General features: G+C 48.8%; 36 protein-coding genes and 1 non-coding gene across 37 annotated transcripts; 20 read left to right on the top strand and 17 right to left on the bottom strand.

Moving 5' to 3' along the window:
* Nucleotides 1-8627: 8627 nt before the first annotated feature.
* On the bottom strand, nt 8628-9035 carry F5B22DRAFT_650453 (uncharacterized protein; the record flags this gene model as incomplete). Its single annotated transcript, XM_047979320.1, has 2 exons — nt 8628-8729; nt 8787-9035. The coding sequence occupies 2 exons, from the start codon at nt 9033-9035 to the stop codon at nt 8628-8630; spliced, it is 351 nt and encodes a 116-aa protein (XP_047827043.1).
* Nucleotides 9036-10711: 1676 nt separating this feature from the next.
* F5B22DRAFT_437933 (uncharacterized protein) lies at nt 10712-11582 on the top strand. The gene has a single exon (XM_047971820.1). It carries the CDS (start codon nt 10858-10860, stop codon nt 11473-11475), a length of 618 nt encoding a protein of 205 aa, XP_047827042.1. The 5' UTR covers nt 10712-10857; the 3' UTR covers nt 11476-11582.
* A 1452-nt stretch (nt 11583-13034) lies between these two features.
* F5B22DRAFT_437936 (uncharacterized protein) lies at nt 13035-14606 on the top strand. The gene is made up of 2 exons (XM_047971821.1): nt 13035-13036; nt 13104-14606. The coding sequence occupies exon 2, from the start codon at nt 13324-13326 to the stop codon at nt 14374-14376; it is 1053 nt and encodes a 350-aa protein (XP_047827041.1). The 5' UTR covers nt 13035-13036; nt 13104-13323; the 3' UTR covers nt 14377-14606.
* Nucleotides 14607-19588: 4982 nt separating this feature from the next.
* On the top strand, nt 19589-19987 carry F5B22DRAFT_650450 (uncharacterized protein; the record flags this gene model as incomplete). Its single annotated transcript, XM_047979319.1, has 1 exon — nt 19589-19987. One exon carries the CDS (start codon nt 19589-19591, stop codon nt 19985-19987), a length of 399 nt encoding a protein of 132 aa, XP_047827040.1.
* A 110-nt stretch (nt 19988-20097) lies between these two features.
* Nucleotides 20098-22381, top strand: F5B22DRAFT_437813 (WD40-repeat-containing domain protein). The gene is made up of 5 exons (XM_047971819.1): nt 20098-20325; nt 20436-20517; nt 20576-21470; nt 21530-21997; nt 22046-22381. Exons 1-5 carry the CDS (start codon nt 20208-20210, stop codon nt 22274-22276), a joined length of 1794 nt encoding a protein of 597 aa, XP_047827039.1. The 5' UTR covers nt 20098-20207; the 3' UTR covers nt 22277-22381.
* A 525-nt stretch (nt 22382-22906) lies between these two features.
* Nucleotides 22907-24206, bottom strand: F5B22DRAFT_650448 (uncharacterized protein; the record flags this gene model as incomplete). Its single annotated transcript, XM_047979318.1, has 2 exons — nt 22907-23531; nt 23707-24206. The coding sequence occupies 2 exons, from the start codon at nt 24204-24206 to the stop codon at nt 22907-22909; spliced, it is 1125 nt and encodes a 374-aa protein (XP_047827038.1).
* A 1640-nt stretch (nt 24207-25846) lies between these two features.
* F5B22DRAFT_660014 (uncharacterized protein) lies at nt 25847-27151 on the bottom strand (the record flags this gene model as incomplete). The annotated part of the gene is made up of 2 exons (XM_047980247.1): nt 25847-26326; nt 26489-27151. 2 exons carry the CDS (start codon nt 27149-27151, stop codon nt 25847-25849), a joined length of 1143 nt encoding a protein of 380 aa, XP_047827037.1.
* Nucleotides 27152-28807: 1656 nt separating this feature from the next.
* On the bottom strand, nt 28808-30176 carry F5B22DRAFT_660012 (ankyrin repeat-containing domain protein; the record flags this gene model as incomplete). Its single annotated transcript, XM_047980246.1, has 2 exons — nt 29612-30176; nt 28808-29156 (listed from the first exon to the last, which is right to left on the bottom strand). The coding sequence occupies exons 1-2, from the start codon at nt 29878-29880 to the stop codon at nt 28808-28810; spliced, it is 618 nt and encodes a 205-aa protein (XP_047827036.1). The 5' UTR covers nt 29881-30176.
* A 902-nt stretch (nt 30177-31078) lies between these two features.
* On the bottom strand, nt 31079-32390 carry F5B22DRAFT_622694 (uncharacterized protein). The gene is made up of 4 exons (XM_047975985.1): nt 31969-32390; nt 31832-31888; nt 31513-31737; nt 31079-31440 (listed from the first exon to the last, which is right to left on the bottom strand). The coding sequence occupies exons 1-4, from the start codon at nt 32185-32187 to the stop codon at nt 31411-31413; spliced, it is 531 nt and encodes a 176-aa protein (XP_047827035.1). The 5' UTR covers nt 32188-32390; the 3' UTR covers nt 31079-31410.
* Nucleotides 32391-34251: 1861 nt separating this feature from the next.
* On the top strand, nt 34252-35451 carry F5B22DRAFT_437716 (uncharacterized protein). Its single transcript, XM_047971817.1, has one exon. It carries the CDS (start codon nt 34343-34345, stop codon nt 35438-35440), a length of 1098 nt encoding a protein of 365 aa, XP_047827034.1. The 5' UTR covers nt 34252-34342; the 3' UTR covers nt 35441-35451.
* Nucleotides 35452-35922: 471 nt separating this feature from the next.
* Nucleotides 35923-36955, bottom strand: F5B22DRAFT_437718 (uncharacterized protein). The gene has a single exon (XM_047971818.1). It carries the CDS (start codon nt 36732-36734, stop codon nt 36186-36188), a length of 549 nt encoding a protein of 182 aa, XP_047827033.1. The 5' UTR covers nt 36735-36955; the 3' UTR covers nt 35923-36185.
* Nucleotides 36956-37287: 332 nt separating this feature from the next.
* F5B22DRAFT_t165 lies at nt 37288-37386 on the bottom strand. Its single transcript has one exon. It is a non-coding gene; the product is annotated as a tRNA-Leu (tRNA).
* A 1069-nt stretch (nt 37387-38455) lies between these two features.
* Nucleotides 38456-39382, bottom strand: F5B22DRAFT_622690 (Tim17-domain-containing protein). Its single transcript, XM_047975984.1, has one exon. It carries the CDS (start codon nt 39179-39181, stop codon nt 38510-38512), a length of 672 nt encoding a protein of 223 aa, XP_047827032.1. The 5' UTR covers nt 39182-39382; the 3' UTR covers nt 38456-38509.
* Nucleotides 39383-39668: 286 nt separating this feature from the next.
* F5B22DRAFT_622688 (putative death-receptor fusion protein-domain-containing protein) lies at nt 39669-45424 on the top strand. The gene is made up of 9 exons (XM_047975983.1): nt 39669-40045; nt 40109-40944; nt 40997-41996; nt 42052-42282; nt 42337-42574; nt 42627-42931; nt 42981-43483; nt 43540-44267; nt 44327-45424. The coding sequence occupies exons 1-9, from the start codon at nt 39948-39950 to the stop codon at nt 45224-45226; spliced, it is 4839 nt and encodes a 1612-aa protein (XP_047827031.1). The 5' UTR covers nt 39669-39947; the 3' UTR covers nt 45227-45424.
* Nucleotides 45425-45724: 300 nt separating this feature from the next.
* Nucleotides 45725-48970, top strand: F5B22DRAFT_622683 (alkaline-phosphatase-like protein). Its single transcript, XM_047975982.1, has 7 exons — nt 45725-46109; nt 46201-46245; nt 46311-47101; nt 47153-47382; nt 47450-47724; nt 47779-48239; nt 48293-48970. The coding sequence occupies exons 1-7, from the start codon at nt 45898-45900 to the stop codon at nt 48895-48897; spliced, it is 2619 nt and encodes an 872-aa protein (XP_047827030.1). The 5' UTR covers nt 45725-45897; the 3' UTR covers nt 48898-48970.
* A 336-nt stretch (nt 48971-49306) lies between these two features.
* Nucleotides 49307-52463, bottom strand: F5B22DRAFT_622681 (uncharacterized protein). The gene is made up of 4 exons (XM_047975981.1): nt 52090-52463; nt 51702-52019; nt 51473-51647; nt 49307-51420 (listed from the first exon to the last, which is right to left on the bottom strand). The coding sequence occupies exons 1-4, from the start codon at nt 52285-52287 to the stop codon at nt 49514-49516; spliced, it is 2598 nt and encodes an 865-aa protein (XP_047827029.1). The 5' UTR covers nt 52288-52463; the 3' UTR covers nt 49307-49513.
* A 1539-nt stretch (nt 52464-54002) lies between these two features.
* Nucleotides 54003-56454, top strand: F5B22DRAFT_622678 (GPI mannosyltransferase 4). Its single transcript, XM_047975980.1, has 4 exons — nt 54003-54712; nt 54846-55231; nt 55288-55415; nt 55474-56454. The coding sequence occupies exons 1-4, from the start codon at nt 54604-54606 to the stop codon at nt 56402-56404; spliced, it is 1554 nt and encodes a 517-aa protein (XP_047827028.1). The 5' UTR covers nt 54003-54603; the 3' UTR covers nt 56405-56454.
* A 5-nt stretch (nt 56455-56459) lies between these two features.
* Nucleotides 56460-57570, top strand: F5B22DRAFT_437456 (uncharacterized protein). Its single transcript, XM_047971816.1, has 2 exons — nt 56460-56843; nt 56988-57570. Exons 1-2 carry the CDS (start codon nt 56814-56816, stop codon nt 57237-57239), a joined length of 282 nt encoding a protein of 93 aa, XP_047827027.1. The 5' UTR covers nt 56460-56813; the 3' UTR covers nt 57240-57570.
* Nucleotides 57570-59025, bottom strand: F5B22DRAFT_437425 (transcriptional regulator TACO1-like protein). The gene is made up of 3 exons (XM_047971815.1): nt 58658-59025; nt 58504-58566; nt 57570-58326 (listed from the first exon to the last, which is right to left on the bottom strand). The coding sequence occupies exons 1-3, from the start codon at nt 58896-58898 to the stop codon at nt 57680-57682; spliced, it is 951 nt and encodes a 316-aa protein (XP_047827026.1). The 5' UTR covers nt 58899-59025; the 3' UTR covers nt 57570-57679.
* A 398-nt stretch (nt 59026-59423) lies between these two features.
* F5B22DRAFT_639021 (uncharacterized protein) lies at nt 59424-65426 on the bottom strand (the record flags this gene model as incomplete). The annotated part of the gene is made up of 5 exons (XM_047977674.1): nt 59424-59669; nt 59740-59800; nt 59851-64409; nt 64440-65193; nt 65416-65426. The coding sequence occupies 5 exons, from the start codon at nt 65424-65426 to the stop codon at nt 59424-59426; spliced, it is 5631 nt and encodes a 1876-aa protein (XP_047827025.1).
* Nucleotides 65427-69674: 4248 nt separating this feature from the next.
* On the top strand, nt 69675-72403 carry F5B22DRAFT_437399 (RecF/RecN/SMC N terminal domain-containing protein). Its single transcript, XM_047971814.1, has 3 exons — nt 69675-69799; nt 69889-71403; nt 71561-72403. The coding sequence occupies exons 1-3, from the start codon at nt 69762-69764 to the stop codon at nt 71775-71777; spliced, it is 1770 nt and encodes a 589-aa protein (XP_047827024.1). The 5' UTR covers nt 69675-69761; the 3' UTR covers nt 71778-72403.
* A 1709-nt stretch (nt 72404-74112) lies between these two features.
* On the top strand, nt 74113-74902 carry F5B22DRAFT_650432 (uncharacterized protein; the record flags this gene model as incomplete). Its single annotated transcript, XM_047979317.1, has 2 exons — nt 74113-74138; nt 74221-74902. The coding sequence occupies 2 exons, from the start codon at nt 74113-74115 to the stop codon at nt 74900-74902; spliced, it is 708 nt and encodes a 235-aa protein (XP_047827023.1).
* A 433-nt stretch (nt 74903-75335) lies between these two features.
* Nucleotides 75336-75838, bottom strand: F5B22DRAFT_622658 (uncharacterized protein). The gene is made up of 2 exons (XM_047975979.1): nt 75595-75838; nt 75336-75535 (listed from the first exon to the last, which is right to left on the bottom strand). Exons 1-2 carry the CDS (start codon nt 75744-75746, stop codon nt 75532-75534), a joined length of 156 nt encoding a protein of 51 aa, XP_047827022.1. The 5' UTR covers nt 75747-75838; the 3' UTR covers nt 75336-75531.
* A 3366-nt stretch (nt 75839-79204) lies between these two features.
* Nucleotides 79205-80823, top strand: F5B22DRAFT_639019 (Cdc37 N terminal kinase binding-domain-containing protein; the record flags this gene model as incomplete). The annotated part of the gene is made up of 3 exons (XM_047977673.1): nt 79205-79228; nt 79339-80640; nt 80701-80823. 3 exons carry the CDS (start codon nt 79205-79207, stop codon nt 80821-80823), a joined length of 1449 nt encoding a protein of 482 aa, XP_047827021.1.
* Nucleotides 80824-82117: 1294 nt separating this feature from the next.
* Nucleotides 82118-83746, top strand: F5B22DRAFT_437347 (PLC-like phosphodiesterase). Its single transcript, XM_047971813.1, has one exon. It carries the CDS (start codon nt 82489-82491, stop codon nt 83629-83631), a length of 1143 nt encoding a protein of 380 aa, XP_047827020.1. The 5' UTR covers nt 82118-82488; the 3' UTR covers nt 83632-83746.
* Nucleotides 83747-84120: 374 nt separating this feature from the next.
* Nucleotides 84121-84790, top strand: F5B22DRAFT_622645 (uncharacterized protein). Its single transcript, XM_047975978.1, has one exon. It carries the CDS (start codon nt 84332-84334, stop codon nt 84506-84508), a length of 177 nt encoding a protein of 58 aa, XP_047827019.1. The 5' UTR covers nt 84121-84331; the 3' UTR covers nt 84509-84790.
* A 489-nt stretch (nt 84791-85279) lies between these two features.
* Nucleotides 85280-87542, bottom strand: F5B22DRAFT_622638 (uncharacterized protein). Its single transcript, XM_047975977.1, has 3 exons — nt 87264-87542; nt 86272-87118; nt 85280-86209 (listed from the first exon to the last, which is right to left on the bottom strand). Exons 1-3 carry the CDS (start codon nt 87337-87339, stop codon nt 85837-85839), a joined length of 1296 nt encoding a protein of 431 aa, XP_047827018.1. The 5' UTR covers nt 87340-87542; the 3' UTR covers nt 85280-85836.
* A 143-nt stretch (nt 87543-87685) lies between these two features.
* On the top strand, nt 87686-89731 carry F5B22DRAFT_622637 (uncharacterized protein). Its single transcript, XM_047975976.1, has 2 exons — nt 87686-88720; nt 88785-89731. Exons 1-2 carry the CDS (start codon nt 87791-87793, stop codon nt 89469-89471), a joined length of 1617 nt encoding a protein of 538 aa, XP_047827017.1. The 5' UTR covers nt 87686-87790; the 3' UTR covers nt 89472-89731.
* A 2378-nt stretch (nt 89732-92109) lies between these two features.
* Nucleotides 92110-95277, top strand: F5B22DRAFT_650426 (catalase; the record flags this gene model as incomplete). Its single annotated transcript, XM_047979316.1, has 8 exons — nt 92110-92391; nt 92500-92702; nt 92759-92781; nt 92844-92869; nt 93452-93589; nt 93647-94009; nt 94131-94338; nt 94409-95277. The coding sequence occupies 8 exons, from the start codon at nt 92110-92112 to the stop codon at nt 95275-95277; spliced, it is 2112 nt and encodes a 703-aa protein (XP_047827016.1).
* A 1283-nt stretch (nt 95278-96560) lies between these two features.
* F5B22DRAFT_650425 (RNA polymerase II-associated) lies at nt 96561-98081 on the bottom strand (the record flags this gene model as incomplete). Its single annotated transcript, XM_047979315.1, has 2 exons — nt 96561-97735; nt 97808-98081. 2 exons carry the CDS (start codon nt 98079-98081, stop codon nt 96561-96563), a joined length of 1449 nt encoding a protein of 482 aa, XP_047827015.1.
* A 391-nt stretch (nt 98082-98472) lies between these two features.
* F5B22DRAFT_622602 (retrieval of early ER protein Rer1) lies at nt 98473-100149 on the bottom strand. Its single transcript, XM_047975975.1, has 4 exons — nt 99686-100149; nt 99506-99623; nt 99141-99440; nt 98473-99080 (listed from the first exon to the last, which is right to left on the bottom strand). Exons 1-4 carry the CDS (start codon nt 99752-99754, stop codon nt 98992-98994), a joined length of 576 nt encoding a protein of 191 aa, XP_047827014.1. The 5' UTR covers nt 99755-100149; the 3' UTR covers nt 98473-98991.
* Nucleotides 100150-100541: 392 nt separating this feature from the next.
* Nucleotides 100542-101962, top strand: F5B22DRAFT_436855 (ClpP/crotonase-like domain-containing protein). The gene is made up of 2 exons (XM_047971812.1): nt 100542-100815; nt 100902-101962. The coding sequence occupies exons 1-2, from the start codon at nt 100671-100673 to the stop codon at nt 101630-101632; spliced, it is 876 nt and encodes a 291-aa protein (XP_047827013.1). The 5' UTR covers nt 100542-100670; the 3' UTR covers nt 101633-101962.
* Nucleotides 101963-102417: 455 nt separating this feature from the next.
* Nucleotides 102418-106219, top strand: F5B22DRAFT_622598 (uncharacterized protein). The gene is made up of 2 exons (XM_047975974.1): nt 102418-102785; nt 102954-106219. Exons 1-2 carry the CDS (start codon nt 102735-102737, stop codon nt 105777-105779), a joined length of 2877 nt encoding a protein of 958 aa, XP_047827012.1. The 5' UTR covers nt 102418-102734; the 3' UTR covers nt 105780-106219.
* A 252-nt stretch (nt 106220-106471) lies between these two features.
* Nucleotides 106472-108122, top strand: F5B22DRAFT_436833 (cysteine synthase (O-acetylserine (thiol)-lyase-like protein)). Its single transcript, XM_047971811.1, has 2 exons — nt 106472-106686; nt 106952-108122. Exons 1-2 carry the CDS (start codon nt 106560-106562, stop codon nt 107959-107961), a joined length of 1137 nt encoding a protein of 378 aa, XP_047827011.1. The 5' UTR covers nt 106472-106559; the 3' UTR covers nt 107962-108122.
* Nucleotides 108123-108283: 161 nt separating this feature from the next.
* On the bottom strand, nt 108284-109512 carry F5B22DRAFT_650420 (uncharacterized protein; the record flags this gene model as incomplete). Its single annotated transcript, XM_047979314.1, has 2 exons — nt 108284-109308; nt 109395-109512. The coding sequence occupies 2 exons, from the start codon at nt 109510-109512 to the stop codon at nt 108284-108286; spliced, it is 1143 nt and encodes a 380-aa protein (XP_047827010.1).
* Nucleotides 109513-109774: 262 nt separating this feature from the next.
* Nucleotides 109775-111167, top strand: F5B22DRAFT_622594 (translation protein SH3-like domain-containing protein). Its single transcript, XM_047975973.1, has 2 exons — nt 109775-110096; nt 110178-111167. The coding sequence occupies exons 1-2, from the start codon at nt 109886-109888 to the stop codon at nt 110711-110713; spliced, it is 747 nt and encodes a 248-aa protein (XP_047827009.1). The 5' UTR covers nt 109775-109885; the 3' UTR covers nt 110714-111167.
* F5B22DRAFT_622593 (cation transport protein-domain-containing protein) lies at nt 111162-115041 on the bottom strand. The gene is made up of 3 exons (XM_047975972.1): nt 114365-115041; nt 112646-114306; nt 111162-112583 (listed from the first exon to the last, which is right to left on the bottom strand). Exons 1-3 carry the CDS (start codon nt 114459-114461, stop codon nt 111666-111668), a joined length of 2676 nt encoding a protein of 891 aa, XP_047827008.1. The 5' UTR covers nt 114462-115041; the 3' UTR covers nt 111162-111665.
* Nucleotides 115042-116011: the final 970 nt, after the last annotated feature.

Genomic DNA, 116011 nt, shown 5'->3' with positions numbered 1-116011 from the left:
ATATATTAATTTAAAATTAATAATATTAAAAATAAATTATTATTAAAAAAGTTAATTTTAAATATATTTTAATTATTAATTAAATAATAAATAGGTTAATAAAAGTATTATTAAAGCTAACCTTTAAAAAGTTTAAAAAATTATTAAGCTTAAAATAAATAATAAAGTTAAAATAGTTTATATATAAAGTTAAATAAAAAAATCCTATATTAAAATTAATTTAAGTTAAAATATTCTTATTATTATATCTTTTAATAATAATAAATAATGTAAAAATTATCTTTATAGTTTAAAAATATAAAATTTAAATTATTAAAAGTTAAGCTATAAAATAAATATAAATTTAAAAAAATTATTAAAAATAATTTAAAAAAAGTTTAAAATAAAACTATAAAGTATTTTAAAATAATATTTTAAAAAGTAAAATAATAAATATTATTAATTAATTTAAATTAAATCTTTTAAATATTTATATATTTAAATATAATAGGATTAACTTTTAAAAAATACCTTTAATAATATAATAATAATAAGCTATTAACCTTTTAAGGTTATTTTAAATTAACTTTACTTATAAATAATAAAGTATATATTTATTTATACTTTATATCCTTTATTAAAGTTTTTTAATATTAATAATATTTAAAACATTATAAAAGTAATTAGTATAATAATATAATAATAAAAATTACTTTAAAAAAGTTTTAACTAATTATAAAATTAAATAATTTAATTATAATAGCTTTATTTATTATATTTATAATAAATTTATTAATTAAATAAAAGGTAAAAAATAAGGTTTAATATACTTTTAATATTATTATAATAAAAAAAAAAGTTAAAAGGAAAAATATATAATAATTTAAAATTATAACCTTTATAATTAATTAAAAAAAGGTATAAAAGTTAAAAAAGCTTTATAAAGTTTTTAAAAGTTAATTTATAATTATTTTAAAATAAAATTATTAAGCTTAATAATTTAATATAATATAAATTAATAATAAAATAAATAAAAGAAATATATATATTACTTTATAAAAAGAATTAAAATATAATATAAAATAGGTAATATACTCTTTTTAAAAACTTAAAATTTATAAATTATAAGTTATTTATAATTTATATCTTAATAGAAGTATTAATTATTAAAAAAAGTAATTATAAAAATATATATAAATAATATAAAAATAAAAAAAGGAAAAAGGATATTTATATTTATATAAAAATAATAAATATATAATATATTATAGTTATTATATATTATAACGCTTTAATTTTAAAAGCTTTATATTATAAATAGTAGTTTAAAAGTAATATTAATAGGATTTTTACCCTTTATAATATTTTATTTTAAGGAATTTAATATTGCTTTTATTTATTATTTAATAATTATAGATAATTTAACTTTTAAAAAATCTTACCTTATTTATTTTATTTTAATAAGTATCTTTTAAAACATTACCCTTATATTATTTAATATAATTATATAATTTACCTTAAAGGGAGCTACCTTTAAGAAGGAGTTAATTAAGATTTATAGCATTAATTAATATAAGGATTAAAAGGGAGTATTAAAAAGGGAAGGCGGTAATACTTGCATTCCATATATTAGAATGTTAGGAATCTATATATAAGACCTTTATCCAGCCAGATAACTGTATTGTAACTTAGACTTCTAGATAATCTAATGGGATCATATGTACTACTTTTGACAGATAGGTCGAATACGTTGCGGCTGGACTTTGTGGTCCGTGGGGCGCTTTTGAAGCACGGTACTATTGTGGATCTAGTCAGGGCATGGCTTACCCGACGTTCAATCCCGTAACGTACCACCGGCGTTCGTGGAAATACCAGCTCCGCTGATTATCACGATCTTCCGCTTCGTAGCCAGCTTCCGGGCCATCTGTTGTAGCATCAAGAGTTCTTCCGAGCATTATACAGCCGTTCGAGCGTCATCTTCCACACTCGGCTTCCGGTATGGGTGGAAGTCTGGGCCTGTACCTATGGGAACACGCTGTTTGGGCATTTCGAAGACTTGGAGCAGAATCGTCACGTACCTGTAGTCGGATGGAAATGAAGCAAGAGAAAGAGTTGGGTGTTCAGGACGGGTGAGGATGCGAAGAACTTTATAGAGTCCAAAGGACCTGGATCGCCCCTTCTTCTAATGGCCAATGGTTTCAGTGGGGCGTAGTCTCGTTCATGCGGTCGCAGCAGAACGCTACTGCCACAGTCTACCATCCCTGAAGCGTCGTAAAGGACGGCAGTCCTCACTCTGACTGGCTATCTTGACCTCCCTTCGTTTCATCCGTCTATGAGAGACTACCGCCGATTAGGGCGCAGCTGTAGCGGTGGACCATGCAGATCCCAGGGCGACATCCAGTGCATAGTTCGCATGAATGCGGCTTGATGATCTGTGGCTGGCCTTATACCTCGAAGGCAGGAGGCAACGGATTGGCATTGACGCCGAGCGTGACTCGACCGTGGAAGGCGATACGTGGTGTCTTCGGTTGCTTCTCTTTCCTGCAAGTATAGCGTCGTACTCCACCCGAATATGCCGAAATGACTGTCACCAGATGGACTAATCAAAATTCAATATGCCTTGGGTCAAAGCGATGAGCAGGTGCGATTCCATGTTGATGATGACTTCAGCACGGACATGCTGCCGCCAGAATGTCTAATGCTGCGTGGTAATCCGGACTGACATTGGGCTGAGAAACCGGGAGTAAAATTATACTGGAGAAGGGGCGTACTTACAGCGTTCTTGCTTTGTATGATTTTGCCAAGTGTACTAAGTTATCTCGAGTCTCCTTCAAAAAAATACGAAAACTGCCAACTTCCGAAACTTGGAATGCGTGAAACATGCTTTCCGAATATCTTAAAGCGTTCAGGTGTATTTTAGTTGCAGTCGATGGTAAAAGATCAACACAGAGCGCATTTGTAATGGGGCCTTTGGGGAGGCCATATTCCCCGAAGGCTCCAGATTATGGTGGGTTCGAGCGGCTGTGAAACCGTTCTTGATGTCGTCTCAAATGGGTTCGCCTTGCAAATGTCCCCTTACGTTCGGAACAGGTTGTGTTCATTTTTGTGGTGCTGATATTCGTCATCCGCACGAGTTCTAGGGGCATATATAGCAGTTCTTGGGGCGGGGCTGGGGCAGTGTCAGGGCAAGGGCGGGGCACGGCTGGGGCATCGTTGGGGCACTATCGCATCTCGTTTCTCCTCGCGCATATCTACATGTACCTTGGCGAAAGGAAATGATCCAAGGGCAAGTGTCTTTCGTTTCTGAAGGCACATGCATAGGCACAGGGTATCCACCTAGATAGCAACATTCCGTTTCAATGTCTCAATATCAAGAATCAGCCTTTTGCGTGCTGTGAGTTAATTTGTATTGCTTGATGCTTAGCGATATCGACAGGTTCGGGGGTGTCAAAACTGGTCTCTTAATTTCCACAGCGCTCACGGTCCCAAATCTGGGAGCCCTGTGGTCTTCCAAGGTCAAAAGCTTATCCTGCGCATCTCAACCTCCTGGAATTTGGTTTCTGGTCCCACGCTCACAACCTACCATTGCCCTATCATGAAGTCATTCAGGCATATGCTGTAGCCGCTGGCTGTGGCCTTCTCTGTCTGCTGCTCTTCAGGACCCGTAACCTGATGAAGTCGTTCTTGAAAATTGTAAACCTCAATATTTCTCAATTTCTCATCTACTCGCAGCTAACTCGTCGGCACCGGTACTTCGGCCCTGGAGCCGAGCTGGTGTTTTAGCATAGCTCTGCTATATCGCTGTAAACATCTTTCGCGTTACCTTCAATGCTCGTCGCTTCGCGTGGCTAGTTTACGGGCCGCTTCGCTTTACTCAACTTAATAATTACCAGCCTTTGCTAGTCTTTATCTAAGCTTTCCAGCGGATGTACTAGGGCTTACACTAACTACCTATCGCAAATTCCATCGTATGCTTCGAGCCATGTCGTGTTGTCTGCTCAGCCTCCACGTTTCCACCATGTTGGCAAGCAGAATACCCTACCCTCTGAACCAGAAAGAGAATCTTTGGGGACTCATTGTAAGTAGTCGACCTCTCTGCGCCTTACATAACGCGCCCGTTGCTTACAGCCTATTGTTGGCAGGGGGCCTCATCTACCGGCCTTCTCCTTCTTCTATGTCCTTCCTTCGCCTATTTCTTCGACCCCAAATTGCGAAGCTGCTTTGGCATATAGCCGCAGACAAGTAAGAGGTAATCTGCAAGCTTGCCGGGACTGCAGAAAAGGAAGAGGACCATTTAAGAAATGCGTGATCCTGGACGGAGATTTCAAGAAATCCTGCTCCAACTGCTATTATCCCCCTCCGTCCTGGGGCATTAACTTTTGCTTACTAAGCGAATGTTTGGGGGTTCGGCCCATCTCAATATCCTCGTAAACAAACCACTATTTATATTAATCCTCAACAACAACGAATCATGCGAGGTTCTGATGATCCAGATTATGTTCCTCCACCTCCCTCGCAACCTTCCTGTCGTTCTCAGCCTCCTGCGCCATGGCCTACACCTGATTTCACACCCCTGCACGCCACCTCCGCAATCCCCGACACTGGCACCTCAACCATCGAAACCAACGCCTTCGCTGAGCAGCCTGTTGCTATCTTTGGTCAGTTCTTTACGGTTTCGGTCCTGGAGAAGCTATGTGATGCAACAAACGGCCGTGCGGAAGCAGATCTCACAAGAATAAGAGCCTAGAGAACAGTCGTTGTTGTGGATATTGAGCACTACCTCGGAGTGCTCATATGGTGGGGCCTGCACGACAAACAGCCTTTAAAAGAGTTCTGGAATACAGGCCGTGATGAAGCCATTCACATCCCTGTTCTAGCAGCCATAGGGCGTGATCGCTGGTATGAGATTGATCGCTATTTCCAGCTCCCAGGACCGGATGAGATGGATGTTGAGCCACCACTCCAGGAGCCGCCATATGAGTTTCAGAAGGTGTGGGCCCTCTCAGTACACCTTCAAGAGAAAAGCCGTCAGTTCTGGAGCCCAGGAAAGCACCTTGCTGTCGACGAAACGTTTGAGCGCTTCGACGGCCGCTCACTACATAAGGTCATCATCCTATCTAAACCAACTCCAACCGGTTATAAGATATGGGTACTAGCTGATGCAGGCTATGTGCTTGACTGGATGTTCTACTCGAAGCTGAGGGGCTCAATTGACCTTGACGACTACTGGTTTGGGCGTAAATGGCTCAACTTCAGCTTAACACAGGCTGTTGTTCTGGATTTGGTGGTGCATATGGGACTTCCGCGAGGCCAACACGTGATCTGGCTGGATAATCTGTTCACATCGAAGAGGTTATTGATTCAATTGGCTGCAGAAGGCGTTGCCGCAGCCGGAACTGTTCGAACTAGTGCACAGAAAACACGCCGCGAGCAGCAGGAAGAACAGATGGAACAGCCACCTCATAAACGGCTGAAACGCATATCATCTCATGTCTGCACAGCCGCCTGTTCTCACCGTATCACCACCGTCCACATCGATGTAGCGAGGCTGCGAGCGTTCTTGCACCCAAAACGTGAAGAGAACAGAGGCCTGACATCGCGGATATCTTCTCTCAAGACCTCTCGACCGCCTACATGGGGCTCAACCTATGTGGATGAATCAGACGGTGTTCTACAACTCGGCGTACAGGATTCAGCAATGGTACTGTTTATGAGCACCTACCACACATGCAGCAGCCTCAATGGGATTGAGACAATCGAACGGAACCGGAAGAGGCCTGCAGCCACCTCCAGCAACGCCGCCGTCGTCCGAAAGCCGTTTGGAGACCAGCCGCGGAAGGTACTACTGTTTGCCGTCCCATTAGACGACTACAACCACCATATGAACGGCGTGGATATCGCAGATCAACTCCGCTCAGCCTATGAAACCACCAATCGAGTCAACAAGGCTTGGAAGGCGCTGTTCCGATGGCTACTATGGACGACACTCAGCAACTGCTGGCTCATCAACCAGTACTCTATTTATAGAGTAGACGATCACCGAGGCTTCATACGCTTAATCGCCCTATCCCTGCTTCAACCAGGCCCAGAACAGAGAGTAGAGGTCTCGCTACCAGTGAGGCTGGGGCTTCAAGGGATGGTGACGCGCGCTGGGGCCCAAGAACACCACTAGGTGAGGCTCCAGAAGCAAGGCTACTGCATTGTATGCAGTAGGATGGGACGGAAGGCCGAGGAACGGACGCAGAGGAAGCCATTCACAGAGTTATCAGGCAACTCAATCAGGAACAAGCCGTCTCGACGTAGAAAGAGGGCTCCATGTACTTTTTTTGGCTGCGGATTATGTCAAAAATCCATATGTATGCACGGTGACTGTTGGCAACAACATCTAGAATTGATTTGATGTAAATAAAACAAATAAACGTTGCTTCATTTGCATAATAACGCTCTATTTCTAATGCCAAGACTTAATGCCCAGCTTAGGACGGAGGGGGATAGTTCCGAAGGGACGCGCTGTAGCTTTCGAATTCACCAGCAAGACAAAACAACTAAAAGCAAGACGGAAAATGCAGAAAAGAGCAATACGTATGCAGAAGCTCGCTAGACTGCACAGGCATATGAGTGAACTTTTGGAGGAGGAAGTAGACGAACATGATAGTTATATAGAGATGTGAACGAACGAGTCGAACACGGCTCCAATAGCAAGTCTGTCATGGATAGTTACCAGGTGCCAAAAGCGTGCGCTTCTTGAGGGGAGACACCACGAATAGAGCAATCGCATCCTCCGCGGCGCACTTCTCTCTCCGGAGATGGTCTCCACGGTGCGGTTCTCTCCACGACGACATTCTCTCCACGACGATATTCTCTCCACGGCGCTCTTATTTATTTATTATTTATTCAATCATTCATAGACTGCCCCAGCCGCCCTTCCGGCAGCTATGCATGCAGCGGTTTCTATCACGTTGATAAAAAGGGGTGTCTCTCATCTCGCTCCTAAGATAGATCGACGCTGATGCGTTATTGGGCGAACGAGATCACACGTAGTATTGTCCATATATAGTTTATCCAAAAGATACAGTCGAGTTTCTCTCCTTAACCATGACCGAGCTGGTAGAGACGTTTGTCGAAGGTTTTTAACGTTTCGAAGATGGTGTGAAGACGACACCTGTTTCTTCAGCGCTAGAAATTCAGATACCTCCTTCAGCAAATTCTACTCTGCATGGTTAGAGATATAATCTGCCTTTTCGGTCCTGAGCAGCACAAGTTCATCGCCTCGCACTGCAAAGGTCCATCATCAGTGCAGGTGCTGACATATGTGAGCCCGGCCCAGGCCGTCGGACGCCTAGCGCTTTAGCGGCACCGATTTTGGGCCCTTGCCAATCTTAGGGGTCTGAAATCAGGCCCTTCAGGCGACCTTATGCATTCTGGCTTGGCAACCTTGATTATTTACTGAAAATCTGGTAGTCGAGATTTGCTGATACTGTAAAGATTCACCTCATGCCGCAAAGGACTTATAGAAAGAAGTCCAGGCTGAAGCAGGAACCCGTTGACAATGCAGGCGTGGGTAGCAAATAGTAAGACATATTCTCCTCGAATGCGGGGACTGGACGGAGGAACGGGAATATACTCTATGTGGGCAGGAAAAACTCCATGCGAGACGTGAAGAAGATATTCTGCAAACCGTCAATGGCAGTACAGGCAGCCAAGAGTTGAAATGTGGTAGCAGGCTTGGTATTGCGTATCTAGGTGACTGTGTATCCTTATATAGTTGACAGTACCCATAGCTGCCTATGACTGCCTAATAGGCAGCCACACATGACTGGAATTCAACTCCAAGATGACGATCAGGACGGGCCTACTCAGCTGCCATTCGTAGCGTAGACGAGTGTATTTTATCAAACAGAAGTTCAAGAGGGCCAGGAAAGGCCTGACAGGTACACAGAGATTGAACACTCATATCGAGCTGCTGCAATTCGTATAGGCTATACCTCATCGGATATGAGAGAAAGGAAGCAACTCGTGCAGGACCGGCTTAGTTTCTTGAAGTAATGACGGAGGATGCCTGGATCTATAGTACCGCTGCAATAAAGATTAGGATAGCCACAACATTAGAACACCCGCAAGATCAGAGCTGCCGTTGGGTGCAATCAAGACTAGTGTAGTTGACCCAAAATCGGGCCCGCCTTAGGTCCTGAAAATGAGCCTCTTGTGCGTTGAGAGTTGGTCTGCGACAGGGGTCTGCAGCGAGGCTCGCGCGTTTAGGGTTTACGTGCTGTTGGCTTCAATATATGAGGTAACTGATCGATCATAAATGAAGCAGAATTGACTGAATTGACGTCGCTGTCCTCCAGATACATGAATGGTTGTAGTGCCTTATATAATGTGATAGACGAAGAGTCATTAGTAGGCAGCAGCAGGCAGCAGCAGGCAGCAGCAGGCAGTAGCAGGCTGTAGCAGGCAGCGACTGTAGCTGACAGGATGAGAGAGGTTATATGTAGGAGCTGCGTAAGGTCGCTCGTCTTTGGTACCGCGCAGGTCGACAGCTCATCCAGCCTATTGACTAGAATCTTGGAGCGGGAGTGCGCGGTCCTGCCGCTATCGAGGAGCGTGGCCGCAATGCCGGTAGAGGCGACCGCGAGAGCAATAAGGCCCTACGCGCGGCAGTGCGCGAGGATGGCGTTCTGCACAAACGTCTTCCCTGTGCCGCCAGGTCCATCCAGGAAGAAGAGGCCGCCGGTAGCGTCAGTTACAGCCTGGGTGATTGTAGTAAAGGCGAAGAGCTGCTGCTAATTTATTGCCGCCCTATCAACCTGTGCGTGCTCTGCTAGAGCATCGACATGTACCGCGCGCTGCTCGCGCACCAGGCGGTTTACAGTCCCAGTCTGGAGATGGGCCCAGTCACGCTGTGGCAGAGGCAGAGGCCAGGTCCGAGTGCCGCCTGTACAGCGTACGAAAGCCTCGTGTAGAAAGAAGAACGCCAGGTCCTCCACCAACTGCGCGGTCGGATTTACGATGCTATACTGCTCGCGCAGGGTGTACGCGCAGTTATCTGACAGCATCTCCTAGAATTTGGTCTATAGGCGTAGAGGCTCTGCCGGATCGCACTAGGTAATAATAGTGATAAAGAGAGCGCGGAACCTTCTTCCAGTCTGGAAATGGCCAGCTTCCTCAAGCGCCTGCTCCCACTCTCTATCGTCCTGTAGCAGGCCACGCGCAAAGCATGCGGCCTTAAAGGTCGGATAGACAACGCCTTGATAAGTGCGTACGTCGTAGAAAGAGAGCTGGCCAGGGACGTTTACTAGCAGTATGCGCAGGTAGTATACATCACTAACAGTTACTGGAACCTAGGTGATGCGGCCAACTGTAAAGCTACGCTTGCGGCAGACCCAGGAGCGAGTTTTCCGATCCCATCTAAATGTGCCAGGGAAGTCTTGATAGAGGATGCCTGTCTGCTCCTTGTTGTTCTGCTTGAAGAAGGCAGTAAGTATTGTATCCGTTCTTCTAACGCCTCGCAGGCGCCCTAAAGGCACATCCTCTTAGACTATGACAATCTGCTAGTTCTCTAGATAGACTACAAGCTGCTGTACTGGTACTGAGCGGCCGTGCGTCTTAAACTCTAGGACGCGCCAGTATGCTTAGTGGTATGAGATGTAGAGCGCGTCGATAAACTCCTTAATCTCGTCCTTTGGCCCAGTAACTTCGCCTACTACGCGCGGCCCTCCTCCTGTCTGCTGTACGCCAGCGCCTGCCTGTGCCTGACCTGGCGCAGAGATGGAAACAGTTACACGGTCGGCGCCCTTGTACAGATAGCCGTAGACGTACTTCACGCTCGAGTAGCCCTGGTAGGACTCAACGTTGATGTAAGCGTTGAAGCGCGCAGACAGGTAAGGATTGTAAGTAGCAACCAGGCGGTTGTCGTACTAGAACTGCGCCTGGCCCTTTACGTGTGTGCGTCTATTGTCCTGCCTTTTGTATACCGGGCGCCCTCCCATCATGACGGTCTCCTCCTAGAAAGCCTTTGGGAACTGCCAGCGGCAGCGGTTGTTGCGCATACAGGGCGCGCGCGGGTTGGCGGGGCCGCAGGGGTTGTGCAGCATGAAGCGCGTAACGACATCGTATAGAAGGGGCTCTACGCTCTTATTCGGCAGGTCTGCGCGGATGGCTACGTTGACGTCCTCTGGCACGCGTGGGCGCGCGTCCGGCTCTATAATCAGCAGTATGTGGGCGTGCGGCAGGCCGCGCTTCTGGAACTCAATGGTCCACACCATAGCGGCTGCCGGGCCAAGCACCTACTGCTTCATCAGCTCGCTCTGGAGCTCCTTCAACTTGAGATTGAAGACGCCGTTGACCAGGTCCGGCCTGTCGCGCGCGCCCTGCCCTGGCTTGAGCTCTCTTGTGATCTCAATCCAGCTGGTATTGCAGGTGAAGGTGATGAAGTAGTCGGGCCTGCCAAAGTGCCGGGCGAGCGCCATCGCGTCTAGATACGCGTTGTGCATCTGGCGCAGGCTGCCAGTATGCGTAGCCGGGAGGATAACGCGCTGCCCTATGTCTGAGGTTGTCATGTCCTCATTCTGCCCAAGCGTATCCATCAAGCCTGCTGCGCGCGTCAGCCGGTAGGCCTCCTAGTTGTTCCGGTGCCACTGCAGGCGCTGCATGAGGATCGATGTAAAGGCGTCTACGCAAAGCTCGTGGAACAGCCGGCCGGCGTAGAGGAAGGGCGCGAGGGGAACGCGCATCTGCAGGCTGTACCGCCACCACTGCTGCTTGGAGACTAGTAGAGCCATTCTGTCCGAGCTGGACCTCTCCATCCTCCTGCGCTTCTTCTCCATCTTCCTGGGCATCCTCTCCTTCCTCCACGCCATCTTCTTCCTCGCCCCTGCCATGTGCGCGGCCTTGCCTGCTATACGCGCGGCCTTGCCAGCCGGGCGCCCAGTTTACTCCATTGCGCGGGAAGGCGGGCTGCCAACCAGACTCTCCAAAGAGGAACAGAAACACATACCGCAGGCAGTTGTACTTAGCCGTGTTTTCGCTAATGTACTAGAGGCGCCCAGTTGCTGCGTTCTGCAAGACGAGATGGCGATTTGCAACTGCATCCTCGCGCGTAGAGATTGGAATCAGCGCGGCAACTTCCTCGACCTGCGGCCGGTTGTAGGTGCGTGGATCTGCAGTAACGGCCTCTTCAATCCCGAGTCGAAGCGTCACGCTCTTGTCGTTCCTTATACGCTCTGCATTCTGGCGGAACGCGCGCACATAAGGATGGTGCTGCCACAGGAGCTCTTGGATAGTGCGCATAATGTCTCTGTCGATATTGTGGAACGCCTCCATCCTACGCTCGAGTTGCTCCTCGAATCCGTCGTAGATGTAGAGCTGCGCAAAGGAGGGAAGATTGCCTTCAGCAGGAAAGAGGGCGCCAATAGAATGATGGAGCGCACCATGCAGCCGAAATGTGTAGGCGCCGCGCAGCTGCCGCGCAAGAGTGTTGTCAAATTGGGTCCCTAAAGAGGCGAGCGCAAAGGCGTTGTTAATGTGCCGGATGAAGCGGTAGAACTCCTCAGAGCGCTTTGTCCGGCGCACGCGCCCATTGACAGTGACAGTGCCAGCCAGCAGCTCTATCAGGGCCTCTGGATACTCTACCTGCTCTGGCAGGCGCACGCTACCTCTCCCGCAGCAGTTCAAGCCCGGCTTGGACTGAGGAGTATCGTGGGCCCTCTCCTACACCCAATGCAGCGCGCCACACAAATCACATGCGCGGTTACATCTCGACAGCTTAGAGCGATAGTCGACGCCAGGCTGGAGCGGCAGCTTTGCGCAGTCTCTGGCCGGCTTGTGCACGCGGCCGTTGTGCCGATTGCTGTAGTAGAATGTTGTCTCTACTCCAGCGTCCTCTTCCTCTTCTCTATACTGCTCTTCCTCTTGTGTCGCGCCTAACGGCGCCTCCTCTTCTTCCTCCTCACTTCCAAAGCGTGGCGGCGTATTCTGCTCGTCCTGGTCCGGTGAAATCCTCTGCCGGCCTGTACGCCTGCGCGTGGGAGACTCCTGCGCATGCAGCTGTTCTCTTTGGCCTCGAGACTGAGCGCGCTGCGTAGAGCGCGGGGTGACGCTTAGGGACAGCCAGCTTGAGCCCAGCTGTGACTCTTCCAGAGCTTCCGTGCTGGCAAAGGACATAGGAGGGCTTTCCTCCTGCGCGCTCCAGTCTGGCGTGCTTTGCGCTGGCGTACGCGCGCCTGCGGCCTCCTCCTGCTGTCTCGGCTCTTCCTGGCGCTCAATCTGCCATGCTCTTAACTGCTGTGATCCGGTGCGCACGTCGAATCGCCGGAGAAGCGCTGCCGCGTCCTGGGAAGAGGGAAGGCTCTGGCTCTGCGTGCGGCGGTGTATAGGCTGCGCAGGCGTATCTTGGAAGACCTGGAGCTTGCGTGGTTTAGAAGGACCGGCGAAAGGATTTGAGGCAGTAGGCACAGTAGGTGCGCGAGACTGGAAGCGTTGGTTCTTATATATAAACAGTCAGGAGGTGTTTTTCTATTCCCAGCTTCTGGCTTGGATCGAGCGGTTGTAGAGGCTTGCGCGCGCCCTCTTTCTGGCCTGGGGCAAGCTGCGGCTGCCTAGCAGCGCGCATCTTATCCTTTCTCTTTGAATTGTAAGGCATTATAAGTTGTATAGAGTAGAGAGAGAGTGCGAAAGTGTACCTGCACTCACCGACGCACTGCTCCCAGAGTGGTTTGTGGCTTGGCACCAGCTCCGCTTCGAGCTTAGGCGCCCTCCCGTTTGGGCGTGGTGTTGCCACACAATCTGGCGCCACTTTTGTCGAATGCCCGCCCCAACGCGTACGCCGCAGCATCAATAGAAACCCTCCTGAGTCCTGATCACCACGAACTCTTCTTGAATTCTTGACTTCACATACTCGTTCCTACCTCCCCACCCCCCGCTTTCGTCGGCGATCACTACCGATCTGGCCCTTTCATTTCACGCTGCCACCACCCTCCCCGCTCCCTGGGGTCACCAGGCCCCAAAGATTCGCCTTGTGTCGGCACGAATCCGCTCCAGTCGAAAGACCCTCCTCCTGGTGAGTTTATCTGAAGTCGGCCTTTATTTTGCTCCGAATTGGAATCTAAGGGGCGAATGGACTGTAGAAACGAGCCAAACGCAGCGCCGCCCAGAGAGCGGATGGCACTCGACGTCCGCGTTTCTAGCAACCACTGTATTACGTGCCGAATTCGACGAGACGTACAGGCCATAATATAACGGGTGGTATACAAACCTGACCGAACGCCTTATTGAGATCGTCACCCACCAACGACGTCTACTAAGGCCCGCGCCTCTTTTATTCAAGCGTACCGACAAACCTCGAGAATGGCTACCCTTATACCTCGCGGATATCGCTCCGCCACCGAATACCGTTTCGACGAAGAACAGACCGATGCTATTGTTCGAACCGCCGCCTACCATCGTAAAGACTACTGTCTCTCCGTGATCTGGTTCTCGCCTCGTGAACACGTCGATATTCGTCCGTCACTAGCAACACCCTTTCGGCGGACTTCGAACGTGGGACTCGGCTCTCTCGATCGGCTACCCCTCGAGCTCTTGTACGACACGTTGTTCCGTCTGGATATGCATTCTTTATTCAAGTTTCGACAAACAAATCTCAGATCGAGACAGACGGTAGACTCCCTCAAGCAATATCAGTTAGTAGTCTCGTATGGACTGAACCTTCTCTGCGCCTTGTTACGAACACGACTTGCCATCGGTATTTCTCTACTCGACTTTTACAACGTACTATGTACTAAGGCTTGTACTCTTTGCGGCGAATTCGGCGGATTTATATCCCTTCTAACGTGGAAGCGATGCTGTTTCAAATGCCTCAAGGAGGCTCCGGAAACCCAAGTGTATACTCTTACCGCTGTCCGAAAGCAATTCCACTTGACTAGGGTCGAATTAGACCAACTGAGGTCATTCAGGACCTTGCCTGGAATATATTCGATGAAGGAATCTGTGTACAAATCCCGTATTGCGATCGTTTCTGTTCATCAGGCTATTTTGATTTGCAGACGGCAACCACATACACGGGCGCAAGCCCAGCCAGCGAGCTCAGAACGAAATAAAAAATTCAACTTTATGGGGTCGTGCGCACTTCCTTATTACGATAAACTAACCGGCAAAGTCGAACACGGAATGTCGTGTGCTGGGTGTCAACTTGCTCTCGAAAAAGACATTATCGGCACTAGGGGCGAGAAATGGGCATTCGAGGCTCGAGACAAAGTATATGCGCGAGATGGCTTTTTGGAACATTTTCGATGGTGTGAACAGGCACAGCTCCTGTGGAGATCGAGTGGCGAAGGTAACAACCGGCCAACCGAGGTACCAGAGGCTGCTCGGAGAGGAGGCTACTTCAACAAGAGAGAATGACAAGGATGTGAAATATGTTCGCCAATGTGATCACCCATAATGCGTAGCTCCGCCTCGTCTGGGCGTGCTCTGTCAAGCAATTCGTCACATCTTTGATTCAAGTAGCAGTCCCGGAATCAGCCCCCTTGCCCGATTTCAGGCAAAATTGAAGCGCGTTGGCTCAGCCACGGCTCGGGTGCCTGATTAAAGAATGCACTAACGTGGATTGGTTGGGCCATAAAATAACTAAGTAAGCAGTGAAAGATACCACTAACTATATTCAGTAAGTAGAGCTAGGTGACAACTTCCGTCGTTTTCGGCGGCAGCTGCCGGCCTTTTCGTAGGGCATTGTCATCGGTGGTGGTACTGTATAGTGCAGCATGTATCTACCCAGAAATGCTGAAGGCTATCAGATGCAGCTTGCTTGTGGCAAAATTCAAGTTTTCGATAGCCATTTTTATGCGGGCCTGTCCCATCTAGGATGTCTCTAAAAGTGACTTCATCTCCGTCTCCTCCCCATGTATGCGATAATATAGCATACTGTGGGATGTTCTCACTGAGATATTCGGTGAATTCAAGGCTTCCATCACGTCGAATCGTTAGGAGGCGCATGATTTACCTATTCCGCAGCGCGAGGACTGTAATCTTGCGGTCGGAAAAGACTTGAGTTGTAGGGCGAAGAAATATGAGTTGCAGATACTATTCCTGTATAGCTCGTCATACGTAGTGATGAAGGGTCAGACTGGAAAGTGGTGTCAGCTATAGAATGTGCGCCTCCAGGTTGCCTTGATCAGCCTAATCGACAGCCTGACCAGCAGGCGCACCAATCGTTAATGCAGCATTAGGGTTGCATTCTCCGGCATCGCTACTTTGGCGTTACCAGATCAAATGACGGCAGGAAATATGCGAATTGAGCATCATATTTCGCAAAGGAAATTGAACTGCTGTAGAGCACTGTAAGTTCTTTCCAAGCCAGTGCACGTCCTTGTCGTGGTAGAATGTGATGAGGACATTGAACGAAGTTGCGACATATCTCACCACACTGTGTAATCAGCACAATGTCGTGCGACGCCACTAGTAGCTCCATTACCTTGCATAATATAGAGATGCTGTATAGGTATGGTATAAGCAAGGAGTTTGGCGTTAAGCTGTTCAAGTAGGTATCTATCTACCTACTGTATACTGACTGCGGTTTTATTACAAAGCTGTACGTTAGTGTAGTGTGACTAGACAGGTAGGGTTATGGGGAGTCCCGAGTGAGTAAGCCGCATGTCAAAACGTTCGGAGAGCAAGTTGAAGAACAAGTTAAGGCGACATTACGCTTAGGGATGACATGAATATCCCTGTCTTGGGTCAGCGATGTGCTTGTGATCCATCAAGTTGAGTTTAGCAATGCTCATCGATCAAAAGACAAACTCGAACGCTGCACATCGCTGCCGGAAAGGCAAAACCCTAAACAAGCACTATGTAAGTCGAGTAGACTCGTCAAAGGAGGAATGAGAGGACCACCGTCGGCGCTCACGCAAGATAGGTTTGATGGATACAATGCCTAAGTACAGGTCAGTCGGGTTGTCACAATGCATTTCGTGGGCCGAGACGACCGGGAAGCTGATTGGGCGGGAATGGAAAGGATTCTACCCGATGGTAACATCCCGCAGGATTGCAGGCAAAGAATGGTTTGGTCGTTTCAATAATAAATTGAAATAAATCCTCGGGCAACCGTGTCAGCCTGGTCGAAAGGGGAAACGCTTAATCTCCGGTGTGTGGGGCTGGAGCGATTGCCCTCGGGAACCTGTGCCAGCAAATCTCTATTTCGACGGCCCGGTGTCTCCAAGGACTTTAGCTTAGCACCGACCGGAGTCTGCAATATCGTGGATAGGATAGCCCGTGTCCGTGTCCGATGGTTCTAGACTACCGACAGTTGAAAATAGGCACAGCCACCATCGCCATAACACGTCCAACTATAGAGAGCATAGGTAGGCATACCGGTATAGCACACATGCATGTCTGCTCCAGCAGTGCTCTGTAGGTACACTACGTCGTAGGTAGGCTCCTGCATCGCTTTCAGACCGCTTCTTAGGGCTTCTATGATGCTCCTCCTCCTGGCCCCCAGTCCTCAAAGTGCAAAGTGCAAAGTGCAAATGTAGGTATGTAGGGATGGATGCCTTCGTGTCATCCCCGCTCCTTTGCCGTGCGACATATCGCAAACCACCAACTTACGCCGTCGTGTATGGTGGCCGCCACATATTACCAGGATTACGTTACCACAGTCCACAATCGAGTCCACATGTGCATCGTGTGCTGCTTCGCTTGTGGCACGGCTTCTTGTACAGCAAAGACACTAGAAAGGGTGACTCCTCTGATAGCGGCGATGGCCGATGACGATTTCTGTCTTAGGTATGTGACTGCGATAAAACTGTTTGCAAGGTTTTGTACGCATTTGGTTGAGGTGACTTTGGTGATATGGTTACAACGACAAACGATCACCTCACACAGTTCCCTTTGACGTCGTAGTAGAATGTCCCGTCTAGCACTCTAGAATATCACGAACACTCGGGTATTACGGCCGACGTAGTCGAGCTAGATCGAGGGAGAGAGGAAAGGACCGAAAGGTGTCATCTTGTTAAGCGACTACAACGCAAACGAGTTCCAATAAGAGCCTTGCTTCTAGTGCAAACAGTTTTGAAATCGGTGCCAGCTTTCCTTCCTAGGTGATGAGTGCAGTCACATTTATCACATGAGTGCAGAGGATGAGGAGGAGGACCAAGCGCTTGCGGACAGCAAACTGTCTTCAATAAAGTAGGTATGACGGTAGGTAGCCAGGACATAACAAGGACGCGAAACGCCAGGTCGCAAAAGTGCCTACAACTAGAGTTCTCATACATTCCCTGCCGCGTTGTTGGAAACCCGAATACATGTACTTCCTCACCTACTGTAGGCTCGAATCCTGGATGGGGCGTGGGGGTGTTTCTGTGAAGTGAGGCAGTTGCCAACCAGTAACTTATCAGGATGTACATGATGTAAGAAGTGCGTTTTGCCTACATACATACCTAGTACATACATAGTACTTACATACCTAGTACAGGTAGCAGACAGGTAGGATACAAGTGAGTTAGACCTGTATCCGCCCGGGAAGGTTCTGCCCTGCTACCCTACCTAACCCACTACTTCGTACTAGCGTCGCTCGGTGGAGCAACAAATAGGATGCTCTCTCGACTCTGCTGTGGCACCTAGCGCAAGTTAGGCTGTGATGACATCGCATGAGATGCTGTTCTTTGGAGCGTGAATTAGGTACTTACGAAGTAATTGCACGTAAATTGGCACCGTGGGCAAAGCAGAAGACCATCTCGACAAAGACTGCACATTAGCGTGTGAACAAGACTTGGCAAGCAGCAACTTGCCCCATCGAGTAATGAAATAGTGGTTTAGTTAATGGTTCAGTTAGTGGTTCAGTTAGTGGTTCAGTTAGTGGTTCAGTTAGTGGTTCAGTTAGTGGTTCAATTGTCTGCATGCCTACCCCTACACGATCGTTGGACGTATCTACACATAATTCAAAGTAACCAGATGCCCAAGTACAAAAGGCGCCCACTTATCACGGCATTCTATATTTTGTCAACTTAAGTAGGTAGTCAGTCCTATGCAGTGTGGTCTACGACTCACCTTCGACACCTACACTTAGCGCGATAGGCTGGCTATCTACCTAGGTAAGGACTTGCCACGCGTACTACAGTATGTTCCTTTTTGAAAAAGGAATATCAACATTTAGTGAGTGAACAATACCAGGAGATGCGCTACCAGCATACCTGTCGGAATGATACTACCACGATAAGCGATCGCATATCAAAGGGGAGATTCATGCATAAATAACTGAAGCAGACTGTGAGTAAAAACAGATGCACCGGGTACTCGAATACCTAGTAATACTGCCATATATGCCAACACAGACAAATAAATACCGATAGCTTATATATCTCGTCCTGAACATCAGAAAAAGCAAGGATAAGAGGAAGAGATCATGCTTTGAGTGAGCTGACCTTGGGGAAGCGTGAATTTCTCTTCAAGGGGGTCTAAACAAGCCACTTCCCGAGATGGGCAAGGTGGGCCTATTTGCCCACTTACACATGACTACCTACCATAGAAATCTTCTACTATGTATAGAGGTTATTCTAAGGTTTAGATCTTCCATGATATATAACGCACTGAGAAGTACCGCTGAAAGTACATCTTACTAGTATATGTAATATCTAATGAAATATACCTAGGTAATGTAGTATGCAGGTGTTAGCTACCTAGATGAGTCAGGGTTTTAGACAAGAAGCAGCTGTAAGTAAGCATTTAAGTAACGTCGCAATAGTTTGCGTGTCTCATAGGTAGATATAGTATATCATTTACAGTTTAGCACACTGCAAGCCGCTCGACAGATAAGTAGGGCCCCCAAGGGCTCTCCCCTGTAACCCGCCCTGCAGCAGCATTCGCCCGAACCAGCCATAATGCGGTACAGGCTGGAGAGGCTGGATGGATCCTTGACCCGCAGGAGCTCGAAGTAACAGCAACCTGTGCCTTAGGTATGTACCTAGGCTGATGCAATTAAGTATGTACCTAAGTAGGTAGATGTAGGTAGGTAGATACATACCTAAGTTTGTACATGTGTACACTACACCACCTAGGTAACTAGGGGCAGGCGCCTGCAAAAGCGGGTCTCTCGGCTCCCTGAGCCAGCTTGTGTGCATGTCCAGCAGCCAGTACATACCTACGACGCCCGTCTCGCCCAGGCTGCCCAGGGTAGCAAAAGCCCCGCCAGAGTCCCCCCGGCAGCCTGCAGGAGTGGTGCCGATACATGGGGTGGTACGCTGACAATGTGGTCAAACTACATTGCACAGCAGTGTACCCACCGCGATGGCCAGGTCTACGGATGCATGGACAGATGTAGATGCAATGTACCCGAAGTGGGTACTGCAAGGTAGATACTTGGGTACAGGCTTACCCCCCTACCCCCATCCATAGCGCACAGTAGTATAGGTACCTAGGTACACACACGCGCAGATGCACTGCAAAACCCACCCACATACTTAGTGCTTGGTACCTGGTAGCCGTACCCAGTGTACACCGGCATAGGCTGATGTACATAGCACTGCACCTATCACCCGCGGCGCAGGAGGTACAATGTCTGCAGAGACACACAGGACGGCGTACCTACTCAAGGCACAGATGTCCTACCTAACCTAGTTCCACCATGCGGCATGGGCAGCTGCAGTCCAACAAAATCTGGGTACAAGCCGCGCTGGTTCTCTGGCTCCTCTTCTCTTCCATCCACCCTGCTGCCGTTTCTTCTTCCTCCTCCGGCGCCAGCACGAAAAGGTATCTTCCTCCCCTTTCCATCATACCCTCTGCATCCGCCATCCGCTCAACCTGCGCGCCGCGCACAACAGCATCATCCCAACGCATCGTTATATCGCAGCGCACCGAGCCAAGCGTTACGACTCAGCTCGACCCACCGAGATACCGACAACAGCTATGCTTATATGGTGACGAGGCTTGCAGGCGTTACTCATCTGAAGTCTTGCCAGTCTCGTTACTCACGGCCATTGGGTTCGCCGGGACCGGTTGTTTCGTCGGCCGCGATAAAACCTGACCGACATCTTCTATATCGATTCATCAGCTCCGCTCGAATCACTGGTGAGGCAAGCTCACAGATTGTGTCGCGACACGTTCGCACGCGGAATAACACGCGCCTCTGCCAAGAAGTTGAAAGGCCAATTGCTACCACACATCAGTATCTGACGCCTCGACTTTTTACGATATAACGGCCCGGTTATCCCCAACGATTGATTTATCGCAAAGTTTCGCCCATCATGTCCATGTATCCGCATCGCGGCCTCCCGTCGGCGGGCCGTCTCAATGAACTGCTGGAACAGATTCGTTCCGAGTTCGAAGCCCAGGCTCGTATCAATGAAGGCTATGAACAGCAGAGTATGTTCTTCGCTCGGTTCCGCCATCTTTGCAACCCTCTTTCAAAATATTCCCTTCCTATTACTCTACGTGAAAATGTTGGGACAAGCTACTAAATCAATGTTTACTAGTCCAGCAACAAGTTCAAGAGGCCTCGCTTATCAGAGACAAGGTCTATCAATTGGAGCAGGCTCATATGAATATCAAGAACAAGTAAGCATATAATCCCCCAGTAGTTGTTCTTAGGACCTGCCCCCCTGACTTTGTTTAGATACGATGAGGAGATTGTGCTACTCCGCCGCCAGCTCGATATCGCTCGAGGGAATGCGCCTCCACAGCCTGGCGTGCCTGGACCTCAGCACGGTGGCCCTTCCGCTCCGCCACCGTCTATTGGCGTCGGGAATAACCTCTTCGGAGGTATAATGACTGGCCAAGGAGGCCAAGGTGCTGGTTTGCCCCCTCAACCTCCTCCACCGGAGCACCAACCACCCGGAGCTCAGCATCCGATGCCACAGCCGCCTCCGGGTCTTCAAGGCCCTCCGCCCCCGCCTCCACCGCCGTCTCAGGCACCTCCATTCCAGCCTGCGTATGGACAAGGGCCTGGACCAAATGGCTTCCCTGGTCAAGCCCCTCAAACAACAGCCTCTCCTGGGCCTGCTAAGCGTGGTATCGGAAGACCTCCCGCTGGTGGCCCGGCTACCCCTCAGATTAACACACCCCTGCCGTACGCTGGCCCCGGCGCTTCGCCTCAAGTTCCAAATCATCCTACACCTGACCACAGAGTTGTTCATCCACCTCCGGGCGCCATGGTCAACAATGCACTTGGTGAGCTAGATCCCGACCGTGTTCCTGCGCATGTTAAGAAGACTCGTGATGATTGGTTCGTCATTTTCAATCAACATGTTCCCCGTGTGTTAGATGTCGACCTTGTCCACACTTTGATTCACGAGAGCGTTGTCTGCTGTGTTCGATTCAGCCACGACGGAAAGTACGTTGCTACTGGCTGCAATCGTTCTGCGCAGATTTACGATGTCAACACTGGCGACAAGGTCTGCGTCCTGCAAGACGAAGGCGCCGATGTCAGTGGCGATTTGTATATCAGAAGCGTTTGTTTCAGCCCTGACGGCAAATATCTGGCTACTGGGGCAGAAGACAAGCTTATCCGGGTAGGATCTTTCATGGGTGCTCTTAACTTATTACCATACCGACTAACCCATGTTCTTAGGTTTGGGATATCGCTAGTCGAACCATTCGCAATACTTTCGCCGGCCATGAACAAGACATCTACTCACTAGACTTTGCTAGGGATGGCCGAACTATCGCCTCCGGTAGTGGAGACAGGACAGTACGTCTTTGGGATATAGAGAACAGCACGAACATATTAACTCTCACTATTGAGGACGGTGTTACTACCGTTGCTATCTCACCCGATACCAAGTACGTGGCAGCAGGCTCTTTAGATAAGAGTGTTCGCGTCTGGGATATCCATCAAGGATATCTCATAGAGCGTCTAGAAGGACCCGAGGGTCATAAAGACAGTGTCTATTCAGTTGCCTTTTCTCCTAGTGGTAAAGAGTTGGTCAGTGGTAGTCTCGATAAGACAATCAAAATGTGGGAACTTTCGACCTCTCGTCTTCCAGGCAGTTCAGGACCTAAGGGAGGCAGATGCATCAAGACTTTTGAAGGACACAGGGTAAGTCTTAGGAAAGCTCATTCATGATGTTGTACTAACCAGTCGTAGGATTTCGTCCTTAGCGTGGCCCTCACACCGGACGCCAGCTGGGTGATGTCTGGGTCCAAAGACCGCGGTGTCCAGTTCTGGGACCCACGGACCGGTTACACTCAACTCATGCTACAGGGGCACAAGAATAGCGTCATCTCCGTGGCCCCTAGCCCAACTGGCGGTTTCTTTGCCACTGGTTCCGGTGATATGAGAGCTCGCATTTGGTCATATCGCCCGCTTACACAGTAAGGTACTCGCGTAAGGAGAAAGATGTCTGAGAGTATTCTAAGAGCAGCACAATGTCAATTCCAAGACTGACTAACTAGCTGCTGAAGATATCAGTAAATAAGCACGCATTACTGCTGTCAGTTCCTCCCCCGCTTTATATCCTGGGTCTACCCCCAAAGCATGGTTGGAAGATTGCGGAATCATGAGGAGCACCGTGTGATGGAGCGAGGGTATTAGGCAAGAGGGTGTAAAAAAAAAGGATAACTAGGACTGTTGTTTAATGATTCTTTCTCTCAACGCAGATAGCGGAGTTAAACCCCAATATTAGTGTGTTTTTGTTTTGCTGTTTTCTGATCGAAAAACACCCCTCTCTTGACCATAGTTCGACCGGAGTTCAATGGAAGCTGGTTCGGACAATTTGAACTTCCCGTCATACTCGTATTATGCGACGCAGCTGGCAAAAAATAGAGTACTGGAATTCGCGGTGGTTGTGCCAAAGTCTATATCGAGAGAACATACTAGATGGGGTTGGAAATTTAAGAATATTGAGATTCAGGAGGTATTATTGAGATAGAATAGGTCGTTGGTAGCACTCGGATCTTAAGCCGAGCTGAGCTAGTAAAATAAATACATTCCTTTTAAGCCGTGAGGCTACATCAGACCCTTGAAGAGATCGTCGAACGCATCGCCCTTTTTGGCTTTCTTCTTGGACGTCTTCTTGTCCTTTGGGCCCTTTTCCTCGACAGCTTTTGTCGCTGCCGTAGCCGTTTTCAGTTTCTTCGCTGGTCTACTGGGGATATCTTCGTCGGGTTGGGCTTGTTTTTCCTGGGATGGGAGAGTTGCGCTCTCCGCTAATGGCATTTTGCTCCTTGCCCTGGGAATGTCTTTTATTTTCCCGGTGGCGAGCTTCTCCTCGGTTTTGCGAGATAGAGAATCCTTGTCTCTCTTTTGTTGCGCGGCTGCGCGCTCTACGGCCTCGCGGGATATGGTTTTACCTTTGCCCTTTTCGTCGCCGTCTCCCTGGTTCTCTCCCGGCGCTGCGCTGCTCTCACTTTGGTTTGAGCTGCGTTCGGCGGCAGAGGAAGCGATATTATTGGCTGTTAGTGTGTTATCGATAATTGAGGGTTGAAACTCTGTTACTGCTGAAGTGGCAAGTGCAGACGGAGATGGCGGCGGCACTGCGATGTCGCATGCTGCTTGGAGCTGAGCTAGGATTCCGAGGAGCACGACACCAATAGGGGAGAATTGCGTGTCTGCTATGAGCTGGGAAAAAGCTCTGTGCCTCGGGGGAGATCTGGTTAGTGGTTGTTTGAAACGGCATATGTGTTTGCATGAGAATAGCTATTTGGCGACGCATGAAAAGAAGAGTATGGAGTAATTATAGATATAAAGACGTAGATAACCGCAAGATGAGGAAATAGATAGTAAAATGAAGGAGAACTCCAACTCACAAGTAGCATTTTGGACTCAGCACGTCGCGTATCCACGTAACGTGTCTGACAACATTCTCATCCGTCACCACGCCCGTTGCAGCATCTACATCCGCATTTCCATCTGTCCTATTACCAGACGCCAACTCCTCGCGCCTGCGCTTCTTACTCTTCGCCTTGCCAGCCTTGGCCGCCTTGGCCGCCTTCGCGGCATTCTTTTGCGCGACGGCGACGGCCTCGACGAGGACCTCGACGAGCCTCGCGCAGTTCCGTCGCAACAAGCCAAAGTGGCGCCACCACGCGGCGCGGCGGTGCTGGTTCTTATTGCGATGCGCGATGCCTAGTAAAATTGGCTGGAGAGGCTCTAGTCGGGATAGAGCCTGTGAGTATGGCGTTGACTCATTTTCTTCCGCCTTTGCTTCTGTGATAGAGCTGGTATCTTTGGTGGTGGATGAGGAAGACTTGGTGGTGTTGACGGTTGGCGGGAGAATGCCGCGAACGGCGCTCTTTTTTGTGGCCATTACATTGTAAGTTTGTGAGATCGGTGTTGACTTGTACTAGTTCTGGTAAGGGTGCTAAGTTTCCGCGGTTGAGTCGTGTGAGTGAGTGAATGACTGAGAGAAGCTGAGTTGAGTTGGATGGGAGATTCTGATAGGATGAAAATGATTGGTTCAGACTTTTTGAGATGCTGATTTATGATTGGTTGGGTGGTAGCACCTATTCAATGGATTTGTATATGTACGTACAGCGATACTTTGGATACGCGTCATGTGTAGGTACCTCAACTCAGGCTCTACGAAGTAGCTTGATGTAAGTAACAAGGTTCTCGGACGCTCGGCAGAAGTTAACAGAGTAACCGACATTCAAGACGATAAGGAACTTGCTCAACAAGCCTTGAGCTTTATATTCCATTTTCTACGAATGCCTATATATGCCTTAGATTTACAGTGCCTACCGTGGTGCTATAGACGTACCTGCGTGGTAGCAACCTACATACACAGTACATTCATAGTAAGTACGTGAATGCACCTAGTTAATACTGAGCGTGACAGTGTGGAATACTCCCTAAAGCAACTACCGCAAGGTACCTACAATTTAGGTATATCCCCGCCCCCACGCATCGGGTACAGCCTTAACCTAGCAACCTCAGGTAGGTAGGTACCTGCCCTGCAGAGTACGGTAGGTATGGACAGTAGGTTACTTCTGTAGTGGCAGATCCACTTTGAACCTCACCTCCTTCCTGCCTTGTAAAACTCGATATTCAAGCATCGAAAATCATCTGCGCCCGCAGTGTTGCGTCCGTGTAAGATGCTGATACAACTTAGAACTCATGAATCTCTCTAGTCACCCCGATGCTAGCAGATACTTACCCAGCTGCAGGAATATCAGTCGAGAAACAAAGTATATGCCCAACACATTATTGTAGGTATTCAGCCCTTATTACAGTGTGGCTGCTGAAAATTTCTATGTCCTATTGCAAGCGTATTGTCACCAACACGTAAGAGCACGTAAGATAAGATGAATTTCACAATACTTGATATTCCGAAAGCAAACTCAATAGACAAGGGACGAAGTAGGTGACTTTAAGTGTCATGCAATAGATGAGTTTCGGATAGCCGGACATCCACAGTAGGATGTCATGTTCTCTCAACAAGGCTTATCCACAAGTTCATCCCGTGATCCATACCCCTAAACCCTTGAGATGAAAATCGTCGTCTCCCATTCATTCATTCAGGGGCCATTCATAGTGTAATGTTCAGTATCAGTCGAAGAAAACCCCAATCATCTTATTCATCTCCGCCTACTGTCCATCAATTTACTCGAATCCCTCCGAGTATCTCTCAAACCTCAAGGCGATCAGGCGAATACAACGCTAGTACTCTTATGGCGAGAGAGACCACGAGAATAAGAAATGTTCGTGATGGCTGCAATTGGCAACATAGGAAACTAACGTGAATGGAAACTGAGACTCGGTACCTCCGGGACCGTGGATATAACAGAGACCACTAGCTAAAACACATAACTGAAAACTTCATAACCCGGTTGGGTAGATGTGCTGTGGATCGTGGCTGTTTTTTCGGGCCCATCTGGATAAGTCTTTAGTTCTCGGTAATCGTGTTATGCAATATCGCCAATGAGTTGACTTACCTACAAATGCTTCTTACTCTACGAGCATTTTGGCGTAGAAGATGCCATTCTCGGTGACGTACCAGCGGAAGTTACCCATACGGTCTAGGGAATATCGGCTGCGAGAAGTCCACTGGCCATCAAGCTCGCGACACCAGTACATCCGGCTCTTGTCGTCATCAGCAGGCTTCATGCTCTGAGGCTCATTCATCTGGTTGTTGAAGGCGTTGTATTGATTCTGCATGTCGACTTCGCTCTTGGTTTTTCCCAGCTCAATACCACCCATAGGGGCGGCAGGAAAAGGCATACCAGTCGGTGTGATGGGAGGCGTGGGCTGCCCGATGCCGGTTGCCACATAAGTCGGGCCAACGGGTAGTGGACCGCCAGCCATGGGAGGCATGAACCCGGGCTGGTAGGTGGTCGCACAACCGGGCATCTGAGGAGGTTGCATAGGTGGCATTTGGCAGCCGGGAGCCATCATAGGGATCGGCGCAGTAGCCATACCAGGATGCACCTACAGTAAAGAGAAGTCAGCATTTTTCTCTGCATTCGTTGAGGCTAGTGGTTAAGCGTAAATGGAAGATAATATTAAATAATAGGATGGGCGACGAAATAACACATGTTAGTAAGCAGGTTAGAAGATGAAGCATTTTATACCGCCATGCGGCATACGGACTGGACTTGCATTCATGAAGGCGACACCAGGCCCTGTCGGCATGCAGGGTGGCATAAAGGCCTGAGGCTGTACCGGTTGATATGGAACAGCACCAGGTGCATAGAAAGCCGGTTGACTGCAAGGAGGACCACCATTCACCATGGTGGACGGCGGATCAGATCGCGGCACATAGATATGCTCGTAGGGACCATTGGTGGTATCAGGGACCGGGGGTTGGAAGTGGACCGCATTTGGGTCAGGTGTAATGCCAGCAGCAACAGTACTCATTTTGACCTGATGCGGTTGCGCAGGGTTGTAGGAGGCAGGGAGGTTGGTGAAAGGCAGGGGCTGAGTTTGCGGGAAACCAGGCTTGAAGTGACCAATAGGGCCGCGTGATTCCAGAACACCGTCGATGACAAGACCCTGGGGTGTATTGGCGACAGTATGAATGGGAAGACCGGCAAACGGATCAGGTCGCGAGACCCGAGGGGTAGGAACAGTGGTGCGTGGTGATGAGGGAGCTGAGGGCGGAGGACGAGTGTTGTTGCCGTTGTTGATGATTGCTGGCTTGAGAGGGGTCGATCTGGGTCGATAGTCGGGACGGGCGTTGTTGGGAATTGGGGAGTCGGGAGCTGCAAAGGAAACACGTCTCTGTTTCTTTATGTTGTCGTCTTGAAATGACATGACGGGTGAAATGAAAATGGAAGGAAGGGAGGCATATACTCAAGTATAAGGTAGACGGCTGGTGGACTTGAGATATATATCTAGGTAAGTGAATGTGGTTGCATTGGGAGATGCCCTTTTTACCGTTGCAATCAAGGTGCAATGGCAAGAATGAGAGAAGGGCATCTACGTGGAAAGAGTGCCATTGCCGTGCATAGGTGGGAAAGAGAACCCTATTGCGGTATTCTCGGCGATCGTCAATGGATGTGTGGGAATTGACAATAGAGAGACCACGAGGAATAGTGTGCATGTGATTGTGGCCCTGGCTTCTTCTCTATTGTTACAAGGGGGCATCAATGAGACCTCCTAAGTGCTAGAGCAGGACGGAGATGCCGCCTGTCCGGTCTCTCTTCATAGGCATCTACCTAGGTAGACAGACTGCTCATTCTATGGCTCACCGACATTCAGGTGTATTGAAGAAGGCAAACAAACTGCTATCGGGTGCGGGGCCAAGAGGGATTTATGAGTACAAATATGAATAGCATTAAAAGCCTCAATAGCTCCGATGACACAGACCATTGAAGAGAAAATGTTCAAAATCAGAGGGTGTGGTGGGGGGACCTACTCTATCACCGATGGTAGGAACCCAATTCGTTCCGTTCCATACATATTGAAACATGGAGGTTTCAGGGACGTCTTCAAGCTCAATGTCTCGTACCGGCCAGAATGGTAAGCAGCACATCCTTACGATGAGCTTTTTCGGGTTCTTGTTCCAAATCTTTCTGATGGTGGCGTTAAGATTGGAAGCAGAACAATGACAGCCGGTCTGAGGACTTGGGGTGGCAGAGGTTGGAACGGATATCAACAAGGTATTGAAATCGAATAAGAGTGACACTTTCAGGTATCTTTTAGAAGAGTTACGGGTATCATGAAGTGAAATATTTTGAAGGAGGCCAAATGAAGTCCGAAAGCTTTATGATCCCTGCGAATCAATGCGGTCCAGAAGTAGATGTTGCCGAAGCGCCCAATGTTACTTCCTATCTATGCACCTGACTGTAACACAGAGACCCATCCCCATTCGAAATAAGAACGTACATAGCAAATTCAGAGCATTGAGACTATTGAGGGCTATTGAGTGTTACTTACTCACTACTTGGGTAGTGTACGAAAGCGATGGTGCACCTCGCTTCTCTCACGCAGACTTTAATTTTACGTCGTTATAGAACCCCGAAGCGTTCTAATTCTTCAATAGTCAGCGTTCCCTGTCAAATCAAATCGGATATCAATAAGGACTAATACTGTTGTGTAGTCCTGTCTACACTAGTTAGCTCGTCATCTCCCAAACTCGCCTGCATGCCATCATGTTCATTTATATGCAATCCATCACCATCACTTTCAGATCACCACTATTTATGATTTCAATCTCTCTGAGCATTATGGCTGCCGCAGCTATCACTGTGTATAAATTACGTCATCCCAGGGCCGCATTGGGATGGAGCATGAAAAGACTACATGTGTGGCATATACGCCAGTGAAATATCAACAGTGTGAGAGAGGGAGGAAGAGAAGCTGAATATAAAATAAAAGATGACGAATTAGCGACCTGTTAATTTTAACAGATAGCCCTTATCGCATTCAGCTAGAGGCTGTAGTGTCAGTTTTCTATTACACATACACCTAGCCTGATTGCTGTCTCCCATCTATCATTATATCATCAAAGATCGTCTTCCATTCAACCTCATGTTTCTCATCTATCCAGACCTGTACCGCTGTCTTCCTTTCATCGTCTTCAATCGTCGAATAGGGAGGAGGGACCGCAATGGCATACATCATCTCAATCGCCTCCGTCGATCCCACGAAAGCGGCTACGTGAAGTGCTGTCCGTCCGTCATGATCTGATCTCCTGTTGACGTCAATGCCGGCACGCAGCAGGGTTTCGAGCACCAATCTCCCATCCTCTTTATTGTCGGACATTCGCAGGATTGCCTTCTCTACGGCTGCGCATTTTTCGTCTTCTTCACTCGAACTTATGATTGTGGCATCTGTCAGGGAACATTATAGCACTAGGGTAGAAGTTACCCCGAAGGGTGGGGACAGCGTAGAAGTTGACTATATAAAGGTGTCCAGGCTCCCTCTTCATGTTTAGAGAGCGAGGAATCAATAGTATTGAGCCCTTACCCATACCTTCAACCTATCTACTTCCTACGTACTACCTACTGGTGATCTAGCCTCACTCTGGGGACATACCGCCATGACAGCATCATATTCAAGCAAGATTTTTGCTATTGGCACTCGTTGTTTAATAGCAGCTAAGTCTTACCCTGATGGTCTATGGGGTTGGGATCTGCTCCCGCGGCGAGCAATGCACTGGCAGCGAGCTCGTTATTGGAATTCACGGCGGAGTGTAAGGGTGTCCGACCCTATGAATCCTTGCAGTCTAGATCGAGGCTTAGCCCCCTTCTATAGAGGCCTATCAAGAACGTCATGAACTCCTCTGCATTCTTATTCTGCTCGGTGACGATATGAAGCGCTGTGTGGCCCCAGCCGTCTGAGGAGGCGGCATTGACATCTGCTCCAGCCCCAATAAGATCGTACGCTGTCGATCTAGCACCCTCTCTTGCAGCAACATGCAGTGGCGTCAAGCAGTATTTGTCAAGTGCTTCCGTAGCAGGCTGTCCGTCATGGGGATATTGTAGTATGATACTCAACATAGAAGCGCCGTTTTGAGCAGTAGCGATATGTATAGGCATGTTGCTGCCGTTGTTGCGGAGTGCAGGATTTGATCCCTTATGAAGCAGTAGCTAGGCTGCTGAAACGTTGCTATTTAGCACTGCGCGATGAAGAGGCGTGTCCCCCTCGTTGTTTTGAATGCTTGGATCGGCGCCATTTTCCAGCAAGAGCCATATGATCGATCCCGCGCTCTTGTCTATAGCAATATGCAGTGCGGTATTTCCGTTAAGGTCAGAGACGTCAGGGTTAGCGCCTTAACTTAGAAGATGCTAAACTAGCATCCTGTGGCCGTGTCGAACGGCGCATGCCATTGCTGACCCTCCGCTCGTTATAAGATCCATATTCTCGTCTCTCTCAAGAAGCTGCGCGATGAATTCTTGGTAGCCATGGTCAGCAGCCCAGTGCATTAATGAGATCGTTCTCGCGTTTCTTCCCGTAAGCACACCGACAAGTTCGCGGTCGTCATTTTGAGCTGCTATCTCTAGGGCAGAGCAGCCGTCATTACCCCTCGCATTAATGTTGGCACCGGCGCTTGTCAGAGCCCTGAAGATGTCCAGCATGCCTTGTTTTGCGGCATATATTAAAGGAGTATGACCTTCTTTATCAGGCAAATCCACCACAAGCGGATGTAACAATGCGTTGTGCCCCCTCGGAGATATTAGCTCCATAATTGCTCCATTCTGCTTCAACGCGATGGCCTGGTGTAATGCTGTTTGTCCGTCTTTATTCTTGATATTTGGGTTGATTCCATGACCTAGGAGCTTCTCTATCATGTCCGGGTTGCCATCGTCTTGGGCGCCTCTGACAGCATAATCTGACAGCCTGGAGACGAGAAATATCGAAAAGCCATCGTATGATCTCCGCATCTGTTGGGCGATCAGGAGCTATAATGTGATGTCAGCCGCGAAATCAGTAATTATATTTTTGGTTGTTTACATTGTAAGTTCAACGTGGCATCACCATGAATATTACCGCCAGCGGCGACACTATGCGTGATGTCTTGACCGATATTGATGCCACGGGCCATGAAGATTATGATGAGCTAATAGCCGCGGTAATTATAGTCGTTGTGAATATGAACCGGCTATACCGAGATATTCTAGAGCTTACCAGCCTTGCTATGGGACCAAAAAGGCTTACGAAGAGACAATTTTTGAAATACAGATCGGAAACTACTGGCAAAGTAGAACAATCACATTTGTTTATCACTTTCAGAAACTCGAAATTACTAATATCTATGATGTAGTCGTTACTATCTCGACGTCCTTCATGTAGCGTATCACTCCCAGATACAGGTCTCTCATGGTCAGCACTACAATTTGGGAAATGTGCTGGTATCTATCCCTTGTAGGATGATCGTCCCCCTACAAATAACCCCATAAATTGCAGATGTAAACGAGTAAGCCGGTTTGATTTGAACCCGCACATAACACTTGATGCCGTGATATTACCTCCAACTGAGACACCATATCTGCAGGCATCGGGTCTAGCCTGCTTTAGAGGTTCTATGGCTACGCAGGTATGCTCATTATCTTCGTGTCGCTGAGCGCTCATCTGTCGCAGGGGTTCGTTCGGTGAGCCTAGAATGTCAATCCACCGCTTCAAGGTACCAACGAGTAGGATGAAATATCGGCGTCAGAGCCAAAGCGTACCATCTCCATGTGGTTTTTGTGGATACTGATAGATTCCCAAGGGTAGTGTGTAGCTGCTTGCTTGATGACAACATGCTCTCCAATACCTAAGCAGCGTGCTAATCGCTCAGCAGCCTCAGCAAAGCCTGACCCCGTCAGCGGGGTTCCCATGAAAGCGATGCCCCGAGTGCATTCGATTATTCTTCGCCGGTGTCCGGAATTGCTCATTGATGATGCATTGAGAGCCTAGAAAGTAATAATATACAGTAAGCACGGTGTACTATTGTCATGGGCGGCGCCGTGCATGCATTGTTTAGGAGTGGATGTGGAGATGACATACATCTTGACAAACGAGACCACTGAGGCTGTGAGCCACAAAAATGATAGGTCGACTCTTCTTCAGAGCGATAACCAATTAGCAAGAGTTTAGCAGTTTAGCAGGGGGTATGGTGGTAATATTGCACATATGCAACTCACAGCCTGCTCATCGGCATCCCGCGCAGTCGCGAGGGCTGCTAGAAAGGTTCCAGCATGCTCGCCGATACGGTTGCTCGACACTACGCCAGCCAGCTTTGCTGGATTGGCGTCGTAATTATATGTGAGAATCCTTGCGTTTTTTATTTTGGATGGCAGTAGGCTCTGAGGCCACGGCGTATCACATCCATGGACGGTCCATGTTCGTTCGCGGTCACCCATTAGCCCATGTATGAAGACGATGCTGAGAAAATGATCAACCTACTCTACTATCGCATTTTCTACTTCCCAGAGCATTTTCAAGCCATAATTATCGTCCTTGGCTCTAGCATGTTTAAGTAGTTTTAATAGAATCAACTTCATCTCTGCAAGACTATCCAAATTGCGATATCTGCTGTTTAGGGACGAAACAAAGAGAATTTAGGCTGAATTCAGGCAAGGTGCAGCAGTACGTCTTAATTTTCTTTTAGATTTTTTTGCACAAGTTTTATATATGCATTGGTTATCGCCACGTATTTCTTGGCATGTCATGAGACGTGGTGCCCTCAGTCAGCAATAAGCGAGCCAAACGCCTTCATCTATGTTGGAGAGTTTCATGAGTAAAATTCCGAAGGCTTATGTCTCTGATGTGAGGCTCTAGCGCACCTAGATTGGCCACAGCAAACCACTAGAAGGGCTAGGCTGAATCGATATACTTGATATGACCTCGGCCAACTCGGGCTGTGTGTCAGGGGCGCGCTGAGTACTCGTACGTACGAGTCGGCAACTCCGAGAGTCCCTCAAGAATCGGCCATAGTCAATTAAAGTGATATATGAACCCTCCACTCTGCTCTCGCATTTTAAGTTGTGAAATGGGCAACTTCATCGACAGCAGTATCATTAGTATCGTAGTTCGTACTAGAAAGGAGGTACAATGGATCGTCGACCTAACCTATCCCCAGCGATCTTCACGATCTCGAAGACAAGTAGAACCAAAGTCTTCCAAGACTTTTTAGATCGAGCTATGAGCCCCATAACAGCGATCACAGCGGTAACGGATATCTCACCTTCCAAAGAGACCGCTTCGATCTCAAATAATCTTGTAGTCGCGAACATAGCCTCTAAATCTAAGGACAAGGCGGATAAACCTAACGGCGTCTGGGTAGGAGGCGATGCAACTAAAGTTGTGGCTACGGCCGGAAGCGTTACCACTAAATCAATAGCTGTTAGTAGGTAGTGGCTGTCATATGCGCTTCATGCCTATCGGGACTGTAGTTAACGTGCTGAAGATCCCGAAGCTGCGCGTAGGCAAGCTGAGGTATAGTCTCTCGTATGTCCTTATTACTGAGACCGAGGAGCTGAAGTTTCATTAACCAGAGAAATGAGGAGGGAGAGCCGCAGCGCACTCCATAGCCTCCTTCCAGCACCACTGCTGTCTCCGTGGGCCGTCACGCAACTCAATGCATCCTTGTGGGCGAAGACCTTAAGACTAATGAGGGTATTAGTATCTAAGAGCATGCATATATGAGTTTTTATTTTCAAATTACCTCAGCAATCAGATTGGCTTATCTACATATTTCTCTCAACACCTAAATTTGTTTACGCTAGCAGATATGAGATTGATACATTTTGTTGTGTATTTGTTATGCCGTATACTGATTGAAGAATGGACTACCTCGGGGTCGGGCCTTAACAATCCCTTCTAAGTAGACAATGAAACTATCGTTAATACACAAGCATCTTCTAATACATCGGCCAACGGCCTATGTAACTATATACAGAAATACCCTTTGTTCTAGCGGTGTGATATTCTATTGCGTCTATATAATGTCAGTTCCGAACCAGAACTTATGGCATTACTTTCTACGGCAACCTCAGATTATTCCAATCAGATATCAAGCATATTTAGTATTGATCTGAGGGATGATTAGAAACGTATTGTTGTTACAAATATTGCATGCAATACTACCCACTTTGACGCATTCATCGTGAGGGGACAATGCCAGCAATGCCCCATTTGTGATCTTAAGATACGGCTCACCTCCTTATGCCTGAGATATGATCGTTTGATCATTAAAATGCGTATTGTTAACTAGAGACCTAGCCAATATTCCAGCAAATTAAACCCCTCTAACTTCAACGAGTAGCCAGAGAAACTTTACACGTTGAAGCAATGTGAAACCCTGTGTAGGCTTGATTCCAATGACCTAGATGGGGAACGCGATCTTGGACGTAAGCACATTATTGCCACCAATCACACCATCATCATCCTTTTCAAGTTAATTCATTGCCTTATAGGCATGCCCTATCTTTTTATCTGCTTCACATTCTCTACCTTTTTGCAATCTTGAGCTATCATGGCAGATGAATTGTGCGAAAGGATTGGTTTCGCTTGAGAATGTACATTCCACCTTATGGGCCACAACCCTTTCAGGGTCCAGTTCCTCCCAGTCATGGCGCCCCTCAAATGCAACGTCCACCGTCGTTTGCTGGCGCCCGAAGGATGCCAGTTGGACCGCCTCCACATCAAAGACTATGGTCATCAGTGCCGATGAGAGGTCAGCCACCCGGCCAGCTACCTCCAAGCATGCCACCGCAGGTCCCGCCGCCATTCGTAAATCGGTCAACGACGTTTGCAGGGCCATTACCTTCGCCACGGGACCACCCACGACGATATTCTATACATGGTCCTACGACATATTGCCCTGGTCTTAGCCGCAGATCTACATGTTTTGACACAAGACATAACAAGATAAACGAAGAAGAGCAAACGCGGAAAGCCCGAGGAGGTCACAGTTCATCAAGCGGTAAGGAAAAGAGGGGAAAGGAACAAGCCGAAAAGTTTAAAGAAAAGCGACGCCGCGGCAGAAACATAAACACACAAAATTCGCCGCAAACGAAGCTGGAGGAGCGACCGAAAGATGGGCCAACAATGGTCAATATCACAATCCTCCCAGAAGGTAAAACCGGACACCTAGATGAGCTTGGTAAAGGCCGTGCTTCGTTTCGAAAAGATTCTCGGAAACCGAGGCCAAGAAGTAGAGGCCGTTCCTTGCCAGATGAAAAGCGGCCGCGCCGGGCTATTACAATGACTAGATCATCATCACCGCTGCGCAATCCTTTTTTTCCCGTGGCACTGCAGATGCCGACCCCCCAGGCGCCTCCGACGCACCCACAGAGTCCTCGCTATGAGAATATACGCCCGCGAAGCCTAAATGTTGAGCACGATGTACCTGTGAGCAGTCCACACTCGCCAATAAACCCCGAATCAAGCGAATCAATCCAGAAAGTCATAAATCTATTGAGGGAAATTAATCGGAAACTTCCGCGGGAGGACACAACCCCTGCTTTCCATGGCGGAAGCGTTATTCGGAGACGGAATCTTTCCCGTGAGATTAGGACTACTGATGACTGGGACGGAGAGAGTATTCTGGATAATGTCCGCACCGGAAAGTACGTCCTTGCTTTTATACCCGCGAAGTTTTTTTCGTCATAAGACATGTTGAAACCCTAAATTCTATTCCCAAATCCTTAAGGTAGGTGGCATTGAGGGCCCTCCATAGACCTCGTCTTTAATAAGTTGTTTCTTAAATTGCTGCAGTACAATTATGAAGGCTTTCGCATTGGGGTCGGTGAGGCACAGCTGAGTCCTGTCACGGTACCATATAGTTGAGTGTAGGCGCATAGGGTCTCGTCCTGAAAACGTCGTTTCCATCTTTTGGTTAGCGTAGCGGTTTAGTATTGCACCCCTATTCTGTTCCGTGACAAGTCCCGGCTAGTTTCTGGTACTGAATATCATATAATACTAAGCCCCCGTTGGCCTGACTATTTCCATCATGTTATTAATATTACCTCTGGTTATCCAATGCGACCTCGTCCGTCTTCTTGTGGAAATACGCGTACGGACTTTAGGCGGCTTTCATAATCTCTGCACACTTCCCTTAGCAGTACTAACCCGTTCATCAAATTATGGCACCTATGGGGAGTCTTCGTGTACTACATCACTCGCTATAGGAACATAACCGTGCTTCGAACCAATAGTAATAGTCCATAGATGGTCCGTTGAACCTCATAATATTTATGCGTGTTATCGCATGTCTCATGAAGACTCTTCTTCAAGGCACGCGCCCGTACCTGTAGGCGGTCGGCATGTTCGGCCGTACGTGCGTGTAACAATGGCAGAGGAGTGTTTTCAAAGCAAATGAAGCCAATACCACAATACTGGGCCAACGCTCACGATTTCATGAATCTTCACCACCCATTTCCTGGCTTTTAGTCACATCAGTCTGCCCAACAGGAATACTGCGATGCACCCATAGTGCACGGAGCCGCCAAAAAGTCACAAACAGACCCCAAACCCAAAAGCCGAAGCCTGCTGACAAGAATATAACATGTAAGGCCAACACAATGACTGTGAAGAAGAACCATAATACACCATCCGTGATTCCTTTAGAGAGCGCTGTCATACCCCAAGCATAGATTGCAGCGAGCCAGCAACCATCCAAGAGCAATATGCCACAAACGATGGCATACAATGAAGACATGATTATTCGTTTAGAGAGAGCTTCGTTGTTGGGAATCTGAGGAGACGCTGGCGATGACATGGTTGATAAACATAGCTGACAAAATAACCAAATTATAGATAGTATGGTGAACGCCATGAAGGTTATGAGTCCAGGCTCGGGACAGACCGAGGGAAAGATGAAGCTAAAATCACGATGCGGGGAGCGTCTCATTGTTGACTTGTGCATATGACTTTGTGTCTGTACGAACAGAGAGGTCGTGCTCATTTGTATGGTGGGGGATAATTATTGCTTCTCTGGACTGCTCAGCACAGTAGTTTATGTGCCGCCGGGTATGATTAGGGTATTAATCTAAATGTAGAATATAGTGAGATGAAGTTGACTGCACATCAACATCAAGATGAGAGGTGGCATCGCAGGCGGTATGGTACCTCATAGATGCATCTGCTTCGAACTAACAATAACAATTCATCGCAACCCCTGTACGCATATAACGTAAGCATTGGGCGCTACATCACTCCGTTTTCGAAAATCAAGGAGTGCTTCAATCATGGGGCTGCCTCATCCTAATGTTTGTATACTAGCAATGCTAATTGAATTCCGCTCATAGTTAACCACAAAAAACAAACCTAAATGAAAATGTCGAGATGCTTGCTCCGGCCCCGCCAGGTCAATGCCAATATTCACATCAACAGTAGTACCATCATTCTACTCACATAAATACTGAGGAATAAGCTGAGCTAATATGACAGACAGTAACAGATAGTAAAAACAAAAATATAGTACATAGTTTTTTTTGGGAATTTGCAAAAGATTAACTTGACAAGAGTGGGACTTGAACCCACGCGGATTGCTCCATGAGGAAATCGTGCTAAGGTGCTCCTTAACCTCACGCCATAACCAACTCGGCCATCTTGCCATTGCGCACCTCAAAGTAAAGTGCTGGTTGGAGCAACAACTGCAAATTACAGTTGATAAAGCACCTTTGTATCAACGAACACCTGCGTCAAACTTTAACTTAATCATGCCTTCCGTGTACATGTGTTTCTATATACCTAATTATAGATCAGCTTTCATAAGAGTAGTACTGGCATGAGCGTCATGGGTTTCATATAATGAAGCATTCTATGTCATATTCAAGCGTGATGGTATCCCTCAGCTCGTTTAGAACGGGTACAATACCATCGCAAAGTGTTCTTGAAAAGGTGCACTTCCTGCTTCTTGCATCTATATATCCTCTTCTACATGATTGACAATCCTCCAGGCAGTTTTATTGGTATACAAGTGTTTGTGACCTCAAAACAAATGTGATTTGAAAGAGCCTCGCCTGACAGGCGAAGTCTGAGGAGGATGGTCTGTTCTATCTTCGTATGCTTGGCTGTAGTGATTATCTGAACAATGAATGATATGAGACCTGGTATATTTGGATGAATATACTGCTGTCTTCACAGGATGCTCATTACCGACTTGTTGCCTCCATCCCGTAGCACAAATCTGGATGCGAGTCACACAGAGTCGAATAATGAAGGCACATGGTCTCGCCCTAGTCGGAGAAGACCCAGATAATGCCACATCATGTTCAAATTAAAACAAAGTGGCTGCAAGAATTCGAACAAGACTTATGTAGAGTAAAATGGAATCTCAATTGCCGCCCAAGCGCGGGTTTCAACGCCTACCGAACCGCAACCGTTGCGGCTTTCTATGCGAAATGACCCACCCCTAATTGATACACGTGCCCAGCTTGAGGAGAGATCATCTGTTACCTGGGTATCATATCATGCATACTCGCCCAGTCGAGTAAACCATTCATCACCAGGTTTAAAGCCATCGATCGTTCCAATGTCATATCGATGTCGAGCTAATATCCTACACTATTATTCATTATATGTACAGTGGCTCGGGATTCGGCGCCTTCGTTCGACACGAAACATTATTTGATTTTTTTTATAGACTTTGATGATGTTCGTGAGCTTCTGGCGTCGGGCCCGCAAGGATTACCCTTTTCGTTACCTGCTAGAAGTTAGCTTTCAGATATAGTCATGCTAGGAGAATGGTAATCTTACCGCCCAGGCGGCAGCAATTGTGGCAACGACACCACCCGATATCAGCATCTGCCGGCCTCCCCGTGTACTCCTGAAGATCATGCCACTCAGCCCTCCTGCAACGATAGTATTGGCGGCATCATGTTTGCCCCTGGCGTAGCCTATCAGGGAGTTGAGACAGTTATATGTTATAGCAACAACACCGGCTGAATTGCCCAGGAAAGGACCTCTCCTTGTAATAGAGTTAAGGACTGAGTTTAGACGCAGCTTGGGCGGTTGACCGGCAGACTTTCGGAGCCCCTCCTGGAGACCCCAGGCGCCACCTATCGTTAGGGCAGTGAGATATGTGATACCGGTTCCATAACATAGATCGTCACTAAAGCCACGTGACGGTATAGCAGTATGTGCTCCAGGCAAGTCGGTGAGGGCTGAGTCTTCTAGACTTAAGTACTCAAGGTTCTCTTTATTAAGGCCGGCTAGAGGGTGGAGCTGAGAAGGATCGGCGAAAGCAGAGTTGTTCAGGAAGGCATCGACTCCTTGAGCCTCGGATGGGTCGAATGGGCTGGGATTGAATGTGTCGGTGCGCTGTGTTGTTGGTTGCGCGGGAGCGGCAGGTTGGTGTTGTGACGATGACGAAGACTTGCGTCCTGTGAGGGCGTCCCAAATCGACATTTTGAGAGAATAACAGGTGCAATGGTAAAATAGTATAAGCACAAGAAGAATTGAAAAACGAAGAGGCGCAATGCGCGGTTGGATAGGCGGGCCAGGCAGGAAAATTAGCGCAGGATATGGGCGGTTTGGACGGTTTGGACTGGCCGCGGGTGCGGGTGCGGATTTGAGGATGGTGTCGCAGTGGTTGATTTTGACGATGATGGAATCTTGCGGGCGGGTATAAAAAATGTTTCCTACTGTATCTTTCATATGCCATTAGCCCCATGTTCGCCTGTGTGGTCCGTGCCCGCGCCTCTTGACTAGTTCTATATACCTCGATATACTTGCTTGCACAGCGGAGATCTAGGTGCCTCCATGGTACTTAGCTGGTCCCCAGTACCTGTCTCTGTATGCTCGTGACATGGGTCAGTAAATGTGCCCCACACTTCCACTGACCCTTGAAAATCCCAGATGCCACCAAAAGAGCTTCTTGGCACTAGCACACTAAATCTTCGGTAATACTGGACATGAGGAGGGTATCTGATTCCCAAATACCGTACATGATGATTTGAATCCATCCGTGACATTATTGTCCTTCTTATTTCGTGCATTCTTAATGATTTGGAGATGTAGCCTGAGGCTTTCATTTTTATTTATACCTCTCTCAGCCGAGAGAAACTACCTACTTAACCGCCAAGATATACCTGTTGAGGCTATCAGTACCTGGGTGCTAAAACGCCAACAGCGATAGGACTCTCTTGAATGTTTTCACAAACTATACGTCACAATGGGATTAGATGAGCTCCCCGATGTTGGGGGGACATCCTTCAACCAGAAGGCAGCCGTTGTTTGGCTAGAACTACAGTCTGAAGACAATCAACCATCGTAAGTTTATAATAGGGTCGTAAGAGCTGTGAACCCTGTCGCCATGCTCACAGGTATAAACAGACTTGTTGAGGTTATCTTCGAGGGGCTGCTTTCAAATGCGTCGCAGCCCAAGCAATCCTCAGTTAGTGCTTGCAGCAAATTATGCGGCTTCGTGGACCACTGCTCCAAGTCCACCTCGTCCGCGCTTAGAAGCTTTGCGTTCACTGAAGCGACCAGCATGAAGCTGTTCAACTACTTCATTGACTGGAACGAGCAAGATTCTCATAGGTCTATGCGCCTTGTCCTTGATTATCTTGTTACTTCAATCATGTATAATCCTGATGTGGAAATAAGCAAGTCGATTAAGAGTGCCATTCTACGCGATACAATTTCAGTCATCACTCTACAAGCCTCTAGGCCCTCGACGAAATCTTCCATGATTGCCCTTGATCATCTCTTGCAGAAAAAGGTCGTGTACCTGGGCGAGGTTTTGCATACTTATCAACATCTTTGCGGAGACACACACGAGGCAACGTGGGATTCCTTCATCTCTCGTGTGTTCGCCTGGATGGAGTTCCAAAACGTGTGGACTGTAGCTGGTAAGCTTTTAGTCACCATCTTAACACAGCCATGGTATCGAGATGATAAATCTTCTAGACACCATCCCAATACCTGGCATAAGTTTATCTTGAATGGTGTGAAGGTCAATCCAGAGATCCTCGAGCCAGTCAAGGTGTATCTCTTCATGCCTCTGTTTAAGGCCGATGCGAGATCAACTTTAATGTATGTTAGGGAGTTGACATCAATGCAGAAGATTACAACCAATGACAGCCAAGGATGGGATGTAAATGCCATGATATGGGTTGCTCTGCTCGAGGCAGGGAAAAAGACTGGCGTCGTGGGTGAACCAGATCATGGTCAGTGAATAATTCCCTGGCGTCTGAAAATCACATGTTAAGAATAGGGCAGGTTCAAAAAAGGTTGTCGGCGTAGCTAGTCAACTGCCAACACACATCTTGGAGGGTTTGCTCTGCCATAGAGCTCATGAAGCACGCGCATCTGGGTTATCTATCCTAGTTGCATCGCCAACCACCACGAAGCCGTACGCTTTAGAGACTCTTCGGCTCTTGCAAAAATATCTTCCTTCATTCCATGAAGATGTTGATCCGAGAGTCAGATACGAAGTTTTAGGCCATTCAAGAAACATGATTCGACGCCTCCACAACTCCCTTGATACTTTGCGCAAAGAATCCAGTCGCGCGCCAAAGAAATCGAAAGACAGACAACCAGCTTCCAATGTCCCAACTCCAGTGTTAAAAACTGAACAAGTAAACCATGGTGGCAGCCAAGTGACCAACGAACAAGCTGGGACTACATCCACGGCCGAGATTCTCCGTGGTCATGAAGAATTTATCGAGTGGTATGCGAGGTTCCTCAAGGGGGAGCTAGTCCCTACTGCCCCATATCAGCGCCATATAACATCCCTGAGGGCCATGAATTATTTCCTAAAGTCAAGTCTAGCCCAAAGAGACGAAAACTCTGTCATATGTCGGCCTGCCGGCTTTCTGATTGATAGTACCTGGTTTCGATCTGTCCTTGACCTTATCATGGACCCATACGATGATGTGAGAGAGACTGCCGCATCGCTAATAGTGCATCTTCAGTCTGGAGGATCAATATCTGGACCACCTATGCGTATTAATGGTCTACATGTTACTCCAATTGAAGAACTGCAGACATTTGCTAAGAAGGCAAATGAGCTTGCGCTGAAGACTGCGCGTGCTGACCATTGCGACGGCGCGGCAAGAACTCAAGAGTTGTTGTGTCGCTGGAGTTCTGACTTTGGGGAAGCACTGAAGGTGCTGGAAACTATTTTCTCAAATCTTGAGACAAAGCTTTGTGCAGCAGAAAGCGATCTAGCAGCAGCAGTACTCCAAGCTCCTGTACATGGTGATTTCGCGTCTATTAGGTGAGCCAAGCCGACATCTTCAAACTACGGGCATGATAGTAACTAAAGGCTATAGGTACATCTGGAATTCACTTTCTGGTATTGAGATCGACCTGAACTCTCTCAAAGCCCTCGAAAAACTCCAAGATCAAGTGATTTCTTTCTGCCAACGCATTTGGCAGGCAGTTCAATACATCCTGTGTGATGATTCACCTGAGGGCCACTTACCGGAGGAGTTACAACAAGTAGAGGGATTGGACACGAAGGATCTTTTAAGCTATAGCTTCAGAGCTGTACACGAGTCAAGGTAAGAATTGTGCAAACGGTAAATCTTAACTCTGTTATAGCTGACTTTTTATAGTAATTTGATGCGTACTATAGCACAAAACGCGCGCTATGAGAAGAAGCCCGGCTATCTTGCTCCTTCTCAACGCAATTTCGAAGATATCGGCAACCTAACGTTCGAAGAGTTATCAAATTTACGGCACAGAGGAGCGTTTTCGACTGTTTCTCAAACGTTTACAGCTTGTTGTCAACTAGTTCAGACCATGTCTGACCACCAGAGCATTGGCAGCGATTTGTTAGAAAAGTGGTACGAGGTAAGTTAATTTCATTTTGAAGATAATGCTACGTGGCACTGACATTCACTAGGGGGCACTGAATTGTATATATACTCAAGGCTCAACGACTCGAAGATCGGCAGGTATACCTGCTATCATCGTGGGCATACTAGCGGCGAAGACGGATGGCCCTTCTTTCAGGATTATCATCGAGAAGCTACAGGAAATAGGAAGGCAACCTGCTTTTGTTTCGGAGACAGACGGGTCTAACCTTTCACAAGTACATGCCCTTAATTGTTTGAAAGATATCTTTAAAACATCTTTCTTAAGCCAGCGAGCCGAACCATACTTGACAGATTGCTTGCAGTTAGCCGCGTTGAGTCTCCAATCGGAAGTGTAAGTCATTCGCAATTACTGTTAGAGCGAACAGTGCTAACGAGAATAGATGGGCAATCCGAAACTGCGGTCTTCTGCTTCTACGAAGCTTAATAGACAGCCTCTTCGGTACAAACGAGACCAAGCTAGCGATGGAAGCTGGATGGGATGGTCGAACTGTTAGGATCTCGTACCATAAGTATGAAGCGCTCCCTTCGCTTCTCGTCAACCTTTTGGAGCTAGGAAAGAAGTCAACCGGAGCTACAATCGGAACACAGACAGCTGAAGCGGTATTCCCAGCACTTGATATCATTCGAAGAGCTGGGCCACCGGAAGGATACATTCAAAAGCTCTATGATGTCATCTCTTGGTATCTCGGAAGCCATATATGGCACGTGAGGGAGATCGCCGCGAGGACCATATGCTCTTTACTTCTCACACCTAGTTGGTTGCAATCGGTGGCAGCGTTAATTGATAGTTCCGGCCAAAACTCCAATAAGCTACACGGAGCGCTCTTGACTCTCAGATTTCTTCTCGAACGGCTTGTTCAAGTCATGCCAGACCAACTTTCTGGTAAGTTCTAATGGTGCGCGTATCATTGGTCATGAGTTTCCTACTAATTTCACTAGACCCGAACGTGAACGCCGTCTATGGTATTTTGACCGATTTATCGACTTCAAGCAATTGTCTAGATATATGCACAGAAGCTCAGGCTGTGTACATTGATATTCTAAACTTCATGGCAACTACCGTCAAGAAACAACTCAATAAGCAGCTCGAATCGCCAACAATAGCCAATTCCCAGCAGGGCGCCAGCAACAAACCACTAGCACTGCTAAATATAAGAAGGGGTGAAGCGATTGTACACGGAGTCATCGAAAATTCAAACGAGAAAGCAAGCGATATGCTAGACCAGGAACTGGAGATCGCGCTAGCCACTGACATCAATGTCGCATGTGCAATGCTTGAGGCTATATCACGTAATGACTTAACAGAGACGGAAGCGGCTTATACACGTCTCGTCACTACATATTTCAACGTATGTTTCGCTACGAAAGCACCCGAGCCACGAACAGTAGCATTAGAAGCTCTTTCGACACTCATAGACAGAATTTTGAGCTCGTCTTCGGCTGATAAAATACTGACTATTGTCCCGCCCGAGGAGATAATGCTGGCTCTATGGGCGGATCTTCACCATGACTATATTAACCCAGCCCTTGCAGACGCTATCATACGTATCAGCGGGCCACTCCTCGCTATCTCTCTTATTAGGGCTGATCAACACATTGATGAAAGCTTTGCGCAACGGCTAGCCAGCTGGGCAGCTCTGGTGAGCGACGCTGGGATGGCATACAGAGTGAGTCCAAACAGACATTCTCAAGATACGTAGAAAGGTTGAAATTAACATCGCTATAGACTTTCGATACTCGTATAGCTGCCGTTGCAGCTATCAACTCCTTATCTTATATCGTGAGATTTTCTAAAGAAGACCCTGAGACGAATGTCTCCGGAATGTCTCCTGCTCACTTACCTTGGATTCTGGCACTTTACGACGCGCTCACAGATGATGATGTAGAGGTCCGGGAAGCTGCCGCCGAAGCCGCCAGCCCACTTCTGGGTTCGCCGCTCGTGCCAGCTGAGGCCGGCGCCCGACTCTTGCGCTGGCTTGCCGAGCACTTTGGACATGAGCCTGACTTCTTGATGCACGTCGCAGGGCGTATGGTGGGACATAACTTCGGCTGTACATCTTTCGTCACTCCGCGCGCTCCAACAGGGAGCTCAACTGAGGTTAATGGCGTCAGCTGGGTATCGGCAAAAGAGCAGCTCACAGAGGCGATGCGGTTCGACGACGCGTTGTTTGTCATCGAGGAGCATAACCAATATATCGACGAGGTGCGAGAGGCAACAAGGTGGACTGATGTGTTCTTAACGTCGAGTTCATACGGAGCCAAGGAAGCCTTTAGTGATGCAAGCAAAGCTCTCGGAGAATGGACGCTCGAGAGTCTGCGCACACTGATCGAAATTGCTCAATCTGAATCCGCCGCAGGTGGCGATGGGCCCTTAGGATGGACATCGAAACCCCAGGTGTTTGCGATCTGCGCGCGGATCTTGCTCTGTGCTTCTGCGCTTGCGAAAGTAAAAAACACACAAACTAAAGTCGATGGCCAAGAGCCAAACGAGGGTCAGGGAGATGAAGGGAAGCTATACGAGAATGTAGCAGAAGAACTCGACAGGTTCTGCCAGCTGGGCCGCAGTGATCAGACAAGACTCCATGGGTTACTGTTAAGTATGTGCGAAATAGGAGAATACCGGTAGAATAGAATAAAATTGTCATCTGTTACTGTGAAATTCAACTCTTGTGCTAATCTGTGCCCTCGTGCGCGCCGTGAATTATCAAACTGCAGTTGGTTGGTTCGAACCATTTTCTATATTTAATCATTTGCGGATTTCAAGCAATATGTCTCGTGTTGTATGTAGATTTCAAGGGGGAACATGCTAATTGTTCCATTTTTTATTCTTAAAGAACGCAAGTGATGATATCCGGCGGCTTGAAGTTAAATACGTCCGATGATGCGATGCGGGGCGCGTTCTTTAGCGGCAGCCTCCCCCGGACCGGAATTCGGATCGCTAAGTACGTGTACCTAGCTACCTATGTACTACCTATAGAACCTTAGGTACCTTGGTGCACTATGAAGTACATGTGGTAGGGTGCCAGCGCAGGCGTACATGTATGTACTAAGGATGTAAGGTACACGTGTACCAAGCTACGGGGACCTACAGGGACCTACAAGGGGGTAGGGGTCCCTGAAATTCGTCTGCCACTCCCCCAAGCTACGATAGCTGCGACAAAGCTCGCGCAACCTTGTCGTCTCATCATCCCGGCGTCACTCTTGTAGCAGTCCTCTAGAGATGAGGAACTGTATTCTCAATTTCGACTCGACGGCCACCCATGATAGGATTACCAATACACGAATTGGCCATTGGACATGTACCGCCAACATGTCTTCTCTCTCCCGACGATCCTCCTTGTCGCATCTAACTTACTATTGCCTGTCGCCATCTTGATCTTCGCCACGGGCTTCTTCCCATATAAACCCTTTTTGCCTGGCCTTGCGCAATATGAGCATCTCGAATACGGGTCACCTCCCACTGCGCCGTTCAACAAACTTATATTCATGGTCGTCGATGCGTTGCGCAGGTATATAGCCCACACGCCACCCCTGCGCGCGCGCGTGCGCCAGCATCTTGTGCGTGGCTGCGAATGTGCTGACATGTGATGCTATCCTTAGTGACTTTGTGTATTTGCAAGGCTCTGGCTTCGAATATACCCAGAGGTAAGCCAATTCCCCTCGCACAAGAGCAGTCACCGTCACCGATTTACATGCTGACACTTGTTTAGCTTGATTAACAATGGCGTTGCTATTCCTTTCACTGCTCATGCAACATCCCCCACTATCACCATGCCACGGATCAAGGCCATGACAACGGGCACGACACCCTCGTTCCTTGACGCCATTCTAAGCTTTGACGAGGCCGACACATCTTCAACACTAGCGTCACAGGATACGTGGCTTGCGCAGATGAAAGCAAAGAACACTGGAAAGTTGATCATGTACGGCGATGACACCTGGCTGAAACTCTTCCCATCAACGTTCGACAGAGCGGAGGGAACTACGAGCTTCTTTGTGTCTGATTTTACCGAGGTCGACAACAACGTGACTAGACACATTGACAACGAGATGAGAAATGATGATTGGAATACTATGGTTCTCCATTACCTCGGACTTGACCATATTGGTCACAAGACCGGTCCCCGAGGTCAACACATGATCCCGAAACAGCGCGAGATGGACGCCATAGTTCGGCGGATCTACGAAGCTATGGAATCCCATGAGCATCTACACTCCACCTTGCTTATTTTGTGTGGAGACCACGGTATGAATGATGCTGGCAACCATGGAGCATCTTCGCCTGGAGAGACTTCAGCTGCTTTAGTCTTTGCATCCCCAAAGCTGAAGGCAATCTCTGCGGACGCTAAAGCGCCAGCTGAATTCAACGAAGATTTCCAATACTACCACACTGTCGAGCAATCCGACTTGGCGCCGACACTTGCTGCTCTTCTCGGATTTCCCGTCCCTAAAAATAGCCTGGGGTCTTTTATTGTGGACTTTTTACCCCTCTGGCCAGCATGTAAGTTTGGAGAGAGTTCGTAGGCTATTCCTGGCTAATACGACTTATCAGTTCATGACAGACTACAGATCCTTAAACGTAATGCCAGGCAGATCCTCGCTATCGTCACTGCTACTTTGGGGGGGCCGTCGCTTGAAAGTGTCATGAGCGAACAGGATTGCCTTCATCCGAGTTCCTCTGCCGCTGAACTAGTTTGCGAGTGGCGCAGAATTGGCGAGGTTGCCGAACCGTCCACTGCAGAGGGTACTGAGCAACAACATCGGATTCAGGATTTATCAAGAGTTAGTTCTCTATAAGTCCTTTCGTTAGTTAGATTTTGAAGACCTACTTACACATTTCACAATATAGTGGCTTTCTAATGCACAAAGCTTGATGAGCGGGATGGCAAGCAATTACGATGTGGATAAACTGACCTTAGGCGGGATTATCACAGTGGCTGCTGTATCTGGCGCTACAGTCGCTGCACTTTTTTCGGATAACTCGGCCGTCCGCGATTTCGTTCCCCTGGCTTTAATCACGGTACTTTATGGCGTAATGATGTTTGCCAGCAGCTATGTTGAAGAAGAGCAGCATTTCTGGTATTGGACCACGACTGCATGGCTATTCTATCTCGTTGTCAACAGGTAACGCTCTCCAAATCCATATCCGTATCACGATGATTCCTGACTTCACCACAGAGCATCAAGTTCAGCTCGCAAATTCTTCCTCACGACGTTCCTATGCCTTGGGATGATGAAACTTATGCGTAGCTGGAATCAAACCGGCCAAAAATTTGCTGGCGAGCCTGATATTGTTACTGAATTCCTCTCGCCAAACCCAACTCTCCTTTGGGCTCTGGTGTGGTCGACATACTTGGTAGTTAGCCGACACCTTCTGAATCACATTGATGGTATTCCTACAGTAATTTCAGGCTCGGTCGTGGCTGGAGTAGTAACATCGGCCGTAGCTTTTAAACTCACATTTACGAAGCAGGATTCTCCTGAAATTGTAGTTGGATTCGCAAGGTTTTTTGCTGACCTCTTCGACGAGCCGTCCCTTGTGACGCAAGCTCGCGCCGTGTTCATGGGCATTGGACTGGTTGCTCTCTATCCGCTCTACCTATTGTTCTTCCAACCTAACAAATCAGCCAAAATACAGGGTAAGCACTGATTACAACAATCGAGAACCTCAGGTATACTGACATTGTGATAGCCATGCACGTGCTGCACCATCTATACACGCTTTTCGCGCTGACTCAGTCTCGAGCGACCAACGTCCCGCTATTTCTGCTTTTCTATGGAATATATTTCTTCTTGGACAACCTGAACCTAAACCCCGTCGAAGTGACTACTTCCTCACTACTCCTACAGTTCACCTCCTTCTTCGCCATGGGCGGCTCCAACGCTTTCACCGGCATCGACTTATCCAGCGCATACAACGGCGTCAGCAACTTCAACGTCATCATCGTGGGCGTGCTAACGTTCGTTAGTAACTGGGCCGGTCCGGTGTGGTGGGTATCAGCGTCGAACTTGCTGCTCTCGTCAAGCGAACGGAGAGCTTCTGAAAACGACTCCCGCAAAACGAAGGATGTGAGAAAGAGAAATACATTTACGCTGCACGCGTCTCTCTTGACGCTGTACGCGGCGGCGAGCTTGGCGTCTGTTATGGCGGCTTGCACGGCGCTGAGGACGCATCTGTTCATCTGGACTGTCTTCTCGCCGAAGTATCTGTATAGTATGGCGTGGACTCTGGGACAGCATCTTGGTGTTAATATCGGCATTGGGGGCTTGTTGTATTGGCTGGGACGAACATCGTGATGTTAGCCTTAGTTGCCTTTAGTATTTAGATAAATTCATTAACTCCTGATGCGCGAGCACAGGTTCCCAATCATGCGTTACTATGTCTGTCTGGCTTTTATCACGTATGGTGTTATATGTAGATGTTGTCCACGTGGTCATATTTCCGAAAGGATATGCCAACCATCTACCACCACCATACGATTTGACCAGCTATTAGAGGTGGGTGGAAGGTTGGTGTAGACGTTGCATTTACCAGCGGCCATGAGGCGAAGTATGTATCCCCGAATTCGTCCTGTATACTCCGGTACACAGCATCCGCATCCCTACTCTACAGGCACACATGGTACCCGGGTTTTAAGCGGCTTACTCGTAGATCGGCGCTTTCTCTTACTCTCCCCTCCTCGTTATTTTTTTTTAATCATGTACCAAAGTTTTCGGTCTTTTTAGATTACGTGCTAACCTCGTAAATTCAAGCTGTCGTTGGATATACATGTAATAACAGAAAAATACGTTAGTCTAGCTAAACAGGTACCATCTCTTTGGCCTCACAGAATCCCTCCACCCCGTCCCCCCGGTTTCAGAGGGTTCGTGCCTGGGCTCTCATACCAACAAAACATGTCGGGATGTTCAGTTCCTATGCTGTGATTTCCAGCGACGCTAGTTCCTGCATCCATATCTCCAAGCTAAGTGAACCCTCCCCGTTTTGAAAGATTCTGAAAGCAGTAAGTATGCCCCTGATGATGTCAATCATGACCCAGAGTGTTCCTAAAAGCTTGAACGACTCTCTCTCGGCCGCCCCACACTGCCCTTGATCTTGAAGACAATCACCGAGGGAGATCATGCTTTTCAGGGTACGCTGATATATTTTATCGAGTGCCACTTGTATTTTATCGAATCCCACTTGTATTTTATCGAGTACCACATGCATTTCGTCGAGTACCACTTTTCTTTTGTCGACTACCACTTCCCATTTTTCTAGTACATGTTGGCAAATTCTCCCGGCTTCTTTGTACCTTCCTTGACAATTGAGAACGTACGCAAGCTTCTTCATGCTACTAAGTGTGATGGGGTGTTCTTCGCTTGGTATTCTATTATATCCCTCGAGTGCATGCTGGCACAATATTCCTGCCTCTCGGTGATTCCCTAGTCTCTGAAGAACAAATGAAAGGTGGCTCATAATATTCAGTCTAGTGGGATGGTCATTTCCGAGCATTTTTCCCAGTTCTAATGTCGCCCGAAATGAATATTCAGCATGTCCGTAATCTCCTATAGCCATGTAGCTTTCAGAAATGTTGAAAAAGAGATCAATGAATCCCACACAAACTTCGTTGCCAGCCTTGGGCTTAAAAGACTCTAAGAGCGTTCTTGCGTGCTCGAAGTACGTAGCCCAGGTCTCTATGTTCTCATACACAGGATATGGGTATTCCTCAGTAAGACGCTGGAGAGCTTTAATAGCCCATCTGTCCCACTCTCCTGTTTCTTTCAACCAGTTCTGCATAGCAAGTCGAACAAGCCGATGAATATCGAAGGAATCAGGATTTTCTCGTTCTAGGATGAAGGAATACGCATAAAGTAACCCAACCGCTTCGGCCATATTGATTTTCGATGTGATCGGCAAGAGGGACAGAGGAATATTCTTCTCTGCTAACAAGCATATGAATTTGAGATAGTCTGCTGCTTGTGGGTTGCGTTGTGAGATGTGCTCAAATGAGATCAACCACGTCGTGGCAATAGGATTTAGGGTATGTGCATGACCTTGATACCGGTGGCGATCTTCGAATCGTCTACTAAGCAGGTCGACCATATTGGCATTGCTCGATTCGCAGAATTCCAGATATTGCGAAAGGGTGACATTACTATTTAACGCCATGTATGCCGATGCTTGCTTGATAGCTAGGGGAAGGTTGGCTAAGAAGTGAAGTAGACGTTTTGAACTCTCCGAGTCTCCTATCTGACTCTCTTTGAGACCAGTATGTAGCAGCCTGGTAGCTTCATCGTCGTTCATCTCAGGCACGGAAATCTTGTTTCCTTGCGATACATCAAGTCTGACAGCCAGCCCGTCATCCCGTGTTGTGAAAAGAACTGATCCTTTAGGACTAAAAGGGAGGTAGTTAAACAAGTTCGCCTTAGTGAACAGCATGTCCGTGTCATCAGCATTATCAATGATCAAAAGCCAGCTCCCGGTTCTTGCATCGCTTAAAGCGGATTTAACATGCTGTTTCGCGTCCTTTTTTTCGTTACAAGTACTGGAGAGTTGGTGCATCTTTCCGATCTCGTGGTACGCCATCTCAAAGCTAGTCAAGTCTACGGCCGGCACCCAATACACAGAACAATCTGGGTATCTGTCACGGACCTGGTATGCGACTTCCAGCGCGATCTGGGTCTTTCCGATACCACCGAGGCCTTCAAGAGCAATGCGTTGGCAGTCGTCCTTGTTGGCACTAGGCGGGACTTTCACAAGAAGTTGCTCCAAAATAACGGCGCGTCCAATGAAGTTATCATTACGTCCGAATGGAACCATGAAATGTCGTTCTCGAAGGGCTTCGGATATGTTAGGATAGTCTTTTCAGGATATGTGCTGCTTAATACTGACTGAGTTTCCGTCGCGCCATTATACTCTTCCCGTTGATACACATATTATAAAGCTCATTTGATACTGTCAAGTATGAACGGTCATCTGGTCCTGAGAACTTGTTCAACTTGAAGTGATCCGTATGCAAGTGTCTTCGTTCACAGCCAGCAATATGAGCGGACTCCTCTTCTACGACCTATATCACAATTAGATATTTACCAATTTGTGATTGGCGCCAAAAGATACATACCCTAGCTCGAGTCAACCCAGTAATTCCAATCTTCTTCCCGAAGTCTGAACCGTAGAGTTCGAAACAGCATGTAATGGGTATATCTAGCCTGTTCCGCAGTTGACAGAAAGCATGTACCTCATCTGTTAAGTTCCGGCCGTCTTGCTCTAAGTCGGTGATTATACCGTCATGAGACCCCATAGGGCCCATCAACCAAGCAACCTTTTTAGCAAGACTTTGCATCTTCGTGCCTCTAAAGGGGGTCCCAAGCGGCATGAACCCAATGGTGGATTCTGGAATATATTTGAGGGATTCAGTGCGGTCGGCGTACAGCAAACCCTGTCAGGCGTGTAAGCATCAGTTTGATCTAATTGTGGTAGTTCAAAGATGCTCTTGAGAGTCAACTCACATATAATATGACCAATCCGCCAAGGCTATGTGCGACGAATATCATGGGTCGTTCTGGGACGTCAGTACGGAAATGGTGCAGACTCCTCATCAACTCCTCACCGCAGAGCTTCAAACGGGTCCTGGGAGCATTAAGATGCCATCTCGACTCATAATTATAAGCTATAATCCGCGCATGGGGAATTACACGAGGAAGCATGTCGGCATCTTTGAGCCAGTGGACCAGTGGTCTGGGGCCATTCTTATCCTGCCAGGTCCATGACCAATCCACATTTGACCCGAGGCCATGAATAGCGATAATGCTAAAATGGAAGTCAGAACTACGAAGTTTGGGAGACCTAGGGGAGCTTACTCGACTTCAATCTCACTACCAACGTGCTGATTTGGACTAGGGTATAGGACCTCCAGAGGCGCTCGGTTGGTTGAGCTCTGACTAGGACTCAGAAGAGCACTCTCACAACCATACTACTGGGACTACTGACTTTCATGCTGTCGCGAGCACTTTCAGTACTCGTGTCTTCCTGTCGTGGGCCTTGTGCAGCTCTGGCCAAAAGGCTGCGTACGTGTTGAATTGGGCGAGACATGGCGCTACCTTATGCGGCCGGCAAGGGATTTGAGGAATTACTTCTAGCCGGCGACTGTCGCAACGAGGTAGCTTCTCCTCATTTCGTTGTATGACGACCTAACACGAGTGGCGGGAGAAGATAAATGCTGATGTCGTCGATAACATGCATTTTGGGGGATAGGCTGACAAGGTCGCCTAACAGAGACTCATCACCAATCATCTGCCAGGTCCCTCATTCTATGGCGCAAGCATCGGGATGACTGCTACCTAGGTCTAGGCGTCTTAGAGTGCCGTAACCGCAGAAGCCACGAATGAGACGATACTTTGTACACCGACAACGACCTGCAGTGCAACTCCACTTTGTGTCTTGCTGGCAGGCAGGCTGCGTCAGTAGGAACCATTGCGAAGTCTCCATCTTCGCTCGCGAGATAAAAGCCCACATGTGAAATAGCAAAGGCATAAATGAGGGGCGTTCGTATCTTTACATATACAGCCCATCATTACTTTGCCTTGGAGGTGGGCAAGCGACTTCAAGATCCCGTACAAGGCCGCGTCGTTGGCCCTCTGGCATGGAAAGGAAGGCATGTCGAATAAGACTGATTGTAGGTAGGTACGCAGTGGCAGTACCGTACCTGCCTGGATGCCTTTTGATAGAATGGCGTTGTCGCTGTTGACCTTATCACAAAATATGTACATGGTACTCTGTACACATACCTACCTAGGTACCCAGTAGAATATTCACATTTTAGGTCCCGAGCATTCCACGTCCGAGCCACAGGGAATGCGACAAATCATGAGGTGATTTTGGCCAAAGAGTGACGATGACAAGGGTCGCCGTTATCTCCACACACTTTCTCCCACGTACCAGAACGTACCATCAAGGACGCAAGGACTTATCTACATGTACATGTATAGCACACGGCTCTGGCCGTAGCCTCGTGCACTACCTATACTCGTTATAACCTGCCGTAGTCCCTACAAGAGCTTGTCCAAGAGCTTTAATGACTTGCATGTTGGACTAATCTAGGGTCCTACGGAGTCCCTACTATGTACTACGTAGTTCAAATCAGAGGTGAAATGACTAATCCCTGCGCAGAGAAAGACTTGGTAAATACGCAAGTGATCTTAGCAGGGTCACAGATTGAAGGCACCACCAGACCCTAGCACATGGCCACTTCGCTCTAGCTGATTCGTTGCCCTATAATCACGCCAACAACAGCAGGTAGCGGCAATACCTACCTCGCTATCTGCTCAAGTACAGTACAGTACATGGTAGGGAGTGCACGGAGTATGTACGTAGGTAGAACCTCGAGGTTCGTGTTATCTTGCATGGTGGTTTGTGGTGCGATCGACGTACATTACCGACCATTCTGCGAACATCGAATCACTCGACAACATGCAAGTCTCGACAAGATCCGAGTCTTTGACCTTCATTCTTAATTTCTTACCACTTAGTACTGTATAATACCCAGGTAGGTGGTGTCACCGTGCGGCGCTCACTGACCATCGCTAGTGCATGTCACTAGCTGACCAGTGTAGGTACCTGACTAATACATAGTCTGTACATAGGTAGTGCAGTACCGGTAGGCTGACTTTGACAGGGGTAAGTATACTTACTTACCTCCAATTCCCATCCCACAGCCTTCATTTGATTCATTATTTCCCTCCTTCTCTTTTGCCGCCTTGCCGATTCTTTGCATTGCATAGCATAGCATAGCAGATTTTACTCGCGTACGCATCATGCCAGCCAGTCCCCGAACTTGACGATAGTTCTGCCGATTGCCAAGAGTCCCGCAGCTAGTCCGTCGAGTGTCATCATCGTCATCTCCGATATCCCTGTCGGGGCCGTCCTACTACCGCGCGCGCGACTGCACGCCTACCTCTATGTGTCTCGTTGCGCCCATCGCAAACCACCCGCGCATGTATGGGCATATCTACTATTGAAGAACCATGTGGCGGCGCGCATACTTGCTCCTGATACTGGTGCGGTTATGGTTCGCTTTGTCGTCGAGCTACCTTCACCCCGATGAGAATTTCCAAGGCCCAGAGGTTATCGCTGGTATGTCACCTTCTAAAATCGTGTACTGCGCTGCCTTGGCCTACGTCGCAGTAGTCCTCATAGTATCCACTGCGCGCCTCATGTTATATACCTAATGAGCTCAACTAACACAGCCTTGCGCGCGACTTGCCAGGCCAGATATTCAAGTACCCCGTCCGATTGACCTGGGAATTCACGAGCGATCACCCTATCCGAAGCGTCTTTCCGCTATGGCCCGTCTATGGACTGCCTATGCTCCTTCTGCGATGGCTGTGGATTGGTAACGGCCAAGACGGCGAGATCCCCCCGATCGCTGTCTTCTGGACGCTGCGCGTGTTGATGTTCATCCTCAGCTTCGTGCTAGAAGACTGGGCGATACATGAGCTCGTACCTTCGCGGCGACATCGCCAGGTCGCCGTTTTGCTGGTCGCCTCGTCTTACGTGACTTGGACATTTCAAACACACACCTTCTCCAACTCAGTCGAGACACTTGTGGTTTTATGGAGTTTGGTTTTGATCGAGCGCATCCTGGAAACTGCTGTGAGTCCTCTTTCGACCTAGGTTGTTCTTTGGCTGGCGCTAATTCATGCTTGTAGCAATCATCTTCCCCGTTGGCATCGGCCATTCTTGGCATGGTCGCGGTCTTTGGCGTTTTCAACAGGATCACATTTCCTGCTTTTCTACTAATCCCTGGATTTCGCTTGATACCCCATTTTATTAATAAGTATGCACTCACGAGTCTTAACATAACGTTCGCTGCTAACCATGGCACCGTATTCCAGACCTTTATCACTTGTCATTATGACAACTTCAGCCTTGTTTGCGCTTTTGATAGCCGTCTCACTTGACACGTCGTTTTACACTCCGCACTCTATTTCCTGGTTGGATCTTTATCGGCACCCTGTTATCACGCCGTGGAACAACTTACAATACAATATCTCGCCTTCCAATCTCGCGCAACATGGAGTTCATCCTTGGTATCAGCACTTATTAGTTAATCTACCAATGCTTATTGGGCCAGCTGTAGTACTTTTGACACAACCACATTTGTCTTTACGATTTTATTCGGCGATTTCAGGCGTCCTAGTGTTATCAATATTCCAACACCAAGAGGCCCGGTTTCTACTACCGACCATCCCACTGCTGTTATCATCAATTCGGATGCCGACAAAAAATTCATTACTGAAAGCATGGATAGGCGCGTGGATTGTTTTCAACTTGGCACTAGGCCTGTTGATGGGAGTATATCATCAAGGTGGAATAGTACCTGCCCAAGTCTTCCTGAGTAAGCAGCCAGATGCAACACAAGCTGTCTGGTGGAAGACATATATGCCTCCAATATGGCTGTTAAACGGCAAGAATGAGGTTCTCCATACCGAGGACGTGGCAGGTATGGCAGGCAGCACACTGCTGGAAGAGCTTGAGCGGATAGCGACGTGCGATACGCCGGCTGATCGACGCAACCACGAATATCTCAAAGAGAAAAACGGCACATATTTAATCGCGCCGCTCTCGACAACGTGGCTAGACCCTTACCTAGAGAATAAGGGGCTGGACGGTCTACGGTTTAGGGAGGTTTGGAGGTATAGAAAACACCTCAACCTTGATGACCTGGACTGGGCTGAGGATGGCGTTTGGAATACGCTAAAGAGAGTCATAGGGAGGCGGGGATTAGTGGCTTGGAGAGTAACCAAAAGCTGCGGTCGACCCTGAAAATAATAAATCAAGAGTAATAAAAATTCCAAAATTATCAAACGAGAAATCGTACATGAACCTATTCAAGCATGTGTGATACGCATACTTCTTTCGAAGCCACTTCGTAGAGCCTAGCCCAGGTACAAACCCCACATCTTCTGGGGTGACTTTCCCTATCGATGTCATCCCGAGCAATCTGATTGGATCAGTATCTAGATCAATTCCATCCTTGTCAGAAGGAAAATGGATTGACCGACTGGATTGACATCTTTCGATTGTCGTCTTCTTTTATTGAAACCACCTGAGCGGACGCCGACATCCTTCGTGTCGCTCACATCATACGCTCAGCCTCACATTCGGAATCTACTTCTTTATAACAACCTCTCTATCCCCGCCGACCGAAGAACATCAATCCACAACATTCAAGATGGGCGGGCTGAACCTTGAAGTGTTCAAGGTACGACTCTTTTCCCCCCCCTCCCAATGAACCCGCTCTCTCTGCAACCCCAGTATACCCTTCCGCATTCAACACGGGTAGAAGTAAAAAAAAATAAAAATCACATTTTATAACAACGACAGAATTGACGAGAAATGAGGACAGTTCGGCATGTACGTCATGTTCCCGATCGGCATCATGTTCTACTTCGGGACGAATCTCGACGAGCGCTTCGCCGTGCCCGACTTCTGGCCCAAGCCCGAGCAGGCCAACCGCGTGCCCCTCGAGAAGGACGAGATCCACGCCGAGCTGCAGCGCCTGCGCGCCCGGCGGCTGTACCTGCGGGACCGGAGGCTCGAGACCGAGGCCGCGCAGCGCGCGAGGGACGAGGCGAATAATGGGAATGGGGAGGCGTGAATCGGGCTTTTTAAGATGGGATGGCAGGGAAAGAGAATTGGTGGGGATTTGTGCTGCGTTGGTCGTACTTGAGGGATGAATTTGCGCCTGCGATTTGATTGGCGAGAGGGGATTGGGTTCTTCCCTTTATTCCACGGGATATATGAGATGGAAACAGGACGAGGAAGCAGAAGCGAGCAACACATATCTTCGAAAATACCCTCACTGCATCGACCGCCCATCCATTGTACGACTTATCTGCGAATTGACTACAGGCGTTCAGGATGTGACGGGAAAAAGGTCATCAATGATCCCCTCATGGAAAGGGGAGATCATAGTACATATAGCGCGGGGCCAAAATTGTATATATACAAGAGTTCATATCTCCATTTCGTACCAATCTAATGTACAATACCAAAATAATCACACGCACGCACGCAACGCAACGCAACGCAACTCCATCACGAATCAAGCGCCTCCTCAACAGCGCTCCACACCTCCTCCGAGACATCGCCTCTCTCGGCATTGGTATACACGGCCTGCACGTCGGGGTATTCCCGGATCGCAGCCAGGAGCTTCGCCAGCGTCGTCGCGGCCTCGGGATCGTCGACGCGTGCTTTATCGGAGGCGCACGACCAGATGATGTCCGAGCTCAGGATGCGCAGTCCCGACGTCCTTGCGAAATCCTGCGCGACCTTCTGCGTCATATTCGGCTGCGTCCACAGCACGACATTCCCCTCACCATCAGCCTCGACGTCTTCCGCACCAGCCTCTAATGCCTGCATCATGAGATCGTCGAAATCCGCCTTCTCTCGTTCCATCTTGATAGCAGGATTCGCGCCGTCGGGATCATCATCGCCGCGTCCCAGGACGGCGCGCCCTTGCCTCGTGAACAGGAACGCCGTCGGCGTCACTGTCGCGCCGAGCTTCTTGACCATGGGCCGCAGGTCCTTGAGCGAGCGCTGCTTGTTGTCCGACTCGATGTCGATGACCATGGCCACCGGCGCCATCATGACCTCGAGCGTGGCCGTCTCGAGGCCCGCGCCCGTCTCCGTCTTGCCCTGGCCTCGCGCAATGGCTATGTCGATCCCGGCTTTGGGCATGCCCACTGTTCAAACCCCGTAGTTTAGTTTTTGCCGTCTCTTTAGGGAATTTTTTTTTTTTTTTTTTTTTTTTTTTTTTTTTTTAAATTACATGTCTTTATAGCGATCCATAGTTTCGTCGTACGTCGGCCATATTAAGGGTTTACTGGTATTATGCAAACGGAAAAAAAGTATTTAAATACCTTTCTTAGCTTGTGATATGATCGATGCGAGCTGCGGGTTCATATTCGGGTCCGGACCGTACACTAAGACACGCAGAAGAGACAGCTAGTTAGCCCGGGTATCATTACATCCCAAATGTGAAACCAAAGGTAGTAGAAGGAAGGGGATACCAACTTTTCGAAAGCACGGTCAATTGCTTCGCGAAGCCGCTGCGCTGCGTATTCTTCTTCTGGTCGGCGGCCGCCTTATCATGCTTGATCTTGGACCACTTGCTGTGGCCGCTCGCGAGGATCGCGTTCGCGGCGAAGGAACGTCGGCATTGGGCGCATATTGTCTTGGTAGATCTTATTATTGGGCTCCGTGACGGTAAGGCTATCCGCGACGAGAATGGTGATATAGAGAGGAGAGAAGACATCTTTTCACGGTTCTTATATATGCATTACATAGTATATAGGTAGTTACGGATTTGGGGATTAGATAAACTACTTACATGAAAAATCCACTTAAGTTGCACGTTTGGGCATACTTAGTAACAACGCACATACTGTGTACCTAGTACATGATTGGAAGCTCTGAGGTCATTCTTGGCAGTGACGATCTGAGATCTCCTTATCTAACTAACCCCTGGCACACTATCTAGCGCGTGGTTAGAAACTACCTACATAATGTGTATCCTTCTAGATCTTAGTGGAGATTGGTGTCTTTCGAGTAGATCATTGATTTTACTGACATGGAAAGACTGGACATATAGACAACGGTAATGTGTAGGTCAAGGTGATTTTCACCCATCACCTTGTATTCAGATAGTTTCCCCTTTTAGGGGCCTCCCTTTTGTTAGAAGTACAATATACACAATGCACTGCTGGACTTCTCCACTGCATATACATAGTACAGGCTTGCTCTCGAAGCTTTGTTGCTAAGAGTTTCGAGCTGGCAAGGCTTACTGCATCGTTTTGAGAAACCCGTCGAGGTCAAAACTCTCCTCATACTGACGGTTGTCCCATAATTCCCCTAAGTCATCCGCCCACGCTTTCTTCCCTGGCGCCCGGACGTCTCCCGTCTCAACATCTACCATGTCCTCTTCACGGCCTTCGATGTTATCCTTCGCTTTGTCGGAAATGAGATTAGGCCCAGAGTCGCCACCGAAGTTGAACAGGTCGAGGATTTGATCCGTGTCCATCGTCCCCTAGATCCAACGTTAATATACCTTCCACAGAAATAGTCATGTGACCAAGCGAGAAACCACGAGTACTTACCAAACCGGCGTTTTGCTGATTCACGACCGTAGAGGCGACGTCGATTTTGAAGGCTTGTAAGCTATAATAACATTAGTCACCAGAATTGATGAGAGTCGGAATATGGCTTACCTAAGAATCTTCTCCTCTAATGTACCTCTTGTGATCAAGCGGTACACGTTGACAACTTTCTTCTGCCCTATACGATGAGCCCGGTCCATCGCTTGGAGATCGCGTTGCGGATTCCAGTCATGTTCAACGAAAATAACCGTATCAGCTCCAGTCAGATTGAGACCCAGGCCACCAACACTAGTCGTGAGGAGCAAGCAATCATATGAAGGATCTTTGTTAAAGGTATTGACAATATCTTGTCGCTTGTTAGCTTCAACAGATCCGTCAAGCCGTAGATACGAGACGGAAGGAAGCATGCGCTTCAGAACTGTATTCTGAACCATGTCCAGCATTTCCTTCATCTGACAGAAGATTAAGGCACGATGTGGCTTTATGGGTTGATAGAGAGGATCATTCGAGTCAGCACCTTCAACACCTATACCACAGTCGACCAATAGATCCTTGAGAGCCGTGAGTTTAGGAGCGTGGATAGGATCTTCTATACTGGTGCCAGATTTCTTAAGCAGATTTTGGGTATCTTCGTATAGCTTATTGCTAGGCGTCATAACAAGCGCAGGGGAGTTGCACAACTTCCGCATATATTGTAGAGCTTGGAATATGTGCTGCTTGGCGTCTTTGTCATCGCGGCCAGCTTCCTCGGTCAGCTTCTTGCCTTGTCTTTTCGTGAAGTCTTCAAAAAGCTTTCGTTGAAGGTCGCTAAGATCGCAGTAGTAGTTTTGTAAGATCTTAGGTGGGAGGTCGTCTAATACTTCTTCTTTGAGTCGTCGAAGTAAGAAAGGAAGAACCTGTTTGTGTAAAGCCTCGATGGCCAATGCGCCGGCTTCTTGCTCCTTAGACGAAGCTTTGCTAAAGCGGCTCGCAGCGATGGGCTTTGCAAAGCGGTCCAAAAAGACCTTCTCGGCACCTAAGAACCCTGGCATTAAAAAGTCGAAGAGAGACCATAACTCCAAAACATTATTCTGTATAGGCGTGCCAGTTAGTATAAGTCGATGGTTGCTTGCTAATCTCTTGACCGCAAGACTGATCTTAGCTTTAGGGTTCTTGATTAAATGGCCCTCGTCGAGAACAATGTAGTTCCAGTTTTGTTTCTCTAGGAAGTCTGTGTCATTTCTGCACACTTCATAGGAAGTAACCACAATGTCGGTTGTTGCAAACTGGGAAGCTTTTGCCCGTCGTTCCGCGGGTGGTCCAACAAATGCAGTAACACTGAGGAACGGAGCGAATGTCTTGATCTCCTGCTGCCAATGCCCAGAGAGAGTTGGGGGACAGACAATAAGTGATGGAAGTTTTCGTACTTCTGGTGCGCCCGTTCTCTTGAACTCTTCAGCCCTATTATAATGATCGCTAGCAACTATGCACAATGTCTGGAGTGTTTTGCCTAGACCCATATCGTCGCAGAGAATCCCGTGTAAGTTGTATTTATTCAGGAAATGGAGCCAATTGACTCCGTCTTGTTGGTAAGAACGCAATTCAGCATTAATAGCAACAGGGATTTTGAACGGCTCTACTTTCTTAGGATCGAGAAGCTGCGCGATGAATGTGCGCTCCCTGTCTCGTCCCCTCAGCAGCTCCTCCGACAAGCCCGGAGGATCTGGAATACCGGCTTCCAGCGGTACTAATTTAACAAGCGTGGCGAATGATGTTGTCGCGATCAGCCTGATATCGTTGTCGGAATCACTCATTCGGCCGAGAACGGGGACGATGAGGAAAATCACGTAGGGCAAGATACCATCCCCCATGACAGCTATAAGATGATATATCGCTTCAATCGCACCTTGACGAAAACTTAAATCAAGCGGATTGTTGATAGACGGCAATACTTGCTTGACTAGTGCTGTCATACCCTCAACGGTCATCACACTGCAGATGGTCGCTAGGCATTTAGCAGCCATATACCGGAAAACCGACAACTCGGAATGTAGAGCTTTAATAACAAGAGGAACTTGTTGCATGACGAAAGGATGAAGGGATTCATGTAGAGTGGGAGTCATTGTTCGGATGACCGACATTGCATCAACCACTTCTTGGCCAAACGGATTTTCCACATCCCGCACTTCAGAGGGGAGTTCGGCAGAAAAGGCCTTGGTCAGAGGAGCTTCCATGAATACTTGCAGGCTTGGCACCGTTGCAAACAGCTCAGCGCCGAAAGTTCGTGATAATATCTCGAGAGCCTCCTTGGCTCCGCGGCGAGTAATGCGAGCGCCCTTGGCTTCCCGCGCAAATTTTGCTGCATCAGCGCCATAATCAACTCTATCTTCTTCCTTAAGCATTGACAAAATGACTGTGGTTCTCGCAGCATGAACAGGGAATTCAGGAGTCTCTGCAACTTCAACGCAGGAGAATTTGACCAGATTCGAAACCACTTTGTCAGCTGGACCACGACGACCTTTCTCTGTAAATAGTTGAACCAGTCGCGCTATTGTTTCGGCAGAGCGAGTCTGGAGTTGTTGATTCTCTTCAAGCTTAATGCTATCCATGATGCCCTTAATCAGAGGGCTCGGCTTTTTAGGTAGCATCTTCATAGCTATGAGAGCGCATGCAGCAGCTGCCTTGATACGAGTATCACGTACCTCCTTAGCTGCCTTTGCTTCATCTATAGCTGTCACAGTATCCTGCCTAGCTTCGTTAAGTTGCTGAAGGGCGATCAAGCGTTGAGCGGGTGCCATAGCCTTTTTTAGTCGCTCATAGTCCTCTGTCACACACTTGTCGGCGTGAGCCAGAGAGAAAGCGCCGGGCCCAGCCTCAGCCTCGCCCTGTACCACCACTGCTAGGGCCGGTAACTTCTGCTGGGACACTTTTCCATGATCCCGGAAGATGTTCATTAGCTGTTGACATTGTGACCGAACCCGTTGTACATGGCTGACCAAGTCGCGGTACTGCGATGGGCGATCATTGTCAATGATTTTGAGCAACTCCCTGGCATACCTCGAGCTTTCGGTTTGTAATGAAGTATAGCCCCGTGCGTATTCATCAATGACTACGCATGCATTGAGCTGGGTTGATGCATATGAGGAGCTCAACCCTGGGATGAGGAGAGCATCGTAAGCTTCCAGATACTGTGATGGTACAAGAGACATGATTAGACCCATTGCGCTAGCGGCAGAAACACGGGAACGGATAAGAGTCTCCATGCCAACAAGGTCAACGTCGCCCAACATCATATGGCCGTCAAGATCATGCGAGTGTGTTGCAGGTGGCACATCCTCTAATTTTGCAGACTTCCTGCGTCTCTTCGGCGCCCTTTCACCGGCTTCCGCATCAGAAAGTTTCCGAGTGGCAACAGGGATAACCCCAGCCAGGGTGTAGGTCCCTCCGGACGGTTTCTGGAACAGAGCGCCGTTCATAGGTATAGGCTGACGAGACACGCCAATAGGATGAAGGGTGAGTTGCATGAGGGCATCGATATGGGGGGTGAATTCTGTCGCCAGATGATCAGGGTTTCGTGCCAAGCACTTGACCAAGGCTGCCCACAATTGCATTGACATCTTGAGCGTTTCCGAATCTCGTTCGACCAGAATATTCTGGAAAACTAACCTTAGAATTTTGCCATCAAGCCATCCTTGAGAGTCCTCTCCAAGGTCGACAAATGTCATCAAAGCTTTGAGCACGGCAAGACGAACAGAGGTGATAGTATGTCGGAGAAAAGGGTAAAGGCGAGGAACAAGGAGTGTAAATGAGCTCTCCTCGTCATGCTCAGCTAGGCCTTTCATGGCCTTTAGGACTTCGGGGAATCCACACAGGGTGGCCAGCAGATCCATGATTTTGCCCGTACTGGCACTCAAATCATCACCTAAGCTAGAAAGACTCTCCCAAACGATACTGATAAGCTCATTTAACGCGCCGGGTCGCAACTGAACAAACTCCTGGGCCATAGGAATCAAAGTAGCTGCGCTCACGGAACGAACATCGTCATCATTATCGCCAAGGCCCTTCATGACGGCTTGAACTACACCATCGATCATGTGGCTATGCTGGAGTAGTAGGTCCTTTCTCACGGCTACGACATACCGTAGACCAACCATACCTCCATGACAAACAGCCCAGATAGGCCGTTCAACACCAACATCTCGTTGCATAACCATCCGGAATAAAATTTGGTATATGTTATACACGGATTCTGGCGGGAGGTGTTTCAAAAAGGCGCCTAACGACTGGCCAACTGTTTCTCGAATAGGTGCAACGCTGGTATCAGAGGCATAGTCCGTAAATCGGTCAAGCATTAGTACACAGCATAGCCTACAAGCCATATCATCCAGCCATTTTCGGTTCAGTGCATCGTTTTCTGTCCTGGATTTACCTCTCAAACGTCCGGCGCCGGCACCATGAACTCGGAGAATTTCTCGTAATCCTAGCGCCGCACCATGGCGGATCTCCCATTGGGGATCGAAGATGTCGAGCTTTAGGAACTCGCATAAGCGTTCATATGGCCATTCGGAGCCTTGCAATTCCTCGTCTGCCTCGATTTCAGATTTAATCAGGACAGTGGGCCCCTTGAATTCAGATACAACTTTGGCATCTTCATTTACATCGGCAGGTCGATCAAGACTGAGATAGTCACTCTTGGCACCCTTTTTAGTGTCGCCCTCTACCATTTCGTCGAATCCATCAGAACCACCGGTAAAAGATCGCCGAATCGAAAGATCTCCGAAACCACCTTTCCCCTGAGCTGCTTTCTGTGCTTCCTTCTTCCGCTTCCGCTTAAGTGCATTTTTTTGTCTGGCACTGAGCCCCGACTCTTCAGCCGGCTGGCTAGGGCCAGAACTGGCGAAGCTGTCTTGGCGGGCTACGCCATTGTGAGGAACTGCGTCTAGTGGTGTGGAAGGGCTGGCGGACTTTTCTATAGGGATAGGAACCTCATCATCCTCAAAAGGCCTGCCCAGTAAGCCTAGGCGGCCATTTAGAGTTTTTTTTAAATGCGTCAATCGTGCCTGTGGGTCCAAAGACGCAAGGCTATAGTCAATAGAAGCGCCAGTACGCAATAATTCCCGGCCGTATTTGAGGATCATTGCTACATTGAGCAGTTCGGGCCTGAAGTATTCATCAGCCGACAATGAAGGCTCAACATCCCCTTCCTTCTTGACGAAGTGATCTTCTATCTTTGGTTCTTCTTTTGGCGCCGCTGTACGATCTTCGTCTTCATTTGGATCGTAGAAAGAAGCATTCTCAATAATACTGCCCAGCGCCTTGGCGGCTGTAGAACGAGTGTCCCAATCTTTATGCCGGAGGTACGGTACGACTCGGGAGAGAAGGTTGAAAAGTTCCTCGGGATGTTGCTTCTGCCAGTCTGCAAGCTGATTGACGGCAGTGTTTTTTATTAACTTGGTGCTACCCGTCTCCAAAATGCTTCAGAGAGTTGTTAGTTTCAATAATCTAAGCAGGATTCCCATGATTTGCGAATTTCGGCAAAGCAAGTCTCAGATATTAAGAGGAGCATAGGGGAGGGATAAAGTAATAGGCTCTGTTAGTCAACTGAACAAAGTACATACGTTACGAGACGGTCAAGCCTGAAACAGAAGACATGTTAGCGTATGCGAATTCCTGTTCAGAGCCCGCGGTACCACTCACCTGGATGCCATCTTTGCTAGTCACTCCTGGGCTGGAAGGCCAATATCCGCGGGTAGTTCATTTCATGATACTACTGTATCCAATTGCATTAGCATCTCTCCCAATTTGTAATGCTTTCTCAAAGACACCATTAAATCGAGTCTGGGTGCCTCTGGACAGATGTGGAACGAAATGACCGAGAAAGATTGTCTGATTTCCATGTGAATAATCAGAACTGTCCTACTTGCTCTATCCAGGCCGAGGAACGGAAGGCTTTAAGGTGAAAAATGCTGCACCTTATCCATCCTTGGGAAAACAGCAGTTGCGCCTTAATGAAATAGTAGGGTGTTGTAATATGTCATAGTGGGCATAGAGATACAGGAAGCTTTGAGGCAACCACGGGGTGTGAATGAGCATGTGATAGAAAGCCGCAGAGTCCCAACCTTCCCATCATGCCGAAACTCTGGAAATTGGTGCATCTCAACATATAGCCGTCGTTGTAACATGCAATTTGCTGCGACACATAGAGATAGAGTCCTAGCCCAGAGACGACTGAGCGTTTTTAGGAGGAAAGACGTTGGGGAGGTTGACAGCTGGGTCAAGAGGTGACAAGAAGTTGCATGTAAGTGGTTTTGGCAAGGGGGGGAAGATGGGGCCAGCGAATAACGATGAGAGAGAAAGAGGAAGAGAAAGAGAAAAAAAAAAGGAACAATTGAAGGGAGGAGGGTAAAGAGGGATGGAGATGACACTTACATTCCCAACAATTGCGAATTATTGTGAAGTCAAGCCGAAATCATACAAGGCCAAGGGATGGTATAATTCAATCAACCTCACATGTGCTCAGTTTGTGGTGATGATGGCACTTATTTCGTTAGCGGCGTCTGTTGTTGTGATGGTGATGTAACCCGAAGTGCCCATTGCCTAAAATGGACGGTGCTACTTGGAACAAGGGCCTGGGTATTCAGAACGAGAAGGGACCAAAAGTAGACCAAAGTAGACACGCGTGGCCGGTCCTGGGGTAGATTGGGATGGATTTAGGTATTATTATGACGATTATAGCAATAATAAACCCCTTGCAGCAAGTGGTAACAGTAGTAACAGTAGCAACAGTCGTAGCTGTGTGGTTGTGTCAATAGAGATGAAGCACATATACCACAAATACTACCTACTACTACTGCTGATTATTATTAAGAGAATAATAGTAGCTGGCTGGTGTTGTTCTTTTGGTTGCTGTGCAGGTACTACTTGAAGAGAGTTCAGTAGCAATAGTCATGCCCAGCTAGGCGCACGGTAGGTAATACGTAGTAGGTAGTAATAGGTACGATGGGATGGGTATGGATGGGTTGCGCTACTCGGCCTAAGATCCAAGGTGGTCCAAGGTGGTCCAAGGTGGTCCAAGGTGGTCCAAGGTGGTCCCAAAGGTGGTACGTGCGCACCACGAGCGAGCGAGCAGCGGCAACAGCTGGTCACAGGCGGGAGAAAGAAAAAAAGAGGAGAGGAGAGGCCGGAGGTGTGTGGTGGTTGCTGGCTGGCTGGGTTCGGCAGTGGAAACGAAATGCAGCTCGAGTATGACTTTTTGGAGTCGGCGCGCCAGTCCCTCTTGTATTTGGACTGATACTTTTATAGGTAGCTGCAAGGATGGCTAATGGGGGTCGCCGACAGGGGTGCCTGGTGGGTCCTTGCATTTTCTGCGTGTCTCGCTGGTCCGAGCTCCTGCGCTCTGCCCTGCCTTGCCTGCAGCCATTTATGCCCACCCACCGGTACCTCCCGCTCTATCTGGATATTGTACCTCTACTGTTGCACTTGCATACATTAGGTACCAAGAATTTGCTATACCTAAAGTATCTACGGTAACTAACCATACCTACCTAGGCACACGTACGTGTCTACCTACATGTATCTAACCCGCACCGGCGAGACAAGTCTCTCCTATGTACCTCCCTACACCACGCCCATCTAAATCTAACACTACATCAACTTACTCCAAGTTAAGTTAGTACCCACGCAGGTACTTTATCAGCTACTGTCTCTTCATCTTCTTTTGCCCTCGCTCTGCCTTTCCCCCCAAAACCAAAATCCCCCAAAGACCCTAAAGCCGGATGCCCGAGCACCCTGGCTTGCCGAGAACACCCTCTGTGAGAAGCTGTTTGAGTCAGGGCAGAGCACTATGTACTGGTAAGCCGTCTCCGTTTCAATCGGAAAAAGCAAAATCTTTTTAGAAAACATGTGTTTCGTCAACGCTCATGAGGATTATTATGCCTGTGTTATCGGTGTCCTACTTCTTACCTGAGAGCAAAGGCAGAGAGAGATCTGATACCCATGTAGGTATTGCATGCAGCGTAAAACGTGCCTATATATCCATAATGATGTATACGAATAGCCACCTACATTCATACTTTGTAAATGCCTAGGTAAGCCTGATATGTCGAAGCTTGCTGAGTACGGGATTCGGGATATTGACAGACAAAGTCGCGCAGCATCAATTCAGCCCGACACATTTACTTAGGTATGTACATTATTAGTCCTGCCTTAGCGTAGCCCATTGACTTCTCCGGCAGGATATTGTGGCACGCAGGTATTTTGTTACTTATTGTCTCAGTCTAGGCCACCTGTCGACTTACCTCTTACATACCTATGGAGTACACGAAGTACCTACCTTGATGTCTAACTTTTCTCTCTGTATGTTCATCATTACTTAGATTATCTTTTGCAATGTCATCTACGCCTTTACTTCGGCAGCCTTATGTGGCAGAACTATTGTTCCTCCGTTAATACCTAGACAAGATGTATAGTATATCATGGTAAGGTATCCCGTGAGACGCTTCTTCAGTAATGGTGTTGCGCCAATGGACCCGGTGCTGTAATATACCTAGGTAGGCTCCACTAAGAACTGCACACAACCTAGCAGGCTCTACTGTACTATGTAACCCGGGGGTCAGAATGTGGCTTGGCACCAAGAGCTAGGCATCGCACACAATCCGGAGGCTCTGGAAACATCAGAATCATTCCTCGACATTCGGATGCTCGTGTTTGTCTACTTGTATGAATTACGTGATACATCCCTCCGGTACTACCCGACCTCCAGCTCAGTATATTCGGGACCTAGGAGTAGTAGTAGCAGGATGCTTCAAACATCAAGTAAGCCTTGCAGGCCTACTCCGTCAGCTATCCATTAGCTACATAGATTACCAAGTGCCTACTTATGCTTGGTACAGTAGTCACCTGGGCAGCCGGATGTACGTGCATTAGATGCGGCATGATCGGCGGGGGGGCCAATTTCCAGATCAAGATCAGAAATTAACCACTGCGAGCCCAAACCTCAACCCGCTCCGCCTCAATCACGACGCTACAAGTGTCATGATGCTCATTGAATGGGGGAGAGATACATTCGATTGGCATCTCCGGCATTGGAGACCTCATATTAATTACAGAACATAGTAGCAAAAGATGAGACCATGTCATCCCAGCTACCTAGAAATGCTACCTATGTAGGTATTGTAACAGCAGCAGAGTTAGTCATCATACCTGTCATAGGCCGATCTCAGGCTGCCTATATCTCTAGTGTAGGTGCCTTGGACAAGCCCAGACCTGCATCATCATATCGCGATGCGTTACTATTAATAACCATTACCTACCGACGTGCGAGCCGAGTGTAAGAAGAAGTTTGGGGAGATGAGTATAGACAGGCACTCATTGTAGCCGCACCACATATCAACATGAGAGGATCAACATGTTTCATTCTAATGGATGATATGAGTGTCTGGTAGATACAAGCTGGAGACCAGATTGCCAATGCTATAGTTGATAAGACGGAGATGACTATGAGGTAGATGTTCTATATAGGTGGACTACACGATCATACATGGAACTGTTGAGTTGGCAGCACAGCCACAGGTGAAGAGCAGAAGACAGGGCTGACTACCTCTTACACTAGGTACCCAGGTTCAAAGCCCAGATGTGCTACCTAGTATGGAAACAGTCCACGTCAAGCCACGCTCTGTCATTGCCCGTTCCTGAATCCACTGTCCATGTTTCTTCAGCCAACCATATGCGCGCCATGGCAGCCCCGTATCTGCCCGTACCTGCCCGTACCTTAGGGACTTTCTGCACCTAAGCCGATCCAGGGTAGCTCCGCCCTGGGACGAAGTACCTAAGTGAGTGAATCGCTCCCCCACACTTACCGTCAGCTCTTCGCGCTTTGGAAACGCGTCCGCAAATACTTACGTGACAAGCCATCGCCAGGTCCATTTGTGCCTCAACTGTCGTCGCACATCGCTTCTTACCCAGTATTTGTACTTTCATGCATATCGCGACAATTCTTTGAGTACGAAAAACGCGCTGCCCGTCCGGCAGCACTTGTCGCGACCATGTATATCAAGCAGATCATCATCCAGGGCTTCAAAAGGTGGGTGCGCGGGCAGGCGACCATGATACTCGTCCAAACGACTGAGCAACCCCTTTATCATTGCGCTTTCGGCGCTAACGAAGATGCAGCTACAAGGACCAGACGGTCATGGAGCCCTTCTCACCAAAAACAAATGTCATCGTCGGTCGCAATGGTTCGGGCAAGAGCAATTTCTTTGCCGCAATTCGGTTTGTCCTCAGCGATGCCTACACACAAATGAGTCGCGAGGAGCGTCAGGCCCTACTACACGAAGGCTCCGGCTCTGCAGTCATGTCTGCCTATGTCGAGATCATATTTGACAACAGTGACGATCGATTCCATACCGGCAACAAGGAGGTTATTTTGCGCCGGACAATCGGTCTTAAGAAAGACGAATATTCCTTGGACAAGAAGGTCGTCACCAAAGTTGACGTCACGAATCTGCTAGAGACTGCAGGTTTCTCTAAATCCAACCCATACTATATCGTGCCCCAAGGCCGCGTCACCGCACTGACCAATATGAAAGAGTCCGACCGACTGAATCTACTCAAGGAAGTTGCCGGGACACAAGTCTACGAATCTCGTCGAACCGAGTCTCTCAAAATCATGACAGACACGAATAACAAGAGAGAGAAGATCGACGAGTTATTGGACTACATAAAGGAGCGGCTGAGTGAGCTAGAGGAAGAGAAGGAGGAACTCCGAGGCTATCAAGATAAAGACCGAGAGCGACGCTGCCTCGAATACGCATACCATCGCAAGGATCAAGTTGCAGTCGAAGAGGCGCTCGAGGAGCTCGAAGAATCACGCCAAGGCGGCCTTGAGGATACAGATGAGAACCGTGACGCTTACAACGCGGGCGAGAAAGTCATTGCCTCACTAGATGCTGAGATTCACAAACTTCAAAAGCAGATGGAGCTTCTGCGCATCGACCGCCGACAGCTAGAAGAAGATAGGCGTGAAAATGCAAAGGCGCGGGCGAAAGCTGAGTTAGCCGTCAAGAGCCTATCAGACAGCATGTCGGCTCAGGAACAGGCAAAGGAGGAACACGCGGCGGAATTAAACCGTGTCAAGACAACCATCTCATCCAAAGAAACTGAGCTCAAAAAGTTAATGCCGGAACTGGAAAAAAGGAAGCGGAAGGAGGCGGAGGTAAGACAGGCTCTTGATACAGCAGAAGCTGGAAGACAGCGACTCCTCACGAAGCAGACGAGAGGCACGCAATTTCGTAGCAAATCGGAACGAGATAACTGGCTTCGAAAGGAAATAGACGACCTCAACATGACCTTGGGCACACAGAAGGCAACACGTCTTGATGCTGAGGAGCAAGTTAACAATATCCAAACAACTATCCGGGAATTGGAGGAGGAAATCGAAGCTCTGCGTCAAAAGAATGGGGCCTTCGGTAGCGACCGAGCTGCCCTCGCTGAAGCGTATAACAAAACCAAGGACGTTGTTCATAAACTCCAAGAGGAGATAAAGCAGCTTCGTAAGAAAGATGATACCCTAGACAAAGAATTGCTGGACGCACAGGAGGAAAAGGTTAAGGCTGAAAATGTTCTTCGAAAGAGCATGGACTCCAACACCTGGCTAGGTTTGGAATCGATCCGCCGACTCAAACAGAAGCACGATATCCCTGGGGCTTATGGCACACTAGCAGAGCTTTTGACCGTCGATGAAGCATACCGTCTGCCTGTAGAACAGGTTGCGGGTGCCAGCTTATTTCACTACGTCGTGGATAATGATGAGACTGCCACATTCTTAGTCAAGGCTCTACAGAAGCAAGCTGGAGGTCGAATCACATTTATGCCGCTCTCAAGGTTACAGCCAAAAGCAGCAAAGCTTCCAAACGCGCAAGATGCGATACCTCTTCTCAACAAAATCAAGTACAACCCCGAATACGAACGGGCATTTCGTCAAGTTTTTGGCACTACCATTGTTTGTCGTGACCTCACTATCGGTAGCCAGTATGCGAAAAGTCATGGGGTCAATGTTGTAACTCTGGATGGCGATACGACAAATAAGCGTGGTGCCATGACTGGTGGATACATAGATCCCCGAAGTTCACGACTGGATGCTTTGCAGTCCTTGAAGGAATCGAGAGAGAAATATGATGCGTTAAGAGAAGAGGTATCTGTGCTTCAACGGGAACTAGAAAAGAAAGATCAAGAAGTCAGCCTTGCACAGGGTGAGGAGCGCAAAGCAGAGCAACAGCTTCGACAGATGGACAATAGTCATGGCCCCCTTCGCGCAGAGTTGAACACAAAGAACAGCCAAGCTGCCTTAGCAAGAGATCGGCTTGAAACAGCCATTGGACGGCGTGACCTCGTTGACAAGAATATGAAGGAATTCGGTGATATTCTACATGCTCATGAAGCAGAGCTGGCGTCAGACTTTAAGAAAGCTCTCACAGCTGCAGAGGAGCGGCAATTAGCAGAATTTGGTTCTAGAGCGCAAGAGTTTCAGAAGGAATGGAATGAGGCCACCGCCAATCGGCGAGAGCTCGAGAACCGCAAGAACAAGCTTGAGCTTGATTTACGCACCAACCTTCAACTGAAGCTCGATCAACTCACCAGCCAAGCCATTGAAGGTGCTTCTAGTGGAAGTGATGATTTAAGGGACGCAAAACGGGAGTTGAAGAAGGCGCAGAATGCAACGGCTCTCGTAGAAAGCCAGCTTCAGGAGAATGATAAGCAACTCGACTCTACAGAGTCTAAAGTGACGCATCTAGAAAAACAACGAGGTCAAAAGGAGGAGGAGCTGCAAGAGATTGCAAGGGAGATCGCCAAGCAACAAAAGAGAATTGACCGTAATATCCAGAAGAAGGCATTATTAACGGCACGAGCAGCCGAATGCGCAAAGAACATTCGCGACCTTGGTATCGTGCCTGACGATGCCTTCAAGTACGAACGTTTCGATGCTAAGACGGTAAGCTTCAACCTTCGTTCTCTTCTGACCACAGATGGCATAAAACTAACGGGAAGAACAGATCAGCAATCGTCTCAAAAAGGTGGCCGATGCTCTCAAAAAATACAAACACGTGAACAAGAAGGCTCTAGAGCAATATAATAGTTTCACGGTACAACAGGAGCAACTTATGAAGCGGCGTGAAGAACTTGACCAGTCACAGCAATCTATTGAAGAGCTTGTACAGCATCTAGATCAACGGAAAGACGAAGCGATTGAGCGCACGTTCAAACAAGTCTCGAAAGAGTTTGCCACCATCTTTGAACGGCTTGTGCCAGCTGGCCATGGTCGCCTAGTGATCCAAAGACGGACAGATAGACGTGTGGATCCAGAGGAATCGGAGGATGAGCACCGGAGGAGCGTGGAGAACTACACCGGCGTCGGTATCAGCGTCTCATTCAACTCCAAGGTGGCTGATGAGCAACAGCGTATTCAACAGCTATCTGGTGGTCAAAAAAGTGAGTGGTTTAAGGAGTGATCTGATTTACTTTCATTCGGCAATACTAACCGTTACCAGGTCTTTGTGCCCTTTGCCTGATCTTCGCCCTCCAGCAAACAGAATCCAGCCCTATGGTTATTTTCGATGAAGTCGACGCTAACCTTGATGCCCAATACCGTACTGCAGTTGCTGGACTTCTTCAATCCATCTCAGATACTGCAGGAACACAATTCATCTGCACTACTTTCCGGCCAGAAATTGTTCATGTGGCTGACAAATGCTATGGTGTCTTGTTTAGAAACAAGAACAGTACGATCAACTGCGTCAGCACAGAACAGGCCCTAGACTTTGTTGAGGGCCAAGCACCGAAATAGAAAAGGGATAGCACTTGTGCGTGTAGAACATGTTTCTTTTGGGGCGATGGAGTTGCAATGGTGGTTTGTTACCCTTTGTTGTATTATGCCATAAAGGCTCCTCGCCTAAGTGATGAAGGCAGGCAACCTTGGCTGCTTTACGACTGCATATAGCTTACGTTATTATTGATGTTTATGAGACCGTGTTACAATTGAGTACCTAGTTTTCATTCATTAATAGTATAGGATTCTATTAGAACAAAGTTTTCAAAAAAGACTCATTGTTACTATTGGTTTTGCCTAGAAGGCACGGCCTAGGATGGAAACAATAAAGGCATGAAGTCTATTGTACTAGTAACAATACATTATGCTCGCATAAGTAAGTATATTGGGTTCAGGTTTTTTAGGTTTCCCAAAACCTTGCTTCAGAAGTTACGTTTCTTGATTTCTAGGACACGACGTGTATTAATATTGAACATCACGCCGGCCCAGGACCAGTCCGTCTTCCCATCCACTTCGTTAACCACATACACATTCATCTTCGGCCATTAAACAATTGTGTCACACGTATCACCATGGGGAGGAGAACCAACAACCTATAGTAAGTCCCTCGAGCTCTTTAATATCACCCGCTCGGATTTCTATTCCTCTTCTCCTATGACGCAGTACTTACGAGTATCTAGCTCCGATATTCTGTGGCAACCGTCACCCCCGAGAGTTGATTTCCCACCGATCATCTCGCCGCCCAACGCAGCGGAAATCATCGCCTCGCTACCGCCCATGGACTTCAAGAACCCATCGAGCGCCAACGACGCCGACGCCGACGCGCACAACGCAGCCGTCCTCGCGGTCCGCGGCATCCAGACCACGGCCACGGGCATAGACCTGTACGTCCTCGCGGGCAGGGCGCTCAACAACAGCCCCATCGGCATCACCCCGAAGACGCCCTTCACGCCTTTCTACTTCTTCTTCTACGGCTCGCTGCAGATCCCCGAGGTGATCAACTGCGTCTGCGCGCTCCCGGAGGACTCCCTCGTCCTACGCACCGACGCAAGCCTCAAGGGGTGGAAAGTACGGATGTGGGGCGCCTTCCCGGCCCTCGTGCCCGCGTGCGAAGACGATGACCCTGTGAAGGGCGTGGCGTGGTTGTGCGAACACCCGGAGCAGGTCGCGAGGTTGTGCGAGTACGAGACTGATGCGTATCGCATGGCGTATTGCAGTGTCACGCTCCCGAGAGAAGATGGGGAGGGGGACGAGGTTGTCGAGGATATGCGTACCTTTGTTTCTACGCTTGAGCCGGATCAACTTGCGCCCGGCGAGTTCGATAGGGATGCGTATATGAAGCGTACAGGTTGGGGTCCTTGAGCGGCCTTTCGGGTTTGTTTTTTTTGGTTTTTTTTTCTCTTTGTGTGTTAGTTTGTAGAGGCTGAGTTCATAATGACGGGGGGTATGGGCGCTGCTTTTGACGTTTGAGTCCGGGTTCTATAGAGGGATATAGACATGGATAGCCTATGCCTAAGGTGATGAGAAATGCAGAATTAGACAGTGTGTACTTTCATAATAAGACTTATTTTTTTCTCCCAAAACTACTTCCACTCCTCTAGCGAACTGCTTGTGTTCCTCCAAGGCAAACTATTCGAAACGATAGATGACAATGAATGTGTAGGCATGATGAAATGCAGATCTATAATGTGGTATGCGCCTAGTGTTTAAACACGTAATGCAATATCTCGGTCCAGCCGAGCTATTTCTCTTGTTGATGCCCTTTTATTGTACATGCCTCTTTTTTGCAGAGAGTCTCTAGGGCCGTCCTGTCCTTTTTGTGTCCGTTGTCAAGTTCTAATGCAATGGCCACCCCTCTCATATGCCTAAGCAGTACCTATGTTGGTCGATAGATATTTCCAGCTTCCAGTCGTTGCTGTTCATATATGTTGGGCAAAAGTAAAAGGTCTTGCTAGCGCCTCTATGAGCTACTTGATTCGAGTTGCCCAGCTTTAGCTAATATGTGTCGGTCAATATACTGGGAGACCATGGTGGTTTAAAAGGAGGCAACTTACGATGACGATGTTGTCGGTGGTGCCGGCGATGGCGCGGGAGTTGGTGAAGATTCGGACTTCACGGCTGTTGAAGACCCTGACGCACTGCTTCCTTGACCTTGGGAACTCGTGCCATTGATGGCGACTGATACCGCTGCCAGGACTACAACCATTGTGAAAAAAAAGTAGGTGTTTCTTCTGAGATCGAGAATGTGAAAGAATGCAAGTAAAGCTGAAGGTGATGAGATTGTTGATGAGCTCTCTGATGTAACCTGAAGCTATCTGGGCTCATCCAATACTTTATATACATATCTCTACCTGTCGTTTATTCTGTTTTTGAGCCCATCACTATGTCTCATGATGACATGGCCAGGCTTCGACAGCAAGTCGTACGGTCAGATAAGTGACGCTGAGAGGAAGGCTAGTTCGAGCCGAGCCCTAAGCAATCACTCTTCACGATCCTACTATGTGAAGTATTACCTGAAGCAGCATTACAATGTCTTTCGCGTATAGCAACTAGTATTCTCCACAGACGTCAAATCGAATCCGGAGGGGCTAGGACTCGCTGCTTAATCCATTCTCCATCTACATAGTACTTAGTCACTCGGGTTTCAAGGGCCATAATTTGCCTAAGTGACGTTTGACGCATTGTGGCGGGGGAAATCTACACCGGCGGCACAGGTTCCCTCGCCCTAGCATGCCGACGGCCGAAGGAGATGAGGATGGTGGTGAGCAAGAATCCAATCAGACGTCCTCCCGAGCATGCGGTTGTCCCGCTATCTTTCCATGCAGCCCATGCAGCCCATGTCGATCAGATGTCCATAAGGCTGAGTCCGCGATGGCATCTCCTGAGCAGAGACCTTTTGCCGCCCCGGATTCCGTTGATTCGCTGTGGTGCCGATGGCTGAGCGGCAGTGCTAGGCCGGTTTGGGGTAGTTAGTATCAGGTATCTTGGACGCACCTTACCTAAGTTTCCCTTTTGGGGGCGACTTCCTGTTTGAGTAAATCGAAGTAGACATGTTAGGGCAAGTCACCTTTTTCTCACCACTCCCAGACTAAGAAGCTACCTTCAGCTACCTTCTTCAAAGCTAGTGTTTCAGGGGTTCAGCCCCATTATCTGTCAAACCCACCACGAATATATCGACTTAGGAATGCCTTGGCGCGGGATGGGGGACTCAACTTCCGTTATATATAGCATATACCTGCTGAGCAGGGGCCTTATCGACGTATTAATATAAAAGAGGCTTGCTTCCTTACGAAGTACGGCGTATTCAGGCACCTTAGTCAAAGAGCATAGAACCCGCTATAAAGTGTATCCGCTTATAGGGCTACCGGTAGGTTGCTGTATACTTCCTATAATCCTAGTTGTGATTCATCCGTCATAATTAGTCTCATTAGGCAATCTAGCTAAAATTACAGAGGATCAGAAACCTTATCTCGACTGCCAGAAGAAATGAGAAGAGGCTATGTAGGGCAATAATTAGTATAATTCTTCTCCGGCGCCGTAGCGGTGCAACGTTGCAATCCATTTTACGTCCCTTGCGGGATATTATTACCTATTCTATTATTATTCGAGAATGCAAAGCCTTACCGGGACAATATAGCCATCTGTACATAGCAGACGTTGTTCGCGTAAACCGTTTGGGGCTCCGTGGGTGGTGAGATTCATTCATATAGACATGCCTTGGCGGGTGACCTGATGTGTGTGACCCCACTGTTCAACATTGCTTGATATACCGTATTACCTCAGATTATCCAAACAACGTGCCGTTGAAAAAATCGAGGTAGCGCAAGAAACTATTTTCATTATTCTCAACCTTAGTACCAAATGAAAGACCATTTCCCTAGCAAATTCTGCCTTGTTTGGGGAAAGACTGCGTTACATAATGACGACGCATTGGTTGGATAATCTGAGATAGGTAATATGGTAGACAATCACTATGCATATATCATGATTGAAAGTTTGGGTCACCACAACCTACCAGTAAGAGAAGCCGCGCGTCAGAAGTAAACCTATTTAGCCACCATGCGAATACGTTTTCGTTTCCTTTGCGGCTCTTTTATAAGCTATAATGGTGTCATTTGATGTGGGATATGCCTTCTACACCTGGAGGTCAGAATGTCAGCTGGGTAGAAACGCTTGGCAGAGCTGAAACGGAAACGCTTGGTAGGGCTGAAACATATCATTGCGGCGCATCGTGCAGAGCCCTCTCTTATGAGCTGAGCTTCACAAGTTCATCCCATGTGCTAAAATGTGCCGTAAGCAAAGAGCTTGTGGCTGGAACTTAGTCATCGTTAACATGGCGCATGAGAAACAGGATTCTTGATACCGGTACGTGTGAGACAGCAATGTTTTCCCTGTGACAAACACAACACTACATAGAACTCAAGGATAGGATGATCATATTTTGGTCTGCCATCATTTGTTAACAACACAGCCTGAGAACAATACAAGCCAACAATGCAAGGCCTGAGATTGATATTCCTAGAAAACCATTGTCTTCCATTACCCAAGCATGATTCTTGGCTACCTGAATATTCGCGTATTCCTTCCGTTCTGCATTAGGTAGTATAGGCTGGAACATTTATGTAATGAATCCTCATCCACGTGGCCGCCTATAACCCCACGACATAGATCGATCGCATCTAGCATAGTACGGGCCAGAAATGAACCCCGAATCCCTTCGTCTCACCACTTCTTCCTCCCCACTTCTTCTCACCACTTCTCGTCGTATTTATATATAGCACTAATTAGAGATCACGTACCTAGCTACGTCGCGTTTGCGCAGCAAGAAATTGAGGTAACTGCTGAGCCACTCTAGACTAGGTAGGGTATATTTTTATTCTTTACACGATATCTGCACAATATCGCCTCTTGTGCTTTCTTCACTTACCTACCTACTGTAAGTGGTATACTTAGAGGAATCTCAGGGGTGTTGATCGAGGTATGACATAAGTACACCGCGTAAGTACCATCTGGCATATGTACCTACCTAGTCTGTCGCCTAACTCTACCTAGGTAGGGTCTGGTAGGGGCGGATGGAGGAGGCCACCTACAGGTTCTTATATTCTCCAAGTATCTAACTGCACGTAGTGTACTTACTCTAAGTTAGCAACGTTAATTGTACCCCTTTCCCTCCCAAGTTCACTGCCTACGTAGGTTAAACCTAATGCCTTTATTACTTTCATGCCTTATAATTACCTAAGTTAAAAATTTAACCTATAATGAACCTTCTATGATCTTTAACCTTAAGTAACCTTTACGAAAAGCGAAGATATACACAGAACTTGAAAATCAGAGAGTTTATACCTAGGTAATTTGTTTCTAGTCTCTCCAATTTAGGTAAGGCGGCGGCCAACCTAGGCGGTCTCAGATGGAGGGGTAGCATTGGTTGCATGCCAACACCCCGCTATAAAGGTCTGTTGGTCGGTCGGTCGGTTGGCAGGTACCTAGCCAGGACTAGAATATGCCAGAACAATGCCACGAGACATACATTCAACATCCCAGATTTCCCTACTTACCGGTAGTCTATATTCCCACAGAGAACTTGCTAGTCTATGAAAACTGTTATTACGAACGCTCTATTCCCTCTTATCGGTTTCTTACTAGGTTCGTCTAGCTGAAATCGAAATGCCTGTGGATTATAGCAAGTGGGTAAGTGTCGAGGCGCATCATTCCCCTGCGCTGCATCATTGATATTTCGAAACCCCGAGGCTACAAGCTATGATGCAAGGCTAATCATAATGTGTCTTCTCCTTTCACAGGACAACCTGGAGCTCAGTGATGACTCAGATATTGAGGTTCATCCAAATGTCGACAAGCGCTCCTTCATCCGCGCCAAACAGAACCAGATTCACGCCGAGCGCCAACAACGCCGACATCAGATCGAGACTCTCAAGTACGAACGCATAATCAATGATGGCTTGATAAAGCGCATCTCAGGGCTCCTAGCCGCGCTCAAAGCGAATGCTGTCGAAGCTCAAACTAACGAAGCTGAGGTGGCTTTTCGGGCCGTTATGAGCTCTGCTGGTAATCCCGAAGATGACAAAGTACCTACACCCCCTGAAGGTGTCCACAACAACGCTGGCGAGTCGCCTACGTATACCAAAATGATGGCCGTATTGCTGGACCAGGTAAATACTACGCTCAACGAGAAGAAGCCAGAAAGTCGCTACAATGCCATGGTCGAGGAGATAGAGGGCCATTTGAACAAGGTGCAAGATTTACAAAGACAATTGTTAGAAAAGTTAGCAGAACTAGAGAATGAGGAGAGACGTAAAATCACAAGCGAGAGCATCCACACAGGGTTCGACAGTTCCTACGTCGCAAAGTCTACACCGTCTACATCAGGGGAGAAGAAGGACGACAGCAAAGTTGAGCTCTTGAATCCTAACTTCTCTGCGAGCAAGCCTGGGGAGTCAAAAGGGACATCGGCAGCTGATATTGAAGATGATGACGCCGAAATTGAGGCCTCTCCCGACGCTCGCAAATTCGCGGATATCAAGGCTAGCGAATATCGGGAAAGCCATGCCTTCATCACTGCACACCCCCACATCCTGTCTGAAAAGGAGACCGATGGTATCCTCGTCATGGCTTTTGACGCACAATTGCAGAATAAAGACGATGTTGCACGAAACTACATTCACCAGGCGCTACTACTCCAATACTGCCGCTCTCTCGGCAGGGATGGCGTTTCGCTTTTCTTCAAGCGCATCACGACAAAGGGTCACCAAGCCCAAGATGTATTCTACAAAGATGTACAGGACACATATTTCCGCATCAAGGGCCGGACGTCGGAGATCAACGCACAGCGCGCTGCCGAGGGGGAGTCTGGCGATGTAGAGCAGATCCAGCTGCATGCAGTTGAACCAGGCACGGAAATCAAGATCCGGATCCCCGCCGAGAATAGTGAAGAGGAAGCCGAGAAGCATGGAAGGCAAATCTTCGAGCGCTTTGCGCCGGATATGCGAAAAGCCCTGGAGTCCGGCAGTCTAGATAAAGTAAATGAAGTTCTTGGGAAAATGAAAGTTCCAGAGGCCGAGGATGTTGTTGGTCTTTTGAGCGAGGTAGGTCTTTCCGGTATCGCTTCATCAACTCGCACATTGATTTATTAACTATCGTTGCAGGCTGGCATTCTCAGTTTAGAAGAGCAGATTATAGATGCTACGACTGACGAAGGCAAAAAGAAGGTTAAGGAGATGGAAGAGAGAGCTGCTTTGGAATCGTCGTACGCAGATGACCCCGAGTAACTGTAGCTTTCACAATGATCGATTTGGCCTCCAAGCAGCGCTGGGCGATTCGTTTCGTCCTTGTACCACTGAATGAGTGATTCACCTCTGAATATTAATAGTACATTTGAGACGCTTGGCTTGTTCGCTGTAACACCCAATCAAAACCCTAAATGAAGCATCATTGTCTCTCTCTCTCTAGTTTTGTTTGAGGGGGCTGTGTGTGGCTGTAATGTCAGACTACTGTGTAGGTACTAAGTATGTATGTGTGGCTGTCTTAGTTCTCGTGTTCCGTTCTCAAGCCATCCAACCAGCCATGGTGATTACGAGCTCTTAGCGGGTGGGATGTTGATTCATAGGTACTGTAAGAGAGAGCCTTACTTCTTCTCTAGGTAGGTATTGCAACACAGCTCTCGCTTGTAGCAAAGCACAAAATGCTCATATATGCGGCGGAAGCAGACGCGCGCTAAAGAACTATTTCATACCATCAAAGACCCTAGAAAATAAAATCCCCGAGCTTTTTGAACGCTTCTTCGATCTCATCATTAGTGATTATGATATTGTGGACCCTACCGTAGGCTGTTCAGAATATTCAAGCGCAGCTCAGGCCGTCGTCAGCCTCCTTTGTATACTTTCCTCGCTTTCTGTCCCAACGTCCCCTCAGCCGCGCCTCCAACTCTTCTACCTATGCTGGGCGGCTTGATGAAGACGTGTCGAAGCCAGTGCGCGCTCGCATTTGCTTGACGCCTGGGTGCGCATCGAAGAGCTTCTGCACCAGAGTTCCTTTGCCGACACCTGAAGGACCTGATATTACAATAGGCCGGCGATTATTTGGTGAGCTTTCAGCCGCAGTTCGATTTAGACTTTTGTCTTCAGGAGCCATTACTCAAGGTAGAGTCTACTGAAATGGTTGCTTGTCTGCTTTCTTGCCGATATGCACAGTTGGAGTGTAGTGTCGTGTACCCCTCATAACCCCTCACATTGAAGGTTCGCAAAGTCTCACGATGCATGTTGGTTCAGCTTGTTCGGCTCACAGTACTATGTACAGTGCAATATCACAGTACCTACGATGCCAGCTGCCGCGCCTAGACCCAGCCAAGGTTAGGTCAGCCGGCCAGCGACTGCGCCTCTCCACGTCAGCCTTAGCGTGTGCAGACTCCCGAGTCACTCCCCTCGGACTCCTTACCAGATCCTTACCTAACAGACTTTCAGAAGTGTGTAAACGCGCGTTCCTGTCTGCGCTGATCTGTTTCAAGCAGGCTTAGCGGCCTTTTGTACATGAGGCCCCCTGTAGATCGCCATTCACAGGGACTGGGCAGAGACTGGGACAGGGACAGGCCGTTCGTCCAGAGCCCAGACCTGCCAGACCAACCTCACGCAGCAACACGACAACGGATGTTTTAGGTGTGGAGGGATCAACAATTACGTACCATGAATTCGTACCGCACAGCCCAGATGCAAACCCTTACCTCAGCCCTTCTTTGTAGCCTGTTAAAACGAGTCTGACGCTCGTTGTAAGTTGCGAAGTTGAGTTCATTTCCGCTTTTCTCGTTTGTTCATCTATCCTGTGTACTTATTCCTTTTGTCTCGAGAAATTCTAAAGGAACCTATAAATTGTGCCCACACGTAATTACGATCGATACTCTCGTTTCAACTCCCCTATTTTGATCCCCTTACCTACTCGAGATGATGCCACCGGTTTGCAAATACGTAGTAGCTTTGGCAGCTCTGGCGAGCACTGCCTATTCATCACCACAAGGCAGTAATGTCTTATCCACAGCGACAACGGCAACACCTGTCGCTACAGGACAAGCTGCGTCAGCGTCGACGGTCGCCTGCAACAACTCTCCCGCCCTCTGTAGCCAGTCCTACAGCAACATCACTCATATGGGCGCCCACGACTCTTCTTTCCTCCGAGACGCTAGTACATCGAATTCGATAGCCGGCAACCAATACTTCAACGCAACCGTTGCCCTGGATGCCGGCATACGACTGCTGCAGGTCCAAGTCCATGATCTGGATGGAACTATCGAAATGTGCCACACGACGTGCAGTTTGCTCGACGCCGGCCCTCTACAGGATTGGCTTGGGGATATCAGATTTTGGATGGATAACAACCCGAACGAAGTGGTGACCCTCTTGATCGTGAACTCGGATGGTCACGACGTCGCGGGCTTTGGGTCAGTATTTGAGGCATCGGGCATCTCGAAGTACGGATACACGCCATCAGGCAATGGCTGGCCAACTCTGCAGTCCATGATTAACGCCAATACCCGCCTCGTGACGTTCATCGCTTCCATCACCCCCAGCAGCAGTTACCCATACCTGCTCACCGAGTTTGATCACGTCTTCGAGACATCGTTCGAAGTCACATCTCTCTCGGGCTTCAACTGCACATTAGACCGCCCAGGCACTCAATCCTCAGCGGCCTCGGCCATCTCCGCGGGCCTTCTGCCTCTCATGAACCACTTCGCCTATAGGGATCTGGGCTCTTCCATTATGATCCCGGACGTGGACAATGTCCTAACAACGAATAGCCCGTCTACATCCACGACCGGCGCCCTGGGTCTGCATGCTCAAACATGTAACTCTGAATGGGGCTTTAAGCCGACATTTGTGCTGGTGGATTTCTTCAGTGAGGGACCTTCCATCAAGACTGCAGATATGTTGAACGGCATTACAGATCCTGTGGGACGCAAGAATAGCTCCATGGCTGATGCCGATACGGATTCGCGTACCCCAGCCAGCGAGGCAAAACGCGGGCGTGGCGCCGGCGGTATTACTGGAGCCCTAATAGCATTCATCGTGGCGGGATTAGTGCTGGGCTAGATTAAGAGGCGGTTTATTAACATATATTCGGCGCATAAAATGGTTCTTTTCATTCTTATTTTTCCCGGAAAAGGTCATTTTGGTTGGCATGGTAAAGGTTGCATAGCGCCGGCGTTCGTTTTGGCGGGATTTATACGAGCGAACATAGGCTCGCTACTAGATGGGGAAGTGCAGAAACAATATTTGGTTATAATACATCGAAGTCATAGATATGTATTTCGATATTTGATTAGCGAGCTATCGCCGATAGGAATGAATTGTTGGCGACGCTGTACGCGCTACAGTTATTTAGATAGGAATAATATGACACTATTTTAAGAATATGGTTATCCGATCACTATTGGCGTATGCTCATAGCAAAGCTCATAGATTCGGCACAGAAATCTTAGATTGGCAGACCAAGCCAGATCACTAAGCATAGCGAAATTTGCTAAATATACCGAGCTGAATTGACGTTGTAATTCGCTGACTTTCATGATTACGGGCGGGCACGTGGATCACACCTAGAATTACGATGCTCCGGCCCGGCGACCGGCGGGGTCGTGGATGGAGCTCCGATACTTGAACCTCAAGTCACCTCGTTAGTTACCAAGGGCAAATTGCCATACTACCATTCAATCATCTAGACAAGCCAAAGTACTTGATCTTCACTCAGAATCCACGGAGAGGCCCAAAGAAATTGGCATATAAGTAAAACAACATGGATTACACAAGTATCGCGACACCCGAGCGGTGTTATGCCGACTTCTGCCTCATTCCGGTACGTTTCCGTGCTCGAACTACTACCTATCACCATCGCCACCGTATCCAAGCCTTGCAAGATTCAATCCAATCTCACATATATTCCTCTCCACGCCGTCCAGCCTCACCAATATGACAAGACGTGGAAGGACGCTTCACATCGCTGGCAAATTCCGCACTACAATCCCACAAGATTCGATGGCGAGAGAGATCTGACAAGCCCGCTACCCACAGGTCGGCACCGGCTCGGTCTCCGTCGCGGAGGAAGTAGCCGAGGTCCAGAAGCTGCTGAAGGCGAGCGGGCTCGCGTACACGATGCACTCGGCGGGGACGACTGTCGGTGCGTATCTCATCTCGAACTATTTCTCAGACTATACACATACCAATCCAACTATCTCTATTCTCTATTCTCTATTCTCTATTCTCTATTCTCTATTCTCTATTCTCTATTCTCTATTCTCTATTCTCTATTCTCTATTCTCTATTCTCTCTTTCTTCCGGCTTTATTTACTTCTTGGTCTTTCTGCCCCGCAATGTTTCTCTGTTCCATTTCCTTTTAGTATGCGCTTAATCTGCCTCTATGATATATATATGCGTATGTATATATATACACGTATATTCACGCGTAATGAAGAATGACTCCGTTATTCACCTACCTACCACGTTACATCTTCGAACTATGTATCCCTGACTGCCTGGCCGACCGGGTAACTAATCATATCAACAGAAGGCTCCTGGGACGAGGTGATGAGGGTAATCGGGCAAGCGCACAGCGTAGTCCATGCGCGGGGCGTAGTAAGAGTGCAGAGTTCAATGCGTGTCGGCACGAGGTGAGATTCTTATTTTCTTAGCTGGATCAATATGATTTAGACCTCTATTTCCCTTCTCTCCTCTCCAAGCCGAGGGGTTTTTTTTTTTTTTTTTTTTCCTCTCTCGACTTATTTGGTTCCCAATTTGCCTCATCGTGTCTGTACCTAACTCCAGCTCTCTGGCGATTGAATTACAGGACGGACAAGAAACAGACGGCCCAGGATAAGGTGAAGCGTGTCGAAGAAATTCTATCAAAGCCGACTCCATGAGCGGAAATTTACGTGATTCACATTGCCGGGGCAACTCACATAGCGCGGCGGGAAAAAAGCAGATTCAAGGTTGTTCAGGGGTGAGAAGCAATAAGATTGCGGCGAAGATGCTTAAGCACCATAGGCAAGAGAGCACACCGTGAATAAGTTATTTTCATACATTAACAGATGACCAGAAAACAGTATGCCTGACCGTGTTATATATAGTTACATATATTATGTGCCCCTATGAAACTTTTCGAGCTCCTACCGTGCATGCATTACAAAGAAAGCCTCCCCCTTTAAGTTATCCTCATGATACACCGCCGTGTCGCTGCCCAGAATCCCCTATATAAATTCTAGCTCGAAAGTGGTAAACCATGTTCGACAAGAGTCGTTAGTCAGATCATCCACGTACAGTTTGCTTCTTGGCCGCTTTACGCATCTCCTTCTCCTTCTCTTTCTCGAGATATTTCTTCTGGGCCTTAGCATCAAGAGCATTGAGCTCAGCATCACGCTTAGCCTTCCTGGCCTTGTCACGCTCTAGCGCCCGCTCCTCGGCCTTTTCCTCGTCGGCAAGTTTCTGAATTTGCTTGACGTTCTCTTCACGGACGCTCTTAATTTTGCGTAGAACTTCGTTCCGGAAGTGAGCAACCGACGCTAACTGATCAGGTAGGCGAATGAAGTACGAGAAGAGAGGTAGGAGGTTCTCGTAGTTGTTGGAGGATGGGAGACGGTACCGAAGGAATATGCGCTTGCGTGGAACAGTCTCTTCCAGTCTAACACATAATTAGCAGCCGTGTTGAGAGATAATCCGAAAGGGGTAGGAGTGATAACTTACGTCTTAGGCTTCTCCACGGGCTGGTCAGTGATGATAATGTAGTCGAGAAGATCTCCAGCTTTGTTGACTGCGTCAACCAATTCATCGGTCAGGAGAGCAGAGGTAACTTCGGCGCTCTCGCTCATGACCGTTGCCCAGAGAGGCAACTTGGGGTGATCCTTGGTGAAGGTAATAGAAACATCATAGCGCTCCTCTCGTAGCTCCTTCATCTTGTTTTTGTTGACAACGGCCCAGACGAAACCATCGTAGGAGCTCTTTGAGTCCTTGCTCCGAAGTTCAGTTGTGCCGGGAACTCCAGGGACGATCTGAGCCTCCCTACCGTCAAAGGGGTAGATGGTAGCACCCACGGAATCCTCAGGCGCGGGGTAGCTTTCCCAGAGAAAACCGATAAGGAACTCGGGGAAAAGCACCAGAGGGTTGAAGCGCTTCATCAGCGACAGCTTGACATCCATGAAAGCGACATTCTGTCGACCAGTTGCATACGATGCATATTCGAACAAGCTCTTTTCCTTCAACAACTTATCGGATTCATCTGCTGAGATGGACGATTTGCCGGTACCAACGAGGGCGAACTCGCTAGTTAAAAGGGGAGCATGAGCTTTGGCCCATGCCCTTGACTTGGCCCGGTTAAGTCGCGCGCCGAAGAAGTGTAAAGTACAGATGACGGCAATGATAGAAAGTATGAGACCTTCAGTGCGGAATTCGCTTAAGCTATGGCGCTCGTGTACATTATACCATTTCGTGTAGGGACGCGCGGTAGGGACAGGACCACTGTTGGTGAGGCTGCCGGCGCCAGCCTGGAAAGGTAGAGGAGCGGGTTCAGGCGCTTTCGCGAAGTCGGCGAAATCTACAGTTTTGTCCGTCAGTGATTGTGGCGACTACAAGCCTCAAAGTTCTAGCGTACAGAGCCAATTGATGTATCCGTGGGCGCGGAATGTCGAGTGAATTGAGCGCTCGTGAATCTGAGACATAAGTCGCAAAGGGACACATACCAGAATCAGGCTGGGCAGCCGCAGGCGTTGCTGCGGGCTTACTGCCTCCGAGGATGTTCTTGAGGAAATCAGCCATCTTCACAGACGTGGACGCCTGTGCCAGAAAGCAATTGCTTGCGCAATAAGGGAAGGGAGGGGAAAGGAGAAGCGGAAAGGGTCGTGGATGGATCAAAATCGCCTCCAATAGGAAGAAGCGTAAGGAATCGAGAGCTGATGAATGCTGGACCCGAGAGTTGGGGTCCAGTGGTTGCGACAAGCTCCACAGCGCTGGCAACGGTACCCAGGTACCTATATTATGTACCCTGCTGATGAGGCTGATTTAAAGGGGCACAGTGAACGGCCCGTTTCTGTGGCGCAGGATGTGTGGCGCAGGATGTAGCCAGGAACCTTGTTGCTGGGGCGTCGCTAGGGATATCTTCGAAAGTAAACAAACCTTGGCCATCTACTCTACATCTACACTACATCTAGCAGCCTGTTTGGAAGAGCTATGAGGAAAAGCCCCGCAATCCTCAATAACACACGGAATAATGTCGAAATCAAATGTTCGAGGATATGGAAAGCGGACCAAGAAGCCACAGACTGCTGGCCGCTTGTTTGTTGAGCTACCCCAGACTCCAATACGGACGGTAAAGACGGTGTTGGAAGAAGAGGATGTCTCAGATAACGATAACCTGGTCGCAACCTTGACGCAGGGGATTTCATCAATAAAAATCCAGGATGAATATCAAGAACCAGCAGATTTATTTTCGCCTTATCGGAGGAAAACAAGGCAGTCCGTTTTGTTAGACCCTCTCGAAACTGAAGCCATCAAAACTCATACGCCAATCAAGTCTCAGCTTATACCACCGGAGCCCGACATATCCGAAGAAAGTATCAGCTCAGTATCGTCTTTTTCATATGACTTGAAAGGACTCCAGGTACTCTCCTGGTCTGAAGTCTGCCCCCCGGGGGACAGTATTGTCAAGATCGCAGAGGCATCATACGCTGAGGTGTATCGTGTTACAAACGAACGAGGCACCTCCATCATAAAGGTAATACGAATGAAATCGCCAATAAAAGCGCAGACGAAATCACAGCAAAAATCAGGACTCGTGGACGAAGAGCCCCACGCCGACTCCGACCTGCAAGGCGAGCTGCAAATCTCTGAGTGGGTGGCCGATATTCCTGGATTTGTGGTCTACAAAGAACGATACATAGTTCAGGGCAAGGCGTGTCGAGAGCTGTTAACTACCCATCAGACCTTTCACAAGAAACTTAAGAGGCAAGATCCCGATCGGTTGCAGTTTTACCCGTCGCCCAGCCGATATCTTGACGATACGAGATTTCTAGTCGTCGAGTTGGGAGATGCTGGGGATGCACTCGAAGACTTCGAGCTCACGACGGCGGATCAGCTATGGGATATATTCTTTCATGTTGCCATTGCGCTGGCACGTGCGGAGGCGAGGATATGTTTCGAGGTATGTATAAGCCTAGTATTTAGCCCTGCATAGATTTATATGTGCTGTATGCTAACATTTATAGCACCGAGATCTGCATGAGGGAAACCTTTGTATTCGAAAAGTGAGCGAACCTATCTCGAAAGATGAACGGAATGGAGAGGGTTGTTTTGGATTCTCAGGCCTCGAGGTTACAATTCTGGACTACGGCATCTCGCGAGCTCAATCCGAGTATGACAATGAGCCCGTAGCATATGACTTGGAACGCGACCTGAGCCTCTTCACAAGCGAGCATGCGGCTCAGTGCCGCGTTTACCGACAGATGAGGTCCTTCTTGCTTAGAGGAGACCGCACCTACCTCCCCCCAGAAGATCACAGAGAGCCTTATGCAGTAGGTATTGATGGCCCACTATCATGGGCTATTTACGAGCCATACACAAATGTCCTTTGGCTTGCATATTTATACGAATGGATGACGGGGCATTTCCGCGGCCCTAAGAAGGAAGTCAATTCATTCAGACGAACGACGAAGGAGTTCTGGTCATATCTTGATCCAAAAGCTGACGAGGATATGCCCGGGTTCGAAAGCGCCAGTGATATTTTGCGTTATGCCGTCGAGATAGGTTGGTTAGACGAGAACCAGCTGATAGGGGGCAGGGACGAGGTTGAGAAGTCGATATTATCGATCATCGCCATTGACGATGGGGAAGACGGTGTTGCGGATCGATCACTTCGACGGTCGCCACGCAGACGCCGACCAACGGTCATCTAGTCAGAAGAACATTGTACCATAGTATACTATTTTGTGTGGCCGAGTGCTCTGGGTTCCAGCGAGCGGGTTTGGCTATTGGTCCAGTTACATTCTCGGGGCGCACTTGTACAGGGAGATATCCAGGGTTAGCGGGTTAGAGGCGTTTATTGGTATAGACAATAATGTGTTCTTTGGAGTCTCATGAGCTTTGATCTAATTACTCATATGTCAATTCATCCCAGGCTCTTACCTTTTTCATATCATGATGTAAACAGTAATTCCACCACACACACATTCAGTTATTTCGGCTAGTCGGAATCGTTTTACAGTCTATTGTCACACCAGCGGTGGGCCAAGACTGAATAACTGACTACATATTTCTTGAAGCTCGGTCGCATATAGATGATTAGGATACTAGAGCAGCCTTGGGCGAAAAAGGAATTTTTGATAAAACGATCGTGCATAACGCAATTTCGAAATCAATGACTTTCCACTATAGACCAGCGGCCGCATACCAAACCTATCACGCACAATGCAACCTTGGCTGCAGGTCTGGAAGACGTTGCGCATGGGCAATACAGTAGTGTACCCAGGGCATTGGACAGTCCCAGGATGAAGCCTGGTCAATGGACGGCCCAACGTAGTGGTGGTGTGGCGGCTAAGAAACTCCCGAATGTAGCCTCCTCCCCTGGACCCATCATACTAATAATCAAGATCGCTAGTAACGGCAGTCGAGCGCAAATAAGCATAGCTTCGCTAGGCATTCCCCATGCAAACATCTCAATTACGACGACCTATCAGTAAGTGGATTGTGGATTACATGCGACGCTCGAGCATAGCATACAGACAGGACCTAGGTAGTATTAGTGGTTGACGTTGTATATCGGAACACCGAGACCCTTGGCTTCCGAATGATTACAGCATCATTATTACTACTAAGGGTTTACTACATTTGTCGCTTTCTCACGCAAGATGAGATGATGCCTTAGTAGTACCTCCCTAGTGTACACTAGGTAAGATGGACCGTTATGGATAAAGAAAGCATGGAGACACAAGGGGTCCGGAGCTAACCGTCCCACACACATCACGGGCTCCAACGCTCGTACTTGGTGTAGACGCAGATTGCCGGAGAGAACCATGTGGCTCGCCTCGTCTGTCGGTCTGTTCATCACGACATACCTGCATCTTGATTGGGAGACCAGGGTCTGAGTAATCGAGCTGGCCTCATTGGGGCAAGCAGCCACATACTACTCTGATACTACTATAGTAGTATGCTTGAGGTAGATGGCGAGTGGGCGACATCTCACGGTTCCCACCCATTCCGAGTTCCACCAAGAAGGAATACCTACCTACTGCGTATATCGGCAATACAAAGGACTACACACGTACGCAGTACTTAGATGTCTGATTCCTTTCGGCTAACTACCTGCCCAACCTAGATACTTGCTAGGTAGATAAGGCTAGGTATCTGATTCCTAGAGTAATCTTACGAACCCATGGGCTGTTTGGTCTGTTCGCGTGTGTACTAGGTAGGTAGGTAGGTATGTACTGTTATACGTTGCGCGGCTCTCCTAATTCACGCCTTGTCAGCACGCGCACTCCCGCCAACCCGGTAGGAATCGTGGTCGTATGTTGCATCCGCTGCTCTCTCACTCCGTATCTGATGACGGATTCTTCAAGGCATCTTATTGGGAGGGATGTGATAGCCGTGCAGCAAACACACTGCCAAGAAACGGGCAAGACCTAGTATGAACATCACAGAGCGTAAACTCGAGCTCTCACTCGCTTGCTTCTCGGAGCACCCTGGCGATCGCCCATCACAACACTACCGCTTGGCACTACCGGGGCAAACGGTCTGTTTATACCCAGGCCCGGGATGGCTACGGCAGACCAGGGTGGCCCAGGGGCGCGCAGGGTACAGAAATCGCCCTGTAGGGGTCCGGGAACGACACTTTGCTGTGATATGGTCCGGCGGAGAGATCAGCACCACGAACGGCTTTTCTTCTTTTCGAACCTCCCTCCGCAAACAAGCCTGTGCGTGCGGCCGCACAACACTTCCGATGCTCGACCCATCTCGCCATCTTACTTGATTGAACGAGGTCATACGAGTCCACTCTTGTTGTTGCTACAGGTACCTATCCCCTCTACTGTGTACCTATAACAAAATGTGATACCTCACAGAGACTATATCTGGATCAAAGGCACGTTATGCAGCTGGGACTTGCCCGACACCGCTCAGCCAGCCCCTAGTGCCATGGAAGCGACAGAGAGGCACAGTGAGAACCCGTCGACAGTGCGTGTAGATAGGAAAGCGCGAATAATAGTCACTAGTGCGCGAGGAATGAAAAGCCTCTCCCTGGACTCGAGGCTGACGCCAATCAAATTCACCATTTGAGGAGAGTCATGTCAACCACAGTGCCCACCCCGTAGAACTCTCCGTGTAGGTCAATGTACCTGCTGGCTTCCGATGCCACTCCTAAGCTAATCCTCCCGTCCGCCCAGATATATAAACACAAGAATGTCTCCTTTCACTATTGACTCCTTTTTTGAAACCTGCCGCCTTCACCTGGTCCTTACTCTTGAGGTTGATCAACCCAAGTCTACGCTGTCTGTTTCTAATCGGCAAACTTATTAGGTCTCTACATTCATTATAGGAACTATGGGGCGTGTGGGCATTTCCATCGCCGTTCTGGCATTGCAGACGCTTGTCTCTGCTAGTGGCTGCCCTTTTGCTGATCCTGCTAATCTTCACGCTCGAGCCGCCGGTACACCACAGAACCCTATCGCGGATGCCACGGTCGACGATAGCAACGGCTATCTAACGGACGATGTCGGTGGTCAGATTAGCGACCAAGATAGCCTCAGAGCAGGGGAGAGAGGTCCAACTCTCCTCGAGGATTTCATCTTCAGACAAAAGATGACCCACTTCGACCACGAGAGAGTAAGTCAATCGACACATGATTCCAATATGAAGACGCCGTCTAAGAAAAGAAACACGAACGGGAAACAACATCTATCAGATATCCGTGTAAGCTAACACGGCAAACAGGTCCCGGAACGTGCTGTACATGCGCGAGGCGCTGGTGCTCATGGTACCTTCACCAGTTATGGCGACTGGAGCAACATCACCGCTGCGTCTTTCCTGAACAGTGCTGGGAAAGAGACTCCTGTCTTTGTCAGGTTTTCAACCGTCGCGGGATCTCGTGGCAGTGCTGACACGGCGCGTGATGTTCACGGTTTTGCTACACGTTTGTAAGCTCAGATTAATGGTCTAGATTCTCATGTGTCCGACTAACTTCTAGTTTTAGTTATACTGACGAGGGTAACTTTGGTACGGATATCGATGTTTATTATTCCCAGCGTTGATGCATCTACTAACATTTCCTTTTCAAGATATTGTCGGAAATAATATCCCAGTTGTAAGTCATTTGCCGTCTGACTGCGTCAAATTCGTGCATATACTTCCCGCCCCCAGATTTTCTGTCGTCTATCACGCCTTCTGCCCCTCTTTTTGAATCTCATCTTACCAACAACTTCTAATTCTTGCTACAGTGTGAGTAAATATATCAAAAATCCTTGCGATAGTTCCGGTTTAGGAAAATGAACATCTGCTGGTGTAATAGCAAGCTAGTAGATGAGATAGGCTAACCATGTCAAATCATCTGTAGTTTTCATGTGAGTATTCTTCCTTCCTAATTCATATACTTGGGTAGAATGAGCAATTCAGTCTTGTCACCCAATTGCCCCCAACTTCTGTACCGTGATTGAACAGTTGTCGTTGCTGACATTGCTGACTGGTAAACAAACAGCCAAGACGCCATCCGGTTTCCTGACCTCATCCACGCTGTAAAGCCCGTGAGTAATTTCTAGAGTTATATCCCTGTTCCCAAAGAATTTGGTACAGAGGCTTCTAGCCTGATCACTTGCGTAATTTGCAAGTTTCAACCGCCCTCTATGCCCTTATTTCGAGCTTGGAACGAAGTTAACCCCGAATGGTGTAGAGCCCCGATAGCGAGATTCCACAAGCAGCTACCGCTCATGATTCAGCATGGGACTTCTTCTCTCAGCAGCCAAGTGCCCTTCACACTCTTTTCTGGGCAATGGCTGGGTATGGTATTCCTCGAAGTTACCGTCACATGGTAGGTGGCGCCAAACTAAGCTTTCTCATTGTTGACTATCACTAATTAGTGGCTTAGGATGGCTTTGGCATCCACGCTTATCGTCTGGTTACGGACGAGGGTGAATCCAAACTTGTCAAATGGCATTGGAAGACCAAACAGGGAAGAGCCAGCCTAGTTTGGGAGGAGGCCCAAGCACTCGCCGGCAAAAATGCCGACTCCCATCGTGCCGATTTGTTCGAGGCCATCGCTTCTGGCAACCCCCCTGAATGGGAGCTGGCTATCCAGGTCGTAGATGAGGACAAAGCAACCGCGTTCGGCTTTGATCTGCTAGACCCGACTAAGATCATTCCCGAAGAGCTCGCGCCATTGCAGAAAATTGGCGTAATGAAGCTGAACAGGAACCCAACGAACTACTTCGCCGAGACGGAGCAGGTTATGGTGAGTGGCACGCATTCATTCACTGCTTCGTCCTTATATGGGATCCTTATATGTGGACCCGTAGATATTTCGTCTGCGGATACTCTCTTGATTACGGCCCCTAGCTAACGTGCGCATGCAGTTTCAACCGGGGCACATTGTAAGAGGCATTGACTTTACTGAGGATCCGTTACTGCAAGGACGTATCTTCTCGTACCTGGACACTCAAATCAACCGACACGGAGGCCCCAATTTTGAGCAACTTCCTATCAACCGACCGGTAATTCCTATCCACAACAACAACCGGGACGGAGCTGGTCAGAACCTCATTCACAAGAACACTGCTGCTTGTAAGCTGATCCACATCACTTCTAATATCGAACCACTATACAGACTCATTGGGCTAACGAGAAATTTCAGACTCACCGAATACATTGAACGGTGGCTTCCCTCAGCAAGCCAACCAGACAAGCGGCCGGGGTTTCTTCACGGCGCCTTCTCGCACCGTAAGCGGCAATCTTGTCCGCGGCTTGTCCTCGACCTTCAACGACCATTGGTCTCAACCCCGACTGTTCTACAACTCTCTCGAGCCAATCGAGCAACAGTTCCTGATCAACGCCATCCGCTTCGAGACAAGTAACCTGCAGTCCACCTCCGTCAAGGAGAATGTCCTGCGCCAACTCAACCGAGTCAGCAACGACGTGGCCGTGCGCGTAGCTAGTGCTCTAGGCATGAAGGCTCCCGCACCCGACAGCAAATACTACCACGACAACACCACAGCCGGCCTCTCCATCACCAAGGACAAACTGCCCACTATCGCCACCCTCAAAGTCGGCATCCTTGCCAGCATCGCCAGCAACTCCTCGGCCCTGAACCAGGCGAACCAGCTCAAGCAACGCTTCACGGCAGACGGGTTAACCGCCACTATCGTAGCGGAGCGTCTCACCAGCGGCGTGGACAAGACATATTCCGCAGCAGACGCGACGGATTTCGACGCCCTCGTCGTCGCAGCCGGCGCCGACACCGCCGGCATCTTCGACATCACCTCCAGCTCGCCGTTCTACCCACCTATGCGGCCCCTGCAAATCGCAACCAGCGCCTTCCTCTTCGGCAAGCCTGTTGCCTACTTCGGCGGCTCGTCGCCGAGCCAGATGTTGCGCGCGGGAGGCTTCTCCAGCGACGTGAGCGCCGGCGTCTTCGTCGGCGGGAATTTGGACGAGATGGTCAAGGCTGTCGAGGATGGGCTGAGGACGTTTAAGTTTACGAGTCGTTTCGCGATGGATTCGTAGATATAGAATACATAGAGAAAGGAGAATATTTGGAAGGAACTTTGTTACAGGATGGCCGGTGTTCACGTGTATAGTAGGAGAAGCGATCTCGTGGGGAAGTTTTTCTTCGCTGCATATATAGTTTCCTCTGGTCGCAAGTCTTTAGAGTTAGCTTACTTACATAGACGGCTCTCTCAAATGACATTAGTTTAGCACGACTTCGCTCTTCCACCGGGCATTTCGACTGGTGAATTCTCAATTACTGAATGCGGTCTCGTTATGAAAGTGAAGTCTACTAAATACCATCGCATGACAATATCCTCGGTATCCAAACGTCGAGGGACCTTTCCGAGTAGAGTTATATATTATAACTATAAATTAAATATGTTGTTGATGCTCGTATATCTGCCCTGCATACTGTCTCCGCCTGATACTCTTTTGTTGCACTTTCATTCACACAGGCATATGTACACTCACTTCCCGTGGCGTGGGCTAAAATTGCAGTGTTGTGAGAATCATTGCCCAAGTTCTTAACCAACAACATCTCCACCGGATTTTCTTACTCCTCCCAGCCTGGACTAAAATTGCAGTGCAAAATGCCAAGTGATGAGGCTCTGCTGCGTAGATATGGCTTGTCTGCTGTCAAGGACGTAAATAGCCTATCACACGAACCCCTTCTTTTGCCGTCGTGGGCTAAAATTGCAGTGAAATGCATGGAAGAGCCTCGTCCAATCTATTGAGCACGCATCGCTGCAGGCGTTGTCCTACCATAACCTAAACAGTACCTAGGTATATCCCATATTGCAGAATGAAATCCCGATCGAACGTATTTGCACTAAATACAACTTAATCAGTCTTCCTCAAAAGAAACTATTACAACGAAGAATAAAAGACTCAACGCTGAATGTACACATATACAAGAAGGAGAAGAAGGAGAAGAAAAGCTATGAATCAATCAATGGGGCCGCTTGACAGACCAATTGTCATATAGCCATCTTTCAAGGCACACATAGCTCACGAAAAGTTGTGTTATAGGCAGAACAGGTCAGATACACGTAACTGGTGAATTAATTGTGTCTGGGAGAGCTACATCATATATGAACCTAGCTGACAAGACCTCGCATCTAGATGCTGGGTTCAACGCTGCCAAAGCAGCAAATTCATCTTACATATATGGTACGCCTTTCATATCCATGTTGTATGCTTTTGTAGAAACATTGTCAAATCCCTTTTTGAAGGTGGCTCGAAGAACCACTCAGGGACTAAAGTGTTGGTTGACTGAGCGTGACTGAAAAACGCACATCTCACTCTTCTTCATCCCCCTCGGCATCCTGATCTTCGTCCGAGTTCTGTTGGGCAGCCTCTCCATCGCTGTGGCCATTAGCAGCTTCTTCCTGCTGTTCGGGCTTCTCATCCTCGTCTTCTCCATCAGCCTGTTCGCTCGGGAAAGGGTCTCTGTAAGGGTCTGTCTTCCACTTATCCATGATACTCCGAGTCTTTTCGTCATAATCATTGACAGTGACGGCAAGCCGATCAGGAATCTCTTCAACGTCCTCAGCGAGCCCGGCGTTTCGATAGATGGTCTTGGAGCGCTGTGGCCTCATGACCACACGGTGCATCACGGGCGAATAGTAGGCGGCCTTCTGGTCAAGCATTTCATCGTCATTGAAAGCAACCAGTAATTCTTCGTCATACTTAGTGGCGTTGTCAAGCTCGACTTCATCCTTGGTTTCATACGTTCTGACGAACCGGAATTGGAAGCAGCCGTGTCCATCGCTATTTTTGCTCGTGTACCATTCATCATTGTCGCGCTCTGGGTTTAGTAAATCAAACCGCTCGTTGAACTTCTCTGATGTCTCGAGAGTGTCGCTAAGGAAGTAGTTATAAGTCTGGGGATTGGTGGGCTTTGGATTGTTTTCAGGGTCTCTCTCATGCGCTTGTTTGGCAAGCTTGAATGTTGTTTCCACCTCCTCAGGCAGTGTGCCTGGTTTAATGACAGCATTTAACAAGCGCTTATCATAAACTCCAGAGGCAGGGACCGGATTATTGGTGAACTTGATTGTAAAGTAACCGCCATAATCTGGAAATGCTTCTAGGTCAGGAATCATGGGGTAGCTGTCTACAAGCTTAAGATTGCGTTTTGTAGGGTGCCTGACGCGGCTCTTGTCCTTCAAATTCGTAGCGGCAACAGAGAAGCTCTGGTCAATCTTTCTTTTGACATAAGCTGGGGAATCCTTATCTGGTTCGGGCGATGGTCTCTTAGTTGCTCGCCTCAGGGCTGAAGGATTAAGAGAGCGCAGTGGACCGGCTTCATGCTTGCTCTTAGCTGTGACTGATGAGATGTACTCCGTGCGGCGGAGGAAAGAAACAGCAGCGTCTGCTGCTTTTGGCTTGCCAAGAGTCTGCAACGGCCGTAGCAGCATGCGATCCTGAGGATGAAGGGAGTGGACCGATGGTGTTTTTGAAGATGCTTGTATTGCTAGATACCATGTCATGTCATGTCAGCTCGGCGTCCTTCAATTGCAACTAATCGTAGGTGAGTGATTCCTACAGCTCTCGTCGCCGTCAAAGATGCCGGGCATTCCTATTAAGTCCAATGGCATTGCCAGCTCTGCATCTGCCTCAATATTTAGTGGCTGTTCCCTGGCCAATCTCGATGCAAAACCGGGGGCAGTATATTGGCCGCTAGCAAGACCGGTATTCGGGATATCGAGAAGCTTCGGAGGGTTTGGAGGTGGTGGGAGTGCATTGGAGTAGCGGATGCGGGCGACATAATCCTGATGAACAGGGCGATGCTCGCCTCCGCTACGTGACGATGAAGCCATAGTAGGAAATCGAGCGGTAGGAAGAACGAAGGGCCAAGATGGCGCAAAGATGCGCACAATGCAAAGAACGGAAGAATCGAGATATCAAAAGGTGAGACTGAAGCGCGTTATCTTGAAGTAGACCGCGCTGTGTTGTTGCGCATTGGGCGATGAGTGAGTTGCGATTCGGGGGAAAAGTCCATTGAGAGAGATAGCCTGGTGAGGAACTGAAGCTTCACGCTTCCAATGGCCCGTCACGCGTTGCTAGCACGAACAAGGCTAACTAACCTCAGGTACCTGCCGAGCTGCCTGGGGAGATACCTACATAAGTACCTACAGTACCTAGAGGCTGGGGGCTGCCGCGCCGCGCCAGTACACTGGGTCAGCACCTTGCAGCCTACCTCTGGAGGTACCTACAGTATGGGCAACTACAGGGGCTTACTTACGCTACCTAAGCGTATCTAGGTACCAGGTATTCTCCTAAGTAATAGCGCCCGTTTTGAACTTTGTCGCATTGCTGCTTGTAAAAATACACGTCCGGTAGTGTAGTATCTAAAGCTTCACTGTGCTTCGCACTATTACAAAATCTATAGTCGCCCGATACCTTAGCAAAGAAACATCTCTGCGCCAAAATTTCCGTTGCGCAACCTGGAATCCCATCCTTGAAACCCCCTAGTTTGGTACCATGCGCGTAAGAAAGAATCTGCTTGCAACCACAAACAATTCCCTGCATACACGTACATTATGCATTGATCATAAATTTGTACAATTCGAAGCTCTGCCTATCATCTTGCACTTAGCTCAGGCCTGATCTAAGATAGTGACGGTCTCCTCTCGGTGGCCGTTCAACATTCCCCATTTACACCTGTTGGCATTGGGGATTTCAACGCCACAAGAGCCCTCTCACAGCCAAGTCCCCCCCAGACGTCGTTTATGAGGTACTGCTTTTACCGTATTTCGCCTTGCCAAAAGAGAAGGGGACATATCGGTATTTGATCATGTGCTGGATTTGCTTGCGCACTGTAGTGGAACGTTAGCAAATCTCCATCTAGGTAGTACGAAACGGGGATTGTATCATACTGGTCAGGATGAAAAGGATAAACCAGTACATGACCAGGACGGGCCAAAAGACGGGGATGTCGAAGACGTCGAACCAGCTGCAGACGAATGAAATGACAACGGCGCGAGTTGCCTCGTACCAAAACTTGAACTCGGGCAGGCGACGGATAAATGGCCGGAACTCTTCATCCTGCTTGGTGGGGAGACTACCGGCAGACCCGTCTTCCATTTCATTGTCGAGGATATCGTTTGACGGGTCGAACTTGGGCTGTAGGAATGCGAGGAAAAGGTTGAGCAGGTAGATGCCGAGCGCATAGGCCACTGTGCACCTCTTTGTCAGAACTCTTGAATCATCTGCATACAAGTGGTGCCGCGATTCGTCATACCAATGTACCAGCCTTGCGCGACAAATACTCGAAGGAAGAAGAGCGATAAGCCTACGGCCGTGCCAATCCAGCGATATAGAACATAGGGTGTTGATTTATCGAGGAGAGTTTGGTATTGCTGTGAGAATGTCAGCATCGCGACCATGGCTTCATTGAGATGGCCGTGTTGAGTGAACTGACCCTCTGGATCTTTGAAGTTTGGGCTGTAACGGCCGCAAAAGGCGTCTGGTCGGCCTCAATGCTGTCCATGGTGATCGGGTTCAGAGGCGCGACGCGATAGTAGATAATCTATGAATGTAAGGGGAGGGCTTGTAAAAGTGCGACAGGAACAGACAAGTCGTGCGCAGCGATAAGAGGTGATGAATGAGCGTGGTGGCTAGAAAGTCGTTATGCCGTGGGAGAAGAAATAGCGGTTGGCATAAGAGACTCGAGTTGTCGAAAAGAAGACAGGCCTCGACGGGCAATAGTAACTGAAGGTTGCGATCTAGTGCACTGGCTAGTGTATGTACGTGTAAGCCTGCGCACTCAACTCCTTTTCGCTATGACCTGAATGGATTAATCGATGATCTGGCCAGCAGAAGGGATCAATAACGCCTAGGTGCCTACCTACCTAGGTAGGTACTTGAGGTCCACTTGTTGATTGGGTAGGTAGCGTAAGCCACACTATGACTCTTTTGCGACAGTGCCCAGGTGCCTACGCAATCATCTATGTGTGGCTCATTCGTGGCTCAAAGATACAGCGAGGTACCTAGGTAGGTACGTACCTACATCCGTAAAAGATAAGAGACACTTTTACATTCAATATCTAAATCCGAGCTAACCCAAAAGCAGCTTTCTATCTCTGGCTGAGTGAGCGCCGGGTAATGTTGCGAACCTCGGCCAGCTTCGGCTCCCACCGTTCATCATCGATACATCAGGAGTTTCGGAGCTTCATAAATAATAAATACCTACATACCTCTGTAGTCGGTAAGCGATCGCCGCCTCTCTGAGTGGTTTGACAATTGGTATAAACTGTACGCTGCCGAGTATCCTGAGAACTTAGTTACAATTTTACATTGGAACCTGTTCTTGTAACTCCCAAACTCTTCTAATCTTGTTCCCGCTGTATTTCTTGCTGTCTGCTACCAATTTTCCTGTACACGTCTGCAACCATCAACGTCTCGCTATGAATTCACTCCGAGCCATGAGGCCATTGGCCTCCCGTATCCAACCATCCACGCTTCCAAGAGTGACACGGCCGTTTTCTTCCACCCCAGCTAGATCCTATGAGTATGTCATGACGTCAAAGCCTAAACCTGGTGTTGGCCAAGGTAAGACCACAACCAAGTGACTACTACCGAGCTGAAAGGCCAAGTATCTCCTTATGGAATGGACATGGCTCACACGTAATGGCCAGTCACGCTCAACCGCCCAAAGGCTCTAAATGCTCTATGTACGCCTTTAATTACCGAGTTGAATCAAGCACTCCGCGAGTTCAACTTAGCCGACGATGTGTCGGTCATCATCCTGACGGGCTCCCAGAAGGCTTTTGCTGCTGGTGCTGACATCAAGGAAATGGCGCCTCTCACCTTCTCTGAGGCTTACACGAACAGCTTCATCGAATCCTGGTCAGATCTCACAACGCAGGTTAAAAAGCCTATTCTAGCTGCCGTGTCGGGGCACGCTCTTGGCGGCGGCTGCGAGCTGGCCATGATGTGTGACGTCCTTTATTGTACCGAGTCTGCCAACTTCGGACAGCCCGAGATCAAGCTCGGCACTATACCCGGCGCCGGTGGCAGTCAGCGACTGACGCGAGCTATCGGCAAGTCCAAGGCCATGGAGCTCATTCTCACCGGCAAATCGTTCTCAGGCGTCGATGCTGAGAAATGGGGGCTTGCCGCAAAAGCATTCCCGGACTACGAGGCGCTTATGGAGGGTGTAATGAATACGGCTGAGACCATCGCCGGATACTCCAAGGTCGCCATCATTGGGGCTAAGGAAGTCGTGAACAAGAGCCAGGATCTCGGTCTGCGGGACGGAGTCGAGTACGAGCGGAGAGTGTTCCACAGTATTTTTGGTAGCCAGGACCAGAAAATTGGTATGAAGGCATTTGCCGAGAAGAAGAAAGCTGAATGGACTCACCAGTAACGACAAAGCGCAAGGCATCTGTTTAATAGTTTAGACCAATTATGAGACAAGAATGTTCTCACAGATGAGCAAGCCAAACGAGTATATTGTATGCTTCCTCTTGTCTGTCTGTAAGGGGCCTACGACAAATAGCTGGCTGAGGGAGGGCATTATCCAAGTATGAGTGGGAGGCACATGACACCAATAGCTGTCTCAACCTACCTACTCCAGCCAGCTTTGACACTATTTCTATAATTACACGGCTGTCATAGCCCGGCTCTGTAACAACATGGGTTTCTAAATGTAGAAACTGAGTGAATAAGTCTTAGAGCTATTGTCGTGCCCAGCTCATAAAAGTGAGATCACCTTCGACTTTTCATGATGCTCAAAAAGAAATAAAAGGGGGGCAATTCATTGTTGACCATAAAACGGGTACAACTTGTAGCAACTCCACTACCTCTTGACGTGGCCTTTTTTTTTTTTTTTGTCCTCCCCTCCCTTAAGCATGAATCGAGAACACATTTGAGTAAACATTGTGGATGGATGGAATTTACTTGAAACTGAAGATGCCTTCTAGCAGCATAACAGGGCGGATATCCCGACTTCCTAGGAAGTCGTTCGTGTTAGTTTAGCGCAATATTTAGTAGGCACCTCTAGGTAGCTAAGGGAGAATACTGGCTGCTACCCCACACAAATGTCTGCCCGCTGTCGAGCGGTAAGTTTGTACTGAAAATAGCTACCTAACCCAAGGTTACATCGAGGGATGTCACCTAAGGGGGGCAGGCTTTCTGGGCATGGGGGCCTCGTGCGCGTTTCCATCTGTGAAGTCGCAGAAATTTGAACCATTGCAAGTACGGTAGTACATATATAGTATGTAGGCAGACAGCCTGCCGATACTTGAGGTGCACCTCGTTGTTCGTCAGGGCGAAGCGGGCCAAGGCAACATTTTATCAGGTGCTCGTTACTTAGCGCCGCCGCCACCAAAGCTGACAGCTCACCTGCAGCCAGTCTGTCGTGTCCGGAAAACAATAGGTATTCTTTCCATATCTATATTTATTCATATATATTATATAATTCCCATACAGTCTTTCTATTCCAGCATTCTTCGTTCTGCGGAGCCGCCATGGCTGCCACAAAGTCAGGAGTTGACTTGGAAAAAGAGTTGAATTGCTCGGTAAGTAGCTCATTCTGTCCGATATGCGATATGGTGGGGGTGGACTGGCTCAGGCTAGGAATCCTAGGAATCAGCCCCGGGTAAGGGGCGAGGTTCGGTAGATAAAGTTGAAAGCCGCATCGACTACCTGGACCAACTGAATGCACATGGAACTAACTGCTTCTCCAGATTTGCACCGAGCTTTTGTTCCAACCGTTAACTCTGCTCGACTGTCTGCATACTTTCTGCGGCTCTTGTCTGAAAGACTGGTTCGAGTGGCAGAAGATCTCGGCGGAAACCTCACCGACCCCTCCCGCTTCCGGCGCTATCAAATTCACTTGCCCGTCCTGTCGCGCACATGTCCGGGACACGCGCCGCAACGCTACCGTCACGAGTCTGCTCGACATCTTTCTCGCCTCGAGCCCTGACAAGGCCAGATCGGAAGCAGAACAGGATGAGTTGCGCCGGAAGTATCGCCCGGGGGATAATGTCCTCCCGCAGATTCGCCTACCTGAGCGGTCTGCTGAAGAGCGCCGGGCAGACCAACTGGAACGCCAGATGATAGAGCGGGCGCGTGAGATGAGCTTACGTGATGTTGGCGTTGAATCATCAGCGCGGAGGCGCCGCGATCAAAGTCGATCCGAGGGAGGCAGCAGAAGCAGGCCAGAGAGAGACGGCAGCCAAGACACGCGACACCGATCCCGACGGGAGGATGAGCGCAGGCACCGGGCCGGTTCCGCGGGGATGCTGCGTCCTGAGTCGGGATCTTCTGAGGAGCGACGACGCCGTCGCAGCGAGTCACGCCATCGGTCCGACTTGGCACACTCCACGCGCGATTCCTCATCCACGAGGACACGGCAGGTCGAGCACCAGGCCTCGATAAGGTCGTTGATTAGCTCCTCGAATGTGGATGCGAGAGATTTGGAACGCGAAATCGATGAATTCGCCCGCCAGATACAAGAAGAAGGCTTGCTCGACGGCTTGGATCTTGATAACATCGACTTGAGCCGCAACGATGAATTAAGTCGCAAGATCACCGAGGCGTACCGGAGACGGCAGAGGGAGCGCTCACAGCTGGAATCTACGAGAAGAAGTAATAACTCTACGCCAGCGAGTCGATCACAAACCGTATTGCCGCTACCTAGGCCCCCTGTTGCAGACACTCTACGTCCAGGTAGCAGGCAGAGGTCAAATTCTGCCCACACGAGAGGCTCAAGCATTGGGAGTCAAGCTGATGACCGTAGCCGCCCCCCTATGACATCGGCACGTCTAGATGTTCACAGCGATTCTGAAAGGCGACGACAAAGGAGGATGTCGAGCGGCGCCAGGAGTGCAACCGACCCCGTTCGACCTACTATGGCTGAGGTACCTCCAGCAGCCCGGTCTCAGACGGACTTGACTCTACGCTCCCAAAGTTCTGATCCATCGACCCGTCGGCCTTCTATCGCGGATGGGCGAAGCTCTAGCATGCCTGTAGATAATCCTTCATTGGCTCCAGTGTCAGCTGAACAGCCTAGTAATAGTACGAGAGATTTATCTTTCAGTCAAAGAGCCTCAGCTGCTGCCCAAGCATCTTCAAATCTGGTTCCCTCGCCTCTGTTTTCACCCGTCGATGACTCTGGTGACGAACGTCCAAAGCGACGACGAAGGCGTTCAAGTGCAGTGGCACCCCAGAGCCCACTACCTAGCCTTGGGTTAATATCTTCGCCTACGCATCGACCAAATCACCAGCGGACACGATCGCAATTTTATCAAGAGCCCTCAATTACGTGTTCCCGCTGCCAAACGCCCCATATCGAGTACGACCTGCACTACAACTGTGCACAATGTAGCGGTGGCGGGTGGAATATCTGCTTAAAGTGTTATCGAGAAGGCAAGGGCTGCCGCAACTGGTACGGGTTCGGATATGCCGCCTTGAAGAACTGGGAACGGAAGTCTGCTACTGTCGATCATCCCCTCGAACCACCACATAGGCTAACTGCAAATCGATACCTTCCACCTCACTCCACTCCAGGCGGTGCTGTAGGCCGGAAGACCCTAACGACGGAGGACCCCGCCAACCGCCTCGAAAGCGGTATGTTCTGCGTGCGTTGCAGCGCCTGGGTCAATGAGTGCTATTGGCGATGCGACGTGTGTAATGACGGGGACTGGGGCTTTTGCAACCCCTGTGTCAACCAAGGCTACGCTTGTACACACTCTTTACTGCCTTTGACTTACCTATCACCACCCCCTTCACCTTTGCTTCTTCCTTCTCCGTCTGTGCCTCATCCAGGCTCTACCCCGCCTGGAAGTCCCAGACTTGGACAAGGACACCATCGTCGGCCGCGCTCCGCTACATTATTCACTGGCCCCACAGCTACGAGTATTGGTAATTTCAGACCGTTGACGTTCATGACTACGTGTGATGTCTGCCGACGGTCTATACCGCCCTCTGATCGTCGATACCATTGTAGTGCGTGTACGAGCACTATTGTTCCGGAAACCCAGCCTGGGGACTATGATGTTTGCTTTGAATGCTACGGCGACCTCCTGCGAGATGGCCAGCTTTCTGCTGATAATGGGCCTGCAGGTTGGCGGCGATGTTTGAGCGGTCACCGTATGAGCATAGTCGGCTATGTCGAGGACAAAGGTGGGCTGAGACGTGTGGCGATACGGGATCTCGTTGGTGGGAATGGGCTTTCGATAGAGGCCCATGAGAGCGATCCTGCACTCCAGAAATGGTGTTGGTACATAGAAGGCTCTAAAGCACAGCGTCTTGTGACTGTGGATGTGGCTGCTAGCCCAGTCGACCAGCAGCAAACAGACTTCCCTCCCGACGGGGGAGCAGGCCTCAGAGGAAATGCCGTATGGTCGTGGTACCCGGCCCCCGACGCGGAGGATGAGCTGATGTTTCCCCGTGGCGCCGAAGTTCGTGAAATCGAGGACGTCAACGGGGATTGGTGCTTCGGGTCATATATGGGTGCTAAGGGACTATTCCCTACGCCATACGTGAAGGATATGCTTCCAGACGCATGAGAAAAGGAGGGCGTGTGCCTTTATACTTGGTCTATTCACTTTCGAACCTTTGTTTACAGCGAGGATATGTGGCTTGGTGATTCATTGACAGGCTTTTAGCATTGAACTCAAATTTGACATACTAATATGTGAAGTCAGGTTTACATGAATCATTGGCTTTCCCACTCTCGGTATCCTGGGAGAGTGTACAGTAAAGTCGTGAGGCTGGAGGCAGATCCAATTATCGTTAGTGAACTGTTTACTGTGTCTATAACTCAAACAACGACCGTCGTCCATGTATAGTCGATGAAAAGCAAATAATTGATTCAGCCCAGCTATGAATATATGTGTCATTCTCCTTGTTATCTAGATACTGGTGGCCATCTTATATATGTGAGCAGACATGATCTAAGTAAAAAATTAAAAATTAAAATAAATCGGTCACCTTTTGATTATGAAACAGAGACCATAATTCCCTTAGATAGAATGTCCAAGGATGACCGTTAGCGGCCGGCAATGGCGTGATCTGAAAGCCGGCAAGCGGCTCGGAAGAAGAAGCGGCGGGGTGGACCGCGAGGCAAGAACTGGCCCCGCCAAAATTTCTAAGCACGCAAGTTGCCGCTAGGTAGCTTATACTTACAACCTCTCTTCTAAAGCCTACTTCTCATTAAGCTAATAGGTGATCCGCCGAGGGGTTGAATCTTGTAGCGGTTCCCTTGACTTACTCCATTGTCATTGAATTTTATAGAGATACACATCGGGAAGAGAAGGGAGGAAAGAAGAAAAAGAAGAAGAAGAAAGATGTTCCGCCAAAGTGTCCGGCGTTTCGCGACGAAGAGGGCGCGCAAAGTTGTTGCGCCTGCTCCTGCCCTTCCTGATCCGTTTGCTATCTCCAAAGCGCAAGGTATTGCGAAGGGACTTACCGGAGGTATGTTGGTTCCTACCTCTCAAGACGGACCTTGAAGATTCATGTCGGTTCCTTATGCTCTCATGCTCATATGTTCTGCTCCTCCCCTTCCCTTGATTTACAATCAAACCTCGGCCGAGGATGCAAGATATCTATCTATCACTCATAACAGCCTTTTTGCAAATCATTAACTCTCCAACCCCTCGTTTGTTTTCATATCATGATCCAATAGTATATCGATGATTCTTCTAACTCTCTCAAACCGTCTCGCTAACGCCCATTCCAGCCATCGGCAACACGCCTCTGATTAGACTCGACAAGCTCTCCAAGGAAACAGGATGTCACATCCTCGGCAAGGCAGAGTTCATGAACCCAGGCGGCTCAGTCAAGGACCGCGCAGCACTCTACGTCGTCATGGACGCCGAGGAGCGCGGGCTCCTCAAAGCCGGCGGGACCGTCGTCGAGGGGACAGCAGGCAACACGGGCATCGGTCTCGCGCACGTGTGCCGGTCGCGCGGGTACAAGCTCGTGATCTACATGCCGGACACGCAGTCGCAGGGCAAGGTCGACCTGCTCCGCCTGCTCGGGGCCGAGGTCTACCCGGTGCCGGCCGTGGCCTTCGAGAACCCGGAGAACTACAACCACCAGGCGCGCCGCCACGCCGAGCGGCTGCAGCAGGAGACGGGCAACGCCGTCTGGACGAACCAGTTCGACAACACGGCGAACCGCCGCGCGCACATCGAGACCACGGGGCCGGAGATCTGGGCGCAGACCGAAGGGAAAGTCAACGTCTTCACGTGCGCCACGGGCACCGGCGGCACGCTCGCGGGCATCACGCGGTATCTCAAGGAGATCTCCGACGGCGAAGTCAAGAGCATCCTCGCCGACCCGCCGGGATCGGTGCTGCACTCGTACATCCAGTCCGGCGGCAAGCTGGCGGAGCGCAAGGGCGGGAGCATCACGGAGGGCATCGGCCAGGGGCGCATCACGGACAACCTGGCGCCCGACATGGAGCTTCTCGACGGGAGTCTGCAGGTCTCGGACGAGAAGAGCATCGAGATGGTGTACCGATGTCTGGACGAGGAAGGCGTGTACCTGGGGGCCAGCAGCGCGCTGAACGTGGTCGCGGCCAAGGAGGTCGCGGAGATGATGGGGCCGGGCCACACCGTCGTCACGGTACTCTGCGACGGCGCGTACAGATATGCCGACCGCCTGTTCTCGAGGAAGTGGCTCGAGAGCAAGAACCTGCTTGGGGCTATCCCGAAGCGTCTGGAGAAGTACATCGTCTTGGCGTAAGACACCTGCGAAATTTCGATGGGAGTCAACTGGAAGGGAAAAGAGCATAGCACCGTGATTCTGTTACTGCATTGAGCCAGCTGGTGAAACATCTACCAACGTGAAGTTGAGGTGGGGGCGTGCACGCTCTGAGCGGACTTGATTAGATGCTGCTGCCACCAAAACATTACATAGCTTTAGACACTGATCGGATAGATCCGTTTGTATATATCGAGCTGTTATACATCTTTCTAAGTGTACAACAAATGGGGCTTCAGGCGTTGATGGTATTACAAAAATGAACGTCCGCCCCCTCCATATAGCTACTATCCACCCCTTCCCCTTACGCATCGTAGAACCTCTTGTACACATCCGCATGCCTCGTAGCATATGGGGGCACTCTACCTCGTGCCTCATCGATCTCCGCCCTCAACGTATCACACCGCGCCTGCAGCTGACTGGCAAGCTCAGGCTTAACAACCTTCGCCGCCGTCTCGAGGCCGTGTAATAAAGGGGTGGCAAGGGAGACGAACTTGTCGGCATAGACCAGATAGGCGTACCTTCCTCCGTACTGGTAAAGCTCGGCGGGCTGTAACTCCTTTAATTTCTTGCCCTCAGGCCATAACAATACAATGTCTTGCGCGAGTTTATGAACCTTGTCTAGAATTTCCTCGCCGACCTCGTATCGCGAGGCAAGCACGGCGGCCAGATGTAGCTGCGCCGCTAGGACCATGGGGTCGCGGTTTAGCGGTATCTCCCCAGGTAGGGAAGGTTGGTCTTTGGGATGCTTGGGCTGATGCGCCTCATCGTAGAGCATCTCGACGACCATGTCGGCCCAGCGTAGGGCTTGTCTTGTCTCGGCCTCGTCCCATTCGGCATCGCGAGCTTTCAATTGTACATAGTGTAGAAGCTCGTTGACTTTCTCGCTGCTGTCGATTTTGTATCCCGTTCGACGAACACTGCGAGCGCAGTCAATCATGTCATAGACATGGCCCTTAGCACAGGTCACTCGCAGGATCTTAGCGTAGTTGCCATGTTGGAGCTTGCGGCCGGTGTAGTAAATACCCTCTAGTAAAGGTTTCAGGTTCGCGAAGTCGGCAGCGGTCTTGAACTTCGTGATGGCGGTCATTACGCTCTTTCGCGTGTTGGGTAGGTCGGTTAGTGGGTTTTTGTAGCGGAACTTAATGATCTCGCCGTCGATATCGATGACGATGGGGTCGGCTTTCAGCCTCTTCTGCCATTTTGTTGAGTAGATCTTTTTGCGCTGCTCCTCGGGGAGGTATGAGGGCAGAATGATGTTGGAGCGGATGTCGCTGAGGAGACGGTCAAGTTCCGGCGATGATGCAGGCGTAAAATGTGTGATGCTTGCTACGGAGCGGCTCTCTATCAGCACATACTCGTGATTTATGAAGTTATACACAGAAATTAGAATTATTGAGCCTGGACGTTCGTACCATTTCTTAGGGGTGTAGATGTGAAGCTCCGCTGTTGCTGGCCGGCTACCCTCCGCGCTGCGGCTTGGAATGCCCCATTGCCGGCACAAACGGCGCTCAGCACTGACTTTCCTGACATTATTCACTCGGCAGATGCAACAACTTGGCTTGTATAAGCTCTACCGTGCCGAGCAGAGTTTGCTGTGATCGTAAAAGTGGCGTCTACGATCGGAGTAACATCAATTGTTGTGTATCTCCCCATAAAATTTCCAGGTCGCTGCTTCGACAAGTCAAGGCGCCGAGATTCTACGCCTAACGCAACTGAGTTAGGCCATCCGGTTAGCACTTCCAGCCCCTGTAACTGCTGGCCCTACAGCGTGCGCAACAACATTTCTCCACCCTATCAATTCAAGGCCTGGTCTGCAGCTTCGATAGCAGCGACGACTACTTTTTGAGGACGGCCCGCGTGCAGCGTCGTCAATTGTCCCGTCGACTTCACAACCACCCACACAATGCTCACGCAAACCGCTGCGCGGCGGCCCCTCAGTGCCTGGAAGGCCGCATTGAGGCAGGCTCGCCAGCAACGTCCCATCTCGCTACCATTCTCACGCACACTGGCAACAGAGACGATATCAACTACCTCGTCCGTCGTAGAACCTCCTCCTCCTCCTCCCGCACCCGAAGCAACACCAGCATCACAACCGCTCCCTAAAGCATATCTATGTACGTCACTATTCATATCACCCTCAATCGAAAACATATCTTTCTCGGTCCTCCATCCAAACCGCTAACACCCCCCACCAGACCGTCTCAAAGACAAAAGTCCCACAGCACCAACCCGCTCCGCCTTCGCCATATACCCACGGGTGCCTTCTTCCAGGAAACTCGTACCCGCCCCTCTCGAATCATACCACGCACAGCAGATCCGGCGCTTAGACCCGAAGGGTCTACGCACGCAACTCTTTTCGAAGCACAACCGAGACTCCGTGAAACCAGGCGACGTGCTGCAAGTGACGACCAAGCGCGGCGAGCCGTTCGCAGGCGTATGTCTATCGATCCGGCGCGCGGGCGTCGACACGGCAATTCTACTACGCAACCACCTCACGAAAATCGGCGTCGAGATGTGGTACAAGATCTACAGCCCCAACATCCTGGGCATCGAGATCGTCTGGCGCCGGCCCAAGCGCGCGCGCCGCGCCAGGCTCACGTACATGCGCCAGCCGAAGCACGACATGGGCAACGTCGACAACCTCGTCGCCGAGTGGCGGCGCACGAGGAACGTCTTCAGCTCCAGGGGCAAGGGGAAGCAGGCTTCTGCGGGCGCGAAGGGGAGGAGGTAGATACCATAGGAACTAGGACGGACTGATGACGTGATGAGCTGGCAACTAGAGAATAAATCCAGAGAGAGAGAGAAAAGGTACAAGACACACTATGTGACGCAATTCTCACGGGAAGACTGAGGATATCTTTTTTATCTCAAAGATCTCTGGGAAAGAAATACTAGAGTCGTACAAAAACGACTTGAATGCAGAAACAGGGTAGGTAGGTCTGACGCTATAGGCCTACTGACTTTACAAACACCCTGATTTCAAATCCTGTACACAATCATATGTAGACAATGTACAACTACTACTATAACACTAAACTCGTATTTCCGCTGAAATTGGTACTCGGAGTCATCACTCAATCCACCAGCAAGTAGATGTTGTGTATGTCCAACTTTCAATACGGCTATCACGCTATCGTCTGCGATTACAGGGGGTGTCTTATTCTCTACTACTCGTTCAATATAACTATAGTAATTACACATATAAAGGGGTTGTAGAAGAAGTAAATCATTCTTTTCTCATAATACTATCGATCTAAGTAGCAACAAAATCGTGACGGGATAGCAATCTTGCGGGAGACGAGGTACGCTGATATTCACTCGCTCCCGGCGACACCCCAGGGCCGCGCGGGGCCTCGTAGTTCCGCAGTTTCTCTATCCTTATTCGGTGTGAACCGCCGCCTCTAAATACGTAATTTTAGGGTGTATATATATGGGAAATGGTGCGTATTATATATATATGTGCCCCCTCCCGACGTCCATTAACTGTTGGCACCACCCGCCGTGCTCGTCGTTTGTTTGGTTACCTACCCGGTGCTTCCTAGGTACCACTGTACACGAGTGCTTCGATTACTCCATCTACGATTGCTATCGAAGCCCCATTTAGGGCTTTGGAAGGAAGGGGCAGATCGCGGTCTCGACTGGTGCTCAGGCTCATTGTGATCCACTAGCGTTCTCGTCCTCCACTATGAGGTTGAGACTGGCTGTGTTTCTGCTCTTCGGGCTCTGGAGTCTATAGTTCCCTGATCATGAGAACCACGGGTTTTGGTTGACGTGGCACTAGTATAGCGCTTCAATGTGTCCGGTCTGGTAAGCCCCGAGGCCTGCTCTGACTTGGCTTCAGACTTGGCCATCGAATACGCTGGTCCAATGTGTAGTAATCCGGCAAAAATATTGCCTCGATCGACACTCCGACTACGCTCTCTTCCTCTGCTCATTGAAGCACGGTCCGCCGGATGTGCAGAAATAGCGGATTGGCGCCGCTGAAGTCTCAACTCAGCGTCCTCTACCTCCTTACGGTGGAGATTTTCGCTGGGTAAGAGAACAGCGCGGTCAAGTCCGTAAGGGAGACCACGATGGCGGCCGCGAATCATCATAGCAATGATAACGAGTTTCCCAAGGACGGAGAATTGCCCAACAAGTGATGTGTTGGTCCCCGTATACCCCAAACTTAGCCCGACGGTACCATAGGCACTGACAAGTTCGAAGAGCACGGCAAACATAGAAAAATCTCCGGAGACAAGACGGCCGCCTTCAGTAATGGTGAGGATGAAGAATCCGAGGAAAACGTACCACAAGTCAAAAGACAATTGGCGACGCAAATGGGTGCCTACGTAAGATATGCTGGGCTGGTTATCGTCAAAGTCATCCTTTGACTCGTATACGCCGAGGGATTGTTCCTCGTATACGTTGGTCTTTCGTATTGATATGGCCACAGGAAAGACGGAAATATACATCATGATTAAGTACGAAGTCTGCACTGCGGGGTGAACTTCAGCGAGATTGAGGCACGAAAACCCAGCAGTTCTTGTCGACGCGGCCTGAAACCAGCCGTCCAAAAATCGGACATGCAACGGAAGTTTAGAAATAGGCCCGCTGCCCAGCTATATACAGAGTTAGCACAAACTAAAATCATATGATCAAATAGGATGAGAGAAAGACTTACATCAAGAACGATGAACAAAATTAAATCTATAGTGTTGAGAGCGATAAGAATGAAGAACAGCCACCAGTTCGCATTCGAAGGGAAAAGTAGCGTGAAACATCGCCGAGGATGGTCAAGCAGAAACCGAAGCTCTTCCCAGAGACCCGAGCCACGTGGCGCAAACAATGACCCAAGCCAAATCATGAAACGTAGGGCGACAGGAAATCCAGTGTTGCCCAGAATGATGAGGAATGACATGATGAGTAATGGGAAGATCGCCGTGTTGAAGGAGTTCATGCTGTCGGGAGTTAACGTGAACCCGAGATCCATGAATGCGGAATTGGCTGTCCAGAATCCCCACCATACACGACCAATACCATAACCCTCTAGAACAGAGCCATAGTAGGGATTATTGTGCACGATCCATGGGACCAAAGTGATGATTCCCAGAATACTGTAGCCCCAGAAATATATGGTGAGACATAGTGCAAGCGTCTTCAATGAACGGTATTCAATACCGCCAAGCTCTTCTCTTTGCTCTTCAGTTAGGTCAACGAATTGTGAGTTTCGACCTATTGTCGGCTGCCAACTAAGATATGGCATAGGGTCCTCATCCTTTCCTCGTGTCAAAGCCGTCTTTATGCGACGCAGAGGATTGGCACGAGAGTCTTCAAGCGTATCTTCGGTATCGGTTGGGGGGTAACCTGAACCTGCTGTTCTCGATTTTCGGAACCTGAGAGAAGCCCCAACAACATGCGCAGCTGCCTCTACGTCGTCTTCGATCCTTGTAGGTATGCTAGTATCTTCCTTTCTGGGTTTATCAGGTTCTGCAATAGTAATGGTCTGTTGTCTCTCCCCATATGGTAGTGGTCGATGTATCGCTTGCGGTCGCTCCATGCTTGAATCACGTCGGCTCCGCGGAAATTCCGGCTCGGCCTCAACGTCACCCTCAAACTCCTCAGGCAGGGCTCCCATATCGGCGTCTCGAGGGCCAGGAATCCTCAATACGCTCTTGTCGGCTTTGCGTTGCTTTTCAAGAATGGCAATATGCTCGGCATTTGATCTCCTTTCGGGTAGAAGGATAGGGGGTCCGTCATCATCCTCTACCGTATCACTTCGGCGTACTTCGGTGGCAAATTTAATCTGAGGCTGAGCAGTTCGCTGCTCTTCCTCCGTATTCTTGGACTCTGAACCATCTTCTGATCCAGACGTATTCGTAAGCGCGTCCGCCTTTGTCTGCCCATCTATCGAGTATGCATCCAGCAACATGCCATCGTTTGCCACTCGTGTCACCGTTCCTGGAGTACGTACGACATTGATGCTTCGGCCATTTATACCCTTTTCCAGGGTTGCCGAATCCAGCTTAGACTTGGTGCGTGATTTACTGATAGTAATTCTCCGAGATCGTGCTTCCCGAACGATATGTTGGAACCGCTTCTCGAACCAGTAGAGCCGAAGGAATACTACAGAAGAGTGGATTGTGATTGGATTGGACAGAAGGGCAGAAAAATACATGACAAGTTGTTGAAAGGTGTTTAGGAGGTTTATATCTACGGTGTTCAAGCCCGCCTGGGTATTGGCACCTGCAGCAAAAGCGAGTGCATCGACGTAAGCCAACTGACCATGAGCAGAGGCATACATAAGAACGGAACCTATGATAGTCCACCCAATGATCCAAAAATCTGTGGATAGGTTAGCAAGTATAGAAGTGAGAGATGACCAGGTGAAGAGATGACTTACAGTGGAGTGTGATGAAATTAAAGTGAGGATGTCGTGAGAGGAAGGCCGGGCGAAGAGCCTGAGCCCATTTTACAAGATGTTCACGGGCGTTACCCATGATAGGCAGATATAGGTTGGTTTGTTAATAGAAGCGTATTATGAACAGGGTGGATGAACGTTGAGAGAAGCCAATGTTAGAGGTCTAAGGCGTGATAGACCTGTTGCTTTAGGTCTTCAGTACTAGCAGAGCAAACCCAGAGCATCGTGTATTATTAGAAGCTAATTGAGTCGAGTTAGCGTGAGTATATATTTATGAATCCAAGCGGCTAGAAAAGCGCATGAGACAGGCGTTCGAATAGCTGGTGTCTATGTTTGTTGTTTGCACAGATAAAGCGAATGTGGGCAAGGGTTCAAAGCACATGAAAAGGTCGAATGAAAGAATCCGACAGGGCCCGGCATGAATAGAGTACAAAGGGGAGGGAAACAATTAATTAGTCTTGTCTAATTGTTGTGACAGACAAGTCCGCAAGATTCCTGGAAAGACGTCGGAAAGAAAAGAAAGGAAAAGAAAAAAAAGGTGTTGAGTGACGCAGTTGGGAGATGGAGTTCAATGTCCCAGAGTATACCACTTATCACGAAAACATGAGAATAGGGAGTCCATATGGGTGAACTTACTATCAAGCAGTAAAAGGGATGAGTGGCATTGGTGGCTGACTGGATTCAAAACCACGACAGCAAAACTACAAGTGAGACAAGTCGCTGAGTGAAGAGATTACGGATGGGTGGAAGGGGAGGGAAATAGTGAAGGCGTAGATGGGCGTAGATGGCTGAATTGGTTTGGTCTGTTTGGTCTGTTGGCCGGTATTTTGGAGTTGACCGAAGGCTGCGAGCGGGTCTATAACAGGAGAGTAGTGTAGGTTCGATTTGGAGCAATACAATTGGAAATATCGGAATGGAGGTGGAATTGCATGTGGAAAGAGACGGGATGCTTGGCAGCTTGGTCCCACTTTGCCTGCACAGCCAGCACGAGGAGCCATGGGCTCTAGCGTATGTGTAATATACTACCTACATATGTACATAATACTTACTTCCAGCGAGTTACAGTACCTACAGTAGTTCTATAGTACTACCTATTATGCTGCTTACTTACTTAACTGGTTAGATACTAGGTACCTAGTAGGTCAGACAAGGTACAGGGCACTTCTCTGTTGGGGCTATCATAGGTAATATGTAGTCGAGGTAATAGGTTCATAGGTATTGAGATAGGATCACAGTATTTTTCTTTAGCTGAGGCTGAGGCCTGTACCTAGGTACTTACCTGGATTCACTGCAGTGTACTTGCCTGAGATGGAGGTCGTCTCTATCTACCCGTACCTGGGTACTCGCACTATAAATGTATTTATTGTATATGTACATAGTACACCCACTTACATGGGTGGCCCTGACTGCAAGAGTCGCGCACAGCGGCCCGGGTGGGTGATGTGGCGCGTTCTGGGTCTCTCTGGGTCTCGAACCAAACAAGATCTCTTTTTTAGTATGCCCACTGCATGAAACTTCGGCCAAGAGAAAGCTGCGAGTGCATACTTTATATGCAGGTGCATAGTAGGTAGCGAGGGTAGGTATGGTACGGTAGTATCGATGATGTTGTTGATTGTGGTCGTGAAAATC

This window comes from Xylaria bambusicola (genome assembly GCF_022495145.1).
Source record: "Xylaria bambusicola strain CBS 139988 unplaced genomic scaffold F5B22scaffold_53, whole genome shotgun sequence".
In the NCBI taxonomy this organism is placed as follows: Eukaryota; Fungi; Ascomycota; class Sordariomycetes; order Xylariales; family Xylariaceae; genus Xylaria; species Xylaria bambusicola.
This window is presented reverse-complemented; position numbering and strand designations above follow the sequence as displayed.

Bases quoted from the DNA above. Each gene is read 5' to 3' on its own strand.
- F5B22DRAFT_436833 (XM_047971811.1), top strand. From the start codon at position 106,560: ATGTTCCGCCAAAGTGTCCGGCGTTTCGCGACGAAGAGGGCGCGCAAA. The intron at 106,687-106,951 runs GTATGTTGGTTC...CGCCCATTCCAG, and splicing joins TGCGAAGGGACTTACCGGAG to CCATCGGCAACACGCCTCTG.
- F5B22DRAFT_622594 (XM_047975973.1), top strand. From the start codon at position 109,886: ATGCTCACGCAAACCGCTGCGCGGCGGCCCCTCAGTGCCTGGAAGGCC. The intron at 110,097-110,177 runs GTACGTCACTAT...ACCCCCCACCAG, and splicing joins GCTCCCTAAAGCATATCTAT to ACCGTCTCAAAGACAAAAGT.
- F5B22DRAFT_622658 (XM_047975979.1), bottom strand. From the start codon at position 75,746: ATGGTTGTAGTCCTGGCAGCGGTATCAGTCGCCATCAATGGCACGAGT.
- F5B22DRAFT_437813 (XM_047971819.1), top strand. From the start codon at position 20,208: ATGTCCATGTATCCGCATCGCGGCCTCCCGTCGGCGGGCCGTCTCAAT. The intron at 20,326-20,435 runs GTATGTTCTTCG...AATGTTTACTAG, and splicing joins TGAAGGCTATGAACAGCAGA to TCCAGCAACAAGTTCAAGAG. The intron at 21,998-22,045 runs GTAAGTCTTAGG...AACCAGTCGTAG, and splicing joins AGACTTTTGAAGGACACAGG to GATTTCGTCCTTAGCGTGGC.
- F5B22DRAFT_622638 (XM_047975977.1), bottom strand. From the start codon at position 87,339: ATGGCTGATTTCCTCAAGAACATCCTCGGAGGCAGTAAGCCCGCAGCA. The intron at 87,119-87,263 runs GTATGTGTCCCT...ACAAAACTGTAG, and splicing joins GGCTGCCCAGCCTGATTCTG to ATTTCGCCGACTTCGCGAAA. The intron at 86,210-86,271 runs GTAAGTTATCAC...ATTATGTGTTAG, and splicing joins CCCGTGGAGAAGCCTAAGAC to ACTGGAAGAGACTGTTCCAC.
- F5B22DRAFT_622683 (XM_047975982.1), top strand. From the start codon at position 45,898: ATGTACCGCCAACATGTCTTCTCTCTCCCGACGATCCTCCTTGTCGCA. The intron at 46,246-46,310 runs GTAAGCCAATTC...ACACTTGTTTAG, and splicing joins GGCTTCGAATATACCCAGAG to CTTGATTAACAATGGCGTTG. The intron at 48,240-48,292 runs GTAAGCACTGAT...ACATTGTGATAG, and splicing joins CAAATCAGCCAAAATACAGG to CCATGCACGTGCTGCACCAT.
- F5B22DRAFT_437399 (XM_047971814.1), top strand. From the start codon at position 69,762: ATGTATATCAAGCAGATCATCATCCAGGGCTTCAAAAG. The intron at 69,800-69,888 runs GTGGGTGCGCGG...ACGAAGATGCAG, and splicing joins ATCATCCAGGGCTTCAAAAG to CTACAAGGACCAGACGGTCA. The intron at 71,404-71,560 runs GCACGATATCCC...GCTCTACAGAAG, and splicing joins ATCCGCCGACTCAAACAGAA to CAAGCTGGAGGTCGAATCAC.
- F5B22DRAFT_622602 (XM_047975975.1), bottom strand. From the start codon at position 99,754: ATGGACAGCATTGAGGCCGACCAGACGCCTTTTGCGGCCGTTACAGCC. The intron at 99,441-99,505 runs GTATGACGAATC...AGAGGTGCACAG, and splicing joins CGCGCAAGGCTGGTACATTG to TGGCCTATGCGCTCGGCATC. The intron at 99,081-99,140 runs GTATGATACAAT...GTTCCACTACAG, and splicing joins TATCCTTTTCATCCTGACCA to TGCGCAAGCAAATCCAGCAC.
- F5B22DRAFT_622593 (XM_047975972.1), bottom strand. From the start codon at position 114,461: ATGGGTAACGCCCGTGAACATCTTGTAAAATGGGCTCAGGCTCTTCGC. The intron at 114,307-114,364 runs GTAAGTCATCTC...ACCTATCCACAG, and splicing joins TAATTTCATCACACTCCACT to ATTTTTGGATCATTGGGTGG. The intron at 112,584-112,645 runs GTAAGTCTTTCT...CTCTGTATATAG, and splicing joins TTTTGTTCATCGTTCTTGAT to CTGGGCAGCGGGCCTATTTC.
- F5B22DRAFT_437347 (XM_047971813.1), top strand. From the start codon at position 82,489: ATGATGCCACCGGTTTGCAAATACGTAGTAGCTTTGGCAGCTCTGGCG.
- F5B22DRAFT_622688 (XM_047975983.1), top strand. From the start codon at position 39,948: ATGGGATTAGATGAGCTCCCCGATGTTGGGGGGACATCCTTCAACCAG. The intron at 42,283-42,336 runs GTAAGAATTGTG...GACTTTTTATAG, and splicing joins AGAGCTGTACACGAGTCAAG to TAATTTGATGCGTACTATAG. The intron at 44,268-44,326 runs GTGAGTCCAAAC...ACATCGCTATAG, and splicing joins ACGCTGGGATGGCATACAGA to ACTTTCGATACTCGTATAGC.
- F5B22DRAFT_437933 (XM_047971820.1), top strand. From the start codon at position 10,858: ATGTGCGCGGCCTTGCCTGCTATACGCGCGGCCTTGCCAGCCGGGCGC.
- F5B22DRAFT_437425 (XM_047971815.1), bottom strand. From the start codon at position 58,898: ATGTCTTCTCTCCTCTCTATATCACCATTCTCGTCGCGGATAGCCTTA. The intron at 58,567-58,657 runs GTTGGTATCCCC...TGCGTGTCTTAG, and splicing joins ATTGACCGTGCTTTCGAAAA to TGTACGGTCCGGACCCGAAT. The intron at 58,327-58,503 runs GTATTTAAATAC...GGGTTTGAACAG, and splicing joins CATATCACAAGCTAAGAAAG to TGGGCATGCCCAAAGCCGGG.
- F5B22DRAFT_622645 (XM_047975978.1), top strand. From the start codon at position 84,332: ATGGATTACACAAGTATCGCGACACCCGAGCGGTGTTATGCCGACTTC.
- F5B22DRAFT_622637 (XM_047975976.1), top strand. From the start codon at position 87,791: ATGTCGAAATCAAATGTTCGAGGATATGGAAAGCGGACCAAGAAGCCA. The intron at 88,721-88,784 runs GTATGTATAAGC...TAACATTTATAG, and splicing joins AGGCGAGGATATGTTTCGAG to CACCGAGATCTGCATGAGGG.
- F5B22DRAFT_622598 (XM_047975974.1), top strand. From the start codon at position 102,735: ATGGCTGCCACAAAGTCAGGAGTTGACTTGGAAAAAGAGTTGAATTGC. The intron at 102,786-102,953 runs GTAAGTAGCTCA...CTGCTTCTCCAG, and splicing joins AAAAAGAGTTGAATTGCTCG to ATTTGCACCGAGCTTTTGTT.
- F5B22DRAFT_437936 (XM_047971821.1), top strand. From the start codon at position 13,324: ATGGCTACCCTTATACCTCGCGGATATCGCTCCGCCACCGAATACCGT.
- F5B22DRAFT_622681 (XM_047975981.1), bottom strand. From the start codon at position 52,287: ATGCTTCCTCGTGTAATTCCCCATGCGCGGATTATAGCTTATAATTAT. The intron at 51,648-51,701 runs GTATGTATCTTT...ATTGTGATATAG, and splicing joins CTGGGTTGACTCGAGCTAGG to GTCGTAGAAGAGGAGTCCGC. The intron at 51,421-51,472 runs GTCAGTATTAAG...ACATATCCGAAG, and splicing joins AATGGCGCGACGGAAACTCA to CCCTTCGAGAACGACATTTC.
- F5B22DRAFT_622678 (XM_047975980.1), top strand. From the start codon at position 54,604: ATGTGGCGGCGCGCATACTTGCTCCTGATACTGGTGCGGTTATGGTTC. The intron at 54,713-54,845 runs GTATGTCACCTT...GCGACTTGCCAG, and splicing joins AGGCCCAGAGGTTATCGCTG to GCCAGATATTCAAGTACCCC. The intron at 55,416-55,473 runs GTATGCACTCAC...ACCGTATTCCAG, and splicing joins ATACCCCATTTTATTAATAA to ACCTTTATCACTTGTCATTA.
- F5B22DRAFT_622690 (XM_047975984.1), bottom strand. From the start codon at position 39,181: ATGTCGATTTGGGACGCCCTCACAGGACGCAAGTCTTCGTCATCGTCA.
- F5B22DRAFT_622694 (XM_047975985.1), bottom strand. From the start codon at position 32,187: ATGGGTGACCGCGAACGAACATGGACCGTCCATGGATGTGATACGCCG. The intron at 31,738-31,831 runs GTATGTCATCTC...ATTACTTTCTAG, and splicing joins GTGGTCTCGTTTGTCAAGAT to GCTCTCAATGCATCATCAAT. The intron at 31,441-31,512 runs GTACGCTTTGGC...TTGACATTCTAG, and splicing joins ACAAAAACCACATGGAGATG to GCTCACCGAACGAACCCCTG.
- F5B22DRAFT_436855 (XM_047971812.1), top strand. From the start codon at position 100,671: ATGAATTCACTCCGAGCCATGAGGCCATTGGCCTCCCGTATCCAACCA. The intron at 100,816-100,901 runs GTAAGACCACAA...CGTAATGGCCAG, and splicing joins TAAACCTGGTGTTGGCCAAG to TCACGCTCAACCGCCCAAAG.
- F5B22DRAFT_437716 (XM_047971817.1), top strand. From the start codon at position 34,343: ATGTACATTCCACCTTATGGGCCACAACCCTTTCAGGGTCCAGTTCCT.
- F5B22DRAFT_437718 (XM_047971818.1), bottom strand. From the start codon at position 36,734: ATGAGCACGACCTCTCTGTTCGTACAGACACAAAGTCATATGCACAAG.
- F5B22DRAFT_437456 (XM_047971816.1), top strand. From the start codon at position 56,814: ATGGGCGGGCTGAACCTTGAAGTGTTCAAG. The intron at 56,844-56,987 runs GTACGACTCTTT...AAATGAGGACAG, and splicing joins TGAACCTTGAAGTGTTCAAG to TTCGGCATGTACGTCATGTT.